The sequence below is a fragment of the Dromiciops gliroides genome, chromosome 6 (genome assembly GCF_019393635.1).
Source record: "Dromiciops gliroides isolate mDroGli1 chromosome 6, mDroGli1.pri, whole genome shotgun sequence".
In the NCBI taxonomy this organism is placed as follows: Eukaryota; Metazoa; Chordata; class Mammalia; order Microbiotheria; family Microbiotheriidae; genus Dromiciops; species Dromiciops gliroides.
The window spans coordinates 46,966-185,398 of record NC_057866.1 but is presented as its reverse complement, the minus strand read 5'-3'; the positions used below and the strand labels follow the sequence as shown (position 1 = coordinate 185,398).

Below are 138,433 nucleotides of genomic sequence, written 5' to 3'. Positions count from 1 at the left end.
ATTGAAGTCTTGCAAAGATATGCCCAATCCTCTAGGTTTTTATAGTATTCTTGAAAAGGACTGTCCCCACGTACACCTAGGGTGGATGAGCTCACAATCTAACATCCAATCCTGTCTCATCCAAGGTGCGTACCCAGCTCGTGATCCATGGATGGAGACATGTCCAAGAACAAAGGGGAAAAGGGGAAGAGGTACAAGTCTGAGGAATGTCAAAGAAAGAGGGAGGCAGAAATCACTCCCTTATCTGACTACAATTTATCATGACAAGGACTGGGATTCTGACATGTGAGAGGGGAGTTTTTTTATTACAGGCCATAAACTAAGGTGTAGTTGGCATGTGGGAACTAAGCAAAAGTAAAGTAAATAGTGCTAATTGGTAGAACTGTGACAAGTAATAAAACTTACTGGGGGACTGGATATCTCCCAGACCCCATCCCCAAAGTTTACAGAACTGTCCCAAGTCCATTATCTCAACAATAAAACTTAAAGGAGACAGTGAGAATTTCACAAGCAATTAACTTTTAGGCAAAGCAAGAGGCTAGCTATTGGGGGGGGGGGTAGGTATCCTTCATACTCCATCCTCAGAGTTTAATCTGACTCAAATCCATAATTGTCCCACACAGGGGGATGGTCCTCCCTCACTAAGGGAACTTTCCACAGTCAGATGGTCACCCCCATCAGTCCTCTATTAAAGTACCAGCCTGTCTCCTACTCAGGGAGATTGGTATCTCAGAGCCACACTCTGTGCCATGCTTTCTCCCCATGAAAAGAAGTCCAAGGATTTCTCTCTTGGTTTCTGTGAAGGAAAACAATCCTCTTCTTAATAATTCTCAGGAACTTAGCAATGATGTGACAAAGGCTCTTTTATTTCCTTCTCGTGAGAAGGAAGCACCCTAGTGTGCAGCTAGTGGATTCAAAGAAAGGGGGCTCACAGGTGCTGTTTTAAACCCTAGTCCCTAATGCAAATGGACCCTCCCCTTTTTCATCATTGGTCCGATTACTCAAGGGTTGCAATCTACCTGCAAAAACTAGCTAATCAGAGGAAGTATTCCCATCCCATATCCGTTCTTCCTTTTATGGGCATAGTCTTATTCTTCCTTATATGGACATAACTTCAAGCAGACCTTATTGAGACCAGGGCTCCTTAAACCATGTGATTTTTGTTAGCCAGAGGGGGAGGAGGGGATCTGAGACCTTTGTCCTAAAAACAGGTCAGGAGGACTATGATTGACTGTTATATCCTCATTGAGAGGAGACAACTACCCATTTTCTCAGTTTCCTTTTCCTAAATAAACTATTATCTTATTCTATTGGATTTGCATGCAAGAGGGGGTAATTCTTTAAAGAGGAATTCCTAAGGACCCCTATCCCAACCCCTCCAACCCTATTTCCCCATAAGCTGTAGCCAGGAAAAAAACAGGACGGGGAAAAAGCCCTGTGGAGCATCCAGGTACTCATCAACTCTTGTCTATGTGGCAGATTGATACAATTTAGCCTGCATTCATAGTCAATCCTTACTCATGCTGGGGTGGGAGAGGGGATAAGCTCCCACTCTCTATAAAATGCTCCAATGGAGTGCATCTCAAATAGCCTGTGACAACCAAAGACCAACTCCTGTTTTTCTTGTGGCAGAACTGTTTCCACTAACAGGAGAAGGGGTAAAGGCGAGTCACTGGTGCCTTAAAACCAGTCACTTCAGGCAGGTGGGGCTTGTTAGCCTTGGCAGGCAACTTGACTAGGGGGAAGGAACCCTGATTTTAAACCTCAGCTGCCTTGCGGCTATACCCATATATGGGAAAAGCTTTGGGAGTTAACCCCGAGGAAAAATCAGGAGTCAGAGTCCCTTAGGCAGTTGGATGTTGGGCATCACATCCCTCTGGCAACTCCTGCTGCGGCACTGGTGCCAAATGGTATTGGCTCTGACTCTCCTTTGGATCCACCAATGTCGAGGAGAGGGAAAACCTGCTGCATGGGCAACAGCTTGTTTTCCATTTTGATCCGCCCAGGCCAGCACCCTGGAGAGGACACTCCAGCTACTCCTCATGGGGTAGATACAACATGGGATTTGGCAGTTACCGGTTATAAGTCACTCAGGAGCTGTGGCTCCCATATTGGACTGCACAGCCACACTGTGGCCTGTGGCTCTTCAAGGCACTGATCCATGGTCATCCTCGACTGGTGGAGGCCTACTACTACTACTTAGTAGGTAAGATAGGAAAGGGCTCTCCCCCACTTAAAGCAAATCCCACTAACCATGGGCTGGAGGTGGAGGGATGGGGCTCCCAACCTGAGCAAGCCACTCTGCTTGCACCTTCAGGTCAGGAACCAAGGGACTCCCAGCAGGCTCTTCCACAAGGATTTGTGAAAACTGATAGTAACTCTGGTGAATGTGGCCTTTAACAGAATTTTAAAAACCCACCTGAAAGCAAGGCAGAGGAGGGGAGAGAGATCTGTTCCTAGAGGTTGTTTTTCTTCCTCTCAAGTCACATGCTGCTGTGGTGAGCACTGGTGATAAAAACACTGTCAGTGTTTTCTTTCTAGGGTCCACTCCCATTTACCCTGTCTTTGTCTGGTTTGCACCCAGATGTTTGCTCATGGCTCCTCCACACAGAGTTATCACTCCCCATAGTCAGGGCTTCTCTGTATCCCTGGGACCATCTATATCTTGCCACTGGTCCCAGCTGGCTGCAGAGGAGAGTAAGGCTGGTGACTTTGCGCAGCCTTCCCTCATTTAAATCCACTTCACTTCACCTTACCTCCCAATGTCATGGTCTTCTTTGAGAAGGAAGGACAAACAATGTATGAACTAGTACCTAGCAGGGTGCCTGGCACATGGGCTTTATGAATGCTGTTGACTGCCTGTCTACTGAGAAGTCATCTCTTATGGTCTTGAAGATGGTAATTGTAGAGGCCAAAGTCATTCCCTGCTAAGAGAACTATCAAAGGACATTTCCCTCTACTTGGTAAAGGAAAGAAGATTCCCAGTTTTAGACAGGGGTCAACAGTAAGCAAAAGATTCCCTTTTAAAGTTTTTAATATTTTTTCCAATTACATGTAAAAACAATTTTTAGCCTTCAGATTTTTTTCAATTTTGAGTTCCAAGTTCTTTCCTTCCTTCCCTCCTCAATGGGAAGGCAACAATTTGATAAAGTTTATAGATATACAAGGGGGCAGCTAGGTGGCGCAGTGGATAAAGCACTGGCCCTGGATTCAGGAGTTCCTGAGTTCAAATTCGGCCTCAGACACTTGACACTTACTAGCTGTGTGACCCTGGGCAAGTCACTTAACCCTAATTGCCTCACCAAAAATTAAAAAAAAAAAGTAACAAGTTTACTTTGATCTTCATTCAGGCTTCATTAGTTCTTTCTCTAGAGTAGATAGCATTTTCCATCTTGAGTCCTTTGTTGTTTGTTTTTAAATTTTTTTCCCCCTTTCCTTTATTTATTTATTTGTTTGTTTGTTTATTTTGAATTTTCCCAATTGCATGTAAAAACAATTTTTCACATCAATTTTTTAAAACTTTGTGTTCCAAATTCTCTTCCTCCCTCCCTCCCCACCCCCCACTTAGAACTCAAGCATTTCGATATGTTACACATGTGTAGTCATGCAAAACATAACAGACAAAAAAAAGATTTAGAAAGAGGAACTAACAAAAAAATTATACTTCAATCTGTATTCAGATACCATCAGTTCTTTTCCTGTAGAGGGATTGCATTTTCCATAAGTCCTTCTAATAAACATCCTGCTCTTCATTTCTTACAGCAAAATAGTGTTCCATCCTAATCTGTACTTCAAATTTTTTCAGTTACTATTGTTAACAGTATTTCCCTCCATCCTATTTCCTTCCTTTGATATTTACTCTATTTTTTCTCTTCTTTCACTCTATCTCTCCTCAAAAGTGTTTTACTTATGACTTCTCCCTCCCCCAATCTTCCCTCCCTTCCTTCACCCTCTCCCCTTATCCCCTTTCCCTTCCACTTTCTCGCAGGGCAAGATATATTACTATACCCAATTGAGTGTGTATGTTATTCCATCTTTGAGCCAATTCTGATGAGAGTAAGGCTCACTCACTCCCCTGCACCTCCCCCATCTTCCCCTCCACTCTGTAAGCTTTTTCTTCCTTCTTTTATGTGGGATTCTTTACCCCATTACACCTCTCCCTTTCCCTTTCTCCCAGTGGATTCCTCTCAACCCTTAATTTTATTTTTTTTAAAGGTGTCATCATGGGGCAGCTAGGTGGTGCAGTGGACAAACCACCAGCCCTGGACCCAGGAAGACCCAAGCCTAAATTCGGCCCCAGACACCCAATTGTGAGATTTAAAATTGGATACTAGAGCATTAATTTCCCCTCTTTAACCTTTCCCTTAATTTATCTCCCAGACTAGTAAATGGAAGAAGCTTCTGGTCTCTAGTTAGAGCTTTTATTGTGTGGTAGTTACCAGGTGATGTTGATTAGAGGGATAGGAAAGTAGAAATACAAAACAAATAGTCTTAAGTCTAAGCTTAGTCTATATTCCGTATAAAACTCACCAAAAGCCCAAGGCCACCTTTAGGGAGGAGAGCCGTGTCAAGCCCGTGCTGCTATGGCAAGCTGGGCCGAGTTGAACTCCAGTCAGCATCTGTCTGAGCAGCCCAGTCATCAGACCAGGAGAGCAGGCAAAAGACCTCACTTCCATTCTCTCCTTGCCTTTTAAGCTCGAGCCCCGGAAGTGGAGTGCTTAGCAGCCGGGCTGGTGTGCGTAGCCCATGCACAGCTGCCGTCGGTCTCCTCCCCAAAAGGGTGGTCCTTTAAAAACTGGTGTCTTTCCGTATTCACTAACCGACTGTTAAAAATTTTTTTACCACACAATACTCATCAGCTGTATGATCCTGGGCAAGGCACCCAACCCTGACCACCCCACGTGCAAATAATGATAATAATAATAAATGCTTTACACATTGCCCTGTATTTTTTCATTCATTTGGATTTGCTTTATTGTGTCTTTATTTCTCATAAAGTCATTAGCTTCCATCTGCTCAATCCTGGAACAGCCTGCAGTGGCCTGCCTGGGGCTGGATCTGTGCTCCACTCTCACCCTAGTACAACAGACCTTTCCTGCCAACCTTCTAAGTCATCTTTGGCTGGAAAATGATCTCACCTCATCTTTTTTGTGGGTTCTGTTGCTCCAGGAATTGTCTTATGGCGTTATTTGGGGCTATTTAGAGGGTTTTGGGGGAGTGCTCCAAGAAGTCACTGCCTGTCTTCTGCCATCTTGGCTCTGCCCCCTGCCATCTTGAGTCCTTTGGGATTGTCTTGGATCATTGCATTGCTGGAATAGTCAAGTCCCTCACAGCTGATCATGGCACAGTCTTGCTATTACTATGCACAGTGTCCTCGTTCTGCTCCCTTCATTTTGCATCACTTTATGTCTTTCCAGGTTTTTCTGAAACCATCCTGCTCATCAGCTTTTACATCACAATCATGTGCCACAACTTGTTTAGCCTCTCAGCAGTTGAGGGGGGTGCCTCAATTTCCAATTCTTTGTCACCACAAAAACTATATAAATATTTTTGTACATACTGGTCCTTTTCCCTTTTATTTTGTTTTTCTTTTTTCTTTTTCCTTTTTTTTTTTTGGCAGGGCACTGAGGGTTAAGTGACTTGCCCAGGGTGTCACACAGCTAGTTAAGTGTCAAGTGTCTGAGGCTGGATTTGAACTCAGGTCCTCCTGGACTGGCCTAAAGGCCAGTGCTTTATCCACTGCTGCCCCCTTTTATTTTGTTTTTAATCTCTTTGGGATATAGTCCTAGAAATGGTATTTGGTCAAAAGACTATGCATGGTTTTATAGCCCTTTGGGTGCAGCACCAAATTGTTCTCCAGAATGGGTGGATGAGTTCACAACTCTACCAACTATGCATTAGTGTCTCAATTTTCTCATATCCCCTCCAACATTTGACATTTTCCTTTTGTTATGGGCCTAGCACCCCAGAAGTTTTCTGGGGTACATCAAAGAACCTTCTCCTTGAGAAACCAAAGCAAAGGACAGACATAAGTGGCACTGGATCAGAACTGATCTAGCCCCAGGACTACCACCCTTCATTCCAGTCTCCCCCACCCCTGGGGAGATAAGATTTGGTGTGGCTGCTGCCTTTGTGGTGTGAGGAGAGAGATGGCTTGAGAGATCTGCTGCGACCCCTCACCCAACTCCCCCAGCCACCACCAGTGGGGGATGGTCCTCCCCCAATAAGAGAACTTTCCACAGTCAGATCCTCTATAAAAGTATCTGCCTGTCTCCTGCTTGAGGAGATTGGTATCTCAGAGAACCATGCCTCTGTGCCATTCCTTTCTCCCCATGAGAAGAAGTCCAAGGATTTCTCTCTTGGTTTCCTTTCCCTAGTACCCTAAATAAACTGTTATCTTTTTCTAATTGGTTTTGTGTGCAAGAGCATGGAATTCTTTAAAGAGGCAGTCCAATTGCCTCACTTAAAAAAATGTTTTAAATAACTACTGATTAAAGAAATGCAAATTAAATCAATTCTGAGGTATGACCTCATATTTATCAGATTGGCTAATACAGCAGAAAAGTGTTATGGGTAAAAAGGTAGGGTTTGGGGTCCTTAGGAATGCCTCTTTTTTTTTTTTTTTTGGCGAGGCAATTGGGTTAAGTGACTTGCCCAGGATTACACAGCTAATAGGTATCAAGTGTCTGAGGCCAGATTTGAACTCAGGTACTCCTGACTCCAGGGCCGGTGCTCTATCCACTGCGCCACCTAGCTGCCCCTTATTTAAAACATTTTATATTACTATAGATAGCTTTGATTTCTTTGTCTGAAAAGTGCTTATTCATATCTTTTGATCATTTGTCAACTGGGGAATGACTTGTGTTCCTACAAGGCCTTTATCACAGAAACTTGCTCTAAATTTCCTCCCCTCCTGCCCCCACTTTTCTGCTTTCCTTCTAATCATGGCTGCATTGGTTTTGTTTGTGAAGACCCCACCTCTCTTAATCTCTAAGACCAGACCAAGGCTTCTGACACAACATTCATGTTTTCTACCCCCACCCCCAACCCTGCCAACATGCTCTTGTTGCCCTTAGTATGGAGATCTCTCCCCATTAGTGGATATGAATGCCCTGCCCTGCTTGGAGCTGGGAGAGGTGAAGTGGCATGGGGGAGGGGAAGGGCAGACTTGGCTAGAGCAGAAAAGCCTGAGTATTTTTTTTTAAATAAGATAGTAATTTATTTAGTGGCAGGGGAAGGGAAGGGAAGGGAAACCATGAAAGAAATCCTTGGACTTCTCATGGGGAGAAAGGCACAGATTGTGGCTCTGAGATAACAATCCAAAGTGTGAGTCTTGTGGATTTGCTTTGGGAGCTTCTGGTTTCCAGCTTGGAGAAAGGAGATGAAAGAGGCCAACCCCACTTCAAGCAGCTGAAAAGGGAAGACATGAATGGAGCAGAGTCTTCATCATTGACGTCTCCAGCTTGCTACAGTAGCTACATTGGGGAGCTCCCCTTGGGGAGCTCTCTCTTGGTTGAACTGAGCTATCTTCCTCTCAATGGGAGAGTGCCTTCATTCTGCATTGCCTGGCCTATGTTTTTCTATGTAACCTTTTCCAATGTTTGTTTTGCTATAAATCAGATAAAAGGGCTTCTTTGTTATTTGCTGTGTGTTCATTATGGATCTGGTATTATGTAGGGAAGGGGTCAAGCCTTGGCCATAGAGCTTGGGGTCTTCCTCCCTCCCGCCCCAGTGATGAGAAACAGCAATCAAGAGTTAGATTGAACCCAGTCATATTTCTTAGATGAAGAATATTTAAGGAAGCCAGATACCTCCTCTCCCAGAGAAGAGCAGAGTCACCTCTAGCCACAACTTCCTGCTCCTCCTTTTGGCAAGAACGAAAGTCTCCCTTAGAGAAGGGGTAAGAAGAGGAGAAAGATGTCTCTTCTGCCTCCTTTGGAACAGGACAGGGCTCCCAACATGTGAGCACTTGCCACACTTAGTTTATAGAATTTTTAACACGTTGAAACATCACTATTTTACCATTTAGGGCAGCACTGTTTCTTAAACATGTCAGACACTTCCCTGACTTCTTTTTTTCAAATCCATTTTATTATAAAGTTCAGATTCTCTACCAAACCCCAAATCTCCTTCAGCCCTCTGATTCCTTCACCTTTCTATTGGGAAGTAAGCAGCAGATTAAAAGTTAATTCTAGTCACAGAATACTGAGAGAATCCCATCCGTCCCATTTTGTATGATTGCTAACATTTTGTATCCTTGCTTGATCCTGAGCTACTTAGTTTTTTCCTGTAAACCATGCCATTTCAAGAAATCAGCTGTTATTCTATCTCCTAGTGGCTTCTAGGTTATAAAGTGGATGGAGCCAATTAGCATGCTCAAAGACTAGAAAGTCCCTAAATCTAGAAAATCTAAACATGGTAACTGTGCTTTTCTATAGAAAACCTTGTAGACGAATTTGTGGGAAAATATTTATAGCAGCTCTTTTTGTGGTGGCTAAGAATTGGAAATCAAAGGAATGCCCATCCATTGGGGAATGGCTAAACAAGTTGTGGCATATGATAGTGATGGAATATTATTGTGCTCTAAAAAATGACAAGCAGGATGACTTCAGAAAGGCCTGGAAAGATGTGTATGAAATGATGTATTGTTTTTGGTTTTTTTGTTTTGTTTTGTTCAGGCAATGGGGGTTAAATGACTTGCCCAGGGTCACACAGCTAGTAAGTGTTAAGTGTCTGAGGCCAGATTTGAACTCAGGTACTCTTGAATCCACGGCTGGTGCTTTAACCACTGTGCCATCTAGCTGCCCCTGAAATGATGTATTGTGAAGTGAGCAGAACCAAGAGAACATTGTACACAGAGACAGTAAACTTGTTTGATGAAGAATTGTGAATGACTTGACTATTCTCAACAATGCAATGATTCAAGACAATCCCAAAGGACTAATCATGAAGCATACTCTCCACCTCCAAAGAAAGAACTGATATTGATGGAACAGGCTAAAGCCTGCTATCTTTCACTTTCTTTCATTTTTTTCTTTTTAATAAAGTTTCCTTGTACAAAATGACAAATATATTAATGTTTTGCATAATCATATCTGATTGTTTGCTACCTTGGGGGGGCGGGGAGAGGGGAAGGAGGGAAAGAAGGATAAAAATTGGAACCCAAAACTATAAATAAAAATGCTTATTATTAAAAAAATAAAGTATATATTAATTCAACTTTTAAAAAAAGAAATGATGAGCAGGATGATTTCAGAAAGGCCTGGAAAGACTTACATGAACTGATGTATAGTGAAGTAAGCAGAACCAAGAGAATGTTGTGCACAGTGACAGCATGTTGTTTGCTGAAGAACTGTGAAAGACTTAACTATTCTCAGCAATTCAATGATCCAAGACAATTCTAAAGGACTATGGATGCAGCATAGTATCTACCTCCAGAGAAAGACCTGATATTGATGGAACACAGACTGCAGCCTGCAATTTTTCACTTTCTTACATTTTTTCTTTTATTCAAGTTTTCACATACAAAATTACTAATATGGTCATGTTTTACATAATTGCACATGTATAACCTATATTTGATTGCTTACTGCTTCAGGGAGCGGGGAGGTGAGGGAGTTATAGAATTTGGAACTCAAAACTATAAATAAAAATGTTTATTAAAAATAGAAACCCTTGGGGCAGCTAGATGGCACAGTGGATAGAGCACCGGCCCTGGAGTCAGGAGTACCTGAGTTCAAATCCAGCCTCAGACACTTGACACTTACTAGCTGTGTGACCCTGGGCAAGTCACTTAACCCCAATTGCCTCACTAAAAAAAAAAAAAAAAGAAAAAAAATAGAAACCCTTATAATCTTCCTTTCTGAAAGGAGAAGGTCCCTGTGTCTGCTGAGGGGCCTTGGGTTTGTTTTGCAACTGTGCATCTTGCTAACAATCAACTTGCTTGGACTTTGCCTATCTCCTCACTGGATCCTTTCCTCCTCTAGACCAAATGGAATCATTAGATTTCTTCTGAAGTGCTGTCTTTTCCCAACCTCACATTTTGGCCACTGACCCCAAGGTCATTGATTCTGTCACCAAGGTCACCAAGTCTGATCCCAAAACCACTGAGTCTGATTCTAAGGAATTCCAAAACTGCTAAGCCTACTGACCCCAAGCCTGCCATGTCCACTGACCCCAAGGTCATTGATTCTGTCACCAAGGTCACCAAGTCTGATCCCAAAGCCACTGAGTCTGATTCTAAGGAATTCCAAAACTGCCACATCCACTGACCCCAAGGACACCAAATCTAAAGATGCTGGGGCTGAAGGTACTAGTTCCAGGCCTTCAAAATGATGCTTCAGGACAGAAGGCCTTTCAAAGTCCTAAACCACTGTTGTTTTTTTTCTCAGCTAAGGTATGCTTATTCATTATTTTATATGGTTGTTGTCCTTTGTTCTTGAAAAAGACCAAAATGACATTATTAGGTTAAAGTCAAGTTACAAAGTATCCTACTGTGGCTGATCAAACCAATACAAGCTCAAAGCATTCTCCCACAGGTCAGGCACAAGAATCCATGTGAACATTTGAGGTAGGTTCTCTAAATTGGCACCTCTCGTGTTTCTTTTGAGCTACTTCAATTCTGCTTTGCTCATAGAGCCCAGAACCTCCTCTGATGAGGGCACACCCTGCTGGGCAGTCCTGGGCCAGTGTCTCCCACGACTCATAATTGATTTCAGAGTTCTTCAGAGAGACCTTGAAAGTGTCCTTGTGTGACGTCACTTTTTCTGACCTCCATGTGAGCACTGACCTTCTGTGAGTTCTCCAAAAAATAGTCTCTTAGGCAAGTGTACATTGGCATTTAAATAACAGGGGCAGCCTATCAGAGTTGGGCTCTCTGCAGTAGAGTTGGAATGCTTGGCAGTTTACTGAGAGAGGACCTCAGGGACTGGCATCTTATGCTGCCAGGCGATCTTCAGAATCTTCCTAAGATGGGGCAGCTAGGTGGCGTAGTGGATAGAGCACCGGCCCTGGATTCAGGAGGACTTGAGTTCAAATCCAGCCTTAGACACTTAACACTTACTAGCTGTGTGACCCTGGGCAAGTCACTTAACCCCAATTGCCTCACCAAAAAAAAGAAGAAAAAGAAGAAGAATCTTCCTAAGACAATTCAAATAAAAGGGATTCAGTTTCCTGGCATGGCGCTGGCAGACACTGTCCAGGTTTCACAGGCAGACAACAATGAGGTCAGCACAATGGCTCTGTAGACCTGCAGTTTGGGAGGTGCCTAATACCTCTTCTCTCTCACACTTTCATTCAGAGCTTCCCAAACACTGAACTAGCTCTGGTAATGCCTGTGTCAACCTTATCATCTCTGTGCACATTCCTGGAAAGCATTCTGCCAATGTAAGTGAACTTATCAACAGTATTTAAATCTTCTCCATTTTCTGTAACTGATGGTTCTGTGTATAGATGGTGTGGTTGTGGTGTTATAGTTAGTCCTTCTTTTAAAATATTTATTCACTTATTTATCTATTTATTCATTCATTTGTTTATCTATTTATTTGTTGAAAATAATAAACATTTTTATTCATAGTTTTGAGTTCCAAATTTTATCCTTCCTTCCCTCCTTTTCCTTCTCCCTCTCTGAGGCAGTAATGCATGTGTAATTATGTTAAACATTATCATATTACTAATTTTGTATAAGAAAACTTGAATAAAAGAAAAAGAAGAAAGAAAGTGAAAATAAGATGCTTCAGTCTGTGTTCAATCAATATCAGTTCTTTCTTTGGAGGTGGATGGTATGTTTCCTCATTAGTCCTTTGGAATTGTCTTGGATCATTGTATTGCTGAGAATAGTTAAGTCATTCACAATTCATCAAACAATATTTTCTGTCTCTGTTCATAACATTCTCTTGGTTCTGCTCACTTCACTAAACATCAGTACACACACATCTTTCCAGGCCTTTCTGAAGTCATCCTGCTTGTCATTTCTTAGAGCACAATAATATTCCATCACCATCATATACCACAGCTTGTTTAGCCATTCCCCAATGGATGGGCATTCCCTTGATTTCCAATTCTTAGCCACCACAAAAAGAGCTGCTAGAAATATTTTTGTACAAATACGTTGTCTTCTCTTTTTTGGGATGTCTTTTGGATATAAACCTAGCAGTGGTGTTGCTGGATCAAACGGTATACACAGCTCTTTGGGCATAGTTCCAAATTGCTCTCCAGAATGGGTGGATCTTTTCACAACTCTACAAACAGTGGATTAGCATCCCAGCTTGCCCACATGCCCTTCAACATTCAATATTTTCCATTTTTGTGATATTTGCCACTCCCTCAGAAAGTTATAACAGCATCTATCTTATGTAAAATTTTCTGAAACATGAGTATAGGAACAGGGAAACATGACATACAGCAACAGGGAACTCTGAATGGAGAACTATGCCTCATACTGTGGAATAGAGACTAAATCGATCAAGCCCTAACATAGATTTATCAGTATAAAGCTTTTATAAGAATATAGCTCGGGGGCAGCTAGGTGGCGCCACAGTGGATAGAGCACTAGCCCTGGAGTCAGGAGGACCTGAGTTCAAATCTGGCCTCAGACACTTAACACTTACTAGCTGTGTGACCCTGGGCAAGTCACTTAACCTCAATTGCCTCACTAAAAAAAAAAAAAAAAAAGAATATAGCTCACAAAATAGGGAACAGTCTTAGATGAGATGGAGTCCAACGATGGACCTAATAATCAATATTAATTAAATTTGAATTTCCCCTTTCATCCTTGGGGAATGTATTCCCCATGGATCACTCAAAAATTATTCCACACTGATACAATCAAATTCTTTATCAATATCCTGAGCCATCATAAGCTTCTTTGGAATCAAATTAGAACAGTCTTTAGTAGTATATTCAATACAACAGCTAATGTGGAACAATTATAGAACAATAAAATAAATCCATTTTCCTCCGAAGTCCAATATTCTCATGGTTTCAAAAGCATAATTACAGAAGCAGAAAAAGCTGGGCTAAAGTAGAAAACACCCTGAATCAATAGATTCATCTTTCCTATTAAATAATTTATTTGAAGCTTGATATAATTTATTAAAGGAAGAATAAGCCCAGATTGATGACAAACTTTTCCTAATGTCTCATGGACAGAGGGAACAATTTGCTATTAGGGAACTGAAATGGATACTAGGAAATAAGCCCCCATGGCCATAGATGTCAGGAATCATCATAGGATTTGATGATAGTTGTCAAGAGACTCAGAAAACATTAACAGCATGAAACAAAAAGGCCGAAGTGCTACAAGAACAATCATCAGTCTCCCAGTGTCCATTCAATCTCAATGTCCTTTTAGGAAGCACATATCTTTTTTAAGTCCCAGAAGTCTCATGTAGTCATCTGATCCCTGGAAACATCTTACCTTGGTGATTTTGGAGCATCCAAATGAAAAGTCCCCAAATCCAAAGATCCACCAAATTAAAGGCCTCTTAAAAGTTTCAAATTCCAAATGTAAGAGTCACAAATGCAAAATCAAATCCTTCTCCCCTTCCCTTGGTTTGCTTCACAGATAGTAAAGAAAGGGGAAGTATATCAAGTCACTTTGAATGAGTTTTCAAGTATGAGAAGAACATATTCACAGAAATTTTTATGTGTAAAACCCTTTGTCTAATCTTAAAAACTTATTATCATCATATTCAAGGCCTGTATATCTTATTAGAAACATTTGGATTACTTCTTGTCAAAACAATCTAATAACACTGAAGACTTTTCATTAGGAAAACCTCTTATATTTTTATGAAAAACTCTTCTATTTCTACATTTTTCTAATTCCCCCCCCCACTTCCTAAGGTATTACCCCAGATCATTCTAGAGTCTTTTTTTTTTTTTTTTTAGTGAGGCAGTTGGGGTTAAGTGACTTGCCCAGGGTCACACAGCTAGTAAGTGTCAAGTATCTGAGGACCTCAGATCATTCTAAAAGAAAGAGATGCTTCAAGGATTTAATCTTAAAGTATTTGCTTTCTTGATCACTGACTTGTATGCACTATAAAACTTTGTAAATAGAATGGATAAACTACATTTTAATCATGTCCCATTCCAAACCAATCATTTTCTAATTATTCTGTTAATATTTTCTTCCTTCAAGGGCAGATTGGGGGAGGGGGCAGTAAAAAGCAAAACACTTTTGAGGAGGGATAGGGTGACAGAAGATAGAAAATAGAGTAAACATCAAGGGGAGGGAATAATTTGGAGGGTAATACAGTTAGCAATAGTAACTGTGGAAGAAATTATGAGCAGGATGATATCAGAAGGATGTATGAAAAATGTGAACCATCAACAGAGAAAGAACTGATGGTATCTGAATACAGATTGAAATGTAATTTTATTTGTTAGCTCCTCTTTTTTTACTGGACTTTTTTATTGTAGAGGAGTAGTATGCTGGACAGTTTATGTATTTAATAATTTTTTTGTGGGACAATAAGGGTTTAGTGAGTTGCTCAGCGTCACACAGCTATAAGTGTCAAGTGTCTGAGGTCGCATTTGAACTGAGGTCCTCCTGAATTCAGGGCCGGTGCTTTATCCACTGCACCACCCAGCTGCCCTGAACACTGTTTAGATGATTCCAATTTTGTTGGCAACATCCAAAGCACCCTACTCTGGAGCCAGTTGGACATGGGCCTTCTCCTCTCCATCGGGCCTGATCAGTGTGTTGACCTTGGCCACATTGATGTCATAAAGCTTCTTTACAGCTTGCTTCATCTGATGCTTGTTGGCCTTGACATCCACAGTGAAGACAAGGGTGTTGTTGTCCTCTGTCTTCTTCATAGCAGACTCAGTGGTCAAGCTTGTTTCTCCTCGGGCACTTTTCTTTTTTTTTTTTTTTTTAAGTGAGGCAATTGGGGTTAAGTGACTTGCCCAGGGTCACACAGCTAGTAAGTGTTAAGTGTCTGAGGCCGGATTTGAACTCAGGTACTCCTGACTCCAGGTCCGGCGCTCTATCCACTGCACCACCTAGCTGCCCCTCGGGTACTTTTCTGAGGATACTTGGGCTGCCTTTGAAGCCTTAGAGTCTTGGGCCGCTGGAAGGTGGGGGGTGTTTGGATCTTTTTCTTTTTGTGGCTGTTCACACCCTTCCATACTGCCTTCTTGGCCTTCAAGGCCTTGGCCTTGGCTTCCGTCTTGGGGGGAACAACTGCTTCCTTTTTCGCCGTTGGTGCCATCTTGGGGAAAAGGGTGTTAGCTCCTCTTTCTAAAGGTATTTTCTCTATTTTCTTTCACAACTTGACTAATGAGAAGATATTTTACATAACCGAACATGTATGACATATTGAATTGCTAGATTTTATAGGGAGGGATGAGAAGGGAGGGAAGAAGAAAATTTAGAACACAAAGTTTTAAAAAATCAATGTGGGAGCAGCTAGGTGGTGCAGTGGATAAAACACTGGCTCTGGATTCAGGAGGACCTGAGTTCAAATCTGGCCTCAAACACTTGACACTAGCTGTGTGACCCTGAGCAAGTCACTTAACCCTCATTGCCCTGCAAAAAAAAAAATAGTGTACAGTGTTATATTCAGGGCAACTAGGTGGCGCAGTGGATAGAGCACTGGCCCTGGATTCAGGAGGACCAGAGTTCAAATTTAGCCTCAGACACTTAACACTTACTAGCTGTGTGACCCTGGGCAAGTCACCTTAGCCCAATTGCCTCACCAAAAAAAAAAAATCAATGTGAAAAGTAATGATGAAAAAAATTAAAAATTAAAAAAAAAAGAAAAGTAATGATGAGCAGGAGGAGTTCAGAGAAACCTGGAAGGACTTACATGAACTGATGCTGACTGAGAAAAGCAGAATCAGGAGAACATTGTACATAGTAACAGCAACATTGTGTCATGAACAATGGTAATAGACTTGGCTCTTTTTAGCAATGCAATGGTCCAAAACAATTTCAAAGAACTTCATGATGGAAAATGTTCTCAACACCCAGAAAAAAAGAACTGTGGTTTATGAATGCAGATTGAACATACTGTTTCTACTTTTGGGCTGTTTTTTCCCTTCTTTGTTGAGGTTTTTCCCTTGGGCTCTGACTCTTCTTTCAAAATATGACAAAAGCAGAAATATGTTTGATATTTTCTTCCTTCTAATGATCCTTATGCCAACTTATATTACAAGTTTTTCAAGTAATGTGTCAAACAGATTTAATCAGACTTTCACAGTCCACCTGCCCTGATTATAGAAATTTGCAGTAAGAGGACAAGGAGGGACATAGGTATGACTATTCCCTCAAGAGCATCAGCCACTACCGGGAAAAATTCCCTTAATTTTGTTTCATTCAAGGTGAAAGTAATTTCTGAAAGAGCAAAGCTCCACATTATTTACAGGCTATCATAGCCAGGCTCAGAATCAGGTGGGAACATTTTCCTGTTAAACTGAGTCAAGAGGCTTCTACCTTAGTCTACAAGGAGGTTGTCCCTTCCACTGTTCCAGGAATAGATGTCCACCTGTAGCCATTTTCAGACTGTGCTCTCTTTGGGTGGGTCTGACATTCTCCTTGAATGGTGGACTATTGGTTCCATGACCATTCAGATAATCATGCCTCATAATCAATTGTAACAGGGTATGTTATACAGTTAGGATTCAGAAAAGCATTCAATACCTACTGAAAAACTGCCTGTGTGTGGAGGGAGACCTTTGATTTTACAAAATTAACCGGCATTAAAAAATGCTTTACATTACTACAACTAACAGTAAACATCACATTGGTTTTAATTAAAACAATTAAATATTAATTAAACAATAGTTCTTAGGACTGTTGTTTTTTTTTACTATTATGCTATACAAATTCTTTGACACTTAAAATCACTTTAATATTTAAAAGGATTGTCATAGATTTTATTTTTATGAATATAATGGATTATTTATTATTTTTATCATAAAATTATTTTCCAGTGACATGTAAAGATAGTTTTCAACATTTGTTTTCATAAGATTTCTATTTCCAAATTTTTCTGGGGGCAGCTAGGTGGCACAGTGGATAAAGCACTGGCCCTGGATTCAGGAGTACCTGAGTTCAAATTCGACCTCAGACACTTGACACTTACTAGCTGTGTGACTCTGGGCAAGTCACTTAACCCCCATTGCCCTGCAAACAAAAAAAAATTCTCATTCCCTCCCTTCCCTCCCCCATCCACAAGACAGAAAACAATCTAATATAGGCTATATATGTACAATCACATTAAATATATTTCTGCATTAGTAATGCTGTGAAAGAAGAATCAGAACACAAAGGAAAAACCTCAAAAAAGAAAAAAAAACCAGCCAAAAGTAGAAACAATATGGTTCAGTCTGCATTCAGAAGCCACAGTTCTTTTTTCTGGATGCGGAGAACATTTTCTATCATGAGTTCTTTGGAATTGTCTTGGATCATTGCACTGGTGAGAAGAGCCAAGTCTATCACAGATGATCACCACACAATGTTGCTGTTACTGTGTGCAATGTTCTCCTGGTTCTGCTCACCTCACTCAGCATCAGTCCCCTTAAGTCTTTCCAGGTTTTTTTGAAATCTGCCTGCTCTCCATTACTTATAACACAATAGTATTCCATTACATTCATATACCACAACTTGTTCAGCCATTCCCCAATTCAAAGACATTCCCTCAATTTCCAATTCTTTGTCACCACAAAGAGAGCTGCTATAAATATTTTTGTACGTGTGGTTCCTTTTCCCTTTTCTGTTATCTCTTTGGAATACAGACCTAGTAGTGTTATGGCTGGGTCAAAGGGTATTCACAGTTTCATAGTCCTTGGGGCATAGTTCCAAATTGCTCTCCAGAATGATTGGCTCAGTTCACAGCTCCACCAACAATGCATTAGTGTTCCAATTTCTCCACAGCTTCTCCAACATTTATTATTTTCCTTTTTTGTCATATTAGCCAATCTTATAGGTGTCAGGTGGTACCTCAGAGTTGTTTTAATTTGCATCTCTCTAATCAATAGTGATTTAGAGCATTTTTTCATATGGCAATAGATAGCTTTGATTTCTTCATCAGAAAACTGCCTGTTCATATCCTTTAACCATTTCTCAATTGGAGAATGACTTGTTGTCTTATAAATTGATTTAGTTCCTGATATATTTTGGAAATGAGGCCTTTATCAGAAATACTGACTTGTAAAAATTGTTTCCCAGCTTTCTGCTTCCATTCTAATTTTGGATGCATTGCTTCTGTTTGTACAAAGACTTTTTCATTGAATGTAATCAAAATCATCCATTTTGTATTTCATAATATCTTCTATCTCTTATTTGGTCAAAAATTCTTTTCCTCTCTATATATCTGAGAGGTAAACTATTCCTTCCTTTCCTAATTTACCTATGGTATCACCTTTTATGTCTATGGGTATATGATTTATTTACCCATTTTGACCTTATTTTAGTATAAGGTGTAAGATGTTGGCCTAGTTTTCTCAGCAGAGTTTTTGTCAAAAAGTGAGTTTTTATCCCAGAATCTGGAGTATTTGGATTTATCAAACAGTAGATTCAACATTCTGTGTGTGTGTGTGTGTGTGTGTGTGTGTGTATGTGTGAGGCAATTGGGGTTAAGTGGCTTGCCCAAGGTCACACAGCTAGTAAGTGTCTGAGGCTGGATTTGAACTCAGGTCCTCCTGAATCTAGGGCCGGTGTTTTATCCACTGCACCACATAGCTGCCCCTCAACATTCATTTTTATAAAATTTTGAGTTCCAAAATTTCTCACTCCCTTGCCTCCCCCCTTCCTTAGACAGCAAGCAATCTGATACATTATATATATATATATATATATATATATATATATATATATATATATATATATATATATATATATAATTACATTAAACACATTTCCACATTGGTCATGTTGTAAAAGAAGAATCAGAACAAAAGGGGAAAACCTCAAGAAAGAAAAAAAAACAAAATAAAAGGTAAAAACAGTATGGTTCAATCTGCATTCAGAAGCCACAGTTCTTTTTTTGGATGTGGAGAGTATTTCCCATCACGAGTCCTTTGGAAATGTCTTAGATCATTGTATAGATGAGAAAAGCAAAGTCTATCACAGTTAATCATCACACAATGTTGCTGTTACTGTGTACAATGTTCTCCCGGTTCTGCTCACTTCACTCAGCATCAGTTCGTGTAAGTTCTTCCAGGTTTCTCTGAAATCCACCTGCTCATCATTTCTTACAGCACAATAGAATTCCATTACATTCCTATACCACAACTTGTTTAGCTATTCCCCAATTGATGGGCATCCCCTCAATTTCCAATTCTTTGTCACCACAAAGATAGCTGCTATAAATATTTTTGTACATGTGGGTCTTTTTCCCCTTTTTATGATCTCTTTTGGATACAGACCTAGTAGTGGTATTGATGGGTCAAAGGTATGCACAGCCTCATGGCCCTTTGGGTATAGTTCCAAATTGCTCTCCAGAATGTTTGGATCAGTTCACAGCTCCACCAACAATGCATTAATGTTCCAATTTCTCCACAGCTTCTGATAGATGTGATATGGTACCTCAGAGTTGTTTTAATTTGCATTTCTCTAACTTTAAAAGCTGTGAGAAAATAATGGGATTTGGCACTCAAAGAACCACCTGGAGATTAATCTAAACTGAATTAAGTGAGAGTGATTGACTTTGCTGATTAGCCTACTTAAAGTTAATTTGATTGTAACCACACCTGGCCAGCCCTTAAGAAAGTATTGTTCTCAAAAGCTAAGGACTTTGAACTCAACACAGACCACTTTCAAGTCCAGTGAGCCAATGGATTTGGATGACGCTAACCAATCAGCTTGGAACACTAATGCATTGTCGGTGGAGCTGTGAACTGATCCAACCATTCTGGAGAGCATGACTGAAATTTTGAGTGTTGTATGGCAAAAGGAGGTTATCCCTAAGGACTTCAAGGATGCTTCCATTGTCCATTAAAGAGCAGGTTTTTTCTCATACCTAGTACACTTTAATAAATGATTAATGCTCAAAGACTGGTGCTAAAGCTTCTCATTTAAGGCAACCACACATTTAGATTTTTAAACAACACAAAGCCAAATAGAGGATTTCACATTTGAGGATAGAGGCAATTGAGTATGGGAGGAGGGAGGGACATGGTTATTCCTGAACTTTAGGAGGCTCAGAGTGGAGGAGAACTGGAGGAGGGAGAGACTGGAAGCAGGCAGACCCCATGACCCTCTATCAAGCCCACCCCAAGCAGCTATTGCAGGGCTGAGGGGCTTCACCAGGATGGGGGAGGAGAGAGAAGGGGCATCAATATTGGTAGAAACTTGGTATACACTTGGATACTGGGATAGGTTGCCTCTTAGTTATCTGGCTATGAATGAGACTGAGGGGAGAGTAATTGCTTCCTGAGAATCATGGTGCCTGGCCTTGGAGACACATGGTGTAAATTTGTCATCACTCACCACATGGACCAGAGCACAGGGACCTGAAATTTGGACCTTTCAAAGGGAGATTAAAAAGCCAAGATGTCTGGTTTTTGTCCTCCTCCACACTTTTTTCATTCTTCTTTTTCCTTTTTTTTTTTTTGGCAGGGCAATGAGGGTTAAGTGACTTGCCCAGGGTCACACATCTAGTAAGTGTCAAGTGTCTGAGGCCAGATTTGAACTCAGGTCCTCCTTGATCCAGGGCCTGTGCTTTATCCACTGAGCCACCTAGCTGCCCATTCTTCTTCTTTTTCAAGACTCTAGAGGGAAATGTAATCTTTTCCCGTGTGTCTGTCTTCTCCCTCTGGTACTGTCTTTGCTAGGAAGATTGTGAAGGTCCTCAAGAACAGAGGACTCAAACACAGACCCTGGCTGTAAGCCAGCTGCAAAACTCTCAAACCCAATGAAAACTTAATGGGGAAAAGTTTAACAAAATAAACCCAAATACAAAGACACATGTTAATCTGTGGTTTTCTAGGTCAATAGGTAGCCAGCAAGGATCCCTCTGGGAGATCCTAGGCCCTGGCCACTCTGGCCTGGTATGTGATAGGATTGAGGTTCCCCACTTCTGGGACATAGGAATTGCTGTGTTTTCCTCTACAAGGCAACCAAGCTACCCCTGAGACATATCTGGGGTGATGGGCCTTGAGGCCGATTCCTGGTCACCTAATAGCACAAAACATCCCACTTGTGGGGAGTCAGGGTCTCTCAACGTGGTGGATTTTTGAGGAATACAGCCTGAGTTTACTTTCCCTTCTGAGTCCCCATCACCTGCCCAGTTGTTGGGGCCCATTTCCATATGAAGTCAAGGGGAGGTTGTGTCCAGAGAAGCTGTTACTGTATCCTCACCCTGGGAAGGCAAAGTCGTTAACTGTTCAGTAACTTGTGATGACTTCATTTGGCTGGACACTGAACCTGAGACCTTTCACTTAGGAGTGAATAAGGTCTTGGTGAGGGAGGGGAAAGGTTTCCTGGAGGACATGGGACATGAGATTCGCCTTGAAACAAGAGATTCGGAGAGGAAGGGGGTAGCCATGGGAGGCGGAGTGCCCGCTTTGAGGTACAGGAAGGAGGAAGGAGAATAATTCATACTGTCGAATCCCCTCTGGGTCACATTCCCTAGAGAGTAGATCAACTTCTCTAGGTTCTAGGCTACCCTATGGGGCTGCTTTCCTGCTCCATAGATATTGAGCCTCCTTTGAGAATGTTCAGCCAGGCATGGATAACTCGAGCAAAGGTGTCATATTAAGGACAATAGTTGCAGAGCATCTGCCTCTTAAAGCTGGGACACACCCTCTCACAAATACACACAGCTTCATGGGCAAGAGAGAACACCCACTTAAAGCACACCAGTATAGAAGCGCCCATGGAGAAAGCTCATATGGCTAAAGCACTCGGGCTTCCAGTGCTCCTGAGACTCAATGTTCTTTCTCCTCTGAGGAGCCCACTCAAGCTCTCCTCCCCCCAGCTGCTTCCTCCCCCTCCCCACTGTGGGGACTTCCCTGGGTTAGTTGCTCAGCTGGGCTTTTAGGGTCTGATCCCCTCTGTTATCTGTGTCTCTACAGAGAGTGTATATCTCTGCTCCCTCAGGCCCTAAAGTGGATGCATCTCAGTGGCTTGAATGCTATTGAACTGATTAATGACAAATTTCAAATCTCTCCTATTATGTGGGGGAAGAGGAGGAGAGAAATCCCCCTTCCTGTCCAGCTGTCCTCTGGGACATGCATAAAAGTCATGCTCCAGAAATCTGTTCTAAATTGGACTTCCCAAATGGGGCTGACTGCAGGTTTGATAGACATAGCTATAGAAAGGCACTGAAAGGTGTGGTCAATCAAGGAGAAACTTATGCTTTATTGGTAGCACAGGGTAAAGGGACATTTTTGCAATTGATTTAACAGCTGCTTGACATGAATACTATATTATTTCTGCCATCTGGCCCTTGCTTTCTGTGATTTGGGTTGGGGGGGGGGAAGGAAACAAGCATTTAGTAAGCACCTGCTGTGTGCCTGCCACTATGCTAATATAATCTCATTTAATCTTCAGAAGAACCCTGGATGGTAGATACTATAATTACCCCCATTTTACAGGGGAGGAAACTGAGCCAGGCAGAGGTTCAGTGATTGTCCACAGTCACCCAGTAAGGAAGTATCAGAGGCTGGATTGGAACTTAAATCTTCCTGACTCCAGACTCTGCACTCTCCATTGTGGTCAGTGGCGAGATCTAGCTGATCTTCACCATCATTGCCAACGTGAGCTGGGGAACAAAGAATGAGGGACACAGATCCTGACAATCTTCAGCAAGAAGAAAATGGAGGCTGGGGCCAGGCTGTTCAGAGCTTTCAGTGTTCCTGTGTTGTTGTTCAGTGGCGTCTGACTCTTTGTGACCCCACCTGGGCTCTTCTCTGCAGAGATGCTCATTCAGTGCCCACATGAGGAACTGCCAGGGATGAGGAAGGCCTGGGTTCGGGGCCATAAGGAATTATGTGACAGGAGATGACGGTCAAAAACCTAAGGAGAAAAGATGAGTTTTATTCAAGATTCCTGCACTAGCAATCACCCAGAGCATGCTCAGGGTTGACTTGAAGAGTGTACAAGGTTCTCTACAAATTCCAGTTTTTGGGTAGTTTGGGAACAAAGGTCAAGTGAGCACCAGATCGAAAAGCCAACTTGTGGACTTGTGATTTCTTGAACATCTGTTGTTTGCTGCTGCCGGCCAAGTTCGGTAACGAATTAGACAAATGGAGGGGTACACGTAGATGCCAGACTCCAAGGACGGCGGGAGAGTGCGCTGAGCGTTCACTTTCGGGCTCCAGGGGCCTCTAGGCTGCTTGGAAGGACACTGACTCCATTTAGAAACGGAGTTTATTTTCGTTTTTGCAGTCCCTTTCAAAGCCCAAAATGCTTTTCGTTGCCAAGTCCCAGGACTCCCCGTTACAACTGCTTCCCCGAGGCGATTTTCACACTCCGAATTCCTTCCACTGAAGAAATCTCGAGTCTGGCTCTCCCCGACACAACACGACCCAACGCAATACAACACAACAGAACACACACCCCGTGTATTCCTCCCAAAGCCCCGTCTCCATTTCACAAGGGGAAACTGAGGCCCAGAGGACCCAGGAGCTTGTCCAGCCTCGCACAGTTTAATAGCAAAGTTGAGATCGGAGCCCACCTGACTTTGGCTCAGCTGCTCTGCTGCGTTGCCTCGCTGCAGTGCCCCCCACCCTTCCCCACCACCTTCCCGATGTCCTCCCTAGGACTGGGTCATTTGCCGAAAGCCTGACTCCTGGGCTCAGTGGAGCCCTTGGGACGTGGATTCAAGGCAAGACAGAGGCCTTGCCTTAGCCCTCCAGGTCGGGCCTAGAACCAGGTCTGCCCCACTGCACCGTCGCCTTGACAAGGCACAGAGGAACTGGGCCTGGGGTGACTGGGGGAAGCGGGGGCGTCTCAAGCTGATTCTAGCCGGGGAGCAGCGCTCATGACTGGCAGGGGTTCCGGGAGGCTGGGGAACGTGACGGGGGAGGGGGTGTAAGTAGAAGGGGGACAGAAGGATAAGGACGGGCAGAGCCGGAGTGGGGAGGAGTCAGAAATCTCCTCTGGCCTCTCTCAGCTCCTGCCCCCCAGCCCCGCCCTGATCCCTGGCTCGGGCGGGGGCTTCCGGCGGTTTTCTAACTCACAGCAACCTCCGGACTCCACACTTGGCGCCTCGGTCTGGAAGGGAGCGCTCTCCGGTGCGCCCGTCGGAAGCTGTCCAAGGTCCCCAGTGCACCAGCCAGTTCGAGCCATGCCTGATCACACCGTCATCGCCATGCAGGTCGGGGGACCGGAGAAGGGGCTCACTCCGGACCCTCCCAGAGACTACCTGCTGCTCTCCCTCTTCAACATGCTGCTGCTGGGGAACCCCTGTTGTCTCAGCTTCGTGGCGCTCGTTTATTCGGTCAAGGTAGCTCCAGCAGCCGCGCAGGCAGCCGGGGCCGGACCCCGGGCTCCTTGGGCTGCGCGCCCCCTTCCACTTCCTTCCCTCGGGTCTCCCCATCCTCTCCTTCTTTCTTTCTTTCTCCTCTGCTCCTCTCTCTCCCTACTCCTCTCCCTCCCTCTCCTCTTTCCTCTCTCCCACCTTCCTTCCCCTGCTACCTCTGTCTCTCTCCTCCCTTTCCCCTCGCTTCCTTTCCTCTCCCCCTGCTCTTCTTTCCTCCTCTCCCTCCTCCTTTTGGTCCCCACTTCCTTCCCTCTTCCCTTGTTGCCCAATCTTTCCCTCTCCCTCATCCCCCTTCATTCCCTCTTCCCCGACTCTCCTCACAACTCCACTGTCCTCTCCTCGAGCTCCTTTCTTCATCTGCTCCCTTCTCTTTCCTTTGCCTTCTATCCCTTTCCCTCCTCTTCTCCGTCCTTAGTTCTTCCTCTGAGGCCCCACTGAATTGTGGTTTGGCTCCTACAGGGTATTGGGGGTGGAGAGGTGGGACATCCATCTGTCCCGGCCTCTGAGACCCTCCAGGAACGCTCCCTCTCATCTGACCAAGGATAAGGACTGTATCCTTACAGCCCTTAGGGGAGGACAGGGCGGCAGTGGAAGAAGGTAGCTGGTTCTGGACACAGTTAGTATGAGAAGGACCAGTGGAGGAGATGGGATGGAGAAAGGCCCCGTCAGGAAGTGCTTGGGAAGATCGGGGACATCCCACTGAGGTAGGGGGCAGCCTGAGGAAAAGAACTGAGATGGCAAAAGGTGAGGGACATTCAGGGGAGGGGCAGAGAGCTGTCAAGGAATAGGGTGTGGGGGCGGGTGCTTATTCCTCTTGCCCACCAATCGGGTTGCAGGGTGGGAGCCGGAAGAGGTCAAATGGAAAGAGTGGATTAGAATGGACTGGGGCCCCTGGGCCAGGCTAGCAAGTTGGGGCTTGGTTTTGTACCCAGCGAGGAGTCCTTAAGCAGAGATCTGAACATCAGCACCTCCACCTGACTGCAGGGGCAGGGGCAGGGGCAGGGGGAAGACCATGTGAATGGAGAGAACAGGACAGAAAAATGGAGAGGACTTGCCACTTGGTTGGATACTGGGAGTGGGGGCGGGGTTGGGGAGTAGAATCAGTGGCTAGGGTCTGGAAGATGGCCCAGACCTCAGCTAGAGCAGTTAGGTGGGTTATCCAGCAGTCAAGCTGAGTGCCTGTCTGGGGTTCAGGAGATGGGTCAAGACTGGCACTGCAGACTGGGGAGGGGTTGGAGTGGTGGTCTTGGACACCCTGGAAGTGGATGAGTTTACCATAGGAGGTAGAACTAGAAACTAGGACTGCCGGGACAGAGCCAGGGAGAATGGGACATCTGGAAGGTAATGAGAGGAAGAAGGGCTGGAGCAGAAAAAATCTGGGGATGCCAGGGCCATGCCCCTAAGCCAAGGTGGGAGGGAGGGAGCTCAGGCTGAATTGGCTTGGTGTGACCGGAAGCCAACAGCCAGGATCTTAAGGAGGGGACGCTGACACGCTGCCCAGCCTACTGTGGTTGGAGGGCTGGCTGACTCCTGAAGAAACTTCAGTTTAGGATGGGGGAGTGACTGCCTCATTGGGGGTTATACAGCTTGAGGAGGGCCCACCACTTCACAGTCCTTTTTCCTTCTAGTTTTACTCCTTTTTGTACTATTCTCCCAGCTCTGACCTTTCCCCAGAACTCCAGGTTCTGCTCGCTAATGGGTCAAGTCCCCCTGGCCCCCTGGGGTGGGAGTGGGGATCCTGATGCTCACTCCTACTGTGTAGGTGGGGAGACTGAGGCTTCAGGGTTCTTCACATGCAGGAATCTCACTCTCTTTGCCTCTTGGTGTGTGTCTGTCTGTTTTTACCTCTAGTCTAGGGACCGGAAGTTGGTGGGGGACATGAATGGGGCCTCGAGCTATGGGAACACCTCCAAACAGATGAACATCTGTGCCATGATCCTGAATGTGGTGATCCTCATCATCAGCATCGTATTGATTTATATATACTTATACCCTCTCATCCTGAGGTTGTACCACCAGTAGAGGACTCTCTAGCCCGCCCCCTGCACCCTCAGGGCTACCTGCATGTTCCCTAGTCCTGCTTCCAGAGATCTGCCTGCACCAGGCAGATCCCCTCATTCAGCCCTACTTTCTCGTCCTAGTGGGGCAGCCCCTACTTGCCACCCCCACCAACCCTGCAATAGACACCCAGAAGTCCAGAACACTCAGTGCTTGGGTCAATAAATAAATATTTGTGGAACCGGTTTCTGTCTCCGTCCTGTGTGCCAGGGTCTTTGGTTGCTACCAAATATCAAAGTCAGATAATACTAAACAACTGAACAATAACATAAATGTCTTTGAGTCCCTCCAATCCTCCCTCTCTCTCCCCCAAATCCTGAGTTCAAGTCATCCTCTGGGGGACTGGAGTAGGACAGTGGGGGGAGGTGATAGGAAGGTCTGGGAGGAAAAGGGTATTTTAGGCTTCAGCTTGAGCAAAAGAAAGGACCAGGGAAAGTCAGGGAAAGGAGGGAGTCATACAGCTTGGCTTCAAAATAGGGGATGTGGGTGAGCTAGACAGGGATAGAGTTAGGGAAGGAAGCCATGGTTGGCTTGAAAATTAGCCCAGCTCAGATTTTGGGAGTGAGACTGGGGAGATGGTTCTACAGCAGGGAGAGCCCTGCTCAGGGGCTGGAGGACTTGGATTCAAATCCTGCCTCCTGAACTTCCAATGGGACTTAGGTCACTTCACCTGCCTTGTCTCAGTATCCTCAGCTGTGCAATAACCGTATAGTTCTCTGAGGTCTGTGATTGTTAGGAAAGAGGAGCCCTTCCTTGGGGCATTTCCCACAAATAAGTTGAAGTCTGAAAGAGGAAGATGAGGGGAAAGAAATCACTGGCGGGGGGTTATTCTGGAACAGAGTCCCCAGAAAGGGTGACAGGAAGTTCAGGATTTTAGTCAAGCCTTGGATTCAGACCCTTTGTACTACACCTGGGGCAAGTCTCTTTGGCCCTCAGGATCTGTTTCCCACTCTGAAAACAGAGATGGGAGTGGATTAGATGCCCTCTAAAGGTCTTTACCATTTGTTATCTATGACAGGGGGTGGTGGTGGTGAGTGAATATACCACCTTCTGACCCAGAGAGAGGACTGTGTCCTGGGCACCTGAAGTAGTGCCAAGGAGGCAGGGACTGCTAAGACTTGTCCATGAGGCTCTGCTGACTTGGACTTGGTTGGGGGGGGGGTGGAGGAAGGGTGATGGCCAAGAAGAAGCAGGGCTGAAGACATGCCATGTTTCCATCATCTAGGGATGATCATTTCCACATAGGCAAAGAGAGATTCTGCCTTTGTGGGCTAGCTATGGTGTGGGAAACACAGGGTTGCAAGTTGATCAGAGGACAGTGGGAACAAAGGACACACTGAAAAGTCTTGGGCGTGGAGTCTCTGAGAGGTGGGGAAGGTGAGGGTCAGAGAAGCCCGGGTGTTTCCAAGATCCAATCCCATTCTGCAGAATGTGCTCAATTCTGGGCACCAAGGATCAAGGGCATCTGCTGGTGTGTCCCCAGGAAGGCAGGCAGGACAGGGCTCTGGGATAAGAAGCTTTGCTCTGCTTGGCCCAAGGGCAGAACCAGGAGCCCTTGGGGGGGGGTGTTACAAGGAAGCCATTTTAGGCTGGACACCAGCTGGAGCATCCTCATCTGGAGAGTTGTTCCAGGGTGGAGTGGACTGCTCCTGAGGGGATGGTTCCTTCTCCCCCTCCATTCCCTCATGGAAAGACTGGATGGCTAGTCCTCTTTGGGGGATGTTCTTTGGGGAATCTGGGGAAGGGACTCTTTGGACTACACAGTCCCTTTTGACTCTGTAAGAATCAATTGCGATTTGAGACCCCCATTTTTGGCTAAAATTAGAAAGCCTCAGGGGTGCCCCATGGCTCCCTCCGCCCCCAGGCACGCAAGCCTCTGGCACATCCCAGTTTGCACAGAAACCTTCTGGCCAAGCCCTGGCCTCCTCCACCCAGCGGGGATATGCACAGAAAACCTGGGCATGCCCTGCGTCCCTCAGCCCAGCCAGGGGTATGCACAGAGGCCCCAAGTGCCAGCTTGCTCTGCCAAGCAAGGGTATGCATGGAGGCTCTGTGCCCCAGCCAGTCTTGGGCACCTCTCCTGGGGGTGCCAGCGAATTAGCTTGGGGGTGGGGTGGGCGGCTGGCCTGAGGTTCCTGTGAGAGAAGGGTTTTTTATTCCAGACCAAGCTAGAGAGGGGGAAGATGTAGAGCAGAGGAGATGGAGCGACCAGAGGAGACAAGGGAAGACATAGAGTGGAGGCGAGGGTACGACCTAGTGAAGGGGATGTGGAAGAGACATAGAGAGGAGAAGGGGAGCAACCGAAAAAGGAGACAGGGCAAGCATCGAGCTAGGGAAGTGCAGGCAGAGGCAGTGGCCAGCCACACTCACAGAGAGGAAGCGACTGAGAGTTCATGGCAGGAGGCAAGAGACACGCAAGGGGATTGAGAGAAGCAGAGAGTCCTGTGGGTAGATTTTACAGGTCGTATGTCCTACTTTTCTTTGTCTTTATTTCTACATTTATTTTTATCAATAAATCCTATTTTTGCTTTTATTGAAAGGATGCTTTTTAATCTTGGTTTTTTGTTAGTCTGGGAGAAGCAGTTGGGGAGGGGTCAGGCCCTTACATATTGGTCCACATGGGGCTTAATGAACCTGGGAGATCTTTTAAATCTCCTTACAGATTAGAAAGCCAGCTAATAGCCTACCTATAGGCAGCTAGCTAATAGCTTTCAACTCTGAAATCCTGGGTGGGAGCTGTGGGCAGCCACAGCCCTGGAGACAAGACCAGGAAACATGATCAATGCCAGGTATGGACACTCTCAAGTCCCAAGTCTGGGGACCTGGATCATTGTTGCTTGGACTCCCAAGACAGTATGGAGCAGGGACAGTGTGGGCTGTGAGTCACTTATGTAGATGAAGGCGGCCAAACAGAGAAGGAAACAGTGATTACAAGAAGCCAGCCTACTTTCCTCAAGAACAGGCCACCAGGTCAACCTCATTTCCTTTTAGGCAAGATTATCAAACTCATAGAAGATGGGGGTGCTGTGCACACAGTTCACCCTGATTTCTGGCTAAGTGCTCTCGCAGAGATGATGCAAGAACACAGTTGGATGGAATACTTATTAATGACTCTGTGCCCACCTGGCAGGAAGTCTCTAGAGGAGTGGATCCCTGTCCCCGGGAATCTGGGCTTAGTCTAATATTAATGACATCCATTTGAAAATGACCCTAAACCAATGACCCAATGTCCCCCAAGATGGTCAGTTCATACAGTGAATGAGGGAGTCAGGGTCCAAAAGGTTCTTGGCAGCTAAGATGCTAATAAGATGAAATCCAATTGTGAGAACTGTTGCCTCAAAGTTGAGCACAAACCAATTAGATCTGAAAGAGAAACAGAAATGGGCATTGTTAGGTAGCAGCCATTCTGAGAGACATCTGGGGGTCTTCATGGACCACAAGCTCAATGTGATTCATTGGTGTGTGTGTGTGTGTGTGTGTGTGTGTGTAGAAGTGTAAGGAGCAGCCAGCAAATTGAAATGAACCTTGGGCTGCATTAACTAGGAAGGAGGAGGAATTAAATAGTGATTAAGGGCCTAATCTATGCCAGGCCCTGTGCTAAGTAGGTTTCAGATATGGTCTCCTTTGATGATCTCAGTAAGAGAGGCAGAGCTGCCAGGATGTAGGGCTGGATGGTGGAGCCGTCCTCCCCTGTCCTGGCCAGCTCTGTTCTGGTCACCTTAACTCCCCCCCACACCTTTCAGAATGACCCATTCAAGGCCATCAGTCTATCCTTTATTGAACCCCCACAGAGTTATTTATGGGTGTCCTGGAGCACAGATGGATAAGACTCAGTTCCTGTCCTCTGGGTGCCTTCAGTCTAGCTGAGGATCGCAGCACACATTAAATACCAGTGGGCACCACACTTTTAAAAGTACATTGATACGGCCTCAGACACTTAACACTTACTAACTGTGTGACCCTGGGCAAGTCACTTAACCCCAATTGCCTCACTAAAAAAAAAAAAGTACATTGATAGGCAGGAGATTGTGCCAAGGGGCAACCTGGAGGGAGAAGGTTCTCCAGTTCAAGTCATGTGAGGATAGAGAAGGGAATGGAAGGGAACAAGTGTTTATTAAGCACCTACTGTGTACCAGGAAGTGTGATGAGTGCTTTACAAATATTATCTCATTTGATGCAGCGTTGGTGCTATTTATGACCCCCATTTTACAGTTGAGGAAACTGAGGCAAACAGAGATTAAGTGTCTTATGAAGGGTCCCAGAGCCAGTAAATGTCTGAAGCTGGATTTGAATGGAGGGCATGCTAACTCCCAGCCCGGCGCATTATGCACTGCCTCACCAGCAGCCTAATTCTGGCTGGGTGCGGATGATCAGCCAAAGAGGAAATTGTTGGGGTGTGTGTGAGAGATAGCACATGGACATGAGAGCTGTGCTTGGTTTTCTCTGGCCGCAGAGGATAGAACCCAGGAGAGATGAGTGGAAGTTACAAAATGGCAAATCCAGAGTTGACATGAAGAGTTTCCTATTAATCACAGCTATCTGCAGGTGGCTGGGGATGCCTCTCATGGAAAGATGGAAGTTTGGAAGAAGAGAGTGGGACGGGGGTATTTGAGGGATCGCTAATGAATCTTGTTTGGGACATGTATGGGACTCCTCTGGGATGTCCAGTTTGAGGCATCAATGAGGCAGTTGGTGATAGACAGTCTCAAGATATGTGTTGGGCTCCCCATCTTCGGGAGGACCTCTTGCCAAAGAGATGATGGTGGAGTTTCCTTTGGTATTCACTCTGGCTGGTTGTTCCATCCTGTGCTCAAAGTCATGGGGCTGAGGCATGGGTAGGGGGAACGCCTTGTGGAGAAGGGGCTAAGTAGTCTGAACTATCCAGAGGTGTGGGTGAATCAGGGAGATCTCATTGTATTTGGAGAAGATGGTGGCAGGTCAGCCAGCATGACCTTGGACAAGAGCCAAGTCTAGGGTCCCAAAGGCTCTCAGCCTTGAAGGAAATGCTGAGAGGAGCCCAGTGTCTGTTCCTGGCCTGGGTCTGAAGAACTTGGGAGAGCTGGTCACCATCCCAAGAGTTTGCAGCTGCTCTTGGGGATTTGTGAATGACTGTGCCATCATCACTCAGTTCCCAAGCAGGGATGAAGCCCCCAAGTTGTTCTATGATCTTACTTAGGTGGTGGTGAAGAAGAAACAAATCCAAGGGGCCAAAGGAGCATTTGGCCTTGAACCCTCCTCACAGAGGTCTCTTAGGCTAGAGGGGAACAAACCCTTTGTCCTGCAAGGCCTGGGAGCTGTGTTCTACCAGACCAGTGGAATGTTCCTACTACTTTCTGAGACTTTGACTCTATTGACTTCCACTAATCAATCAATCAATCAACAAAGAGCCATAAAACCCAGAAGGACTCCAGAGTCAGTGTTCTTTCCACTGTGCTGTCCTTTCTCTTTTTACAGATGAGGAAACTGAGGCCTAGAGGAATTTAGTGACTTGCCCAGGGTCATACATTACACAAACCACAAAAAAGAAGAAGTCCTGGCTCTGACACTAATTTCATGACCTTAGGAAAGTCATCTCAACTTGCTTGATTCCTGTTTCCTCACTGATAAAAGAGGAGACTGGACTAGTTGACCCCTGAAGCTCCTTGCATGTACCAGCTCTCTAACCCTCGAATTGTTATTAGTTCCCTCCCAACAAAAAAATCTACAATCATACAGTCCTGCAAGTAATTTGAAATGAAGATTGGATATGTGCCAGGCTAAGATGTTTGCTTGTGATAGTCTAAGCAATGGGGAAATGAACAAAGCACTTGAGGTCAGGCAGGAAGTATAAAGAAGACCGTTGCTCAACAGTAACCCATCTTTTGAAAAAACCTGGGTTCTCTTTTTGGAATGAAATTTATGATTTCCTGTATCCCTGCCTGATTCACAAAGACAGGAAATGAAAAAAGGTGGGGAGTTTGCTGGGTTTGCCTTTCCCTGAACTATTCATGCAAGAGGTGCTCCATAAATAAGGCCCCTAGTGTCATGAGATAGCAGGGTCTTTAAAACATGCTGAGACAGGCCCAACATGGACTGGGTTGCCACATGGCCAGTGAGTGTGCCGCAGAAGTTCTGAGATAAAGAAGAACCACCAATGATACTGGGTACCATTAGACATCAGAGTTCAGCCTGCAAGTGGTTGGTTACTGCTTTTGACATAATTAGGCCACTGTTTCCCTCCTCTTTCTACCTTTGATTTGGGGGAGATGAGGGGCCTGTCAGGCAGGCATCGACAAGTACTTACTATGGTCCCAACACCGTGCTAAGCACCATCTAGGGATGCTCGGTTGGTTGCTGCCCTATGTTCTCATGTTAGAGTCAAGTTACAGTGTGTCTTACTGTGGCTGATCAAATCGATGTGAGCTCAGAATGTGCTACCACCGGTCAGGTACAAAAAATCCATGGGAACATTGGGGTTGGAATCTCTAAATTTGCACTTCTCGCGTTTCTTTTGAGCTACTTCAATTCTGTTTTGCTCTTATAGCCCAGCACCTTCTGTGATGAGGGCACAACCTGCTGGGCAGTCCTGGGCCAGTGTCTCCCACATCATGCAATCAGTTCCAGAGTTCTTCAGAGAGACCTTGAGAATGTCCTTATATCACTTTTTCTGACCTCCATGTGAGCACTGGCCTTCTGCGAATTCTCCATAAAAATCTTTCCAGCAAGCTCAGGTTTGGCATTTGAATAACAGGGGCAGCCCACTGGAGCTGGGCTCTCTGCAGTAGAGTTGAAATGCTCGGCAGTTCAGCTTGAGAAAGGCCCTCAGTGTCTGGTCTCTCATCCTGCCAGGCGATCTTCAGCATCTTCCTAAGACAATTCAGTTTCCTGGCACAGTGCTGGCAGACACTGTCCAGGTTTCACAGGCAGACAACAATGAGGTCAGCACAATGCTCTGTAGGCTTGAAGTTTGGGAGGCGTCTAACACCTCTTCTCCCCTTCACTTTCCTTCAGAGCATCTCAAACACTGAACTAGCTCTGGTAATGCCTGTGTCAACCTTATCATCTCTGTGCACATCCCTGGAAAGCATTCTGCCAATGTGAGTGAACTTATTGACAGTATTCAAATCTTCTCCATTTGCTGTAACTGATGGTTCTGTGTATGGATGGTGTGGTGATGGTGGTGTTTGCCCTTCATTCTCAAAGACAACCATGACATTGGGGCAATGTCATGACTTGCAGTGAATTGCATTTAAATGAGGGAGGGCTGTGCAAGATCACTAACCTCACACTCTCCTCCAGAGCCATCTGGGTCCAGTGGTAAGATACATGTCAGGATGACTGGAGAAGTCTCCAGATGTTTAAGGCAATTGTTTTTGTGACCTACTGAGGGTCACACAGCTAGGAAGTGTCTGAGGTCAGATTTGAACTCAGGTCTTCTCAACTTCAGAGGCAGTGATCTATCCACTGTACCACCTAGCTGGTGTGGTGCTAGTTGATGGAGAACCTGTGTTTTCTTGATGTTAATTGTTAGGCTGAAAGTAGAGAATTTCTCCATACTTTGTTGCATCTCAGTCTCAGAGATAGCACTGAGTGCACAATCATCTGCAAACAGAAAATCATGTACCAACTCTCCCTCCACTTTAGACTTGGCTTGTAGCCTTTTCAAATGGAAGAATTTACTGTTAGTGCAGTAGCCGACCTTGACGATGTGTTCTTTCTCATTGTAGGCATCTGACATCACTGAAAACATAATGCTAAAAAGCACGGGAGCAAGCACACAACCCTGCTTCACTCCATTGGTAACTGGGAAGGCTCGAGAGCATCGTCCATCACCCAGAACCTGGACAAGCATGTTGTCTTGAAATCGACTTACAATACTGATGAACTTCTCCAGGCAACCACATTTTGCCATGGTTTTCCATAATCCCTCACGACTGACAGTATCAAAGGCCACGGTCAGATTGATAAGGGTTGTATATAAGATTTCTGTTCTGCTCCTGGCATTTCTCCTGCAATTGTCAGGCAGCAAACACCATATTGAATGTTCCTCTGCCCTTTCTGAAGCTACATGGGCTCTCAGGTAGATGACCATCTTTCAGGCAAAGGATCAGTCTATAAAGAACTCAGGCAAGAATCTTGCCAGTAATGACTAAGAGAGAAGACATTGACCTTCCCCACCCCATGATTGGCACAGGATTATCTATTTCCATTACCTATATAGAGATGGACAATGGAAGCATCCTTGAAGTTCTTAGGGATAACCTCCTTTTGCCATACAACACTCAAAATTTCAGTCAGCTTTTGTATGAGCAATGGAATCTCTCCCTTACCTGATAAATCTCAGCTGGAATAGAATCAGCTCCTGGTGTTTTGCCACAGGAGAGGAGCCTAATGGCTTTCAAAACTTTTCTTCAGTTGGAAATTTGCCTAGAGAGGGATTGACTTCAACCTGAGGTAAGTGGTCAATGGCTTCAGTGTTGATTGTTGCTGGTCTGTTGAGAACACTATGGAAGTGTTCAAGCCTGTCTTTTCAGGATTATGTCCATATCACTAATCAGTGCCTTCAGGGCATCATAACAGTGCTTTGGCTTGTTACTATCAGCATAAAACTGAATTTCATTTGCCTTCTTAATGAGCCAAGAATCCTGCATCTCTCTAAGCTTCACTTGCAATTTACTTTTTATGGTGTTAAATGCTGCCTTCTTAGAGATGAATGAACCATCCTCCTGGAAAACCCTGTGGAATTCTTTTTTTTTTTAATTCTTGTTTTTTCATTTATCAGCTTTTGAATTTCCCTCATCATTTTGATTAAACTGATCTTGATGTTTTCAAGTGTTCTGATCCAGATGAGCAAATGCAGTGCTGTACACCAAATCTCTGAAAGCTGTTCACTCCTTTTCTGTTCTACTGTTTGCCAACAGTGTGTTGGCTCAATTTTCTCTCCAAGTTAGCAATGAACTTGAACTAGTCCTACTCAGAGAAGAGCTTTTGTTGACATCAAATCTTCTAGTAGCCATTTTGCCATGGGGTCACTGCTTCTGTTGAATGAGAATGTTTACCTTGGAGAGGATAAATCTGTGATCAGTCCAGTTCTCTGTACTACACATCACCTTTGTCATTCTCACATCCTATCTGTCTTTTCTCCTTACAATCACACAGTCTATTAAATTCTAATGTTTGCTGGGAAGGTGCATCCATGAAGTTTTATTGTATTTAGGTAAATGGAAGACAGTGCTGGTGATTAGATGGTCATGAGACATACAAGTCGTCAGTAGTAAGTGACCATTAGTAGTAAGTAACCATTGCTGTTGCTGTTTCCAACTGCATCCCTCCCAAGGCATCCCTGCCATGTCTGGTAGTCTGAGCCTACTCTAGCATTAAAGTCACTCAGAATTATGAGCCTGTCCTCTTTGGGCACATTGATGATAAGGGTCTCCAGGTATCCATAAATTTTTCTTTGACCTCATCAGGGTTTGTCATGTGCACCAATAATGATGGTGTGTCACTGTCCTGCAAGTGGCATATATATCACAAGAAGAGCAATCCAACCCACAGGACCAGGAATCCCCCCTCCCCTTCTCTTGGATTCCTGGGAGGAGCTGCCTCAAAGTCATAGTGTTTGTATATAAAACATTGAGTCTCTCTTTAATCATGACTTTCCTGGAAATAAGCTCCAACTCCCCCATGTAAGAAGATGATCCCCAGGGGCGGCTAGGTGGCGAAGTGGATAGAGCACCGGCCCTGGATTCAGGAGTACCTGAGTTCAAATCCGGCCTCAGACATTTGACACTTACTAGCTGTGTGACCCTGGGCAAGTCACTTAACCCCCATTGCCCTGCAAAAAAAAAAGAAGAAGAAGAAGAAGATGATCCCCAAGGTTCTCTGGACATGCTCCAGACCCCTGGCCCACCAAAAGTACCAGTGGGTGCTCTGAATACAGGTGGGATTTTCTGTATTTCTGGGAGGAGGCCAGGATGGATGAAGGTTTCCTCAAGGACTGCACAGAAGGACCCTCTCTTCATCCAAGATAGAAGTAAATTTTATGAGAAAGATGTCAAATGATATGAAGAGGGAAGGAGGGTGAACTTGAAATAAATGGCCTCAGTATTTAAGTATGAAGCAAGTTCTCTGAAGATAGGATTTGGGCTTGGAGAGGGACAAAGGGTTTACCAGTGAGTAGTATAAGTAAGCCATTAAGGAAATCTGGAAAGGTTGTCTTGCAGGGGGCAACTAGGTGGCACGGTGGATAGAGCACCAGCCCTAGAGGACTTGAGTTCAAATCCAGCCTCAGATACTTGACACTTACTAGCTGTGTGACCCCCCCCCCAAAAAAAAGATTGTCTTGCTGCACTAGTGGCTCAGTTGAGATAATACAATTTGAGGTGCATCAAATGAATGCTGTTTTATGATTTTCTCCAATTCTGTTCAGTAGCGTGAGTAGGTGTAAAGGAAGTGGATGGTGGGAGTAGGCGAGGATTTGTCAAGGCACCATTGGAAACAGTGACAGGAGGCTCAGAAGCTCTCATATGGGGAGACTATAGGGAGTGGCAGACAGTGTGCTAAGCATTATGGGGCAGTCAGTGGTTGGAGAGAACTCTGGTGATGGAGGTAGATAATTAAACTGTCTGAGGTCTAACATCACAGCAGATGGCAATGGGGTGTTTTGTAGGCTTGTTTCACATCCTGAAGAAGCAGGGAGGGATTGCCCCCACCCACAAACCCCTAAGGGAGTCCAGACAGGAAATAGGGTGTGACAGGAAGTAGAATGGCAGAAAAAGTAGATGCCCTGTGTGTGCCTGGAGTGGGACCTTATTCACCCCTGGGGCAGTCATAACTAACCCCATTTCTACTTCCCTTCCCACCTCCACTCCAGGTGGTACAGAACATTTTGAGACTGAGGTTCAAGGTCGGGTGCTGGCATTCGCCTCTGGTCTGTCAGTTAGATGCCAAGGGTATCTGAGACTGCTCTTAGAAATGGTGGCCTGCTCAGGAGTGTTCGTGTGGTGCTTTCATTTTGGGCGTATTCAGCAGAATCCAGAGCTGACAGGCAGGTTAGAACTCCATCAGCAGTCACTTTGCATTTATTAAGCACCCACTATATGCCCTCCCTGTGTTTAGTACTGAGAAGTCAAAGACAAGGAAACAATCTTTGCTCTCTAGGAGCTGACAGTCTGATGAAGGAGACGGTGAAGACATATCTAAAGACACATAAGACCAAATTAAAGAGAATAAATAGGAAGCATTTGGAAGGAGGACCTGGTTGCAGGAGAGGAGCACCAAGAAGGACTTCCTCCTGTAGAAGGTTGTGCTTGAGCTGAGTCTTGAAGGGAATGAGCTTCCAAGGGGTGGAGAGAAGAGCTTGTGCGTTTGGGAAGGGGGAAGGGGGGAGGGGATCAGAGAGAAGGTCTGAACTCCATCATGCAGGACAGGGAGCAATGCCCAGTGAGGCTGGAAAGATAGACAAGCCCAGGAGAAGATTTGCTGTGAAACCAGGGGTTTGAACATATTTGGATCAAAACCAGAACTGGGAATTCTGGCAGTTGTCATCCTGGAGATATAACATTTCCTCGTCACCTTGAAAGAGCCTGAGACTAGCAAAAGCTTGGAGCTGACAGACAGGCATTTGGAACTCCTCAGTCTGCAAGCAGCCTGGGAGACGTTGGGACCAGCAGCAGTCCCTTCGGTGCCTTCAGGGGCTGGTGCCAGCACTGGGGACTGGGTGGAGTTGTCTGACTTCAGTGTGCATTGGAGACCTGGGGGAAGGCTAAATAAGGAAGGGTGGGCTCCCCCTCACTGTCTCCATTCGCACTCCCACGGGTTTTCTCACTATTTCTCTAAGCTGTTTCTATTTCCTGGGTTTGTTGCCCCAACTGATCATGACTACTTCAGGCTGCATGTCTATAGATATTATTCCTTGGCACTCAAGGGCAAATCTAGGGTTCAGGAGTCTAGCTGAAAACCACACAATTAAATTAGGTCAGAGACTCAAATCTCTGTTCAAAGCATTAGGGATTTTTTTGGGGGGGGGGCAGGGCAATAAGGGTTGTGACTTGCCCAGGGTCACACAGCTATTAAGTGTCAAGTGTCTGAGGCTGGATTTGAACTCAGGTCCTCCTGAATCTAGGGCCGGTTCTTTGTCCACTTTGCCACTTAGCTGCCCCAGGGATTTTTTTTTTCTTAATAGGGATCCATGAACATCAGCACAACAGTATCTTATGGTGACTTTAAAAATAACTTTTGGGCCAGCTAGGTGGTACAGTGGATAAAACACTAGCCCTGGATTCCAGAGGACCTGAGTTCAAATCCAGCCTCAGACACTTGACACTTACTAGCTGTGTGACCCTGGGCAAGTCACTTAACCCCAATTGCCTCACCAAAAAAAAAAAAACCCACAATAAAACCCAACAACAACCACCTTTTATAAAGTCCTAAATAACAGGGTGGTGCAGTGGATAGAGTGCTAGCCCTGAAGTCTGTAAGACTCATCTTCCTGAGTTCAAATCTGGCTTCAGACATTTACTCTGTGATCTTGGGCAAGTCACTTCACAGTTTGCCTTAGTTCCTCATCTATGGACAAGGTAATGGCGATCCACTCCAGTCCTTGGTCAAGAAAACCCCAAGTGGGGTTTCACTCAGAATCAGACTGAAATGAGTGATAAAGTTCCTTGTGGACCAGGGCCAATTTCCCCCTAGGCTAAAAGAGTGAGCTATTGTAACTACAGCCAGTTTTGTTCAATGAGGGACCATTAGGCAAATCTCTCCGTTGGGAGGGCAGGAACAAAGAAACTGGGGCTCCATGAGACTTTGCACTAGAGTGATGACACCTGCTTAGTTCCCTATATTGCATCCTAAAGGCAGAAGGGAGCCACTGGATCTTATTGAACTGAGAAGTCAGAGTTAGAGAGTGCCTTGAAGAACCCCCATGGTGAGGGGGCATGCTATGGATGCTGAACTAGCAGGGGAGACTGAGAAGGAAAGGTCAGAAAGCTGCTAGGAAGAGAACCAGGAGTGTTTGTGCATCAGAAAATCTCAGAGGAGTATCTGGCAGGAGAGAATGTCCCATGAGTACTGACTCCAAGAATGAAAGGACCACTGGTGATGTTGGAGAAAGCAGGCGTGATTGTGTGAGTGAGGCAGCAGGAATCAGAGGCGGAGAATGGGCATCGCTGGAACATCTGAGGGCATGGGCACGACAGTTGGAGGAGATGGGAGGGAATGAGACTCAGCCTATGAGTAGAGGGGCTGGCCTTGGCAAAGGAAACAGTCACCCCTTTGTCAGAAAATGGGGGAAAAGGAGAGGTGGGGTGGGGTTAGCACCAAGGGTTTGGGGTTGAAGGGAACGAGAGGAGGCCCTCCCATTAAGTATGGATTGAGCTCGGGGCAGCTAGGTGGCATAGTGGATAGAGCACCGGCCCTGGAGTCAGGAGTACCTGAGTTCAAATCCGGCCTCAGACACTTAACACTTACTAGCTATGTGACCCTGGGCAAGTCACTTAACCCCAATTGCCTCACTAAAAAAAAAAAAAGTATGGATTGAGCTCCTCAGCAGAGTGAAAGGGGAAGGGAGGGCTGAGGACAGAAAAGGTTGGGAATGCCTGTTTTGGGGAGTATAACAGACTGCCAGTGCTGTAGTGAGGGCCCAGTGAAGCTGGATAACGTGGCCATAGAATGCGTTCATTCAGCGTAGTTAGGGGATGCCTGAAGATGCAGCAAACACTACTGCAGAGACACGTTGCCGAGATGGACCTTAGTGAGAGCAATTGGATGAAGGGTGGTCGGCCACGGTGGGACAGGGATTCCAGAGGGTGCATCGACAAGGCTGAGCAGGGCTGGAGTGGGGAGGGTCCGGGAGGGCTGTGTAGGAGACTTGGCGGGTGGCGATGGCTGGCAGCTAGGTGGTTAGAGATTGCTACAGAGAAAGGAGGAACACTCAACGGGAGACTGTGAATCACGAGGGGAATAACCAGTAACGAGGAAAAGAAGGTTCGCGGTTATGAAGGGGTCTGGTGGTGGTGGTGGTGGGACCTCGGCCACTCCCCTTCGCTCCCCCCACATGTTTGGGGGTTGGACAGGGGGGATGGGCAAGGCTGCGGCCAAGTCCTCCCCCGACCCCCCAGCAGGGGCCACTGCAGGGGATCTCAAGGCCCCATCCCTTCACCCGTGAAGACCTAGAATCTTAAGCTCAGGGGCAGGAGGTGACTTGCCCAAGGTAACCCAGGGTTCGAGGAGCAGAGAGGGAAACCTAACCCAGGGCTCTGACTCCAAGGCTTTGTCCTTAGGTCAAAGAAAAGATGAGGAACTTCATGAGGAGGGGTCAAGGGACACATTGGTGAAATGTTGTTCGATCGTCCAGTGCCGATTGATTGGACTTTAGATTTAAAGCAGGCAGGAACGAAAGGGAAGCCTGGAAACTGGGAAGCCAGCAGGGATGGCTGGATGAGAAGGGGCTTAGATCGGTAACGTGGGCTCAGAGTGCCACTTTGTGGAAGATGCTGATATTACACCCTGAATCGTCACACCTCACCTCCCTGCACCTGTCACTCCTCGAAATCCTTGCTTCTTTCTACTTGCATCAAGGCCACTTTGGCAGCTGTGTAAGAATCGATTGGAGGGACAGGATAGAGAAAAGAAATAATAAACAGTTTAATTTTTTTTTGAGTTCCAAATTCTATCCCTCCTTTCCTCCCCCCCCCCCAAGGTGGTAAGCAATCAGATTGGGGGGGGGGGGGGCTAAATGGATAAAATTGGCCCTGAAGTTGGGAGGACCTGAGTTCAAATTGAACTTCAGACACTTACTAGCTGTGTGATCCTGAGCAAATCACTTAACCCCAATTTCCTTAAACATCCGGGGCCCTCTCCAGTCATCCTGATATGTATTTCACCACTGGACCCAGATGGCTCCAGAGGAGTGAGGCTGGTGACCTTGCCCAGCCCTCCCTCTCTTAAGTCCAATTCAGTGAAAGTCCTGACTACACTAATGTCATGGTCCTCTTTGGGAACAAAGGACAGACAACTGCAAGGAGCAATGGGATGTAGGTGATATGTAAGTGATTGTGTAAAACATGACCAGATTAGTCATTTTATACAATAAAACGAATAAAAGAAAAAAATGAAAGAAAATAAAAACAGCATGTTTCAGTCTGTGTTCAATTAGTACCAGTTCTTTCTCTGGAGGTGGAGAATATGCTTCATCATTAGTGCTTTGGGGTTGTTGGATCATTGTATTTCTGAGAACACCTAAGTCTTTCATAGTTCATCATCAAACAATATTGCTGTCTTTGTGCACAATGTTCTGGTTCTGCTCACTTCACTAGACATCAGTTCATACAAGTCTTTCCAGTCCTTTCGGAAGTCATCTTGCATGTCATTTCTTAGAGCACAACAATATTCCACCATCATCATATATGACAGCTTCTTTAGCCATTCCCCAATTGTTGGACATTCCTTTGATTTCCAATTCTTAGCCACCACAAAAAGAGCTGCTAGAAATATTTTTGTATAAATAGGTCTTTTTCTCTTTTTTGGGATGTCTTTGGGATACAGACCTAGCAGTGCTATTGCTGGATCAAAAGGTATACACAGTTCTATAGCCTTTGGGGCATAGTTCCTAATCGTTCACAAGAATGGTTGGATCCGTTCACACACAACTCCACCAACAGTGGATTTTTTTTTTCCTTTTTGGGCAGGGCAATGAGGGTTAAGTGACTTGCCTAGGGTCACACAGCTAGTAAGAGTCAAGTGTCTGAGGCCGAATTTGAACTCAGGTCCTTCTGAATCCAGGGTCGGTGCTTTATCTACTGCGCCACCCAGCTGCCGCCACCAACAGTGGATTAGTGTTCCAGTTTCCCCAGATCCCCTCCAACATCCAGCATTTCCCTTTTTTGTTATATTTGCTACTCTGATAGATCTAATACCTCAGAGTTGTTTTAATTTGCATTTCTCTGATCAATAGTGATCTAGAGCACTTTTTCATATGACTAGGTAGCTTTGATTTCTTTGTCTGAAAACTGCCTGTTCCTATCTTTTGACCATTTATCAATTGGGGAATGACTTGTATTTTTATCAATTTGATTCAGTTCTCTATATATTTGAGAAAGGAGGCCTTTATCAGAGATACTTGTTTCAAAAATTCTTAATAGGGTGAAAGAAGGGGGGGAAAGTACAAAGGGGGTAAATAGAATGGAGGGGAATAGACAGTCAGTAATAATAACTGTGAATGTGAATGGGATGAACTCTGTTATAAAACGGAAGCGAATTGCAGAGTGGATTAAAAACCAGAACCCTACAATATGCTGCTTACAAGAAACACATTTGAAGCAGAGAGATACACACAGAGTAAAGGTAAAAGGCTGGAGCAGAATATATTATGCCTCAGCTAAAGTAAAAAAGGCAGGGGTAGCAATCCTTATCTCAGACAAAGCAAAGGCAAAAATAGATCTCATTAAAAGAGATAAGGAAGGAAATTACATCTTACTTAAAGGTACTATAGATAATGAAGTAATATCAATATTAAATATGTATGCGCCAAGTGGTATAGCATCCAAGTTCTTAGAGGAGAAGTTAAATGAGTTACAAGAGGAATTAGATAGTAATACTATACTAGTGGGGGATCTGAATCTCCCCCTCTCAGAATTAGATAAATCTAGCCAAAAAATAAATAAGAAAGAAGTGAAAGAGGTGAATAGATTACTAGAAAAGTTAGACATGATAGATGTCTGGAGAAAATTGAATGGGGATAGAAAGGAATATACCTTTTTCTCAGCAGTACATGGCACATTTTCAAAAATTGACCATGTATTAGGGCACAAAAACATCATAGTCAAATGTAGAAAGGCAGAAATAGTAAATGCATCCTTCTCAGATCATGATGCAATAAAAATTACATGTAAGAAAGAGCCAGGGAAAAGTAGAATGAAAATCAATTGGAAACTAAATAATTTCATTCTAAAGAATGAATGGGCCAAACAAGAAATCATAGAAACAGTCAATAACTTTATCCAAGAGAATGACAATAATGATACAACATACCAAAATCTATGGGATGCAGCCAAAGCAGTGCTTAGGGGAAAATTTATAGCTCTAAATGCTTACATGAATAAAAAAGAGAAAGAGGAGATTAATGAATTGGGCATGCAACTTAAAAAGTTAGAAAAAGAACAAATTAGAAATCCCCAATTAGACACTAAATTAGAGATTCTGAAAATTAAAGGAGAAATTAATAAGATTGAAAGCAAAAAAACTATAGAATTAATCAATAAAACTAAGAGCTGGTTTTATGAAAAAACCAATAAAATAGATAAAATATTGGTTAATTTGATTAAAAAAAAGAAAGAAGAAAACCAAATTACCAGTATCAAAAATGAAAAGGGTGATGTTACCACCAATGAAGTGGAAATTAAAGCAATAATTAGGAAATATTTTGCCCAACTGTATGCCAATAAATTTGACAATCTAAATGAAATGGATGAATATTTACAAAGATACAAACTGCCCAGGTTAACTGAAGAGGAAATAAAATCCTTAAATAAACCCATATTAGAAAAATAAATTGAACAAGCTATTAATGAACTCCCTAAGAAAAAATCCCCAGGGCCAGATGGGTTTACGGGTGAATTTTACCAAACATTTAAAGAACAATTAATTCCAATATTATACAAATTATTTGAAAAATAGGGGAAGAAGGAGTTCTACCAAATTCGTTTTATGACACAAATATGGTGGTGATACCAAAACCAGGGCAAAGCAAAAACAGAGAAAGAAAATTATAGACCAATCTCCCTAATGAATATTGATGCTAAAATCTTAAATAAGATATTAGCAAGGAGATTACAGCAAGTGATCACCAGGATAATACACTATGACCAGGTGGGATTTATACCAGGAATGCAGGGCTGGTTCAACATTAGGAAAACTATTAACATCATCAACCACATCAATAAGAAAACCAACCAAAATCATATGATTATCTCAATAGATGCAGAGAAAGCTTTTGACAAAGTACAGCACCCATTCCTAATAAAAACACTAGAGAGTTTAGGAATAGGGGGAGCTTTCCTTAGAATAATAAACAGTATCTACCTAAAGCCATCAGCAAGTATTATATGCAATGGAGATAAATTAGAGGCCTTCCCAATAAGATCAGGGGTGAAACAGGGATGTCCATTATCACCCCTATTATTTAATATTGTTCTAGAAATGTTAGCTTTAGCAATCAGAGAAGAGAAGGGAATTAAAGGAATTAGAATAGGCAAGGAGGAAACAAAACTATCACTCTTTGCAGATGATATGATGGTATACTTAAGGAATCCTCGAGAATCAAGTCAAAATTACTTGAAACAATTAACAACTTTAGCAAAGTAGCAGGATATAAAATAAATCCACATAAATCATCAGGATTTCTATACATGACCAACAAAGTCCAGCAGCAAGAGATAGAAAGAGAAATTCCATTTAAAGTAACGGTAGATAATATAAAATACTTGGAGTCTACTTGCCAAGACAAACCCAGGAACTCTATGAACACAACTACCAAACACTCTTCACACAAATCAAATCAGATCTAAATAATTGGAAAGATATCACTTGCTCATGGATAGGCAGAGCTAATATAGTAAAAATGACAATACTGCCTAAATTAATTTACTTATTCAGTGCCATACCAATCAGACTACCTAAAAATTATTTTATACAGCTAGAAAAAATAATAACAAAATTCATCTGGAAAAACAAAAAATCAAGAATATCCAGGGAAATAATGAAAAAAAAATTCACAGGAAGGTGGGTTAGCGGTACCAAACCTGGAGCTTTACTATAAAGCGGCAGTCATCAAAACTATCTGGTACTGGCTAAAAATAGAGTGGTAGATCAATGGAATAGGCTAGGCTCAGGAAATGCAGTAGTAAATGACACTAGTAATGTAGTGTTTGATAAACCCAAAGACTCCAGCTTCTGGAATAGGAACTCAGTATTTGACAAAAACTGCTGGGAAAACTGGAAGATAGTATGGCAGAAATTAGGCATAGACCAACATCTTACACCTTATACTAAAATAAGGTCAAAATGGATACATGATTTAGACATAAGAGGTGATACCATAGGTAAATTAGGAGAGAAAGGAATAGTGTACCTATCAGATCTTTGGAAAGGAAAACAGTTTTTGACCAAACAAGAGATAGAGTATATTATAAAATGCAAAATGGATGATTTTGATTATATTAAATTAAAAAATTTTTGTACAAACAGAAGCAATGCATCCAAAATTGGAAGGGAGGCAGAAAGCTGGGAAACAATTTTTGAGGCCAGTGCTTCTGATAAAGGCCTCATCTCTAAAATATATAGGGAATTAAATCAAATTTATAAGAATCCAAGTCATTCCCCAATTGAGAAATGGTCAAAGGATATGAACAGGCAGTTTTCTGATGAAGAAACCAAAGCTATCTGTTCCCATATGAAAAAATGCTCTAAATCTCTAATGATTAGAGAGATGCAAATTAAAACAACTCTGAGGTACCACCTGACACCTATCAGATTGGCTAAAATGACAAAAAAGGAAGATAATAAATGTTGGAGAGGCTGTGGGAAAATTGGAACACTAATGCATTGTTGGTGGAGCTGTGAGCTGATCCAACCATTCTGGAGAGCAATTTGGAATTATGCCCAAAGGGCGATAAAGCTGTGCATACCCTTTGACCCAACAATCCCACTTTTAGGTCTTTTGCCCAAAGAAATCATGGAAGGGGGAAAGGGACCCACATGTACAAAAATATTTATAGCTGCTCTTTACGTGGTAGCAAGGAATTGGAAGTTGAGGGGGGTGCCCATCAATTGGGGAATGGCTGGACAAGTTGTGGTATATGAATACAATGGAATACTATTGTGCTGTAAGAAATGATGAGCAGGAAGAGTTCAGAGAAACCTGGAGGGTCTTACGTGAGCTGATGATGAGTGAGATGAGCAGAACCAGAAGAACATTGTACACAGTATCATCAACATTGAGTGTTGACCTACTGTGATGGACTATATTCTTCTCACCAATGCAATGGTACAGAAGAGTTCCAGGGAACTCATGATAGAAGAGGATCTCCAAATCCAAGAAAAAAAAAAGAAAGAAAGAACTGTGGAGTATAGATGCTGATTGAACCATATTATTTCTTTTGTTTTGGGTGCTGTTGGTTTTTTTTTTTCTTTCTATTTTGAGGTTTTGCATCACTGCTCTGATTCTTTCTCTTGTAACAGGATTAATGCAGAAATAGGATTAATGTTATTATGTGTATATATATGTGTGTGTGTGTATATATATATATGTATAGAGATATATAGATATAACCTATATCAAATTACCTGCTGTCTAGGGGAGGGGGGAGGGAGGGGTGGGAGGGAGAAAAATCTGAAATTGTAAAGCATGTATAAACAAAAGTTGAGAACTATCTTTACATGTAATGGAAAAAATAAAATACCTCATACATTAAAAAAAAAATTCTTTCCCAGTTTTCTGCTTTCCTTATAATCTTGGTTTATATTAGTTTAGTTTGTGCAAAAGCTTTTTAATTTTATATAATCAAAATGACCTATTTTACATTTTGTAATGCTTTCTGTCTTCTTTGAGATAAGAGATTTTTCAAAGTAATAAACATTTTTATTTATAGTTCTGGGTTCCAATTTGTATCCCTCTTTCCCTCCCCTCTCCCCTCCCTGAGGCAGCAAACAATTATATATGAGTTCAACATGTATGATTATGTAAAACATGACCATATTTGTCATTTTGTACAAGAAAACTTGCTTAAAAGAGAAGAAAAGGAAAGAAAGTGAGAAATGACCTGCTTCAGTCTGTTCCACCAACATCAGGTCTTTCTCTGGAGGTGGAGGGTGTGATTGAGATGAGAGATTTTTGGGGGCAGCTAGGTGGCACAGTGGATAAAGCACTGGCCTTGGATTCAGGAGGACCTGAGTTCAAATCCGGCCTCAGACACTTGACACTTAACTAGCTGTGTGACCCTGGGCAAGTCACTTAACCCTCAGTACCCTGCCCCCCCCAAAAAAAAAAGAAAAAAAAAGAAATTTTTAAAGAAGTTTTACTGACACTTTATGTTTCGACAGCCCATTCATTTCCAAATACTCCCTCATCCATGGTTTGTTTGTTTGTTTGTTTGTTTTGTAATAGAGATAGAAAACAAAATAAAAAGGGGTTTGGAAAACCTTTCAGAGATACCCTTATCCAAGAGCATGTGGAACAATCTGCATCCATAGCCCCTCAGCTCTTAACAGAAGGGTATATCAGCCTGAAAGAGGGAGGAGCTTCTTGGATCAAAGCCCACCTTCAAGCAGGAATAACAAACTCATGGCTCCCACCCTTCACCACAGGGGTCTTTGGGACTCCCTTTATTTTTAGGATATTTGGGACATTCAGCAACTGCACCCTTCCCAGTTTCCTTTGGCTCTGGGATATGGCAAGAAAATTAAGAGGAAAAGAAAAACCAGTCAATTAGAAGTTACAAGTTGATAGGATCATAGACTAGGATCTGGAAGAGACCCCAGGTGCCCTTTAGTCCTACCTTACAAAGGAGGAAATAGGCTTCAAAAGGGGGGGGGGTGGCTAGGTGGTGCAGTGGATAAAACACTGGCCCTGGATTCAGGAGTACTTGAGTTCAAATCCGGCCTCAGACACTTGACACTTACTAGCTGTGTGACCCTGGGCAAGTCACTTAATCCCCATTGCCCCGCAAAGAAAGGGGGGGGGGTGACAGGGTCAGAACAGATGGAAGAGCCAGGACTTGAACACAGGTCCTTGTACCATCCTTCCTGAACCCCTCTTGATAAACTGTGATTGTTCCTAACTCAAGGTAACAGATGTTACCAGATCTATGGCCTTGAGCTTCCTGGTGGTCTGGTGTGTGTGGGGGGGTAGTCCTGATTGCCACAAGGCTGGTGAGCCAGTGTCCCATGAACACCAATTATCCATGCCTTTAGCACTAGCTTTGATGTAGGAGGCAAAAAAGGGTTCATAGAAAAACCTAAGACCTAAGCTCTAATTCAGATATGAGCTCTAAAAGGCAGTCAGATCCCAGTTAATGGATAACTTATGTTAGGTTCTCGTACCCATAGTGATCATCATCCATAACGGATCAGAATGGGTCAGGTCAAAATAACAATAAAGGAAAAAGACAACCTCTAGAAATTCTAATGAAAAATGATTCTATTTTGAAACTAGCCATGGGAATCAGAAAGAGACAGCTGCAGAAAAGGCCAAATTTGTCCCTAGATTCACCTTATGATGTGTAAACCCCCAAAACACACCTCCACTGAAAAAGGTACCTGCCTCGGGGGTTGACTTAGGATCCCAGGAATTCCAAATTAGGATAAGCCCCCCCCTTGTAACACCCCTAGGTGGAGAATATTGTAATGAGAAGGACAGGCCCTCCCCTGTACCTCCCCAAGGTGGAGATTATTCTAATGAGATTGATAATCAATTTATCCATACTGTAAATATAACTGTCTTTCCTTTCCTTATTTGAGAGATACCTTTCCAATATTCTGGTTCTCTCCCTGTGGTCACACACACTATTGCAATAAAACTTAGGAAACTGAGTCTTGTAATTCTTTTGGGACTATTCATGATCAATTGGACCCCCAATTCCAGCCCACATCAGCTTCACTCTTCAAAGAGAACTTAGGAGCCCCCACCCCTTCCACACAGCAGCCATTTTCTTCTGCCCCACCCACCTTGGCCTTATGAGGAGGAGGAGGGGGAGGATGTCCAGGTGATTGTGCTTCAGAGCCTCCAGAGAGGTGTGGCTACCAGACATCAAGGGAACCTCAAAATATCTGAGAATACTGGAGGGCTTCATGAACAGACCCAGGCCCTCTCTCTGTACTGGCTTCTACCCTTCAGCTCCCTTTTGGTTGAGGGGAGAGGGTGGAGCTGAAATAGTGGCTGAGGAATCTCAGTGAACTTTGCCTACCTCCTGCAGGGATGGGGAGAGATTGGGCCTCTCCTACAGGAATCCCATCTCTCATTTCTTCCAAGAGCTTGGGGGTGGGGAGAAGTCTCCCCCAATGTTCTTCAGGGGATACCGATTCTTGGGAAAGGGTGGAAAGGGGAGGCAGTGCATGGGGGGATCCCCAGAAGCACATAGATTGGTTCTTCAAAGCAGCAGGGTATACTCAAGAATGTGTCTGAGAGTTTCCTCTGGTAAAATTTCCTGTACCTATGAAATTGATGTGGAGGGGAAGGGCCTGGGGTGTGGGGTGCATGTGAGTGTGGACTGGGTGTGCATGTCTGTGTCCCTGTGGTGTCCCGTGGGGGGAGGTGTATATGGGGGGGGGTAGTGTATGTGTGGGGATGTATTGTGTGTATGTATGTGACTGCAGCGACCACTTCACTAAAATAACAGAAACGCTAAAACCCAACCAATGGTGTTGGCCTCTGACACATGCTGGCTTTGTGACGCTGGGTAAATCACTTAACCTCTCTGGCAGGCAGCTCTAGAGGACTCCCTGAGAGTTCCTCCCCATACCAATGATTTCACAAGCCAGGCCCCAAACCATCTTTCTGAGGACCGTGCGGTTTGGGGGCAGTGTGGGGAGGGTAAGCCTGGATCTGAGCTTTGGGCTAGCCGCCAGCCGAGTGTGTGGGAATGGGGATGGCTCTGGGCCGTGTCCAGGCTTCCTGAGCCCCCCACCCCACCCCGTGCCCCAAGGCCAGTCTGTCATTTGCTGTTCTATATAGAGACCCATGCGGCTGGGCCAGAGCCTTAAAAAGGGATTGGCCAGATCCCTCCCCGGAGTTAGGCTGCCGGAGCTCGGAAGGGAGATACGGGACTCGAACCCATGGACACGTCGTACCCCCGTGGGGAACATTTGCCCATGACGATCCGTGACCCAGAGCCCAGCTCTGCCACCGTGATCCCCATGGGGGGATCCCCGCGCCCCCCGAGAGACCACTTGGTTTGGTCCGTCTTCAACACCCTCTACTTGAATCTCTGCTGCCTGGGCTTCCTCGCCCTGGCCTATTCCATCAAGGTACGGGAATAGAGGGGGGCCCTCCGAGGTCTGGGCGGGGTCGGGGAGGAGGGCGAAAGGGCGTGTTCCACCTGGCTCCAGGAAGAAAAGCCCTCGCCTGGGAATATGTGGCACTCTGGGACTATTCGACTAGGCTGCAGGAGGAGGGCCCCGGAGGTGTGCGGGGTGGGGCCGGACTCTGGCCCCAGAAGAGAATAGAAAGGCGAGATGCCACCATTCTCAAGGGGAGGGAAGAGGCTGGGGGACCATCTGGAGAAGCTAGGGAAGGCCTCGGGTCCAACCGCGAACACCTGGGCACAGCGAGGAGGCCAGTTAGACTGGAAACGCCCAATGCAAGACGGGGGAATGGCAGAGGGAGCCACACTTGGAGGGGCGCACAAGCATGTATGTGCTAGGCTGGATGCTCAGCGCTACGAGTACTTTTAACAGGAGGGAGGGGCAAAAAGCACTTCCCGCTCCGTCCTCCGTCCCCCCCCCCCCCCCCGCTCCTCTTCTAACGGGAAAAGACCACGTGTAACTCCCCGAGGACATACGGGATCTGGACCCAATGAGGGAAGAAGAGGGATGGGGAGGGAAAGGGAGGGGAGGTCACCTCAGGGTCGGGGGTTCCGTTGGATCTCAAAACAGGCCTTCTTCATCTTTTGTGTGTGTCGGGGCCTCCTCGGACAGGATGATAAAGTCTGTGATCCTTCTCTTTCTCAGAATAATGAGTTAAAATCACTGAACACCAGTCCTGCTTAGGGTACAGACTGAAACAGGCACTTTGGGGACTTGGCCCATGAGGAAAGTTGTATTGCTTGACTGCGGAAAAGGAGTTTATTCTCTCCTCTCCTCTTGCCCAGAGTGAATAGGGAACCATTGAGTTTTCCGGAGCGTTAGTGCTGGGTACTTAGTGCATTTTCCCTGAGGGCGAACGGCCAGGGCCCTCAGCTGGGGTGAAGTTTCCGGGGGTCGGTCTCCAAGGGATGTTTAATGATTTGTCCCTGCCCAGGCCCGGGACCAGAAGGTGGCTGGGGATCTGGAAGCGGCGCAGCGCTTTGGCTCCAAAGCCAAATGCTACAACATCCTGGCGACCGTGTGGACGCTGCTGCTGCCCCTGCTGCTCGTGGCGCTGGTGGTGACCGGGGCCCTGCACCTGTCCCGCCTGGCCCAGGGCTCCATGAGCTACTTCAGCGTCAAGTTCAACGAGGCTGATTACGACTGACCCTGTGCCCGTTACCCCGGGCTCTTACTCCTGCCGCTCCCCCTCCCTCCCCCCCCACGAGGACACATCCACTCCCACCCAACCCCTCAAGACTCCCTCCTCCCCAACTTCCACCCCGACTCCTGTCCAAGAAACATCTGTCTAGATCCCTGAGGACCCCTCGATCCTAGTCTGGGGTGCGGAGGAAGGCCGCCCCTCACTCAGGCTTCGGGTTTTCTCCCTGGCAAATGGTCTCCCTAGTGGTCCACACCGCCTTCTCTTCACCCCGCCGAGCTGTCTCAAGGTCCTCACCCTCCGAGAGGTTCTGCAGCCCCTCTGCAGGGAGCCTGGGCGGGGCCAACTTGAAGCCAGTCCCCAGCTCCCTTACCGTCCCCCCCCGCCCCCCCCCTCCAGCTCCAGGAGCGTCCGTCCCCCTTCCTTAAAGCTACCTGCGTGTGTGTCGGAGCAGGTGTGTGCGTGTGAACGCTCAGTCACTCAGAGAATCAGAGCGAACCAGGGCCCAGTGAGAGCGTGGGGATCTTAGCCTGAATTAAAGACTGGCCACGCATAACTTTGGGACATCGGAACCCTTGGAATCTGTCCCACTCCAGCCGTGCTTGGCACCCCCACTTTCACCCCTTTTTGTCCCCCATCTGCGGAGGGAAGAGCGGCCGGTTCCCACCGTGGGTGGCCTGGCCTCCCCTCAGTCAGCACCCTGGGTGGGGCCAAGCCTTTGCGAGCTGCATTAGCTTCTTCCCCCACCCCTCCAGCCATTCCTTCACACTGGCTTGAGGGGAGGACCAGATCGAAGGCAGAACCCAGGGCGTGGTGGGGCTGGAGGGCTGGCGGTCCTGGGGCCCCTCGGCCGACCCTAATTACAGGGCGGCGCCTCTCGCCTTCCCCTTTGGGTTCCAAATGCTGCCTGTGGGGAGGCTCAAAGCTACCACACCCAGCCCAGATTCGGCTGCCTGTTGGAGCGGGGAGGGAGCCTGAGTCAGCACTGCCTCCCCCTCCCCTCAGGTGGCTCCGAGGGACGGCCCACGCTGCTGACACACTCCCCTAATGCGACCTGGCTTCGGCCCCACTCCAAGTTCTCCAGGGACACCGGAGTTTTCTCCAGACTCTTCCCAGAGTTTAACAGATTGGGGGGGGGTACGCCTCTGAACCCTCCCTCTGGCCTCTGCCCCTGCTGCACTCGTCCCTCCCTGGTGGATCTCCTGTTGTCACCTTTAACGGGGATGCTCCCTACTGGGTCTTCAGCTTTCTTCTCTGGCCTGGCCTCTCTCGCCAGGCTCATGCAGCCCAAAGCCTCAGCCCTCAGCTCTTTTCCTGACTCCACCTTCCTGCCCCCAAGCCTACCCTCGGCATCGGAGCAGTTTACCGGGTGTGTCCTAGTCGCCCCCCCCCCTTAGATTCTGAGCTTCTTGAGGACAGGAATCCAGGCTTTTCAAAACTCCAGATGAGATGAGGCTTGCAGAGCACTTAGCCTACATCCCCCTCCCTTGTATCCCAGGGCCAGCCGTAGAGCCCAGCACAGCGTAAATGCTGAATAAAAGAGTTACTCAAGTGGAGGGCCTTTGTCTCCCTCCTTCTCTCCCACTGTTCTCTGCTGTCTCCTCTGGCACACTCCCAGCCAATCCCAGCCACAGACTGATGGATATCACAGGCCCAGCCTCCTTCAGACTCTGCTGGGAGAGGCCTGAGGGTGGGTCAGTGGTGAAAACAGGTACCAGAGTCTTAAGCCACAGAGCCCACAGAGGCCTGAGGGGGTACAGGGATCCCAGTGAGGTGGCATGGGGATAAGGGAACAGGGCAGACTTAGCAGCTGGTTGGCTCCTGGGGGGGAGTCAAAGAGCCTCTAAGGATGGGGAAGGGGGGGAGGAGGGCAGGGGGAGGAAGAGAGCCACTTCATTCTCTTGTCAGCATTTATTGAACCCCTGCTGTATGCAGGCCCCAGGACTAGAGATGGACTCAGTGTGGCCCACACCATTACAAGAACAACTAATGACAGGACTGAGAGAAGGCGGAAGAGAGTGGCGGGCCATCACTTGGGGAAGGAAGGTGTCCTGTGGGGAGTGGAGTCAAGGAAGGCATTCCATGATCATGGAACGTGGAGATGAACATAGGACAGTGACCCAGTACACCCAATGTACCAGAGGAGAATAAAGACTGGCATGGAGGAAGGCCTTGAATGTCACACTCAGGAATTCAGGTTTCATTGTGAAGGCACTAGGGAGTCAATGAGGGTTCATGGGGGATGGTGGGGTGGAAGGCCTTGAATGTCACACTCAGGAATTTGGATTTCACTGTGTAGGCACCAGGGAATCAATGAGGGTTTGGGCGGGGGTGGCTTAGAAAGATGCCTCTGGCAGCCTACAACAGATGGATCTGGGAAGGAGAGGCTGTTGTCAGAGGCAAATTAGAGGAAGCTACTGTGGGCCTGACCCTGACTAGGTCAGGGAGGTGACTAGGCAGAGTCCACAGGCATTGGCAGTGGACTGATGGGGGGTGGGGTAGGAGACAAGCATCAGCAGTCAGAGGACATGCCCCCAACCTGGTGTTTGTGTGTGTGTGTGGGGGGACGACTCAGGATGGAGGGGCTGATGCTCTATCTCTTCCTGCTGCTGGAGGGGCTCCTGCAGGTCGGCCTCCTGGTCTCCTACAAGGGCATTCTCTGGATCCTACCAGCAGCGATGGGGAAGGAGACCTTGTGTCCTGAGGGGAGACCCAGAACCCTGAGGAGGAAGTTGGGAATGGGACGAGCGTGGATCCCAAGGGATGGAGAGGCATGGGGGCCCAGAGGTGGGGGGACGGTCAGCTCTTTAAGAGCAGGGACTATGTAGCTGCAGGGCTCAGCAGAGGAGTGCCTGAAACAGTAGGTACTTAATAAATACTCGGTGACTTGAGAGGAGCCCAAACAAAGGGCTGGGAGGGAAACTTACCCAGGGGCAGAGGCAGCCTCTTCCCAGATGTCCTCAACTCAACCTCCAGTGGATGGGCCCCACTGCCCACCAAGGCCGTCACTTCAATTGTCACCATCTCATCGGAGAAGAAGAAACAGAGCTTGTTCCCCAGATAGGAGACCCCAGTGAGCCACATGGATGGCACCTCTGCTGAACATGTAGGGTCAAAGGCCAGTCCAGCCCCGGTGATCCTGAGAAAGTCCAGAGTGAGAGGTAGGGGGAGGCCAAGGCCCTCCCTTAGCCCCATAAAGAACCCCGAGCCCCCACACACCTGAACCCTGTGAATCCAAACAGCACTGCCTGGAGGAAGCCCCCCATCCCTGTTAGGAAGTTCACAGCACCTGAGCCATCAGCGTTCTCTGTCCACACCTACAAGAACAACTTCCAGGGGGTACCCCTTGGAGGACCCCCTGCCGCTCCCCAATACACCCTCTCAAGGAAGAGGAAGGTGGCTCCACCTCTCTGCTCCCCTCTCCCCCACTCACAACTGGAGCAGTCAGTGCCCGGGGCCAGTTTGAAAGGTTTTGGAGGACTTTCCTCCCAACAGCCTTTGGGGGTCACAGTGAGAGTGAGAAGCCCTTTCTCCATCAGACAAATGAGTGAGCTGAACTTGGAGGGGTCCGTGGGGCCCAGTGGTCCTCGGGTCACCGCAGAGACTCAAGACCAGGGAGTTCCTGAGAACAAGTCCATGGACCTGGGGCCAGGAATGAGGGGTGTGGCCTGACCTTGAAGGGCTCTGAGATGTTGGAGAAGCACTTCTGGAGCTGGGCGTGCGCTTTCTGGGACTCCTTGAGCTCCATCCAGCCCACGGCAAACATGCTCTATGGGACAGGGACGAGATTCCAGAAGCCCTCCCAGAGCCCCGCAGGGAACCCCAAGTCCTAGTGAGAGCAGCAGGGGAGAAAGCCACCTGGTCTCCCCATGCCATGGGTGGGGCCCCCGAGAAACCAGGAGCCTTCCTGCCCACCTGGGGCTGGGGGAGTGGGGCCAGGACAGGTCTCCTTTACCCACGACATCGCGGGGCCCTCAGGGGATGTCACAGCTTCATAGGTCTCCAGGTTCTTCCTCCGAACATCCAGGCTCAGGGGGTAGGGCACTGGGTAGCCCAGGAGGACCACATCAGCCTGCTTGACAGTCTCTCCTTGGGGAAGAGTCAGGGGCCTTCATGAGGGACCACAGGACTGGTCAGGGGTGGGGTGGGGCCGAGGGAGAGAGAGAATTCAGAACTCAAAATGACCAATAAGGGACAGCAAATATGTTTTACATATAATTGAGAAAGATTTCACCAAATAAACTAAATTGTATTTTAAAAATAAATGCGTGTTGAGCAGCAACATGGTACAGTGGGCACACCTGGGTCTGCAGTCAGGAAGACCTGGGTTCAAATGTGACCTCCCATACTGACTAGCTATGTGACCCTGGGCAAGTCACTTCACTGCTGCCTGTCTCAATTTCCTCATCTGTAAAAAGGGAGCAATAGCAGCCCCTGCCTCCCGTGGCTGTCGTGAGGATAAAATGAGGTCCCGCCCATAAAGTGCCTTGTGACAGCTTAACCCTCGGGAAGCCCTTCTTCCAGCTCAAGGTACTGGTCAGAGTGTGTACACAGAGCCTCCTCTCCATCCCCAGTAGGCTTCTACCAGCCCTGGAGCCCTTGCCCCCTCCCCAGGGAGGTCTGAGAGAGGGCTTGGAGCTGGGGGAAGGTCTGGACCAGCTTCGGTCTTGGAGGCTGATGCAGCCTCAGGGGCTGAGGAATATGGCAGGGGAGAACTTCAGGGAAGGCTTGGACAGACCCATGCAGAGGAAGTGGGGCAGAAGCAGGACAGTCACCTAGGGACAGCCCTGCAAGCACGGACAGCTTGGAAAGGACCAAGAACTCTCCCCATGGCAATGGCCTGATGGCTGGCCAGGGCGATGACAGAGGAGCAGGGGACGTCTGGGGGCCTGGCTCAGGGGAGAGGGTCTGCATGTATGTATGTATGCATGCATGTATATGTACAAGCATATATACACACACACATAACAAATGCTCTTAAAAACAACATGTAAATTTATATATACACATACAGATATACATCTGTCTATATGCACATATACACATGTATGTGCGTGCATGTGTGTATGTGTGCATTTGTGCACATGTGCGTGTGCGCGTGCGTGTGTGTGTGTGTGTGTGTGTGTGTGTGTGTGTGTGTGTGTGTGTGTGTGTTTGAGAAAGAGATGGGAGCTGGGGAAATGGGTGGGTTAACAGGACCAGAGACATCCGGTCACTCACCGGGCTCATACCCATCAAACTCTGGGTGATAATTTCTCTCCGGATCAAAAGGCACCTTGATTTTCTCAGCAACCATTGCCCACCGTTCAGGCACTGGCAGACCCAGGTCTCTAGCCAGATCTGCTGCAAAACGTAGGCTGGATGGGAAGCAAGGTGTGGGAGTGAGAGGGCCATGGTCAGGAGGGTAACATGAGCCTCTGAGGACTTCGTCCAGGAGGGTGGATGGAGCTGGGCATGCCTGGGGTAGCTTTTTGGTCAGCGTCAGGTCTGGCAGGGTTGGGGGCAGCTTGGGAGCTTAGGTTGGGGGTAGAGGCCTGGGAAGTCAGGCTCATAGGGGCTGAGTCAATTGTCAGAGTCTGTGGGCCATGCACCACCCTCCCCCATGTCTACCTTTTCCTCATCGCCTAGGCACAGAGGCTAGGGGCCCCGAACCTCACCCGGTCTGAGCAATGACATTGGTGTAGACGGAGTTATTGACACCTGAGTGGTACTCATCGGGGGGCATCACTCCTGGCAAGGGGTATCAGATCCAATCAGTCTTGGGGAGAAGGTCTGAGGACGCTGTGCATCCAAGGCGCTGCCCCTGCAGCCTGCCTTCCCCCCAGGCACTCACCTCGGAGGTGGTAATTCTGCTCCTCGGCACACCAGGTGACTCGGCTGCACCAGAAATCAGCCACGGCCCTGACAACCCCCCAGCCACCGGCCTCTTGGAAGAGCTGCAGATCCTGGGCCAGGGGAGGGCATCGGGGAAAGTCACTGCTCCCATTCCCAGATGCCTCTTTCCAGGTGCCCCCCAGGCCCTAACCCTGTTTTTAGGCATACAGGTGCCTGGCCCCACCATCCTCAAGGAAGCTTCGTGCTGTTGGGTGAAGTCTGTGGGCTTGGGGGGGGGGGGCCGGACAGGGCGTACCTGGGTGGCTTGGTAATAGAGCTGAAAGGCCAGCAGCACCGCCCCATTGACGTGGATCTCCTGGGTCCCATAAATGTCTTCAGGGCAGACCTCCCTGCCAGAGCCAGCACTCTCCCAGGCAAATTTGGCCCCCTGAGAAGGGAGGAGGGAAGGGGAGACCTTGAGGAAGGAGCCCAGACCCTTTGGGAAGGGGTGGGGTGAAGCTGAGGGCACAGTGGCTCCCCCTCTGTTCCCTCTTCCCTTGGGGACTTTGGGCCTAGCACTTAGTGCTCTTGGGCCTCAGTTTTCTCCTCTGTAAAATGAGAGTCCATTCAGGAGTCAGTCCTCTCCCTTCCTATGAAAGCAAAACCCAAGCAGCCTCCGCCATCAGGAGCTGTGGAGGGTGGGCGGGGGCTTCTCAGGCACAAATAAAGAGATCTGGGGAAACTGAGGAGGCTTGGGATGCTGACAAGGCAGCTGAGGCAGAGCCTGGGCAAACGTGTGGAGGCCCAGCAGCTGAGGGCTGGTGGGAGAGGTGGGAGGAAACAGCAGAGAAAGGCCGGAAGTAGCCTGGGAAGGTCACCCAGGACTGAGCCACCTTTTCTGAGATGGACTGAGCTGGGCCTCCCTGGCCCTTCCGACCCCTCCACCTTCTCGGGACCCTCTTGTCAAAGGCCACTCAACTCTGAGAAGAAGAGGGGGCAAGGAGGTGCCCAGCCCCCCTCAAGGGCTTGGAATAAGGGGCAGACCCTGGACTCCCCACCTGGAAGCCCAGCTCCTTGGCATTGAGCAAGGCCCCGTCCAGCGTCCGGACTCGATACTCCAGAAGGCTCCTGGCGGCTTCCTGGTCCAACAGCAGGATGCTGGGAAACATCCAGAGGTCCTAGGGCAGAGGCAGGCTTAGCCTTGGGGGGAGCCAGGGAGGGTCCCAGGCTCACAGGAGTCCAAGCGGTGAAGGGAAGGGGGCTGAGGAGAGCCCAGGAAGAGAGTAGAGGACAGCGCAGGGAAGCCACGGGCAGTCTCACCTGGTCCCAGAAGATGTGTCCCCAGTAACACTCGCCCTGGCGCCCATTGGAAAGGCCTCCGGGGCTGAGCCCGTGGAAAGGCTCCTGAGCACCTGGCTGGGGGAGAGCGCTTAGCGTGTAGTACAGACACCCTCGAAGAGCCTGGCGGAGGGGAAAAGGCCCCCCCAGGTCCACAGCACAGGCCTCCCAGAGGGCCCCCCAGGCGGCACTATGGCTGTGGTAGAGGGCACCTGCGGCCTGCAGTGAAGTGGCCTCCAGGAACTGGCCCTCAGCCTCCTCCTTGCTGCCTCCCACCACGGTAAGGAAGTCCCACGTCTGCATCTCTTCCTCTGACAGCGTCAGTGTTGGAGGAACCGGGGTCCAGAGCATGTGCACCTCCGGTTGAGGTCCCCCTGGCTCCTCTGGGACCAGGGTGTGGCCATATAGGTACCTAGGTGGGTAGAGCATGGGGCAGCTGGAGACAAGCCCCCAGCCCCACTCCCTGACGCTGCCATCCTCCTGGTGCCGCCCAGCAGCCTGCATCTGCTCGCCCAGCCCCCAGCCACTCACCTAGCACCCCGAAAGTCAGGGCCCAGATGCAAGGCCAGATCAGGACTGTGGGGCGTGAAGTCAGCTCGGAGGCGCACAGTGACCGGCTGCCTGGTGGAGCCCACTCGGCTAATGGACACGCTGGAGACCAGCAGGTGGGGGAGGACTCGGTGGGCATAGACTCTGTGGGAAGCCAAGAAGTCTGGGCTTTGGAGGGTGTGGAGAAAAGTACCTGAGGAAGGGGGAAGGGAGTGAGCTGGGTGTGTGAGCAGAGGGGCCCAAGGATCGATGCCTGTTCTCATGCCCATGAAATGGGAGGGAGTCCCCTAAGGCAGCCACCCTGCATGACAAAGGTCTGTGCTGGTTGCCTCCCATCCAGGCATTGAGGGTTGGGGGAGGGAGGGGATTTGGAGAGGTGGAGGGGAGGCTAGGATATTGTCACCATGGCCCCTTGGCCTGCTACTGTCACTCCCTTCTTTGGGAAAACCCCTGTCCTTACCCCATTCAGGGAAGATGGGAACCTGTTCTCAGGGGACCTGGGGAAAGTGGAACCCAGGCAAAAAACTGGAGGGGGAACAGGAACATCACAGGTCCAGAGTATAACGGCCTTTGGTAGCCATTGTGCCCAAGCCCCCGAATTTACAGGTGAGGAAACTGAGGCAGGCAGTAGTGAGGTGACAGCTGGACACTGCCGAGGTGGGGTTTGAACCCAGACCTTCCTGGGGGCCAGTGTCCTGGGGAGGGGAGACAGAGGGGCCAAGGGCAGAGCACCACAACACACTGGGAAAGGTGGGAAGGGGGGCCAAGGAGTGAGGGAGACCCTTGCGGGGCACCAGATAATGGGGACTCCACCTGTGTTGGTGTCCAGAGTAAAGGTCTCCTCTGTGGAAAGCCCAGGGCAGGCTGGAGCCACCAGGCGAACATTGAGGGGGCTGGGAAGGTCTGCCCGGTGCGAGTCGCCTCCAGCTCCGTTGTAGACTCCGCTGACATGCAGGACCCCATGGTACACTTGGGTGCCCAGGTACGAATTAGTCACTGTGGCCAGGAGGCGGGGGTCTTCGGGCAGGGAGCGGGTGGTGAACACGGTGGGGTCGCCCTCCATCCTGGTGCAAGAGTGAGGACCTAGAGGCCTCGGACCAGTCAGGCAGCCCCCGCCCCACCCCCCATGTTGGGAAAGGTCTCCTTCCTCCCCCCTCCCCCCATTCAAGGAGGAGGTCTGCCCCGGGCCGGTCTGCTGCTCCCTCCCTGCCTCCTCCCCTCCTCCCCCCCTCCCTCTTCCCAGACTCACACGAACAGGGTCCGACCCCAGGCCTCTGCACCTGGGGCGGGTGGGTGTCCAGTTCCAGGGCGTCCCAGGTGATTGAGGTCGGCCGAATTCTGGGGCGGCTGACCCTCCCCTCCCCCAGGAAGGCGTTTTATTTCCTGGGGGGTAGGGGTGGGGGCGGAGGGTGCTCTCGATCTCGGGGTTACAGTTACCTGGCTTCAGCTCGCTAGTCTCAGCGGGCACCTTCCTGGGTGGCAGGAGGCCTGGTGGCAGGGTTAGGACTAGTGAGGGGCGGGGTGGGGTGGGTCCCGCCTTCTTTGGGGAGTCGGCAGAGGCACAGGCCCCTCCCCCCCACATCCTCCACGTCACGGGGCAGGAAACTGGCTGCAAGTTTGTGGATTGTCACTTCGGGCGCCTTTGGGCCACCCCGGCCCAGTTGCTTCCCCGTGCCCACGTCCGCCGTCCCCAAGCATGGAGAAGGAGCCCTGGGGTCCTCCAAGTTTGGAAGCCCCGCCAGGGGGAGGGGGCAGGATAGGGCCGGGACCCACTCCTCAGCTCCTCCCAAGGGTCCCGGCTCTTGCCCTTCTTATCCGTGCCCCACCCCCACCCCCACCCTGCCCGGGAAGATGAGAGCTGGAGGGTCACTGAGGAGTCTCTTTGAGGCCCTATGGAGGCGGAGAGGATGCTGACCCCTGCATGGGGGGTGCTGGGAGAAGGGGGGGGGTGTCACAAGATTACAGTACCTTCCTTGGAGCAGGAAGCAACCCCCAGATCTCTAATTTAAGTGGGGTGGAACAAGAACTTGCTGTCACTGACTTCTTTGTTAAAGCCCCTACTGTGGGCCAGCTCCTCTGTTGCGGTTAGCACCAGCCTGAGTAACAGTCTTCGAGGGGGGGAGGCAGGAGGGAGGTGGGAAATGGAGCAGGAAGCCCCGTGTGTCTGGACTGTGCCCTCCTGTCTGATAAGTGGGAAGGGGGGCTGCAGCCCAGTTAGGAAGGGCCTCAAAGTGCAAAGGCGCCTGACCCCAGAGGCTTCGCCAGCGAACCCCTGGAGCTTGTCCACTAGGACCAGGACTTTGGCAGACTTGCACTTTTCCCCTCCGAAGGAGGAAAAAAGAATCTGTTCTGAACTTAACACTCAATAAAAGGGTCATTTCCAAATGAATAGAACTGAAAAACGGCCACTACCCTGTGTGCAGCTCATTCTCCTCTGAGACAGTCCACAGATCACTTTCAAAGCTGGCCTGTTCATCGGGAGCCCTGGCTGCTCTGCCTTCTGTTCTCTTAAACACCAAACTTCTAGTTCCCACTTTGCCTGCTTTCCTTTTCTACAGGGAGCCCGGTGCTGTAGTGGGTAGAGCCCTGGGCCTGGAGTCAAGGAGTTGAGTTCAAATCCAGCCTCAGACCCAACAAGGACAATGATCCAACCTCAGAAAGTAGCTGTGAGATCATATTGTAAAGTGTTTGGCACTTAATAGGTGCTATATTTATTTTCCTCTGCCTCTTTTTATTCTCAGGCATTGACTGATCTCTTCGACCAATACCAGCTCACTCCCATGGAGGAGACCATTCCCCTGATTCCCACCTGGTAACTAGGATGTTCCCACTTGGCTTCAGGCCTTCATGGATTCAGGAGGGTGTTCTCACCTCATCAGGGCAGGTACTTACCGTCCTGTCCCCCTCCCCCCCCCCCCCCCCGACAGATTAGCCAATTAACAGGCTTTTATTAAGCACCTACTATATACAGCCTAGAGGTCCAGCACCTCTGGGGTGAGAGGGGCTGTCGAGCCCTTTTCAGGATGATCGTCCACCCAACCTTCACCCAACTCTCACCTGTGGCTCCAAGAAGCTGTAGCTGTAGTGACCACACCCCATCTCAAGCCATGGGTAAGTTGGGAAGGTGTCCACCCCAAACACATGAACACTTCCCCAGCAGGATGGGTGGTTGAGAACGATTTGTGCCAACGTCCATAAAGCAGGCATTACGGTCAGGCATGGGAGACTATGAGGCTGTCCACTTACCCCTGGGCTGTCACTGGTCATCCTGACTTTGGTTCTTTGATGACTCAGGAAGAGAGAGCAAGGCTTTGCCTCACATCCGATCCGATGAGTCAAGGTATGACCTGTGGTGGCACCAGGACTCTGGGAAGCACCCCCCCACACATATACACACACTACTGTGGCAGGTTCTGGGCGAAGTGCTGGTGATTCAAAGAGCTGCAAAAGACAGTCCCTACCTTAAAGGAGCTCACCATCTAAAAGGGGGAGACAACAACTGTGTAGGAAGGAAATATGACTGGGCAAGTGGAAGGTGGTCTCAGAGATAAAGTGTTGGCAGCCCCCTCCACTCATTTTTCACTAAGTTATCATCCATTTCTTTATTTTCTTTTTTCTTTTGTTCCCCCCAGGGCAATGAGGGTTAAGTGACTTGCCCAGGGTCACACAGCTAGTGTCAAGTGTCTGAGGTTGAATTTGAACTCGGGTCCTCCTGAATCCAAGGCCAGCGTTTTATCCACTTTGCCACCTGATTTTTCTTTTTCTCTCTCTCTTTTTTTTTTTTTTTTTTTTTTTGTTATCATCCATTTGTGACAGAGGATAAGCTGGTGTGAGACAGTGTCCTGGGGAAGAGGAGGCACAGCAGGCCTTGGTCCTGGACCTTGGTGTGGGCTCCCCTTGCCCAGTCTCAGGTGCTTATAGACCCTTCCCTTATTCTTACCAGGAAATCCCCTTCTGGAGGTGGGGCCTGTGACTGGCTTCTTCCTTGCTGCAGTGGGTCTTTCAGGCTTGGGAATGAATGGAAAGAGAGACGGCTAAGACCCAGTCTCCTCCAGATTCCTCAGACATTTATTCTGGCTCTGGGTCACTCACTCACCTCATTTTCCTCCATGTGTGAGCACTTCAGGCTTTGTGTGTGTGTGTGTATGTGTCGGGGGGGGGGGGGGTCGTCAGGGTCAGAGCCAAGAAGGGCCTCCTCCCCCTACCATAGAATTGCTCAGCACAGACTGTACAACTGTGCTCAGTCCCTCTAGAGTGAAGCCTGGGGGTAGGAAGGACAAGGCCTTCTCCTCTCTCCTTCCCCTTCAACCTGCTCTGCCCTGACAAGTGGAGGCACTAGGCCAGATGAGGTCATCAGCAGCCCTGGCCCCTGCCTCAGCTGTCCCCTGAAGTCCATGGCAATGAGGCAGGGGCTCAGTAGGCACAGTGGCCAGTCAGTAGGATGGATAGCCTTGGGCCAGGCTGGAGGCCACAGAAGAGAGAGGCCAGGAGTAATATGTGCTGATGCTATAGACCTCAGGCCTCTGGCTTGCCTAGAGTCTCAGTTGGCCCCTGGCACCTTAGTCACTTCCTGAGGCCTCATTCAATCCCCTAGGGCTTTGGTCACTCTCCCAGGTCCCTGGTCATCCCATGGGGCCTCAGTCATTCCTCCAGGGCCCTGGTCACTCCCTGAGGTCTCAATCACTGCCCTAGGGCCCTGGTTATCTCTAGGGAAAAGGTGATGAGAGAAGAGAGTCAGAGGTATGTATGGGCAGAAGGTCAGGCTGAAGGGCTCAGAGTGCTTGTATGGGGAGAAGTCAGGTGGGTGTGTAATGGGGAGGAGGCTCTGAGAAGGAAGCAGCTGCTGGTTTTCCCAAGAATGGTTCTCTTGAATGAGGGAGCTGTGGGGTGAGAGAGCAGCAGGAATTATCAGTGGAGAGTCCTTGAAGCTGGCTGGCTTCCAGGGGGTACCACAGTGCCCAGTGCACCGGAAGTCCTGGAGACTAGAATATGTAAATATATATTTGACTGCCTCTGTTTCTTCATCTGTAAAAAGCAGCTGGGTGGGGGCAGCTAGGTGGTACAGTGGATAGAGCACCGTCCCTGGAGTCAGGAAGACCTGAGTTCAAATCTAGCCTCAGATGCTTGACATGTACTAGCTGTGTGACCCTGGGCAAGTCACTTAACCCCAGTTGCCTCGCCCCCCCAAAACAAAAACAAACAAAAGATACATTTTTTAAAAAGCAGCTGGGTGGTTCAGTGCCTAGAGCACTGGCCCTGAAGTTGGGAGGACCTGAGTTGAAATCTCACTTCAGACACACTAGCTGTGTGACCCTGGTCAAGTCACTTAAGCCCAATTGCCTCAAACATCTCCAATGGGGCCATTTCCAATCTTCCTGATGTCTATCTTGCCACTGGACCCAGATGGCTCTGGAGGAGAGAGTGAGGCTGGTGACTTCCCGCAGTCGTCCCTCACTTAAATCCTGAAAGTCATGGCATCTCCTCGGTGCCATGGTCCTCTTGCAAATCAAATGCATGTCCCTCTCTTGGTTGTAGTGAGGATCAAATAAGATCATTGTAAAGTCCTTAGCACCTAGTAGGCCCTTTGTGAATGTTTGTGAATATTATGGAGACCAAGCTGAGAGAGAGGTCAGGAGTCTCTCCTTAGAGGCAAGCTTGTTGATTCTGTGAAGTCAGTCCAAAGACACGGATCAAACCCTTTCTGTGTGCCAGGCACCGGGCCAAGCTCAGGTGATGCAAAAAGAGGCAAAAGACTGACTATGCCTTCCGTCAAGGAGCTCACACTCGAATGGGGGAAACAACGCACAAATGAATCTATCCAGACAAGGTCCAGCCAGGACAAATAGAGAAGGCCCTGGAAATAAGGGGTTAGGAACAACTTCCTGAAGAAGGTGCGACTTCAGTTGGAATTTAAAGAAATTGGGCAAGGAGAGCATTCCAGGCATAGAGGACCACCGGAGGTGAAGGGTCTTTGGTTGACAGCCAGGAGGTCAGTGTCACTGGGTCAAAGACTAAGTGTTAGAGAGGAAGGTGTGAGAAGAAGGAAGAAAGGGGAGGGAGGAAGGGGCTGGGGGATGAAGGGCATCACTCTGGAGGCCACTGAGGTTAGTGTGTGTGAGAGACATGATTGGATTTGCATTTGACAGCTAACTAGAGCAGGGACCGGACTTGAGGCAGGCAGGCCCCCCCACCCAGGTGTGAGGTGATGAGGGTTTGTACCAGGGTGAGGGCGGTGCCTGAGGATACCAGAGGTGAAACGACAAGCCTTGGTACCACATTGCATGGGGTGGGGAGGGGATGAGAGAGGGAGCAGTCCCAATAACTCTTAGGTTGGGAGCCTACAATAATAGGGAGGGTTTAGGGGAAAGACTGAGTTCTGTGTTGTATGTTGAGTGTGAAGTGCTACTGGATGTCCACTTGTAGATACCTTAAAGGCAGTTGGAGATGCAGGAGTCCAGGTGAGCAGAGGTAGGGCAGCAAAGGGAGATTTTAGCATTGTCAGTATAGATGTGGTCATTAAATCCATGGGAGCGAAGAGATCACCAGGTGAATTAGTATAGAGAGAGAGCAGATGGCCCACGACAGAACCCTGAGGAATACCCAGAGTTACAGGGTGTGATCTGGAGGAGGATCCCGCAAAGGAGACAGAGGAGGAGGACCAGGAAGGGGGTGGGGGCTCCTGAAAACCCAGAGTGATCTTCTGAAGTCAAGAAGAGCTGAGTTTGAATCTTGCTCCAGAATGATGCCAGGCAAGTCTCAGCTTCATTCTCTTCTTCTGTAAAGCTTGGGTAATATCTGCTGATTGGAATCACATCTAGTGACTGTGAAGGTCACATGAGACCACATCAGTAAACTGTTTTGTAAACCTTAGTGTGTGATGCAAATGCCAGCTACTGTTAGTGTTGTTAATAATAACATTTCTCCATCTTTTCATCTCCAGGACAGATGGAGAAATGAAAGCCAAGGGCAGAGCTGGACCCTGAACCCCGGTGTCCTAATGGGCAGTTCTGGGTCTCTACAGACCTTTCTAATGGGAAGAAAAGAATAAAGTTCTCTGAGAGAGGTCTGAAGGTTGTAACACCTGCCAGGCTCCCAGAAACCTTAGCTCACAGGGGCCCCTCCTGCCTTTAGACAGAGCCTGTGACTCACAGTCTGGACACTGGGTGGCGCCAAGTGCTCACAAATATGTGTCTGGGCTCCACTTGGGCTGAGGACGAAGTGTCCAGAAGTCATGTCCTCCTGGAAACCAGTGAAGGAGGAGGGGGAGGAGGGAGGGGAAGAAGAGCAAGAGGAGGAGAGGAAGAGGAGAGAGGAGGGAGGGGAAGAAGAGGAAGGAGGAGGAAGAGGAGGGAGGGGAAGAAGAGGAAGGAGGAGGAAGAGGAGGGAGGAGGAAGAGGAGAGAGGGGAAGAAGAGGAAGGAGGAGGAAGGAAGAGGAGGGAGGAGGGGAGGAGAGAAGGATAAGTTGTTGGATAAACCAGGGCAGAACTGAAGCTGAACCCCCTAGGATGACTGGCTTCCTTGTTCCTGCCTCTGCCTTGTGGGGCCCAGTCACACCACTTGGGTTGGGATAACCAAAACTCCTTAACAATCAAACCTGAGGGATGAGGAGACGAACTAATTGAATCTCAGCAAGGATGTTGGGAATGGCAGGATGCCCCTGCCATGCTCCCATCTTCCTCTTTCAGCCTGGCCTAGAGAAGGGTGGGGGATGGAGGTGGGGTGAAAGGAGGCCTGTCTCCAAGACAGAGCCCAGGGGGAGAGAGGGCATGGTCCCACCGTTCTGTGCCCTCAGCCTTGGGTCCCTCCCACTAGGGCTGCCTTTGCTCCTACTTCCCTGCTGCTGAACGGAGCTGGAGAACGTCACCACTGCCCTGACTGGCTATGCCACAAATTAGGTCCCATGACGTCCACTGGGCTCTCACTGCTGCCAGGCAATCGTGCTAGAGCTCCCTCATCACTCATTCTGCCCCTCTCCACAGGGGCTCTTCCAAACCTCCTCAAACATCCCATGGCTCTCCTTCCCTCCACCATCTTTTATTTTACAGAAGAAACTTGGGACAATTAGCTCAGAGCTCCTTCTCCTCCTCCTCCTCCCCCATCTCTCAGGTGCCTTCTCCCCATCTCACTTGAAGAGGCCACCCTTCTCCATGCCGAGGCCAACCTGTCCATTGTGTGAGCCATGCCACTCCATCTCCTTTCCTCCAAGAGGCTGTGCCCTCTGCGATCCCCACCCCTTCACTAATCTTCACTCTCTCCCCATCCACCGGCTGCTTCCCTCCTGCCTTCCCCATCTCCAAAACCCTTCCCCCACCTGCTGTCACCCATCCTCCCTTTCGAGGTTAAACTCAAGAAGGCCGAATACACTTGGCACCTCTGCTTCCTTTCTTCCTTTTGCTTAACTCTCTGCAGCCTGACTTTTGATGACATCATTTAACCCAAAGTGACAGATGACCTCTTTGTTGCCAAGTCTAGTGGCCTTTTCCAAGTCCTCCTCCTCCTGGACTCTTCTGTGGTCTTGCACAGTGGTGATCACTGTCTTCTTGATTCTCTTCTCCAGGTTTTTTTGGGGACACCCCTCTTCCCCCAACCAGGCTCTCCCCTGCCCTCTCTGATCACTCCCCTACCTGTCTCCTATGCTAGATTCTCCTCCAGGTGACGCCCTCTAACTGTGGGTGTCCCTCTTCATTACTTGGGGATCTCATTGGCTCCCACAGATTTCCTGAGCATCTCTATGCTGACCGCTCTCAAATCTCCCTGCCTCAGTCTCTCTGCTGACCTCCAGTCTCACATTTCCAACTGCCTTTCAGACACCTTGACCTGGATGCCCAGTAGATATCTGAAACTCAAGTTGGCCAGAACTCAACTTATTATTCTTCCCTCCAAAGCCCTTCCAAACTTGCCTGTTATTGTTGGCCAACATCCTCTCAGTTCCCAACATGAACTTAGTAGCTAAGGGGCAGCTAGGTGGCGCAGTGGATAGAGTACCAGCCCTGGAGTCAGGAGGACCTGGGTTCAAATCCAGCCCCAGGCACTCAAAAAAGCCAACCTAGGAGTTATCCTGGACCCCTCATTCTCTTACGCCCCCTGCCTCATATTAGCTAATTGCTAAGGCCTGTTGATTTATCCCTTGCAACATCTCTTATATGGGTGGGCCAAAAGTCATGAAGGGGTTTCAATATTTAATAACTCCTTTATTTTGTTTTTAATTTACAATACCATAGCATCGTATATAGTATATATAGGAAATGAATTCATATTACGTGTGAAAAATCAAATCTTGTAAGTGGCAAAAAATAAAACAATTCGAAAAATATTAATCACTTATAGGTAAGTGGAGGCAATATAATAAAAATGACAATCTTACCTAAATTAATTTTTTATTTAGTGCTATACCAATTAAACTATCAAAATAATTTATAGATCTAGAAAAAAATAATAAAATTCAACTGGAAGAACAAAAGCCCAAGGATATCACAGGAATCAGTGAAAAAAATATGAAAGAAAGTGGCCTAGCAGTATCAGCCCTCAAACTGTATTATAAAGCAGTAATTATCAAAACAATCTGGTACCAGCTAAGAAATAGAAAAGTGGATCAGCAGAGTAGAATAGGCACACATCACACTATAGTAAGTGACTGTAGTAATCTAGTCCATGATAAACCCAAAGACCCAAATTTTGGAACAAAAAAACATTATTTGAAAAAACTGCTGGGAAAACCTAGAAAACATTATGGCAGAACCTAGGTATAGACCAAGATCTCACACTGCATACTAAAATGAGGCCAAAATGGGTACGTGATTTACACATAAAGTGTGATACCATAAGCAAATTAAGAAAGCATGGAATAGTTTATCTGTCAGATTTATGGACAGAGGAAGAATTTAGGACCAGAGAAAATAGAACAATACATACAAAATATAAAATAGATCATTTTGATTATATAAAATTTAAAAGTTTTTGCACAAACAAAACTAATGTAACCAAGATTACAAGGGAAGCAGAAAACTGGGAAAGAATTTTTGAAACAAGTATCTCTGAGAAAGGCCTCATTTCTCAAATATATAGAGAGCTGAGTCAAATTTATAAAAATACAAGTCATTCTCCAATTGAGAAATGGTCAAAGGATAGGAACAGGCAGTTTTCAGAAAAAGAAATATACACACACACACACACATATATGTATCCTGATGTGTATATATGTGTGTGTATGTATCTATAGCATCAGTATCTATCAATATCGATATAGACATATATAATTATAGATATAGTTAAGATAGATATAGACATAGATACAGATGATATAGATATAGACATATATATAGATGGATGATAGAGATATAGATATAGACATAGACATAGACATAGACAGACATAGACATAGACATGGATATGGATATAGACATAGACATAGACATAGACATAGGCATAGACATAGACATGGACATGGACATAGACATAGACAGACATAGACATAGACATGGATATGGATATAGACATAGACATAGACATAGACATAGACATAGACATAGACATAGACATAGACATAGACATAGACATGGACATGGACATGGACATGGACATGGACATGGACATGGACATGGACATGGACATAGACATGGACATGGACATAGATATAGATATATAGATATAGATAAAGCCTGTCTGGCCAGTGACTTCTGGCTGCTCTCTCTCTTGGCTCCAGGCCTTTTCTCTAGCTGTCCCTTCCAGGTGTGGAAAGTCCTCTCTCCCCCTCCCCCTCCTCCCACCTCCTGGCTGCCTTTGAGTCTCTGCTAAAATCCCACCTTCTCCAGGAGTCTTTCTTAGTCCCCCACAATATATTGCCTTCCTTCTGTTAATTATTTCCTATATACCCTGAATGTAGCTTGTTTGTTTGCATGTGGTTGTTCCCATGTGATTGTTGGTATGTTGTTTCCTATATTAGACAGTGATTTTCTTTAGAACAGGAACTGTCTTTGGCCTTTGGATACTGAGTGCTTTGAAACTGGAGTTAGCATAATGCAAGCGCATGTAGTAGGTGCATAATCATTGTTTATTGGATGCAGTCTGCTGGGTCATACAATAAATAACATTTGTATAGTGCTTAGCAGTGCCTGGCCTATACAGGAGATGGTCTTGAGGAGGGGGCTCCTGGGTGGAGGTGAGCCTAGGCAATGGAGTATAGGGCATCTGGGGCACATGGGCATCGGAGCTTAGATGCAGCCTGAGAGCCTGGCCTTGCTCTGCTCTGCTCTAGGGAGCTGGTGCGCCTGGTGGAGGTGATGGAGGGGCAGGGCTGCAGAGCTGGCACAATCTGTGGCTTCCTGTGCATGGGTGGCTCAACAGGCTGAGGAGTCTGACCCAGGGACATGCTGATTTCCCCACAGAAGAGCAGAGACCCTTGGCAGCAGTGCTGTAATGCTTTTAAAGACGCCCTTGGGCTCACCACAAGGGAAAGATGATGATTCCTAAAGACATGTGAGGCAGCCTGGGGAAGGCAAGGGGCTCCCACCCACCACAAGGGATGGAGTCCCTTCCTTCCCTGCTCCCATCCTGAACTCCTCTAAGGCAGGAGCTGTTGCTTTTCCTTGAGGTGCTGGGCCTCTGTTAATGTCCTCCCCTGACCAGGAATCTCCCCTCTGATGCCCCTCTCTCCCTAATCCTCCAAAGCTCCCCATTCTCTAGAAAACCCATAGGCTGTCCTTAGGCCCTCCCAGCCCACAGCTTTGAACTGTAGTGAGCTGGCCAGCGGGGTATGTGGGCACTCCCTAGAGAAGGGTTGGGGGTCGTTCCTTCTGGTTCATGTCTCACAGCAGCCTGTGCCAGGTTGGCTGAAAGATGGGCTAGGAGACAGAGAACCCCAACGTAAGAACGGAGATGAAAAGAGAGAATGAAATGAAGGGGTCTGCTCTGGACTGGAGGGGCCACAAGACAGACACCCATGCAAGGCTCCACTTCTGGGGGATGGAGGTGAGGTTCTGGATGAGGGATGAGCCGCCCCAGCCCTAGCTCAGAAATTCTGTCTTGATGGATCACTGATACCCAGGGGCTCTCTGCCTTGGTGGAGTCGGCACCAACCCACCCAGGGGAGCCAGGGTAGCAGAGTTTGCTGGGGCAGCCATCTTGGTCCTCTACCCCCCACCCCACCTCCAACTGGACCCAGGTGGTCACTAGCCAGATCAGTCCTTACCCCCAAATTGTTCTGGAGGTAAGGGACTAAGGGGAGGCTGCCCAGGGTCACCTTCTTGTGCCAATGCCTTATCACTAAGAGGAAACAAGCTGCGCCTATGATAGACCCCTCTTCCTCCTCCACATAAATGCTTCTTTCAGCGGCCTTGGAGCCCAAGGGGGTAATTATGGGCTGGTGGGGTGGGGGGGGCTGTGGGGCAAATGACAGGATTACAGGAAGGGATTAGGAGGTCTGACGGACTCTCCAAGCTGGCTGCACCCCACCCTCAAGGATGGGGGCCGAAAGCCTCTGCCAGGCTGCTGGTTGGCCGGCCCCCTGCATATTTCCTCATCAGTGTGTGCAGGGGAGGGATGGTCGGGACTGCAGCTGGCCAGCCCTCCCCCTCCCCCGCAACCTAGCTTCCCTGTAAGCCTCTCCTCTGTCCAACCCCCATCAAAGCCCTATAATTTCCTGTCACTTGTGGGGGACAGGGGGAGAGGAGAGGGCCAACATCCACAGGCCTTCCTGAAATCCCAAGCACTTGAGATAAAGGCCCTGGGATCCTGGATTGGTGGCTCTGCCACTAGCCCCCCAACCCCAGGGGGTGGGGCAGACATAATCTTCTAGTTGGAAAGCCCAGCAAGGAGGTGGCCAGACCCTGAGTGACTCAGGTTGTGGGTGACAGGGCATTCCTGTGGGCTTGAATGAATTTTAAAGTGAGGAAAGAGAAGGGAACCAAAGACACAGAAAGTCTAAGCCCAAGAGAACACAGGGCAGTCGGCTCTGACCCTTTCCCTCCCTCAGCAACAGCAGAGAGACCAGAGCAGTCACCCTTCTGGTCCAGGCCTCGGCCTTGGGGTCCTCAGAGCCGCTGGGGTTAATCATGGCCTGAGGGATGTTCCCAGGGCATTGTGCAATCCACTCCCTCCTCCCTGGGGTCCCAGAAGCCCCAACTCCCCTCCCAGGGAAATCTTGCCTGAATCCCCAAGTGGTTGGTGTCACCCCCTGCCCCCCACGCATTTTGTCTAGTTGAAATCTCTTGGCGTCTTTGGTTAGCTTGGATACATTTGTGCGTATTGCTCACATCTCCCTCCACTCTTCCTCTCTGTGTCTCCAACACTTGGCCCAGGGTGCGGCACCCTCTCCGGAGGGGAGGGGGAGGCTTGTTATTCACTCTTTGAGATGCTAGTGCCCCCTTCTGGGCCATGGGGCAAGGGGTGAATGTGTAGAGGGAGACACTGTCACCTGGGCCTTGGGCAGTGGCAAAATGGCTGCCCTCTGTCCTGCAGGTGGTCCCAGACAGAGTTAATGGTGCCCACTGTGAGAGGGACCAGACCTGTGAGCTCCCCAAGGTGGTGGAAGCAACTGGAGCTAAGTCCGTCCTGGGCCTGATCTTAGCAGGGAGGACAGGCTGGCGTACAAACAGGGTGAGCTGGCGTCCTAAGGCCGCAAATTCCAGGGAGTTTGCTTCTCTTCTCCACCCCAGCCTCCATCCTGATCTTGCTTCACTCTTCACTAACGGGCCCCACGTTTCCAGCTTCACAGATGATGGGAAGGAGGTCCAGAACATTTAGGGACTGGACCAGGCCACGTTCGTGGTAAGTTGCACGTTCCCCCCCCCCCCCCCATCATGGTGCCTCCAAAGAATGCAGAAAGGGAGAAGACAAGGCAGACACAGGCTCAGAGCTGCCCTGCTAGGTCCAAGCCTGCTGACTGCTGCCCTCCATCTCCCTGCCCCACGAGGACTAGTCCACGGGGCTGCTTGGAGACTCGGGAAGATCATAGGGAAAGCAGAGCTCTGGCACCACTGGAGCTTTGTGTGCAGTTCCGGCCTCATCTTAGGATGCCCACTGATGACACTACAGGACACGGAATCCCAGACCCTAGCATAGCTTCCCTCCTACCCCCCTCCAGTCCTCAGAGCCCATGCTGTAGCCGGAGGCTAAAGTGTGTATGTGTGCATGTGCACCTGCACTGCCCCGCCTGGGTGTGCACTTGCACTGACTCATGTGGGAGTGCGCCTCAGCCGCTGCGCATGGATGTGTGCATGTGCCTGCGCTGCCAGGCAGACGCTAGCCAGCACCTCTGCTGCATCCCTGGGCACAGACCAAGGACGCCCCACTAGCGCGGGTGCCTGGTCCCAGATGCCTGACCCCAAGGAGAGGAGCGCAGCTTCTCTCCACATGGTCCCCACTCAAGCATGTGCTGTGGCTTCGTGGGCGCCCCTGGGTTTGCTGTGGCTTGCAGTGCCTTAGATCTCTTCCTCTCCCCCTCCCAGAGCTGCTCACCACACACGTTCGCTCAGTGAGAAGTGAGCTTTGAGCGAGGCCAGTCTCTATTTAGGCTCAGGTCTGGCCACAGCTGCCAGTCAACATGCCCGACCCAGTGAGAAGCCTAATGATCCTGGGCAAGTCGCTGATCCTCCCAGCCTGCTTTCCCCTCTGTTACATGAGGGGGCTGCCTTGGCTTAGGGAATGAGGTCAGAGCCCCTATTCCCCATTTCCAGATTTCCTCTGGGCCTTCAATCCCAGAGCCCAAATGGGGCTAGGAGTGGGGGATGGGGAGGCCACTCCCCCAGGCGTCCCACAGCCAGGAGCCTGCTATGCCTGGCATTTGGAGCCAGCCCCCATTCTGCCTCTCTCAGGCTTTAGTGACAAGGACAGCTGCTGCTTGCTGGCACTGCCCTGAGTGAAGGTCAGTAAAGGGAAGAGCCTTCCCTGCGTGGGACAGAGCAGAGCCCCTCAAGAACCATGCTGAGTTTGAGTAGGGCCGTGAGGCTGCTCCAGGCCTCCCTGAGGAATCAGGTGGTTCCCAGGGCCCACATCTCTGCCCGGCCTGCTAGGGAGCCAACCAGCCCCAGAGTAAGTGACCTGGGACTTCTGAAGAGAAGAGGGGGTTGTGACCTGGGAAGGTCAGCTGGACAACACTGGAAAGGGGAGGCCCAGACGGGTGGGCTTGAAAACGCAGAGGGCTGTGTCCGGGGTGGCTGGTCCAAAGGCTTCCCTCTCAGTTGTCTGATTTCCAGGGAGCCCCAAAGGGGAAGGGATCAGCTGCTGAGAAAGCCTTGGGTCTGAAGAGTTGGGAAGGGTCGTTTGATCCCATGTCCCAAGGACAGGCCTCTAGACATTTGATAACCGGAGGGAGGTAGGGGGGTGGTCCAGAGCATGAGCCCTAAAGGAAGGGGAGGTAGGAGATCCCTAAATCAGAAGCCACAGAATGAGAGTGAGCTGAGGAAGGGACCTTCTGTGGGTACCTCTGAAGGTAGTTCTCTCCCCAGACCTCCCTACTGGCGTGTTCTGGCTCCTTGGTTTGCCAGTGGTGGAGACCAGAGGTTCTGACTTGGCCCAGGTCACAGCCTGTTTCCTGGCCTCTCCCCATTTCCCTTGTTCAGCACAGAAGACATCCCCGGGGAGGGGGGTCCCCGTTACTGGGGTGTGTTTACCAGAAAGCTTTCTTTGGGCTGACCGGAGGGACTGTCCCAACTCCCATTTGGTGCAGACACCTGACCCTGCCTAGTCATTCCATGCTGGGCAATACCCTTCCAGGCTGAGGCCTTGCAATGCCCACTCGTCAGACAGCTGTGAGGCTCATTACCTCTTCCTCAGCTTCTGGGCTGGCTCGCTCTTTGGAAGGTCATGGGGTTTGAAGGTTATTTAGGGTGGGTAGGGTAGGAGGGCTGGCTGTGTTGGAACTTTGGGAGGGAGGATGGGGAGCAGCTGCCAAGAAAGGGTGGGATGGTTGGGGGTGGGGGTTGAGATGGGGAAAGGAATTGGCCCCCTCCCAGCTTGTCCTTTTCCTAAGCAGCTGGTGGAGCAGGGGATAGAGCACTAACCCCAAGGCAGGACCACTGCTTGCCTCAGTTTCTCCAACTGTATAAGTCCTAAGAGTGCTTGGCACACAGCAGTTGCTTAATCAATGCATTTCCCCTCCCCCCTTCAGGAGCAGGCTTTGGCTCTGGTGACTGTCTTCTTCACTTTCCTTGGTCCTCCAGCATGGGTATTAGCGCACCTCAGCAGCTATAAGAAAAGTTCTGGGTAACAGAGGTGCTCTGGGACAAGTGCCCACCAACGCTGCACCCCCACGGCGGCCTCCAGGAGACTCCCCCAAGACCCGCCCATTAAAAGTCTCTCCTGCTCAAAACTGCTTCTGTGATTCTTCTGGCCAGTGAGGACCCCGTCACAGGCCCTGCGGAGCCTTGCCCAGCTTCCAACCCATGCTTGTCTTCCCACTGTGCCCACCTGGGCTCATCCTCCCACCATGTTCCTTCTTCCTAGGAAGGAGACAACCCCACCCCCAGACCCCTTCTAAGGTGAGCCTGAGCTCAGAGCTGGGCCTGGAGGGAGGAGGCCCAGAGAGGGAAGGCAAAGATGTTTATTCCAAGGATATTCTTGCACCACACCACATACACAGACCTGTACAGGAGGAGGTCAGACCCAAGGGGACAAAAATACCACCACGCCCTATCTGGAGGGCCCAGAGCCTTTGGGGTGGGGGCAGGGATGGGAGCCTGAAGGAGGCCGGCAGGGCCCCCCCATCTCGTCTAGGAGGACGAGCCCCCCTTGGAGCCCCTCCTTCCCTCTGGGGACAGCAGTGATCACCACGAGCACAGGGTGCAGCCAAGTCTTTCCCTCCCACACGGGTAGAAGCTGGGCCAGCCCAGAGCCCCTAGGTCAGGATGTCGTGGGCCTGGTGCTCCACCAGCATCTCCATGCTCTTCACATCAGCACACCAGAACTCCAGGCGGTCCTTCATGCCCTTGATCTGGGGGGGCAAGCAAAGGCACAGCTGCCCTGACAAGGGGCCCCTCTGCCCGGGCACACTGGATCGCCTCTGTCCTCCATGACTTTCCCATGCTGCATGGCCTCCTGGCCTTCCCAGTCCCACCCCTTCCTGGTCTTCCTCCTGCCTTTCCTGGCCCTCCCCCCCCTTGGGTAATGAATGAGGTGAACCATTGGGAGGTCGTGTGGAGTCCAAGGGCCTTCCCAATTGCCCCCTAACCCCAAGGGCATCAGGACAGTCTGGAGACCATACCTGCTGCAAATCCAGCACTCGAGGCTGCACCCATGTCATGTGCACCCGCTTGTCCACCTCGTCGATGCTGCCTTTCACCAGACCCACTGAAAGGGCCTTCATCACCAGCAGCTCCACCTGCATGGGCACAGCCAAGGGGTCAGAGGTGCTGGTGGGGGATAGGCTGTCCCAGGACCCCCGGGCAGAAGCTTACCTCATTCACCTTCACCTTGGCACTCTGGGCGATCTCTTCAAAGGTCAGTTGCCGGTGGTTGGCTGGGCGTGTGAAGGTCATCTGAAATGCCAAGACAGGGGTGACCACTTCTTCCTCCAAACCTAAGCCCATCAGGGGAGCCCCGGCCACACCTGGGGGGTGTCTACACTCACCTCCATGAGGCATAGCAGCTGGATCTTCTGCAGGAGCAGGACTTCATTGGCAGCCAGATCCGGCTATGTGGGGGCAAAGGCAGATGAGCGGCCCCTCTGCCAGTCAGCAGCCAATGGGGGCCCTTGGGGACTTGGGGATGGCAGAGCCCTTGAGGACCCTGGGTTTCAACTAGAATTTAATTTCTTTCCACTTAGGAGGGATGGTGGAGGAAACTGAGGTGCACCCCCCCCCCCCCCGCCAGTACGAGGCCTCACCTGCTGGCCCCAGGCAGGCTTCAAAGTCTGGAACCTTTCTACGTTACCACTGTTGAAGGCATAAAGGGTGTCAATCAGCCACTGCCGGTCTGTGTTCCTCAGGGAGTCCAGCACAGGGTGCATGAGCTGTGGGCCAAGCAGAGAGGGTGTTGGCCACAGAAGCTCAAGGGTCCTCCCCTCCCTGAAGGACCAGACCCAACTCTGGCGCCGACTCACCAACTCCCCAAAGTTGTAGACACCTTCCCCGAGAAGTCCTGCCAGGCCCAAGGTGAAGGCTCTCTCCTGCTGCTCAGACACTGTGATGAGAAGAGGCCTCTGGTCACACGCCTCTGATGGCCCAGCCAATCAGACTGGCTGGGTAACTCAAAGTAACTCCTGTAACTCGGTCCACCTCTCCCATCTGTCAATGTTGGCCCCGAGGCCAGAGCCTCCCGGCTCCAACCTCCTCCAGGCCCCTGCCTGCATGTGCCCCCATGTCCCCATGAGCTGCCAACCTCTGACATGCTGCCTCCTCCAGACACCACATGAGCAACAGCAGTCTCCACAGTGGTACCTCTATGACACAACGAAGTATCAAAGTTGGCTCATGAAGGTGAACTACCCTTGTGGGGCTCTGAACTCCAGGGATTGGTGGCTGCTGCCCCTCTGTGATGGCTGTGTCTTTTAAGGCTCCTCTGGTTTCCCCCAGAGGGCATTGATAAGCTTTTATGGAACAGACAGACAGGACTGGGGCCCAGTGACGCCCCAGAACATCTGTCAGCATTTCCCTAACATCCTACACGCTGAGCCACTGGCCCGAGCCAGGCCACACTGAAGAAGGAGGCATGGAAGGATCCCCTCCTAGGAGGGGACTGAGCACTGCTAAGAGAATAAGCTTCATACCCATGGAGAAAAACCAACCAAAAAACTGTCCTGAATCGGGGCAAGGTGGTCATACAAGATTCCTTGTTGGACCTAACAGTGATGACCTGGGTGGTCCTGGGACCCGTGCTTGCCCAGGGTGGGTCACCAGGGCCCCCTGATTCTCCTCTTTGTGGACAATGGCTCGCTGACTATACAAAGCCTCCTAAATGAGATCCCCTACTGCACCCAAAAGTTCAACCTCACAATCCACACAAAGAAAACCAAGTGGATAACAAATGCCAGTGACTGACTGGAACTTGCTGCTGGAAGGGCTGCTCAACAGGCTGCCCTGCCAGGACCCCTACCTCAGAGAGACACTACAGTCAAGGACCAAACTAAAGAGCATGACTGAAAGCAGCTGAGATTGTTGGGAGAAACAAGGTAGGGGATACACTAGGGCTGTGATTGACCTCTGAAGAATCAAAACTGTTCCCTAGGGGCAGCTGACCCAAGGGGCCACAGGGACACTTAGGGTCTTCGACTTGTCCTGGCTGCCCCTTGAAGTCAGGGGTATCCCTGGGGCTTGGCACAGAGCCTAATCTCCTCATTGGGGAGACTGTCCAGAGAAAAGGGTGACCAAACAGGAGAAGGCACAGACAGGCTGTGAACTGGCCGCTGGAGGGAGGCTGAACAATGAGGAAGGTACAGAGATCCTTTGAGGTTCTTTGTGGATGTGGCCCACATCCTGACTTGATGCCTCAAGGGGTGGGATCTTTTCTAACTGCTGTCTTGCCCGCAGCACCCAGCACAAATGATTTTAATTTAATTGCACTCTCCAGCTTTTGTGGCTTCTCCTAGTTAGTCTCCTAGAACTTGAAGAACTCACCCTTGTTCTACTGATCCTCAATCCAGCTTCCCTCCCTGCCCTTGTCCTACCCAATGGAGGCCATCTTTTTGATTTCATCCCTCAACAGCACGCCCTCCATATCTCTTTGGGCGTTAGTGGCCCTTCTCTCTGGAGCAGAGACAATCAAATCCGAACAACACAGGCCACCCCACTATGGCCTTGTGTGTTCTCAGATCTAGAACTGGAAGGGCTCTCAGAAGGCATCTAGTCGTGTCCCCCACCCATTTTACAGCCGACAAAACTGAGGCCCAGCAAGGCAGCAAGCAGCAGAGCTGGGGCCAAAGCCTATCACCTTCCACTGGGCCACACGGCGTCTAGAGGGTAGACACACAAGAGGAGGAAGAGACAGCCAGGCTTCTTTCCTGAGGGGTGGCTTGCAGACCAGTCACTCCAAACCTGTCATTGTCCTGCCCATTCCTATAGCCTGGGAGGTGCCTCACGCAGCCCTCCTCCTCATTCGGTGATGACCCTTCAGGCGCCCCCCCCCTCCATACTTGAGTAGGAAACACAGAGGGCTCTCATGGCCTCCTGGATGTGCCTCCCAGTGCCTGGGCAGAGAGCAGTCCTGCCCGAGTTACCTGGCAGGTCCTTTACATCGATACATCCCAGGAACCGCAGGGCATCCTTGTAATAAGATGCATGGTTTCCAATCGTCTGGTAGTACTTGCTGGAGAGGTCATAGAAACGACTGTGCACAGATGTCACACCTGGAAGGTTGTTGAGCATCTCTTCAACATCTTCAATTGTTTCCTGCACATGGATGGATGGGAAAAGCCAGCTTTGAGGGTTCCTGTGGTAGCAGGACCATGTGGACAGGGGGCACCTGATGGCCAGTAAATGCCCCCTGCCCTCCCTGGCCGGGGCCTAGCCTCTTCCTTTTCCTGAGAAGTGGCAGCCCTGCCCAACCTCCCCAGCGTCCAACAATAACGGGGCTGACCATGCTTGTAAGAGTGACGTGTTGGGGGCAGCTAGGTGGCACAGTGGATAGAGCACCGGTCCTGGATTCAGGAGGACCTGAGCTCAAATCCAGCCTCAGACACTTGACACTTACTAGCTGTGTGACCCTGGGCAAGTCACTTAACCCTCACTGCCCCGCAAAAAAAACAAAAACAAAACCCCCAAAAACCAAACCAAACCAAACCAAACAAAAAGAGTGCCGTGTGCCCTAGAATATACACACATTCCCCGCCCCACTTCTTGATACAGTGGCATCCACTTAAGTCTCATGACTCTGAATGGGGGTGGAAGAGACTGTCTAATGCCACCGCTAAGCGTGACCTAGGGTTCCCCTGACAAGACTGGGTCAGCCTGGGAGTGTCTGTGTTGGCTCCCAAGCCTCTGCTCTCCAAACCACCGAGGGTCTGGGGACAGACAAGCTCCCCTCACCTTGGTCACCTGGAGGTCTCCAATGTTCAGTTTCAGAGCTCCTATGGCAGTTTTGCACAGGATCACCGCCTCATCACTGCTTTTTACCTGAAGTTGCCAAAAGGAGTAAGAGAGAGATGAGGAAGCAGCAAAAACAGAGAAATGGCCAGGAAAAGGCTCCTGCCTTCCCAGAGCTTACAGTTACCACATGTACATGGAGACCCAATGGAGAACTGCTTGAGCAAAGAAAGGTGAAGCTAAAATGTGCAACGTACTTTTTCACGAGTCTTTTCCAGAAACGTAAGAGCAACATTAGGATCTGGAGTCAACAAAAAAGAAAGAAGTCAGAAGAGGAACAACAGTCAGATCAATCTAGTATAAGACTTGACAATGGTATCATTCAGCATAACTCAGTGGAATTAGGTTAACAAGGGCTGAGGAGTCAGAGGTGTACTTACTCACTGGGGCTTGTTCTTTGTGAAATTAATGCTCACCTGTCATCTGTCTGACCACATGGAGAATGATTTCCACCAAAGACAGAGGATTTACCCTGAAATGGAAAGGTCACCTGGATTGAAAATCTCAATAAGGTCCAAATGCAGAAAGGAAACACTTCACAAGAGGGTGTGTTACCTACCTGTGCTCAAACTCGCTGATGAAGTTTTCATAAAGCTGTGAGAGGAGAGAAATGGAAGCCACTTGATGCCAGCTCCACCTTAAAATACCATTCTCGGTCTCAAGTTTAGGATGGGAAGGACACAAGAGATACGGGCTGTGAGACACACAATCAGACAGCTCCCAGACAAAAATTCAGGTTGGCAGCGCCATGCTGAATGGTCCCTCCCAGAGGAGCAGTCACCATCGTTTATGCTTTCCAGGAGTTGTCTGTGGCCATGGCTGATCCCAGGTCCAAGAAAGGACTTCTGTTTGCTGCTCTAGAACCCCCCCTTGGGAACTACTGCTGACTTTTGGGGCTGTCTTGCCTTTTTGGCTGGGTAAGCATTTTACTCAAGGACACAGGTACAGACAGGAAGACTCTGGGGAGCAGCAAACATGTGGGCAACAGGCAGGAGGAGATCTGCCTTCCCCGACCCCCAAGGCCACCCTAGCACCAAACTAGAGGCAGTCACGTTAGGGTAACACTAAGGAACAGAGAAAACTAAAACCAGCACAACAGGGCATAGCCAAGATTAAGACAAATTCTAATCAGGCCAAAGATTAAGAGGGGGAGGAACATTCTGGACTCTTGCTTGAGTGATTCTGAGAAAGGCTGGGGAGGAGTCAGGAAGCCATCAACAAGGATTTGTGTCCTGTATTTCTGGGAGAAGGGGGACTTTAGCTACATTCTGTGATGTCTGTGTACTGGGAAGAGGTGATTCTGTGGGTAGAAAAGCTAGCAGCTGCCATATCCTTAATACTGCTGTTGCTCTTCCAGTTATCCATGATTTGTAGGGGCCTCATACCCAGGCTCACTGCCTTAATCAGGACCATGGTCCACACGAGTGGCAGGGGCATCAGATGGGAAAACACGTCAAGTGCATCCAGGGGGTCTGAAATGACCCAGCCCTACTACAATGGGGCTCTGGGTGAAGCTGTGTGGTGAGAGGGAAGCTGGAGTCCAAGGCTAGCAGCCACAGTCCCCTGGCCTGGGGCTGGGTGGGGGTGTGTGCTCTCCCAGCACTGTAAGAGGGGTATTATACACAGACACCTCTGGGTCCCTAATCAACGCTCTGTTACTTCCTATGTCAGAAACTTAAACGATTAGCCATGATGGAAATGGAACACTTTTGTGTAAGTTAGGACAGAGGAGGGCAACTCTTGCTTTTAAATCTGTCTCTTGCTACCAAACTTCTCAGCCTTTTGGGAAAATAAGTTTTCTGCAAGGATCAATTCCAACTCTTCTGGTATAATCCTGTTTTAATATGTGAAATTACATTACATAAAAGAAACAGATGCCAAGTCCAGAAACTCAGATTTCCTGCTCCTCCCAACTATTTTTAGTATATTTCCAATTTTTGCTAATTTATGAAGGCCTATTAAAAGGGTGTTGCTTTACATTAAGCAATAGTTTGTGAGCCCATATTAAAACAAACCCAAATACTAATATTCCTATGGAAATTGGAGCTAGTGATGGAAACTCAGAAAATCAAAGATACTCCACATGTAGAGTTTGAGGGAATAGAGACAAGGAACAAAGGAGGGAGAATGCTTCAGAGAAGCATGGAAACTTTAATACGTGAGGCCCTCCAGGGTTAAGTGCTAGAACTGGTTTTGTTTATAATTTTCCTAACTGTTTGGAAGAGGAGCACAGGCAAGTACCCAAGAAGCTCTTTGGGGCAGTACAATGACCAAGTGATGGGAAGAAGAAGATAGGCTAAGGGATTGGGCAGAAAAGGAGATAAGCTCAATTGTGGCCAAGTACAATGTCATTCATTTAAGCTAAAACAGCCCAAAGTATAATTATCGGATGATGTTATCAGTTCTCAGGAAAGGAATTCTGGGTCAGTTTGCCCGGCGTCATGAAAAGCATTTGTTAGCAAGAGGGAAGATTCTAAAAGGGTCTAAGCCACAAAAATACACAAAGAATGAACTGCATTTTGTGGTGGAAGCCCAGGATAGGAAAGATTGGGTTTCACAGCAGTCTGCAGAATTAGCCATGGCTATCTTCATTGACAGGAAGGAGATGGTCACCAGTGGGAAGTCTGGGGCCGATGACCCCAGGCAGGGAGCGGTCCTGAGAGAACCCTGAGTCTGAGCACCTGTTTCAAAGTATTAGCGAGTGAGTTTTACCCCAGGAGAGGCTGGAGGAAGGCGGCTGCTTCTCTGACAAGGGCAGCCTGGCCTGCCCCACGCCCTGAGAGCTGGAGGATCACAGCTGGAGAGGGAGCTACTGCTGGGGGAGAGTTCTCAGAACAAGGAGAGAGGGAGACACCGGGCCAGCACGACCAGAGGCTGGTGAGCTTCGCACCAACCAAGTCGACAGGATTGGCACTGAAAGGGACACAAGTGGGAAACCCACGGGGAAAGTCTCCTGTGGGAGACCCAGGTGGAGCCCCTGACGGGCGGGGGTCCCTGAGTTAGAGGGACCCTGACAGGCAGGGGTCGGCGGCTTCCTAATGAAGGAATCAAATTTGTCAATAAATGGGGGAAATGCCCCCACCCCGAGGGAATCGCAAAGGGAAACAAGAGGCCACGTTAGCAGGAGGGAGGAGGAGGGCCGATCGAACCAGAACCGGGGCCCGGTGGGGGCCAGAGACCCGAGAAAGGGGGAGGGGGCGGGAGATTCGTGTCAGCTGAGAGGGGGGCACAGCCCGGCGGACGCCCCCTCGCTGGGCACTGGGGCTCTTTACCCGGCAGGGCCGGGGGGGGGGGGGCGGTGTGTGTGTGAAGGGGGAAGGCCGCGGACACGGAGGGGGAGGAGGAGGGGGGAGGAGAAAGGGGAGCGGAGGGGGGCCGGGGGGGGGGCCGAGGAGGCTCAGCTTTCTTCTATGTCCAAGGGTCCGCGGGAGCCCCCCCTCCCGGGGCGCTGGGGCCCCTGCGCCCGGCAAACACTCCGGGCACGGCAGGTTGGGGGGCAGCAGGGCCCAGGGTCACCCCCCACTCACCTTGATGAGCCCGTCGCCCTGAGCGAAGCAGGGATCCTGCACGAAGTCCAGGATCTGGAGCGTGAGCTGGTGCCATAGCCTGGGGGATGAGGACCCTCAGCGCCCATCCCGAGGGGAGGGACGGGGGGGGGTTCCAGGGGAGGGGGCGGGAAAGGCTCCCAGGGACAGCTCGGGCCCCCCCGTCCCCCCCAGCCCCCCTCCGTGCCCCTCACTTCTTGGTGTAGAGCTCCTCCAGGCGGTGCCACACGGCGGCCTGGCCGGGCCCCGCGCTCTGGCTCTGCTGCAGGAAGCCCGGCACGTCCTTCATGGCGGCGGCGGCTCCGGGATGGACGCGGGGGGCGCGCGGGGCTCGGGGGAGGCGAGCGGCGCTGACAGCCCGCTCGGCGGAAACGCACACTCACTTCCGGGCTACGCACGCTCACTTCCGGCGGGGAAGGCGCAGGCGCACTCGCCCCCTTCCGGCCCCGGGGCCGCGCAGAGCAGGTCGGGAGGACCGCCGGCGTCCTCTCTCAGCGGCCGGGGACTCCGGGTCATGGGGCCGGGACCCCGCGCCGGCTGGGCCGTCCTGGGGTCGACGCTGGGGCCCGCGCGCGGTGAGCGTCCCGACGGGCCCCGGCCTGGGCTGGGGGCTGGGCGGGCCCGCGAGCTCCCGCCCCCGTGCCCAGCTCCAGGCTCGCCCCCAGGCGGTGCCGTCCTTCGGGGATCCCCCCCCCCCCGCCTCAGTCTCCTGGCCAGCGAGCACGCATTGGGCGCCTGCGGAGCCCCCGGGGGATGGGGCCCACTTCTCCCGCCCCGCCCGCCGGCTTCTGGGGCGGCCTGGGTCGGTCCTCCCCCCCCCCCCCCCGCCCCGGGCCGCGGGGTAGAGTCCCCGCTCGGTGCTGACAAAGGCCCTCGCCCGCTTTCCTCCCCCGGGCCCCTCCACGAGACTTTTGAGGGGGGGCTATCCGGGGTCTGGGGTGGGTGCCAGCCTTCCCCTCCCAGCCCCCCCCCCCCCAGCGGCCGGCTTCCCCCCGCCCGCTGCCACCCCCGAGGCACCTGCCGTGGGTTTTCAGCCCCACCTTCCCATCCTTGTCTCCTTAGGGTGGAGGGGTCTCTGCCCGTGCAGCCAGCCTCCCGTCTGCAGACCTCCCGGGAGTCTCCGAGCTCTCCGCAGGTCCAGCAGCAGCTCTTGGTGGGAGCAGGTGTTTCCAGAACAGAGCCCGAGAGCGGAAGTTGTGAACGTGCCCGGCTCTTGGCGACCAAAGTAGGTGGCCTTTCCCGGGGGACCCCGGGGCCTGGGGGTGGCCGGTGAGCTGTAAGGCCGGAGGCACATCCTGGCGCAGGTTAGGAGCTTAATCGAAGTTGGAAGGAACTAGAAGAGACGCCCGGGTCTTGAGAGAGACAGGGAATCGCGACATCTCAGAGTCGAAGCAGGGAGCGTGGATTCTGTCTACAGTCTATCCAGCCAGGGGTGAGGTCAGCGTGAGGAAAACGTCCCAAAGGCCATGATCATCACAACACACACAGAAGAATTATTTGACCAAGTACGACACTCATATAGACTAAAAATCCTATGAAGTCTAGGCATAGAGGAGCTGTTATAAAATGTCTCCATCCATTGATAGCAGAAAAACCTGGAAAGACTCACATGAACTGATGTATAGTGAAGTGAGCAGAACTGGGAGGACATTGTGCATAGTGACAGCAGTATTGTGAATGATGGTGAGCAATCGTGAATGGCTTAAGTACAATACAGTGATCCAAGACAATCCCAAGGGACTAAGCATACTATCCACCTACATAGAAAGAGCTGATAAAAAGAGCACTTGTGGATTGTACACATATAACCTGGTTGCAGTCTTGTGGAAGGGGGAGGAAAGGGAGGGAGGGAGAAAAATTTGGAACTCTAAATCTTAAGAAAATGAATGTTGAAAACTACCCTTACATGTAACTGGAAAAAATAAAATAAGTGTTGCAAAAAACAAAACAAAACCCCAAAAAACCAACCAAACAAAAAATTGATTAAAAAAATAAATTTAAAAAAATGTATCCATCCATGACCAAAAGTAAGTATCGAGTGCAATGGGAATGGACTAGAAGCCTTCCTAGTAAATGTAGAAATGAAGCCAGGATACCCGCTCTCCCCACTATTTGATATAGTCCTAGACAGCCTAGTAATAACTGTAAGGCAAGATAAAGAAATGGAAGGCATAAGGATAGGTTAAAAAAGATAAAATGATGCCTGTTTGCTGATAACATTATAGTTTATGTAGAAAATCCTGTTGTTTGTCCTTTGTCCTGGAAGGGGACAGGCATCAGGGTGATGTTATGACTTGCAATAGATTGGATTTAAGGGAGGGAAGGCTATGCAAGGTTACCAGCCTCACTCTTTCCTCCAGGGCCATCTAGGTCCAGTGGCAAGACATACATCAGGACAGCTGGAGATGACCTTGGGTATTTAAGGCAGTTGGGTTTAAGTGACTTGCCCAGGGTCACAGAGCCAGTAACCATCTGAGGTGAGATTTGAACTCGGATCCTCTTGATTCCAGGGCCAGTGCTCTATCCACTGCCCTGCCTAACTGTCCTGGATCCAGATGGTTCTGGAGGAGAGAATGAGGTTAATGACCTTGGACAGCCCTCCACTCACTTAAATCTGATAGACTGCAAGTCATGACATCACCCCAATGTTAGAAAATCCTAGAGAATCACCAAAGGTACCAAATGAGATGATGTCTTTGGCAGAATTGCAGCCTACAAAACATAACCTCAGAAATCAACAATGTTTCTTTGTAATGGTAACATCCAAGGGGCAATAATAGGAAAGAAAATCTCATTTCCAGTGACTATAAGACACAAACAATACAGATTTGTTTACAAAGTGCTCCTTAAATACCTAGACTATCAAGAAAAATAATGGAAAGACATAGGTATGAAGGGAGTAATGGCCCTTCCTTCAGAGCTCAAATGATATTTAAAAAGCAGCATTATCAAAACCGCTTGATATTGGCTTTAAAAAAAATAGAGATGGGGGCAGCTAGGTGGTGCTGTGGATAGAGCACTGGCCCTGGATTCAGGAGGACCTGAGTTCAAATCCAGCGTCAGACACTTTACATACTAACTAGCTGTGTGACCGTGGGCAATTCACTTAACCCCAATTGCCTGCCTCTGCCTCCCTCCCTCCCTCCCTCTCTCTCTCTCTCTCTCTCTCTCTCTCTCTCTCTCACACACACACACACACACACACACACACACACACACACACACACACACGAGAACAGACCAGACGAGAATCAAAACAACAGAACTGAATAACCCTGTGTTAGAAGTAGCAGGAAATATAAAATACTTGGTCAAGAATTGCCTATTGGATAAACACTGCTGAGAGAGCAGAACTTTGCCTCAAAGTCCAGAAATCCAATCTAGTCAACATTTATTAAGTGCCTACTATGTGCCAGGTACTCTGCTACCATGTGATTGCTCTCCCCAAGGAGGGCTGAGGGAGCCAGGCTGCTGTTCCTTCGCCTTTTGGCTGTCTCCATCAGTCAGTCAGAGTAAAGGGCAGACTTGATAAACCACTTCCCGCCTCCCTCTGATGGTGCTGCTTCTACATGGCTAGGGTCATCTTTGGCCTTTCCCTGCTGCCTGAGTGGATTCTCTTCCTCCCCTCTGGGCTTTCCTTTCTCCTTTATGTGCTATGAGGGAGAAGGTTTCGTTTCCCCGTGAACTTCTACTTTCTTTGAGGCTGTGAGTTAGTCTCATTTTCTTTTCTTTTTTAACCTTTTCCTTTTAATTCTTTTCATTTAAAATTTCAATTTATTATTTAGTTTTCTACATTCTTTTTAAATTTTGAGTTCCAAATTCTCTCCCCCCTACCCACTGAGAAATCAAGCAAATGATATCAATTATACATGTGAAATCATGCAGAACATTTCCATATTAGCCATATGTTTTTTTAAAAGGGAAAAAAAATAAAGTGAGAAAGTTAAATTTCAGTCTGCACTTAGAGTTCCTTATTTCTCTCTGGAGGTGGGCAGCGTTTTTTCATCATGAGTCCTTTGGGATTGCCTTAGGTAAATCATTCTGTTGATCAGAGTAGCCATGTCTTTTGCATGGCTGGATCATCATTACAACATTGTTGTTACTGTGCACAATAATCTCCTGTTTCTGCTCACTTCATTTTGCATCAGTTCATAATAAGTTTTGCCACATTTTAATGAAACTACTCCCCCACTTGTCTTTTCTTATAGCACAGCAGTAACCCCTCACAGTTATATGCCACAGCTTGTTCAGCCATTCCCCAAATGATGGGCATCCTCTCAATTTCCAATTCTTTGCCAACACAAAAAGAACTGCTATGACATTTTTTGTACATATAGGACCTTTCCCTTTTCCTTTGATCTCTTTGGGATACAGACCTAGACGTGGTATTGCTGAGTTTGGGCATAGTTTGAAATTGCTCTCCAGAATGGTAGGGTCAGTTCCTTCATTCTCTCCAGCATTTGTCATTTCTGATGGATGTGAGGTGGTACCTTATTTTAATTTGCCTTTCTCTAATCACCAGTGGTTTAGAGCATTTTTTCATGTGATTGTAGATAGCTTTGATTCCTTCTTCTGAAAACTGTTCATATCTTTTTACCATTTCTCAATTGGGAAATGACTTGTATTCCTATAAATTTGACTCAGTTCTATACTTGTTATATATTTGAGAGTTGAGGCCTTTATCAGAGAAATGCTGTAAACATTTTTGATTTTTGATTTTTTTTTTTTTGGACAGGGCAGTGAGGGTTAAGTGACTTGTGCAGGGTCACTCAGCTAGTGTCAAGTGTCTGAGGCCAGATTTGAACTCAGGTCCTCCTGAATCCAGGGCCGGTGTTTTATCCACTGTGCCACCTAGCTGTTCCCCCCAATTTTTGATATTCATTTTCTATGGAACTTTTTGGCATAGTTTAATTTTCCTGATTATTTCTTTAATTAGGTATATTTTTGCTTTGAGATAATGATTGCTACCCCTGCCTTTTTCACTTTAGCTGAAGCATATTAGATTCTGCTCCAGGGGCAGCTAGGTGGTGCAGTGGATAGAGCACTGGCCCTGGAGTCAGGAGTACCTGAGTTCAAATCTGGCCTCAGACACTTGACACTTTCTAGCTGTGTGACCCTGGGCAAGTCACAACCCCAATTGCCTCACCAAAAACAAACAAACAGAAACAACAACAAAAAGATTCTGCTCCAGGCCTTTATTTTAACTCCCTATGTGTCTTTCTGTTTCAAATGTCTCTTGTAAACAACATATTAAGTCACTTAACCCTCATTGCCCTGCAAAAAATAAAGAAAAAAGAAACAACATATTGTTGGATTCTGACTTTCAATCCATTCTGCTCTCTAATTTTGTTTTATAGGTGAGCTCATCCCTTTCACATTCACAGTTAGGATTCCTAATGGTATACTTGATTTCATCCTATTTTCTTCTGTTTATCCTCTCTTTCTTCTGTCCCTCTTCAAAAGTCCGTTTTGTGGGGACAGCTAGGTGGTGCAGTGGATAAAGCACCAGCCCTGGATTTAGGAGAACCTGAGTTCAAATCTGGCCTCAGACACTTGACACTAGCTATATGACCCTGGGCAAGTCACTTAACCCTTATTGCCCAGGGGGAGGGGGAGTTAGAAAAAGTCTGTTTTGTTTCAAACCACTACCTCTATTAATCTACCTTCCTTTTTATCATCTCTTCTCCCCCCCCCCCCTGCCCTATACCTCCTATTTTCCTGTTGGGTAAGTTACATTTCTATACACAACTGGGTGTGTATATATTCTTTCCTTTTTGAGCCAATTCTGATGAAAGTGTGGTTCAAGCATTGCCCAAACCCTTACCCCTGTTCTTCCCTCCATTGTAAAACTTCTTGCCTCTTTTATGAGAAAATGTTCTCCATCCTACTTTTCCCTTTCCCTTTCTCCCAATTCATTCCTGTTTCTCCCTTTTTCATGTTTTTGCTGATGATTCTAACATAATGGATTTACTCATGTCCTCTGTGTTCCATAAACTCCTTTTAACTTCCCTAATAATGATAAAGTTCTTAGGAGTTACATGTAACATCTTCCCATATAGGATTGTAAACAGTTTAACTTTATTGAGACCCTTATTACTCTTTCATGTTTACCTTTTTATTCTTTCCTTAAGTCTTCTGTTTGAATGTCAGATTTTCAATTCAGCTCTGGTCTTTTCATCAGGAATGCTAGGAAATCCTCTACTTCATTAAATGTTCATCATAGGGGGCAGCTAGATGGTGCAGTGGATAAAGCATCAGCCCTGGATTCAGGAGGACCTGAGTTCAAGTCCAGCCTTAGATGCTTGACACTTACTAGCTGTGTGACCCTGGGAAAGTCACTTAATCCTCATTGCCCTGCAAAAAAACCAAAACAAAATGTTCATCATATCCCCTTGGAGGATTATACCTTGGTAGGTGATTATTGGTTGTAATCCTAGTTTCTTTGTCCTATGGAATATCATTCCAAGCCCTCTGCTTCTTTAATGTGGAGCCCACTAAATCTTGTGTGATACTGATCCTGGCTCCATGATATTTGAATTGTTTCTTTCTAGCTATTTGTAGTATTTTCTCCTTGACCTGGAAACTCTGGAATTTGGCTATAATATGCCTGGGAATTTTCATTTTGGAATCTCTTTTGGTAGATTCTTTCAATTTCTTTTTTACCCTCATGATCTAAGATATCAGGACAATTTTCCTATATCATTACTTGAAATATGATATCTGGTCTCTTTTGTTTTTGATCATGGCTTTCAGGTAGTCCAATAGTTCTTATCTCTCTAATTTCTAAGTCAGTTTTTTTTAATTATTATTATTTCTTGTTGTCTCATGGAGTCATTAGCTTCCATTTGCCCAGTTCCAATTTTTAAGTAATTCTTTTCTTCAGTGGTATTTTGTACCTCTTTTTCCATTTGGCCTAGTCTAGTTTTGAAGAAGTTGTTTTCTTCAATGAATTTTTGTGCCTCTTTTACCATTATTAGACCAATTCTATTTTTTAAAGATGTTATTTTCATCATTTTTTTGTGCATCTTTTACCAAGAGGTTAGTTCACCTTTCATCATTTTCTTGCATCACTCATTTCTTTTTTCAATTTCCCCCCTACTACTCATCTTTTTCTTTAACTCTTCCAGGAATTCTTGTTTGGCTTGGGTCTAATTAGCATTTTTCTCTGAGTTGTAGCTGTTTTCCACATTGTCGTCTTCTGCATTTATGTCTTGGTTTTCCCTGCCACTGTGGTAGCTTTTTATGGTCAAATTCTTTTTTTGTTGTTGTTGTTTGCTCATTTTATCAGCCTGTTTCTTGACTTTAAACTTTATGCTGAAGGTGGGCTCTGCTGATCTGGGTGTTAGGAAACACTGTTCCAAGCTTTCTCTTTTTTGTGCTGCTGTTTCCAGAGCTAGTTTGGGGGGGTGGGGTAGGTAGGTGTCTGTAAGTTATCATTTCTTCAAGGTGCTATGATCTAAAGAGAGGTGTAGTCACTGCTCTCTTGGTATCCACTTTGGTCTTTACCCAAAAAATTAAATTAAAAAATATATATATATTGGAGGGGTGTTTCCTTTTCTTAGTACTGCAGTTTTGTCATATTGGATTTAATTGTTCTTCGAATGTTTGATACAATTCATCTGTAGCTCCATCTGGTCCTAGAGTTTTTTCTTTGAGAGTTCATTCATGTATGTTCAATTTGTTTTCTGACACTGAGTTAAAGTCTATTTCTTCTTTTGTTAATGTAATTAAACATTCAGTTTCTGAGTTACTTTTCATTTCTAATATGAACAATTTGGTTTCCTTTTCTTTTTAAAAATCATAGGGTTTATCTATCTTACTAGGTTTCCCCCCCCGTTTCCCTGCAGGCACACATGCTAATGCTTCTCTTGGCCCTGGAACTGTGACCAGGACCTTTGCTCCCTTGTAACTGACCCTCAGTGCTCTTCTCTGCCATTGAACTGCAAGTTGGTAATCCAGTTGCCAGTCAGCGCCAGCTGTACCCAGTACCAGCCATGGGTCCCTGTAATCTCTTTCTGACCAGTTGTCTGATGCCCTTACTGTCTCTGGACTTGGAGCTCCCAAAGCTTCTGTTGCTGTTCCGGCCACCTTCAAGGTCTGCTGTTGGTACTGCCACTGTGTGTGCTGCACTCTGGGCTGGCCTCTAGCTCCATGTTTTCTTAGGCAGGAAAAATGTCTCACCATGATCTCTTGTTGACTCTGGCACTCCAAAGTTTGAATTGAGCCGTTATTTTAAGTGTGTTTGGAGGGAAATGTTGGGAGGGTTCAGCTGGGTGGCTGCCCCTAATCTGCCATCTTGGCTTCTCCCCTGCAGCATCATTTTTCACAATAACTAAATGTTGCAAAGCAAGTTGCAATCTATTGAGCTTTACACTGACCCTCTGAGGGAAGACATTGGTGGTAGAATGAGTGGCTTGTGATCCTCAGGGTTATCAGAGGGATCCTAGCACCAAAAGAAAATGGCTTTGTCTCACCTGTTCCATGGAATTTGCTAAGTCAGTGCTGGCTTTCCATTTATGTGCTCAAAAATGGTGCACCCCAATATAGTCCAGCTTCTGCAGGCAACTCAGTAGTTGCTGAGGAATTTTCAGAAGCACCTGAATAAAGGCCAGTTCTAACCGTGTTACTAAATTACTTCACTTTGGGACCCTCTCACCTTATGCTTACTGACCACATCCAGGAGGACCCTAGGAACAGCAACAGCTGCTACTCCTTCAGGGGTGGCCCTCAGCTCCCTGTTCAAGTACACAATCCACAAACATTGTTAAGTACCCACTAACTATGTGCCAACCACAGAAGGCACTGTTTCCCTGCCTTCACTGAGTGTACATTCTTTGGGGGAAAAACAGCATGTACATCTGTAAGTGTGTATAAAATATGAATAAGCTGCCCAGCAGTTGAGGGACCAGGAAAGGTATCAGAATTAGGGTACTTGAGTGAGTTTTAAGGTAATAAAGGAAGCATTCAAGGCATGAAGGCTCAGATAGCATGTGCTTCTGTGAGCCCAGAGACAGGAAGGTACCACATGTGAGGAAGAACAAGAAGGCAGTTAACAAGAATTGATTAAACTCTTGTTCAACATGGGATACAAAATGGGGGTTGGGGGGGTGGGAAAAAAGGCAAAAATAGTTCCTGCCCTCTAATGGAGGAAACAACATGAAAATATAGGACAGCATGTTTGCAAGAAACACACTTGGAATACAAAGATTCATGTAGAGTTAAGATGAAAGGCTGTGGGGGCAGCTAGGTGGCGCAGTGGATAGAGCACCGGCCGTGGAGTCAGGAGTACCTGAGTTCAAATCCGGCTTCAGACACTTAACACTTACTAGCTGTGTGACCCTGGGCAAGTCACTTAACCCCAATTGCCTCACTAAAAAAAAAAAAAAAAAAAAAAGATGAAAGGCTGAATGAAAATCCATGCTGCTTTAGTTGAATTTTGAAAAGCTGGTTTAGCAGTCATGATTATAAAAAAGGTTACAGTAAATGTATATATGGTTAAAATAATGATGGAGTTGGAATTAGGGTTATTACATCATGTTTAAAGGTATCATAGCTAATGAAAAAATGTCCATATATACACATACCACATATATGTGTAATATATTGTGTATTTCTCCATCAAAGAGAAAACATCTAAATAAAGGAAAAATTCATTGAATTTGACAGAAAACCAAAATAGTAAAATTTAAATGCTGGGGGACTAATGGTCCTCCCCAAATATAGACCTAGAAAGATATAACCAAAAGATAAAGGAGTTAAAAACCTGAACAGGGTTTTAGAAAAGTTAGAGATGTTGAATCTGGTGATTACAGAATAGGAATAGAGAGGAATTTATATAACTCTCAGCTGTACGTGACACATTTACAAAAAATAAGCATGTATTGGGGGGGAAAAACCTCATCAAAAAATGTGGATGAGTAGAAATACTAAATAAAATTTTTTTGTCACAATGCAATAAAAAACTCAATAAAGAACTCTTTTTTTCATAAAAGTATTTTATTATTTTCCAGTTACATGTAAAGATAGTTTTCAACATTTGTTTTCATAGGATTTTTAGTTCCAAATTTTTCTCCCACCCTTCCTCCCCTCTCACCTCCCCAAGATGGAAAGCAATCTGCTATAGGTTATATATGTACAATCACATTAAACATGATAAAGAACTCTTAAGGGAAGTATTTGGAGACTAAATAACATAACTTGGAAAAATGAATGTGTCAACAAATTATGGAAAATTGCAATTGTGAGATAACAGCACTTAGGAGATAGATATAACAAATGCAATTCTGAGGGGGAAATTTGTATCTAAATACTTTCATTAATAATAGAACAAATCAATTGAGCATGCAGTAGTAACTTTTAAAAAGGAACAAAACATTCCCACATAAGAAATAAAATAGAAATTATGAAAATTAAGAAGAGCATAATAAAAGTGAAAGCAAAAGACCATTGAATTGATAAAACTCAGGTGTGTTTTCTTTCTTTGGGGGGGGGGGGGGGACCTAGTAAGATAGATAAACCCTATGATTTTTAAAAAGAAAAGGAAACCAAATTGTTCATATTAGAAATGAAAAGTAACTCAGAAACTGAATGTTTAATTACATTAACAAAAGAAGAAATAGACTTTAACTCAGTGTCAGAAAACAAATTGAACATACATGAATGAACTCTCAAAGAAAAAATTCTAGGACCAGATGGAGCTACAGATGAATTGTATCAAACATTCGAAGAACAATTAAATCCAATATGACAAAACTGCAGTACTAAGAAAAGGAAGCACCCCTCCAATATATATATATTTTTAAATTTAATTTTTTGTTTTGTTTTGTTTTTAGTGTGGCATTTGGGGTTAAGTGACTTGCCCAGGGTCACACAGCTAGTAAGTGTTAAGTGTCTGAGGCCGGATTTGAACCCAGGTACTCCTGACTCCAGGGCCGGTGCTCTATCCACTCTGCCACCTAGCTGCCCCCAATATATTTTTTAAATTTATTTTCAGTTCGTCAAACAAAACAGGCATTTCCATAACAATACAATAAAAAATATGAGTACACGTGAAACTGCAAATCTACCCTGTTCAACTTGATATTCTCTCCAAATATATAGCAGTTATCATGCAAATTCTTTTTTCCCCCTTTTTCCTTCCTTTCCTCCCTTGCCAGAGATGACTACCATTAGACACAAATATCTATATGTATGTATGTGTATATATATAATATACATAGTGTGTATACATATATATAATTATTCTATACATATATTTACAAATTCTTTCTCTGATGCAAATATGGTCTTCATAACTAAACCAAGAAGAGACAAAGCAGACAAAACCCAACAGACTACTATCCCTAATGAATGTTGATGCAAAAATTTTAAACATAATGTTAGCAAGTAGGCTACAACAGCATAGAAAGATTATATACCATGACCAGGGTTGGATTTTATATAGTATTCATTTATCATAAGGAAGACTATGGTAAAAATTATTGGCGTTTAGCTGACTCATCTGGGAGGGGCCACACTTAGCCCACCCTGAAGTTATGCATGCTACTGAGGTCAGAAGGAGAAACCTCTCCACAGGCAGTTTTTTAAGGACCTCCTCTTTTGGGGGAGGAAGATTGAACGCTTGCTGAGGGGAGTCTGGGTCGCTTCCAGAACACTGGTTCTCCTCCCCCTGGGTGGTGAACAACTAGCTGACCTCCCAGGTGTGGTGAGTGAACACAAAAGCCCTGCATTCCTTTGAATTAGCTTAATTGGAAACGAGCTGGGGATTATATATTTAGGTTAGAGCGAGGAGAATTTATCTGTATTTCTTTTCCCCAATTTCCTTATCTTTGATTTTTATTAATTTCGCCTTTGTTGTTTAATTACTTCCCAAGTAATAAAATCTGATCCTTTTGTGGAAAAGAAGCTGTAAGGCTCCTTTCTTATTGGCCTGGGAGAAATATCTAAAAAGGCAGTTCAGAGGGGAGGGAGCTTTGAACCTAGAGGTCCCTCGTTATTTCCGGGACCCCAATATTTTGGTGAGTCACCCAATTAACTCTCCATATATTAAATTTGGCCCCCACAACTATAATAAAATATTAATAACAAAATCATGTTTATATTAGTATATGCTGAAAAGGCTTTTGACAGAATCCTAACCATTTCTATTAAAAACTAGAAATCATAGCAATAAGTAGACCTTTCCTTAACATAGTGAATAATATTTATATAGCTCTAAGAGCAAATATATATAATGGAGAAAAGTTAAAGGCCTTTCCAGTAAGATCAGGGATAAAGCAAGGATACCCATTATTATATTGATATTATTTAACATTTAGCAAACAGTACTAGAAATGCTGTGTCTCTAATGTTATCAGTAAGGCAAAAAAAAAAAAGAAATTGAAGGAATAAACATTGGCAGGAAGGAAACAGCTTTTTTCAGATACTATGATAGTCTTTTCAGAGAACTCAGTCAAATAAAAATTAAAATAGGAGGTGCCTATCAATTGAGGAGTGACTGAAAAAGTTATAGAATATGATTTGATGGAATACTATTTATGCTTTAAGAAATGATGAAGGGGGTAGTTTCAGAGAAACTTGAAAAAACCTATATGAACTAATACAAAGTGAAGTCAACAGAAACAGGACAATTTATATGGTAACAATGATATTTAAAATTTATTTACAATAATATAAAGACAAATAATTCTGAAAGCTTTAGGAACTGTGATCAACCACAAGAACTCTTACACACACACACACATTTCTTCCCCCGTCCATTCCATGTTAGAATTCCATTTTTAACATTTGGTTTTTATATTTAAAGTTTTGAGTTCCAAATTCTATCTCTCCTCCCCTCCCCCCTCCCTGAGATGATAAGCAATCAGACACAAAAACTCTTACTGGGCATACAGCCCATTGCCAGAGAGGTAATAGATGTAGATTGAGACATATTTTTCTTTTGAATATGGCCAATATGGGAAGTTGTTATGCTTAACTACTAAACTTAATGTTTGTAATGGGGTTTATTTTTCTTGCCTTCTCAATGAGGAGGAAGGGGTGAAGGGCCCAAAAACCTGTAGATCTGAAAATAAAATAAAATTGAATAAAGATTCTGTATAGATGAGAAAAAAAAAAAGAATTGAAACAATAGCTTCAGGAAAGTTCAGGCCATAAAATAAACCCTCAGTATTTCTGTATATAAACAACCAAATCCAGCAACAAGAGTTACAGAGACATTCCATTTAGAATAACTATAAAAAGCAGAAAATATTTGGGGATATATCTATCAAGATCCAACTAGGAGCTTGATGAATTCAACTATTAAATATTATGTGGAAATAATGACAAACCTAAACAATTGGAGGGGGATGAACAAATGTTATAAAAATGAAAATTCTGTTTAAATTAATGTACTTATTCAGTGCTGTACCAATTGGACTACCAAAAGAATATCTTACAGAGCTAGAAAAACAATAACAAATCATAATCAGAGGAATCAATGCTCAAGAATCTCAACTCAAACTGGTTTGGTATTGGTTAAAAAATGAGAGGTCAATCAGTAGACAATACACAGAGGAAAACAAACAGCAGCTTAGTGTTCGATGAACCCAAACACCCCAGTTACTGGCGGAAAGACTTGCTATTTGATAAAACCTCTGCAGATAATTGCAAAGTAGTCTGGCAGAAATTAGGGTTGAACCAGTGGCTCATACCATACACTAAAATGGATACATGACATACATACATACATATGTATATACACACACATACACACACCTAAATAGTCACATGGCCACATTATAAACAAATTATAGGAGCATGGAAAAAGTTACTTTCCAGATCTGTGGATATTACTAATCAAGTTACAGAGAAGATCACCCAAGATATGGTCACTTGATCATATATAATTAAAAAGTTTTTGCCCAAGCAAACCTATTGTAGTAAAACAACAGATAAATGGGAGAAATATCTTTGTAGCAACTTTCTCTCATAAAGGTCTCACATCCCTGCTATATAAAGAACTGATTTAAATTTGGTAAGACTAAGGACCGTTCCTCAGTAGATAAGTGGTCAAAGGATATGAACAGTCAATTTTCAGTGGAAGAAATCTAAGCTATCAACAACCATATCAAAAAAGTAAATAAATGCAAAGTAAAACAGCAAAGATGACAAATGGGGGAAATGACTAAAAGGTGGAGGGGCTGCAAGAAACCAGGCATCCTAATGTACTGTTGGTGGAGCTATGACCTGGTCAGCCGTCCTAGAAAGCAGTTTGAAAGTGTGGTGGGAAAGTTGCTGAAATATACATGTACACCCTTTGTCCCTGCTATTCCACTCCTAGTCTTAACCCCAAAGAAATAGAGGGAAACGGCCTATGTGTACAAAAACATAACACCCAAAATTCAGTCACCCATAATTGGACACTAAGCTGATGTCCTCCCATTGGGGAATGGCTAAACAGGTTGTGGCACATGAATGAAATAACTTCTAAGAAATGCTGAAAAAGCATGGCTTCAGAGGAAACTAAGAAAGCCTCTCTGAGCTGACATAAAGTGAAGTGAGCAGAGTTGGGAGAATTATTTGATGACAACAACTTTATAGAGAAAAATAATTTTGAAAGACTTTCGAACTCTGATTAATGTAATATCATGAGCTCCCCCCCCCCCATTGAACTAATTCATTCAGTGGTCAGAAGCAAAACACTGGTGAGAAGGGGCAGGACAAAAGGAGAGAGAAAAGTATAAATGAGGGGAAAAATAGGATGGAGGGAAGTACACAGTAATCTTAACTGTGAATGTGGATAGGATGAACTCTCCCATAAAAACCAGAATCCCACAGTATGTTTTTTTTACACAAAACACGTTTGAAGCAGAAAGATACACACAGAGTAAAGGGAAAAGGCTGGAGCAGAATATATTATGCTTCAGCTGAAGTAAAACAAAGCAGGGATAGCAGTCCTTAGCTCCAACTAAGCAAAAGCAAAAATCTAATTAAAAGAGATAAGGAGGGGCAGCTAGGTGTCGCAGTGAATAGAGCACCGACCTTGGATTCAGGAGAACCTGAGTTCAAATCCGGCCTCAGACACTTGACACTTACTAGCTGTGTGACCCTGGGCAAGTCACTTAACCCCAATTGCCTCACCAAAAAAAAAAGAAAAAAGAAAAAAAAAGATAAGGAAGGAAACTACATCTTCCTCAAAGGTACCATAGACAATGAAGTCATATCAATACTAAACATATATGCACCAAGTGGTACAGCATCCAAATTCTTAGAAAAGTTAAGTGAGTTATAGGAAGAAATAGACAGCAAAACTATTAGTGAGGGACCTCATCATCCCCACTCAGAACTAGATAAATCTAATCACAAAATAAAGAAGTTAAGGAGGTGAATAGAATTTTAGAAAAACTAAATATGATAGAAAACTGAATGGGGATTGAAAGGAATATACTATTTTTTCAGTGGTCCATGGCACCTACACAAAAATGAACTAGGAGTTAGGGCAGAAAAACCTTACAGTCAAATATAGAAAGTCTGAAAAAGTAAGTGCATCCTTTAAAGATCATGATGCTATAAAAATTATCTGTGATAAAGGGTCACTGAAGGATAGACCAAAATTAATTGGAAACTAAATAATCCCATCCTAAAGAGTGAGTGGGTCAGACATCAAATCATAGAAAATAATTTCATCAAAGAGAATGACAATAATGAGACAACATTCCAAAACTTAGGGGATGCAGTCAAAGTAGTTCTTACAGGAAATTTTATATCTCTTAATGCCTACATGAATAAAATAGAGAAAGAGGAGATCAGTGAACTGGATGTGCAACTAAAAAAGCTAGGGAAAAAAAAAAAGCTAGGAAAAGAACAAATTAGAAATCCCCAATTAAATACCAAATGAGAAATTCTGAAATCAAAGGAGAAATTGATAAAATTTAAAGTAAGAAAACTGTAGAATTAATAAATAAAACTAAGAGTTGGTTTGATGAAAAAACAAACCCAATAAAATAGATAAACCTTTGGTTAATTTGATTCAAAAAAGAAAGAAGAAAGTCAAATTGCCAGCATCAAAAATGAAAAGGGTAAATGAAATAATTCACGAGGATTGAACATAAAATGTATAAAGATCCATGCATTTTCAGATATAGCCAATGAGGGAATTTGTTTTCCTGGACTATGCAGCTATGTATTGAGGGCTTTTGCTGTTTCTTTTTAAATTTCCTTAATTTGGGCATGGGGGGCTAGTCAATGAATACATTTGTTAAGTGCCCACTCTGCCAGGCCCAAGGCTAGCAAGGGGGCTTACAAAAAGGGGTAGAAGACAGTCTCTGCCGGCATGGAAATGACTCCTGGACTGCCCCATGCAGGAAGGGGGAGCTTTCTGTCCCTTGTATCTGCTCACTCACCCATGAGTGCTCGAGCTATGGACACCACCTCGAGCGAGGGCTGTCCCAAGTGAGGGTCATGTGGCCACTGACCATGGTCAGGCGAGAGCTGGTTTCTGTTGGAGATGGAGTTGATGAGGGAAAGGGGAGGTGGGAGTGTGTGGGATGAGCTCTCATTCGTCACCTTGTTGCCCCCCAGCTTCCTGGGTGAGAAGCATGACCGCCTCTTCTCAGGGGCCTTGGGTGGCTGTGGAGCCGGAAGTGGCCCCGGGGGAGAGAAGCTCTCCTTGCAGGACGTAGCCGAACTGATTCAGACCAAAGCCTGCCAGAGGGTGGTGGTGATGGTGGGTGCTGGGATCAGCACCCCGAGTGGGATCCCAGACTTCAGGTAAGGAATGCCCTAGTCCCCCTTTTTCTTCTCCTGGCTCTCGCCCTGGGCCCTCTGCCTCAGGGCGGTTTACTTGCTGAGGGAGGCTGAGGCTCTTTTCCCTCCTCAGGTCTCCGGGAAGTGGCCTCTACAGCAACCTGGAGCAGTATGACCTCCCCTACCCTGAAGCCATCTTTGAACTGGACTTCTTCTTTCACAACCCCAAACCCTTCTTCACTTTGGCCAAGGAGCTCTATCCTGGGAACTACAAGCCCAATCTCGCCCACTACTTCCTCCGCCTGCTTCATGACAAGGGGCTGCTTCTGCGGCTCTATACCCAGAACATTGATGGGCTGGAGAGAGGTGAGTGCAGGCCTGCTCCTGATGGTAGTCTCTACATATGGGCCTGCCCACCCATCCACCCCCTGGCTTTCTTCTCTGTCCTGTGCCCAGGGCTTTCAAGGCAGACCCAACCAGTTTGGGTTTTTTTCCTAATACAATGATGATTTTCTGTTCATTGCTGAACAACAGCAGGAACAGTGAATGGTTAATGGGAGCAGGCAGAGGGGAAAAACTCTAGGGGCCAGCCCCTTCTCCCTTCTCCTGGGAAGACTCGGGAATACTGGGAAAAGAAAAATCTCCCCAGACAGCCTTGGGTGAAATCACCAGTGAAATTGGCCTGCAGTCCTTCCTACTGTGTGGGAAGAGCAGTCAAGATGCCAGTGGTCCCTGGATATGCTGGCCACTTTTTCAATTTGCTCAGCTCCCCTGAGGCCCACACGGGGTGGTCAGCTGGCTCTCACCACCCACTTCCATTTCTACCTTTTCTGCCCTCCTCCTGCCGCTGCCGGCGACCTTGCCTGCCTTCTTTTCTCTTCCTCTTGCTCTGTCCGCCCTGGCCCGGGGTCACATCTCCTCCTAGGGTGCTGCCGTAAACCAGTGCCTCACATTAAGTTATCTAAGCTCACCAGGGCCCTCGCTTGACGAGGCCACATTCCTTTGACTCTCCCCTGCCTGGCTCCCAACTTGTTTCACCCTGCTCCCTCAGACTCCCTATGCTACCTCCTGGCCTCACACCTTGGCCATTTGCTTGGAGTTTCATCTTCTCCCAGTTCTGTCCCCCCTCCTCTCTCCTTTGCTTTCCCCTCCCTCTGTGCCCCTGATCCGATCCCTTTCCATCTCCTTGAGGGTGGGGCCCCAGCAAGCCCCTGAGTCTCTCTGTTGCCTGGATCCTCTCCTTCTCTCCTTCAAAGTCTCTCCCTTTGGCCTGCCTTCTTTCTCCTGCATCTTTTCTCCCTTTCACACTCCTGAGGCCCTCTCCACCCCTCAGAGTCTGGCTCGTTCTGAGCCATCACCCTTTCTAGGGTCACCTAGAGCATGGGTGCCACCACCTTGAGCCCTGTTGCCTCCTTCTCGTTTTCCACCCTTAGCCTTCTGGTGGTCCTCTTGGCTCTCTCATCACTGCCTCCGAGCGCCTCTCCAGGCTCTGGGCTGGGGCCTCTTCTCCTTCATCACCACCCAACATCTGGGCTCTCTGCCCAGATGTGCTGGAGGCATACAACACAGACGGCACTTGGTGCCCCTCTGCTCCACCTGTGCTTGCATCCCCCACGCCTGACACAGTGCTTGGCACACAGTGGGTACCTAATAAATGCTGGTTGCCAGGGGGGTGGATGGCACTACCATCCTTGCAGCCTCCAAGCCGGCCTTACCTCCACCCCCATAGCTAGTGAGCTACTGGGTCTTGTCCTTTCTTTAGCCACATTAACTGAGCGCCCTGTGAGGCCCTGGGGTGCCAGCCCTCTTGCAGAACCCTGGCTCCCTATGGCCTTGGTTCCCTTGGTCTGTCCTTGACAGAGCTGACACAGGCTACTTGTCCCTGTCCTGCAGCCTTGCTCCCCTTCATGTACTCTGTGTTCCAGCCGGGCCGGCACTCTGAATGGTGCCCAAGCTCACCATTTGGTTTTGCCCAGGCTGGTTCCCATGCTTGGAGTGCTGTCTTCTTCTGGAGTCTCAGGTGCCCCCTCTGCTTCAGTTATGGGCAATGGCAGTGAGTGGGAATGAATTCCATTTGCCCTTTGTCCCTCTTGAGCTTTGGCAGTAAATTCTGTGGTCACCCGTGTCAGTTCCTTACTGCCTTGTACAGACAGGGACACTGAGCTCTCCTGCCGTGGCAGAATATCTGGCATAGGGAGGGCACGGGGCTTTTTCTGGCCAAAAAACCAGGCCCAGCAGTGGCAGTGGTGACTCTGGGTTACAATGTGGGTGGACTCACCTCATTACCTCTTTGCGTTTGGATTGCAGCAGCTGGCATCCCTGCTACAAAACTGGTGGAAGCCCATGGCACCTTTGCCTCTGCCACTTGCACTGTCTGCCGGCAATCATTTCCAGGGGAGGAATTTCGGGTGAGCGGCCTTAGTGCCTTGAGGGTATGGGCTGAATGAAGAGGGATGTTGGAGATGGAATAGGGTACCAGGATGTTCCTGTGGAGGGGGACGCCATGCTCCAGGGATAGCCTTTAGTCCACTGGACTAGGAAGATAGGAAGTTGTGCAGACATTCCTGTGGTGGGGCTGGGTGGGGCCCTCTGGCCAAGAGGTAAAGCCACCTAAGGGAGTCTTGTCCTAGCCACCATATAGTCAGGCTGCAGATGTCAGACTGCTGGGAATGGGATTGTGTTCCCAGGAGGGCGTGTCAACACGAATCAGGAAAGCAATGAGAAGGAATGGAGCACACAGTCTGGGAAGCCTGGGAGGCCAGGACAGCCATCATCCTCTTGACCCCCCAGGTGCTAAACCTGCACGTATTTCATGCCAGTCAGCCCATCTTATTACCCCTGCCTTCGGGGGTCTCTGCTCTCCCTTGCTTAGGAATAGCTTTTACCTCACCATATCTGTAAAGCACTTGGTGAACCTTAAAGGGCTTTAGAAAATCATGGTCATTGTTCCCTCTCCTGGGCTGACCTTGGGCCTCCAGTTGTCCAGGATGGAGACTTTGTGCTGGAGTCACACCGTGAGCCTGCCTGGGGGACTGGCCTCTGGGCTTCTGGCCCTCCCTGTCACCTGAAGGGAGGGGTTTCAACTTTAGAGAAGGAAAACGGTGGGCTGCTTGCCAGGCATGGGTTAGAGGGGATAGTTCCTTCCAACATTGAGATTCAGTGGTCCAATGTGGGGTGTGGGGGAGGGGGGGCCAGGAGGACAGGGAAGGTGGAAAAATCCCATGAGGCTTGAGGCCTAGAAGAACTTCTAACAATTAGAGGGATCGCCAAGAAAAACGGAGGGTCCTACTGATTAGCAAACCTCAAGCAGTGTCAGATTGAGCACCTTTTGGTCTCCCAGTAGGCTTTGAATGCTTGTTGGGAGACATTCTAGAAGTAGACATTCAGATGCAAGTTGAGATGGCATTTTAGAGCTGGATGCTGTCTCAAACACAAGATAGAGAACATAACCTTCTTGGAAAGAGTCGGCCATGCTGACCACTCTCTCTATTTATTTATTTATTATTATTTATTTTTTTCGAGAGGCAATGGGGGTCAAGTGACCTGCCCAGGGTCACACAGCTAGTAAGTGTTAAGTGTCCGAGGCCGGCTTTGAACTCAGGGCCTCCTGAATCCAGGGCCGGTGCTTTATCCACTGCGCCACCTCGCTGTCCCCTTACTGTTCTCTTGCTGAGTTTTCTTTCAGGTGGATGTGATGGCTGACAGGGTCCCCCGCTGCCCCATCTGTACAGGGGTCATCAAGCCTGACATCGTCTTCTTTGGGGAGCAGCTCCCACAAAGATTCTTCCTGTACATGGCTGACTTCCCCATGGCAGATCTGCTCATCATCATTGGGACCTCTCTGGAGGTCTGGAGACCCTAGGGGTAATGGGAATTCAGGAGAGGGCTCCAGGACAGGGATGGGGGAAAGGGGAAGGGTCAATGGGTACCTTGTGCTCTCTGCAATTCATGGGGTATCCAATATCAGGCTAGAGGCCCTTCAGCAGAAAATATGCTAGAGTAAGGGATCAAGGTTGGACTGTGACCATGGAAAAGAAAGGATGAATCACTAGTCTGCTAGCACTGGGTAGAGCTCAGACATGCTGGTGCCTCCCTCACCAGTTAGAGCAGCTGAGGTGATCAGGAGACCATGGTCTGCTGTGCCAGTGAAACACGGGCCACATGGCAGCAGTAGTGAGTGGATTCTGAGTGGATTGGGTATCTTTGGCCAGAGGAAAGTCTGCTGTTCACCCTGTGCCAGACAGTACCAGTCAGCATTTCATTGTGATTCAGATACCCAGGTGATCCTCCAACCTGTCAGTCCACTTCTCTCTCTCCTTTGTTCAGAGTACCCGAGTACAACAGCAGATCCTGGGGCTTCTGGGTTCTGTCCTGGGCTCTGCTCTCTCTACCCTCCCAGAGGGTTCAGTGATCACCTCTACACAGACGACACCCAGCTCTGTTGAGATGGTCCTCGCGTTTTGGCGGAGCTCCAGTGCTGCCCATTGCCTTGGCCATCTTTTTTTTTTTTTTTTTTTGGTGGAGCAGTGAGGGTTAAGTGACTTGCCCAAGGTCTGTCAAGTGTCAGAAGTCAGATTTGAACTCAGGTCCTCCTGAATCCAGGGCCCGTGCTTTATCCACTGCACCACCTAGCTGCCCCGCCTTACCCATCTTGAACGTGACACATCTAACTTTGTCCCCAAACTCTCCCTTCAGACTTCCCTGTTGTTACTGGAGCTCAGTAGAGCCATCAGCCCTGGGAGTTCAGGAACTCAGTAGACTAGGAGGTCAGGGTGCCTATTCTGAAGTCTCCATGGGTGAGGTCAGGGCTTGGCCCCTCCCCCAAAATTTTCCCATACTTATTTTTTTATTTACTTATGTACATGCTATCTTTTCCTATAGTATGTAAGGCCCTTGGGAGGAGGGATTGTGCCATTCTGTGTCCTCATGGCACAGCCCAGAGCCTGGCACTGGAGTGGGGAGAGATTCAAGGTAGTGACACCACTTAAGAGGGTTTGGATTAGTCCCCGGGAGACCAGAGGAAGGCTACTGGCAAAATTAATACAACTTAGCAACTGATTGGCTTTTTGGCTAAGGAAGGAAGAGTGAGTTGGAGGAGTCTGGGAGATGGGGAGCACAGTGGGGCCCACAGCAGAAACAAGTTTGGTGGAAGAATGAAATGGGTCCCAAGGTAAATCCAGAAGGCATGGATGGATGGAGAGAGCTCCAGCCCAATCCCTTCCAACACCCAAACGCCACATTCATTTCTGCTGGTCCAGGGGGTCTCGACTCTGCCCACACGTTGTCCCTTCTCTTTCTCCCCCTCTACCTGCTATGCATCTCTCCCCAGCTCCCTAATATGCTTCCTTTTCTGTCTGTCTAACTCATTTTAAAAAGGTGATTTTTTTCTTGGAATATATATTTTCCATTAAATATTTCCCAACGACATCTAAAATGTTAACATTCGTCTTTTAAAATTTTGAGTTCTAAATTCTCTCCCTCCCTCTCCCCCTCTCCCCTCCTTGAGAAAAAAAGCAATTTGATATCAATTATGGGTATGTGTGATGTCATGCAAAACGTATTCCCATGTTAGCCATGTTGCAAAAGAAACAGACCAAAAACCCCAAGAAAAAGAAAGGGTGGGGGAAGGCTGCTTCCGTTTGCACTCAGTTCCTCAGTTCTCTCTCTGGAGGTAGAGAGCACTTTCCATCGTAGATCCTTTGGAATTATCTTGTATCATTGTCTGGATCAAAAAAGGGCAGAAGGTTTAATATTCTGAGTTTGACAAGAATCCAGACAGTGGCTTCTGTGAATATCTGCTGCATTCGCTGAGTTTTGTAGATAATAAACTCAGCATGTTGGTCCCAAAGCTGTTCTGCTTTTCTCAGAACTGTTCATCAGCAGTTTGTTCATCAGTATTCATGTTGGTCTGTGGTTGTCTTTCCTTACTTTGGTTCACTCTGATTTATTCACCTTCCATAAGGAGCTTAAATAGGCTCTAAGAATGGGAGGAAGGGAGCCATGTGTCATATCTGGAAAGGTGGCTTGGGTCAGGTGATAGCCATATTTGTCTCATAGCAGGAATGACCCACTTTTTAAAACGATGTATGTAATATTGGAATTAATTGGTTTTCAAATATTTGCCCCATTTCATTTTTTAAAAAATAGATTTTTGGGGGCATATCTTTTTATAAGGCTGAGGGCTGATTGAACCAGTGTAATAACCTCTTCCCACTTAGCCCTGATGCTTCTATCAGATAAAGATACAGCTTCTTGGATCAACCAGTCAAAGGGTGAGACATATGTACAAGGATGTTGCAAGTACTTTCCCAGATCTGTTTTAAATGGTTGATGGACCTGAAGCCTCTCTGGGGTTGTATAAAGTCAGAATTGGAGACTGAAGGTTCTGTTTCTGAGAGGAATGAGTCAGAGCCTCGAGAACAGAGTTGGAAAGAAAAGGTGAAAAGAGAAAGACATCTAGGGTTGATCTTGGGCAGGGAAGAGAGAGGTGGAAGGAGGCCATTGGCCCCTCTAGGCTTCTTCCAGCACAAGATTCAGGCTGAAGGCCCAGGGACTGAGGGGGTGGGAGGAGGTCTCAAGAAGTGGCTGGCTCCTTCCCCAGCCTCTCCTACCAAACATTTCCAGTATCATCCCGAAGTCTGAATTTGTCTCAGCCACCAAAAAAAAAAAAAGGGGGGGGGTGGTTAGTTGGAGATTAAGAGAAATTCAAATTAAAGTGAGGAAAAGCAAACCTCTGCCTTCTTGTTAGGCATTTCTCTTCCTGGGGGCTGTGGGTGATTTTATTTAATAGTATTCCCTAAGGCAGCTGAGATAGGAGCCACATGGGTTTGCACGGCCATTATATTTCCCCCTAGGCATCCAACGAGCCAATTATTGTTGGTTACCTCTTCAGAGACAGAGAGGGATAGGAAGGAAAGCTAGCTGACAATTATTGCTGGCGGCTTGTGTCCACCCAAGTGATAGTCACAGATGCCAACCTTTGCAAAGGAGTAGGATGCATCTTCTGTCTCATCTTTGGGGCCAGGTTTGGTCTTTATGATTTTACATTCAGCTTTTTTCTCCATTTAAAAAGATTTTGAGTTCCAAATTCCCTCCCTTCCTGACGTCCTTCCCCTACCCATTGAGAAGGCAAGGAATATGATATCAATTATGCTTGGGGAGTCATGTGAACCATTTTCATATTAGCCATGATGGGGGAGAGAAGCAAGAAAAATAAAGAGAGTGAAAAAAGTCGGCTTCCACTCTGCACCCAGAGTTCATCAGTACTCTCTCTGGAGGTGGGCAGCATTTTTCATCATGGGTCCTTCTAGTTGTCTGCATCAGAGTAGCCAAGTCTTCCAGAGTCCATTATCCTTACAATGTGGTTGTTACTGTACACACTGTTTCTGCTCACTTTGCTTTGCATCAGTTCATGTAAGTCTTTTTAGGTTTTTCTGAAACCATCCTACTCATAATTTCTTACAGCATAATAGTTTTTCATCACAATCATAAACCAAAACTTAGCATTCATTGTTTCCTTTTTTGGTAAGGCAGTGGGGGTTAAGTGACTTCACAGCTAATAAGTGTCAAGTGTATGAGGCCAGATTTGAACTTAGGTCCTCCTGACTCCAGGGCCAGTGTTCTACCCACTGCACACCTAGCATTCAGTTCTGATTGTTTCGTGGTTCTCTCCACTACATTGTTATAGTCATTGTGTATATTCTCACTTTTAATGCTATTTTGTCCTGGAGTCTCTCCTTTCTTCCCCCTCCCTATCTTTGGGCATTTATTTTTGGCTTGTTTGATTTCTTTTTCTGAGATTGGGCCATTTAAATTCTGTTGGTAGTTCTTCTAACAAGAACATTTTCTATCATTGTAAACATTCCTACATTTCATTTAAGCTGTTGGTTTTGTTGGCATATAATTGGGCAAAATTGTTTCCACTAATTTCTTTTATTTCCTCTTCCTTTGTTGTGAATTCTATTTTCATTTTTGATATGGACAATTTTGCTTTCCTTTCTCTTTCCCTGTCTTATTAGGTAACAGTTTATTTGATTAATTTTTCCAAAAATAATTCAGCTTGTAATTGTATTAATTTATTAATTCATTTTTTTTGCATATTTCTCTGTTCTTTTTCTTTTGTTGGTAAGGATTTAGAGATGTCATTTTTTCCCTGTTACTTCCCCGGGTACAACCCACAATTTTTGGCATATTGTCTCCTTGTTGTCACTTTCTCTGATGGAATTATTGGTTGTTCTCTTGGCCTGTTCTGTGATTCCCTAAATGACTGAGTCCGTGTCTGCATTGGAACCCTTTCTCCAAATATTCTTTGTTGACGATCCTTTTCATTGTGTCAGTAGAGAATGCGTCTTATTACTTCTGCTTTTCCTAGTTTGTTAATGAGGTTTGAATGTCTCAGTACATGATCAGTTTTTGCGAAGGACCCATGTGTGGCTGAGAGCAAGGTATTTGTGAGGTAGGATCTAGGAGTTAGGGGGAGGCCTGCACACTGCCCACCCCCAAAAAGAGAGAGGGGAATCCCTCTTCCCAGTGCTGTTGGAGGTGTGTCTGTCTACATGTACACATCAGCACAGCCTCAGTGTCTGATCTCTGCCCTCAAGGAGCTCCCAGTTCACTGGGGGCGGCCACCTGCAAACAAAAAGACAAAGCAATTTATATGGGCAGGATAACAGGGAAGGAAGGAAGAGAGGGAAGAAGCTGGACTTCAGAGGGGTGAGGACGGCTTCCTGTAGAAGTGGGATTTTAGCTGGAACTTAGAGGAAGCCTGGGAGAGAACATTCCAGGTCTGTGGGATGGCCAGAGAGAATGCCCAGAGCCGAGAGATAGACTGCCAAGAGGCCAGGTCGGTGACAGGATCAAAGCAGATGGGATAGGGGAGGAAAGTGGAAGGAGACTGGAAAAAAAGATGGGGATGGGGAGCTGGGTCCAGAAGGGCTCTGAAGGTCAAACAGAGCATCTGTGTTTTAGGACAGCCCCTTTTAGGGGCAGCTAGGTGGCGCAGTGGATAAAGCACCGGCCCTGGATTCAGGAGGTCCTGAGTTCAAATCCAGCCTCAGACACTTGACACTTACTAGCTGTGTGACCCTGGGCAAGTCACTTAACCCTCATTGTCTCACACACACACACACACACACACACACAAAAGGACAGCCCCTTTTGGGGCTGAATGGAGGATGGATTACAGTGGGGAGGCCTTGAGGCCAGCAGGTCCTGATCCAGGACAGTGGCAGAGGAGAAAAGGGAGGGTATAGGAGAGATGAAGGGACGGAGAGAATTTGGAACTGAATAAAAATGGAGAAATCGTTGTGCTAATTCTTTAAAAAAAAAAAAGGTAAAGTTGGCAGGCCTTGGCAACAGGCTGGATGTAGGGGTCCGGGTAAGAATTATCATGGACTTTGCAAGGGGTCAGTTTGGGTAAGATCCCCCCTTCTGAGATGTTTCCCTCCATGAGGAGCTTGGATAGATTCCAGAGTGTGAGAAGAACAGTGGGTAATGTCAGGAGGGGGTGAAGGTTCTAAATGCCAAATAGAAGAATTTACCTTGAGATGGATTAAAGGGGAAGGACCCCTGAGGAAGCTCTTGCCGTGGACCATGTGAGAGGTGAGACATTGAACTTAGAAAGGGAGATGGGTGGAGAAAGTTGATGACCTGCAGTCAGAGATGTCCCAGGGCAGTTCTGTGGGAGCTGATGAGGTCCCTAAGTGAGAATAGAAAGAGACAAGGGGCCCAGGGCAGAGCCTGTACCTTGGGGACAGCCAAGCCAAGGAGCAGCAGGAGAGAGGACAGGTGTGTGGTGAGGCAATTGGGGTCAAGTGACTTGCCCAGGGTCACACAGCTAGTAAGTTTTCAGTGTCTGAGGCTGAATTTGAACTCAGGTCCTCCTGAATCCAGAGCCGGTGCTCTATCCACTACGCCACCTAGCCACCCCTACCTGCATTTCTCAGTACATCCCTCCTCCCCCACCTCCAAGACAGGCGTCACTTAGAACAAGGAAGCTCAGAAAATAGTTGAACAAAACAAACCGGCCTCATGAGAGCTTTTCAAGGATGGGGTAACCCAGGTGTTTACATCGGTGAAGGAGCCAGGAGACCCAAGAGATTGGAGATGAGAGAGAAGGGGCTGGGGTGGGATTGAGTCCAGGCTGGGAAAGAGGCAGGTGAGACAAGGGGTGGCAGGCACATGGCCTTGGGCAAGGGAGGTGTGAGAGAAGAGAAGGTTTGAAACATCCAAAGTGGGGGCAGGGAGGGGGGACTTTCCCCTTCTCTCACTGCCTCCCATTCAGTCAGTCAACTAGTCAGCGAGCATTTATGAAATGCCTACAATGTGCCAGGCACTGTGCTGAGCACTGTCTGGGGACTCCTGCCTCTGGCCACCCCCCCCCCTCCGACAGTGGCAGAACCAGGAGCATGAGGGAGGCAAGAGAAACATCCTAACAGAAGTGTCAGAAAGGAAGTGAGTGCCCCGTTGTTGGAGGGGTGCGAGGAGAGGTCACATCTCATGTTGGAGCCTTATCTTTCAGGGATGTGGGTTGGATAAGATGCCTCAGTTGCTTGCTTGCTCTGTGATGCAAGATTGGTGGGGGGGGGGTCTCTGTATAGCCACTCCTAGAACTTTCGGGGCTTCTGAGAGATGGTCCAGTGATGTGAGCCCCTCGCCACTGCTTTAGGTGGAGCCTTTCGCCAGCCTCTCTGAAGCATCCAGGAGGTCTGTCCCTCGAGTGCTGATCAATCGGGAGCTGGTGGGACCCTTTGCTTGGAGGCCTCGTCACAATGATGTGGCCCAGTTGGGAGACATCATTGGCGGGGTGGAGGCCCTGGTGAAGGCCCTGGGCTGGACCAAGGAGATCAAGGACCTTGTCCAAAGAGAGACCAACAAGGTAGGGGAGGTCTGGGAGACTGGGGGATGGGAGCACTACATGAGGTCATTTCAGCCTCTCTCAGGAATGGTGGAAGTTGAAATACCCAGTGATCATTAAAAATAAAGATGTGGGTAGTACCTGGGCTGAGCAGTTTACCATTATTGCCTCATTTGATCCTCACAACCACCCGGAAAAGGAGGTGCTGTTAAGATCCCCATCTTACAAATGAGGAAACTGAGGTAGACAGTGCTAAAGTGAGTTCTGTGCACCTAGCAAATGTCTGATTCAGGATTTGAACTTGGGACCCCCTGACTCCAGGCCCCTCTAGCTGCCCCTGTATATAAGAAGACCTGTTTTTATCCTTTCTTTTACATGCTCGCCTCTGAGGGGTATTAGGCTGACCTCTGTATTTGGGTCAGCACCCTGCAGGAAGCAGGCCTGATGCTGCTGGCTGTGTCACTCGTCTTCCCTGGGAATCTATGTGGAAGGGAACCAACCCCTGCCCTTCTCCCTGCTGGGGGAGGTGGGGATGGCACAATGTGGAAACAGAGGATGGCTTGCGTGTCCACATTGCCCGGGGTGGGGGCAGGGAAGGCTTCCTGGGCACTCAGGCCGTGGTAGAAGGTGGAGAGCCCTGCCAGCCACAGCAGTGAAGCTGTGAGAGGCAGAGGCTGGGAGGGTTTGAGATGCCCAGCTGAGGAGGAGTGAATTGGGCACCCTTGTGCTTTGGCAGCTGTGCTGAGAACCAGGAGCACTGAGGCAAGAAAAGGGGGGGTGGCTGTGAGTGGCACCTCTGCTTGCTCCCCCCCTCCCATTTCTCTTCACTCTCATCCGTCTCTCTGACTTTTCTCTTTCCTTTGACCATCTGTCTCCTTCCCCCCTCCATTTCTACCCCTCCCTCCCTGCCTCCTTCCTTTTCCTCTTCTCTCCCTGTCTCCCCCCTCCGTCTGTCTCTGTCTCTGTCGCTCTGTCTCTCCCTGTCTCTGTCTCTGTCCAGAGTGAGTACAATGACTTTTTCCCCACTTGAACATGAAAGCAGTTCCCATGGCCCCCTAGACTCTCCAGATAGCAAATGTCTCCTTCCTTTAAGCAATCCTGCAAAGAGGTTACTTAGGTGTTAGGGGGCTGACACAAGACTATTCATGGAAAAGGACACGGTCAGAGTGTGAAGTGACCGTGGTTAGGCTGCCCGGCTGGGGAATGGGCCCTGGGTGCCTTCAGCGTCACCCTCTCCTCAAGGGGCATAGTGCCAGGCAGAGGAGGGAGGGTTGGAGTCTAGATCTTGTTCCTTTCTCAACACTCATTTCCCCCTCTAGGACATCCTCTGAGAGGCGGTGTGGATGGACCAGGATCCAGGGTGGGTCTGGTGCAGTTCATGCTTGCCCAGACCCCACCACTGCCACCTCCAGCCCAGGGCTCTAGCTGCATCCCTGCCACTCCCTTCCTTCGTCTGAGTCATGAATTCAGGATCTCTGGTGGAAGCCTTGTCTCTCAATAGTCAATAAACATTTATTAAGCATCTACAAAGGGCTAAGCACGGACACAAATCTGGACAGTCCCTGACCTCAAGGAGCTTACAATCTAAGGGGAAGATTACTGAAAGTTGAAAAAGGGTTGTGTGTGTGTGGGGGGGGGAGGGGTTTACTCAGTGTGCAGGCCTGTGGAGAAGTCAGAGGAGTCCCTGATGAGTGCAGCCAGTTGGGAAATGAGATGTTTGGGGAGATTCCAGGCTTGGAGAAGGCTGTGCCTCCATCCTCCAATCAGCATCTGAGGCACCAGTTTCCCAGTGATGAGTTTGCTGGAGGCATCTTTGCTGTGAAGCTGGGATCCAGGGGCTGAAGGGGGCACTGGGGAGGGTGTGGTTGATCAGGCCTTAAACTGGTACTCAATCTGAATTAAACAGAAAGTGCACAGAGCCTCAAGGACAAGATTGGGAGGAGGAAGGAACAGGCCAAATCAGCAGCTGTCCCTGGGGTTCTTCCAAAGGGACCATCTTGGGAGCAGCAGGAGTGCTGTTGGACTTCCTGTATCCTGTGGCCTCGCTGTGGGGGCAAGGCAGTACCTGCCTGTTCATAGAACCTGAGCCAATGGGTGGAGACTGAGCAAAGGGGAAGTGGTCATCCAGTAAATATGGGGGGAACAGCACTCCAGCAAAGGAACACCAACATGAGCATTTCTCCAGCATCCCCTGTGATGTTTGACCCCTAGGCAGTTGGGCTGACTTGGCCTGTGACCCGCTGACCAGAACTGAACCTTGGATTCCTAAATAGGACATTGAGCTGGAGGAGAAGGGCTGGACGCACAGGATGGCTCACAGAGGTTTGGATGGTTCTGAAGTAAAGCTACTGAAGCTTAGATGTACATCAAGAGACTTGGGACATCCTGTTCATCAGAAGCCACAGCATAGGGTCATGCAATCGAAGGGAGTGGATGAGACCATCCAGTGAAGTAGAATAGAGGGAGAAGAGGCCCAGTGTTAGAGGGTCCGGTCTGGGGAGGTTTCTGGTGAAGGAAACAGGAGGGAGGGAGAGGGAGGAGGGAGGGAGAGGGAGAAGTGCGGGGGAGATAGCTGTCCTGAAAAGCGGGAGAGAAGGGGGTATGGGGGAGGAGAGCGTGATGGCCAGTGTCCGAGGCTGCAGAGAGGTCATGGGGAAAGAGGACTGAGAAAAGGCTGTTGGTCCCTTTGGAGATGAGGTTGGAAGCCGGAGTTAAGAGGAGAGTTGATAGGGAAGAAGTGGAGGGTTTCCTCGAAGGGTTCAGTTTCAAAGGCTGGAGAAAAGTGGGATGATGGCTGGAACAAGTGAAGGTTTTCTGAAGATGTGGACAAATTTAGGCATGTATCAGGCAGCCCGAAAGTGCCCAGCATACAGGAGACACTGAAGCTTAGGGGGGGGCGGGGGAGGGGAGGGGCGTCATAGAGTCAGGAAGGCCCTTCTTTGTGAGTTCCAATCCGGCCTCAGACTTTTTCTAGCTATGTGACCCTGGGCCAATCACTTCACCCTGCGTGCCTCAGTTTCCTCATCTGTAAGGTGAGCTGGGGAAGGAAATGTCCAAGAAAACCCCAGATGGGATCATGGAGTCGGACAGGGCTGGAAATGCCTGAGCAACAAGGAGGAGGAGGATGGAAGGTGGGATGGCAGGGGACCCCGCATGAGACAGGAGTGAAGGAGGAGACAGCTGGGGGAGACTCCACTTCTTCAAGAGGCAGGTGAGGCAGGTGAGCTGTCCGGGGTTGAGGAGCATGTTCTAGATCACCTACTACGTGCTGATGACGTCACTTGGAAGAGCTACTATGGCGAAGGGGCGTGGCCTAAAACAGACTTGGCAAAGGGCGATGCAGGAAGGGGGCACGGGGCGGGAGAACGGGGAGGGTCTCTATTAGTGCAGGCGAGGCGAACCAGGGGAGCACAGGGAGGACACAAAAGGGGATCGGGGCTGGAGGGACAGTGATTCTGGTCAGAGATTTCGGGATTCTTGGTCACGGAGGTGGCGCGTTTATGGGGGACCGCAAGGTCCAGCTCTGGCCGTGGCTGAGGTGGGCGGAGGAGCAGGAGCAGGTGTATTTAGAGGAGGAAAGCCTCACCCGGACGGGGAGCGGAACATGCGACGTCGCCATCCATCTCAGCCAGGGGGCGTGGCCAGAGAGGCCTGGGGTGGGAAAGACGGGGGAGCGAGAGCGCGCATGCGTGATAGAGTTCGGGGCTTTAAGTCTCTCCTTTCCGCGCCTCCCCGCCCTCTCTCAATTCGCTCTTTATCGCGTATTCAGCAGTTTGCCTGTGGCCTCCCCCTAGGGCCTGGAAGCTCCCTGAGGGCAGGGCCCGTTCTCGTAAGCCCAGCACACTGGAGGCACTTGACATTTGTTAACTGGGTCGATCTGGACGCGGGCGCAGGGCCAGGAGAAAGGCGACCCCTCCCTCCAGTCCGGCCTCGGCCCCAGCCCGGCCCACGCCAAGCCTGGCCCCTGACTTTGACACTCTGCCCAGCCCCGAGGCCCCGCCGGGTACGAGGCTGCGTCTCCCGGGTCCTCCCCTGGACCCGCGGCGGGGCGGGGACAGCGGGCCGGAAGTGAAGGGGCGGGATCGGAAGTCTCCGCTCCCCGAGTGCACGCACGCCACGCAGTGAGCTCGACGTCACAGCGCCCACGTACACATCTCGTGCCGCTTCCGGCTCCGGCAGTATCGGGAGGTTGCGGCCATGGCGAGCTGGGCCCGGGGTGAGGCGGGGGCGGCGCTGGGGGAGGGGGAGCCGGGGGGCGGGGCCGAGGGTTCCCCTCCTTCCCGATCCCCCCCTGATTCCTGTCCCATCCCCCTCCGCGCAGGCCCAGGCCCAGGGGGCGGCACCGCCGCCGCGGACACGGACACGGACACGCTCCTGGATGGCGAGAACCGGCGTCTGGCGGACGGGCTGGCGGCTAAGGTCACGCGCCTCAAGGCCGTGCGTGTCCGCGGGGCGGTGTGTGGGGGGGCGGCCACGGGAGGGGAGGGGGGGAAGCGCGGGGGGAGGGGCATCGCCGGCTGAGTCCTGGCTTTGCCCCTCCCCCCTAGCTGGCCTTGGACGTGGACCGGGACGCGGAGGAGCAGAACCGCTACCTGGACAGCATGGTGAGGCGCGGGTACGCGCGGGGTGGGGGGCAGGGAGGAGGGCCGGGCCCCGCCCGCTCCCCACCCACCCCCGCCTCCCCCCGCCTCTGTGTCTCAGGACTCGGACTTCTCGAGTGTGACCAGCCTGCTGACCGGCAGCGTGAAGCGATTCTCCAGCATGACCCGCTCTGGGCGGGATAACCGGCGGCTGCTCCTCTGTGTGTCCGTGGGGCTCGTCGTCCTCTTCTTTTTCCTCTCCTACCTGGTGGCAAAAGCACGGACTTGAGCGGGCGCCCCCAAATCTCATTTTTGTATCTGTGGCGCGTCTGAGTGTCCCCCTTCCCCTGTTGTCGAGAATAAAAGGCAAGAAGTTGATCGGAACTGCGGCCCACCCGCGAGTCCTCCGGGAGGAAGGCGAGGGGCGTCAGCCGATGGCGGTGCCAATCGAGTGGGCATTCCCCCTCCCCCGGAGCCAGACACTGACCTGTTCTGGCCCAGGGCTGGGGGCTGGCACGGACCTCTTGGAGCGTCAGCCCGATTTAGTCCCCGTTTATTAAGCGCTCCCTGTGTGCCCCGTCTTCAAGGAGCTTGAGTCTGAGCGCGCCCAGGCAAACCTGTACAAAGCTGGCCACGTGCAGGATCATAGGGAAGCTGGCTTTTAACCTTTTAGAAATGATGAATTTCCCGTTCTCTCCCTCCAGCCCCTCCCCCACCCACCGGGAAGACAGCTGTACCCCACCTATTATACACCTGAAGTTCCACAAACCACGAGAAGGAAATGGTGAACAGGGAAGGTGCTGGAAGGAAGAGGGCTTGGGGTGGGGTCTCGAACCCGGAGGCCAGTCGTCATCAGAGGAGGGAGAGTGTTACAGGCATGGAGACAGCCAGGGGGAGTCCCGGGATATTGAGAACTCACTCCGCCAAAGGCCTGGGCCAGAGCACTTAGATCCTAGGGAGGCCCTTTTGGTCTCTGTCATTTGTACAACTAACTACAAGCATACCAATTTTTCCCATGATGGCCCAGCACCTTTTGGGCAGGGAGACTGCCCCTGGAGAGCCTGAGGGTTCAGGCAGTGAGAAGACCACACTAGTTTTAAGAGCAGGATGCTGAGGAGTGTGGAAAGAAGAGGGAGTGGGGTCTCCCAAGTTTAGCCTGTGGTCCCGACCTGGTGAAGTTTTCACCAGGAGGGAAGGGCCAGTCCACGTCCCATGTCATTCTCACCGAAAAGGCTGTTGTCACAGACAGAAGAGGAAAATTATGTCTAGGAAGGATTTAGTAATACCCTGGGGTGGCTGGCATACGGAGAGGAGAACGCAATTGTCTTCCTGCAGCTCATCAGGGTTAGGCAGAGGCTGGAATGTCTTCTCTAGAGGTGGAGCAGTAAGTCGGCTAGCCAGTGGTGTTGGAACCTGAGTGTGAAAAGAACAAAGTGAAGTCAGCCCAGAAAGGTTGGTCAGGGCCAGGCTCCGACCATGTTTAGGTGCTGAGTAGCAGTTTTATGTGTGTGATGGTCCACATGCCTCTAGAGTTCATTGTCAAAGCTAACAATGTCTCCTTTGAAAGGAGACTAGGCAGTGACATTTTGTTCTGGTTTTTTTTGTGAGGCAATTGGGGTTAAGTGACCTGCCTAGGGTCACACAACTAGTCCTGACTCCAGGGCCTGTATCCTATCCACTGGGACACCCAGCTGCCCCTAGGCAGTGAAATTTTAAACTAGGTCTGGCTCACCAAGAAGGAGGAACTGGTGGCTTAGGTGGAAAACCTTTGATATAGAAGTGATCACCTGAGTTTGGAATAAAGGAAAGAAAGTAAGAATCTGACATAGTTTGGGGAGAACAAACTTCAGTGGGTTCAGCACAGCTTTAAGAAGGGTGGGTTCCTCATTGCAGGTCTTTCACCTCAATGGGGCCAGCCGTGTCAAGATGTTTATAGCCGTCCCCTTTGTGTACGGGTCAGACTCGGTAGCCTCCGAGGAGCCTTCTGTCTGAAATGTTACGGTTCTGTGAAATTTTGAAGCTAGTCAGAGGGGCAGGAGGAATGGGAATGGATCTGACAAGACTGATGTGGTTGGCTGCTCAGGGAGCTCTCATATCAACTAGCGTTTCGAAATGGGGTGTCCAGAAGATGGAAGCCAGGGCAGTTAAGACGACAAATACAAATGCCTGGTCTGCTCCTCCAAGAAGAATGTCTAGTCTTACTAACTGTGTGACCCTGGGCAAGTCACTTAATTCTCATTGCCCCCCCCCCCCATGTCTAGTGCTAAAGCTCGCAATGAATTGAGGCTGGTGAGGAAAGTGAAAGAATGAAAAGAGGGGGCTTCTTGCCCTACACTGGAGAAAGGAGGATCTTTGATGCTGATGACAGAAAAAGAGTCTTCTTAATCACTGAGAATGATCTTTGGTTAATAGGGAGTTAAAACCAAGAAGAATTAAGGCAGGATAATAAAAGCACCTGGCAGTCTTTGGTGTATTTATCTCCAACCTCAGGTATGGAAAGAATTGACAGAAGGGATTGCTAGCTCCACCTGTCAATTCAGTCATCTGCAAGAGAGCTTGAGGTGTGGGACAGGTACTGTCTGCCTGCTGGTACATATAATGGCAAACTTACAGAAAAAAGGAGATAGTGACATCTTCCAGTTATAGTCACTGAGTGACTTTGAGTCATGGCAAAATTCTAGGATGTTATTAGATGCTTTCGAAAATGAAACACTGTCTATATACCACCAGCCCTCTCCAAGAATAACAGATCCTTTGTACCTTGCATTTTCCCGTTTTGATGGAGTTACCACACTGATTGGTCATGATTTAGATAGAATACCTACCTTTTGGCAAAGTATTTTTTTACAAAGTTTCATTCTGTTCTTTTGGGAAAGATCTAGAAATGTGGTTTCAGAACTGGATCCAAAGAATAATTGGTGGCATGCTCTACAGATCCCGGCCGGGCCCTGGACAGTTTTCACATTCTTATCAATGGTTTGGATAAAGCCCTGGCTGGACTACATGTTTATCGAACTCGTGGATGACAAAACTGGGAGGAAGACTTAACACATTGATAGAAGAACTTGTATTAGAGCCCTGGGATGAATCTAATAAATAAAATAAAATCGATTTTAAATGTTTGCAAAAATAACACAAATTGGGAGAGGTAAGACTAGGTTGGTTAGTAGTTTGTATGGAGAAGATTGGAGGGTGTGGGGTGGGGTTAGAGTGGCCTGAAGGCTTGGTATAAAACATACCAATAGTGTAATATGGCTGCCCAAGGCTAATAGTGTAGCCTGTACCATAAGAATCATAGCTTGTAGGGTTAAACTGAGGAGACAGCCTACCCTCTTGCCTCAATGATCAGCAATATATGTGCTTCTAGTTGAATGCCAGGAAATGCATAGAAATTAGAATTCCCAGAGTAGGACATGACTCCTCACTGGAGAAAAGTCTTTGAGCAGAGACTAGAAGTTTGTCAATGATGTTTAATGAGAATTCCTGTTCAGATGTGGATTAGACACCTCTGAAGATCCAAATGATTCCAAGCACAACAAACACCCAAAGTGGGGCTTGCTTAGTGGAAGGAGAAGGCCCCTGCCCAAGGTAGATGGAATTAATGGATGAACTAGATACCAAACTTTTTTTTTCTAGTTTTTTTTTCCACCCACAAAGAATCATCTCTGAATTGGATTGGCAGGGCAGAAGTGGCTAATAGGGAGTGGAAGGGTAAGGAAGTGCTTAGCACCCAACTCCTTTTGATGAGTTTGGATTGACACCTGGCCCCACTGAACTACATTGTTGGGGCTCAGAGAACTGGGAACTGATTTCCAAGTTGCTCAGCAAAACTTGGCATGTTAGATATACTGCTCGATTTGGAGTGATTTGGGTTTGAATCACATTGACCTATGTCTAAAGTGGCCTATGTGAGGCTGGTCAAATTACACAACTTTTTGGATCCTCAGTTTCCTCATCTTTAAAATTTATGATGATACTTTTACTGATGACCTTGTGAGGAAAGAGATTGACAAACCTGAAGGTGCCATATGCATGTGGTGGTGATGATGGAAAAGGAGAAGGGGCAAAGGTTATGTGGATCTCACAAGAAAGTAGAATCTATAAACTCGAGGCCAGTGAGCTTGGTTTTGACTCCTGGCAAAATTCTAGAAGGTATTATTGAAGGGAAGGCTAGTGAACTCCTAGAAAAGGAAGCAATGATCACAAAGAACCTGCCGTGGTCACAAACTGATAGATCATGGGAATGTTATTGATAGGAATGTTACCTAGATTTTGGCCAAGGACTCGAGAGATGGGGGCTCAGGACTGGCTGAATGCCAGAATCTGAAAAGCAGTCCTGAAAAGCTCACTGTCAGTTTGGGAAGAGCTCTCCTGTGACCAGGAAAAAAAGCAGCGATGGCATGCTCAAGTTCACAGTTTTTTGACATATAGCTAGGAGGTGTGGCTAACACGGATTGAACAAAGTGTTACACGTGAATTCAAAAAGTCAACTTTGCCGCTAGAAGACAGGAGCTATTTCTAGGGAGCAGTGTGAGCTGAGGATGAATCAAGGATCTGAGGCTGCATGGAGAGAGATTGCCCTGGCCAGACTTCTTTGGAACTATTTACTGTGATCAGGTTGATGAAGGAAACAGGGTTGGGGATCATTCCTCATGGGGCTTAGTTGAAGGGACTGGAGAAGAGGAGGCTTGAGGAAAGTTCCCTTCAAGTATTTGAAAGGCTGCCCCATGCGAGAGGAAGTTGGCTCTCTCTGCTTCACCCTAAAGGTTGGAACTAGAAGGGAGAGACAGATACCAGCTTAACCTAGGAGAAAAGCTTGAGTTTCTGGTCTCTTGAGGGAGGAGGTTCCTCCAAACAACCAGGTCTGGGGTGGGTCTCTTTCTCCTCTGCCCTTGGAGGCCTCTCCAAGTGGTTTACATGAGGATGGCAAAGGAAAGGGGACTGGGCCACATCACACGATTAACTCCTGCTGCTCACACTATGCCAACTCAGAGCTATGTCTGGGTGTAGATCCCCCATGAGGCTTCCTCCTCCCTCCAGGGGCAGCATTTATGGATTCCTGGATCATCTTGGGGTCCAGCAGTTTGGGCAGGGTACCCTGCCCTTAGATCCCCTCTTTCTCAGACCTGAGGCAAAGGGTCTGGCAGGTGGGAGGTTGGAGGTGACACCTGACAAGGGTCGCTCCTTTTCATATCAGCAGACTCAGTCCCCATTGCAGATATAATGGGTGATTTATTAAACATCCAGGCACAGCAGGAAACAGGATTAATAAACATAAACTCCGTCATAAAAAAAAATAAATGGCATTCACAGTTTCTTAGCATGCATATCCCTGTCTCAGGGTGCCTAGCATGGCCAAAACTGTCACCTGATTGAAAGAAGGAGAACTCTCTGATCACCTGCAGAGGGTCTCCCTCAGATAAAAGATAAATTTGTTGTCAGAAGGATCATGATGGAGCCTGGGAGGCAGCCAGAGGACCTTGGCCCCAGGTATGGGGAAGGGTCTACTCCACATCCAGTATGAGAGGCGTCATGTAGTCTGAATGCTTGATTCCAAAACTGAGCAGGGGGGCAGTGGGTTTGTTCATTGTCACCTGGGAGGAGACAGAGGATGATGGACTTATGAGGTCCTGGCTCTCCTTCCCCACACCATCCCACCCCTTGACATCCCTGCCCATGCCCAGTCCCCAAACCTTCTCTGGGCTGTGAGCGCCTGGGCCTGGCTTCATCGTCTTGTCTCCGACTGCCTCGATTCGGGCAGCCATGGTGTACTGTGGGGCCTTGTACTTGACTACCTGGATATCGGTCTGTCGGTATGCAGCAGGGCCTGGGGTCTATGGGAAAAGACAGAACCCAGAGGTATTGGGAGCCCCACTGCTGCCGCCCTCTGTGGATGGCAGCTCAGGGGGCCCTGTTCATGAGCCCCTGGGTCTTTCTTTTTGTGGGGGTTATCCGGGAGTATGTGTGTATATGTGCATGTGTATGTGTGCATGTCTGTGTGTGTGCATGGATGTATGTGCATATGCACGCATGTGTGCTGTATGTACATACGTGTGTGTGTGTGTGTGTGTGTGTAGTCACTCCAGGTCTATGAGACCAGGGAGCAGAGTGACCAGGAAGAGGTGGACAGAGAGGTTGCTCCAGGGAGATCCTCTCACCGTGACTGTATCCAGTATTTCTGGCCGTCCCTTTGCCCCTATAATGTGACTGAGAAGCTGAGGGGAGACCCTTTCAAGTGTCAGGGCACCAGCGGGACTCTGGGGAAGAGCTCTTTGGGGAGCACTTGCCTTGTGAAGGTCCTGGCTGAATCCACCCAGCTTGCTCCGGCCCTTGATGGAAAAGGAGGGCTGGGAGACTTTGCCCACTGTGTGCGGCCCCATCACCATCGGCAGCATGTAGGCTGCTGGACCTGGGGGGTGGGGGGAGAGATCAAACACTAGTGCATCTGAACACAGACAGGCTTAACTACCTCCATTATAGAGTAGTCTCCTAGTGTCACCTCACTTGTCAGACGGCCACCCCTCCAAAAGCTGGCCCTAACCCTCCCTTCAGGCCCTGAGCAAGCTCCACTGTTCACATCACTCAGCCGAGACTTCTCTGAAAAGACCTGCCAGTGGACGAGTGTAAGGCCTTTGTGACCAAGGCCTTGCCTTTACCTCTTAAAGAAGTGAAGTGCCCATGAGGAGAAAGTTAGCATCTGATTCTCATCCACAGAGAGGAGTTGGTATCTGGGATGGAAATGATGGGAACTTCTCTTAGAGTTTGTAATCAGGAAGAGAGGAGAGCTAGGCATGGTCTGGCATGCATCCTGGATCTTGGGGGAGAATTGTGGAGGTTCTGCTCACCTCACTCAGCATCAGTTCATGTGTCTTTCCAGGTTCTTCTGAAATCTGTCTGCTCATCATTTCTTACAGTGCAATAGCATTCCATTACATTCACATACCACATCTTGTTTAGCCATTCCCTGATTGATGGGCATCTCAATTTCCAACATGAGCAATATCAAAAGCCTTTTCTGGGGTCAGCTAGGTGGCACAGTGGATAGAGAACCGGCCCTGGATTCAGGAGGACCTGAGTTCAAATCCAGCCTCAGACACTTGACACTTACTAGCTGTGTGACCCTGGGTAAGTCACTTAACCTTCATTGCCCTGCCCCCCCCCCCACCAAAGACAACTAAAAGCCTTTTCTGCCTCGAGATAATCACATGGTTTTTGTTGGTTTTGTTATTGATATGATCAATTATGCTGGTAGTTTTTCTAATATTGAAACCAGTCTTGTATACCTGGTAAAAATTCCACCTGATCATAATGTACGATCCTTGTGATATATTGTGGTAATCTCCTTACTAATCTTTTATTTAAAATTTCTGGAGCAAAATTCATTAGGGATATTGGTCTATAGTTTTCTTTCTCTGTTTTGGTTCTTCCTGGTTTAGGTATCAGTACCTAATTTATGTTATAGAAGGGATTTGGTAGGACTCCTTCTTTGCCTGTTTTTCCAAATATTTTATATTGTAATAGGATTAATTGTTCTTTAAATGTTTGGTAGAATTTGTTTGTGAATCCATCTGGTCCTGGGGATTTCTCTCTGAGGAAGCTCATTTATAGCTTGTTCAATTTCTTTTTCTAAGATGGGATTATTTAGGTATCCTATTTCCTCTTCTGTTAATCTGGACAATTTCTATTTTTTGTGAATATTAACCCGTTTCATTTAGATTGCCAAATTTATTGGCATATTACTGGGCAAAATAGCTCCTAATAATTGCCTTAATTTCATCTTCATTGGTGGTGAATTCACCCTTTTCACTTTTGATATTGGTAATTTGTTTTTTTCTTTCTTTTCTTTTCTTTTTTTTTTTAGTGAGGCAATTGGGGTTAAGTGACTTGCCCAGGGTCACACAGCTAGCAAGTGTTAAGTGTCTGAGGCCGGATTTGAACTCAGGTACTCTTGACTCCAGGGCCGGTGCTCTATCCACTGTGCCACCTAGCTGCCCCTTTTTCTTTCTTTTTAAAAAATCAAATGAACCAGTGGTTTATCTATTTTATTGCTTTTTTTCATGAAACCATCTCCTAGTTTTATTTATTAGTTTGGTGATTTTCTTACTTTCAATTTTGTTGATCTGTTCTTGAGATTGAGGATTACTGAGAGAGTGGGGACAATAGACGGGGCAGTGTTCCAGAGGAGACAGATTGAGATGGAATGGGATCAATCGTGTAGGTAGAGAGGGGTTTCTCTTGACCAGAAGAAGGGCTGCCTCTTTGTGTGAGATAGGGTTGAAGGAAGAGAGTGTCAGAAGGCATCTGAGTTAGGGTTAGGAGAGAGGAAGAGAAGGGATCACAATGATGAAAAGAAGCTGATGAGCCTGCATAGGGAAGTTTTCAAGTGAGAGCGAGGCCCAGAGGTCAGGGAAGGTAGCAGACAGTGATAAAGCACCACACTGTTTTGGGGACTGAGGCCCCAACCTGATAGGGTGGGCTTGGGCTTTGTGGGGCGTTTGGTTCTGAGCCTGCTTGGGGAAAAGGGGGCATCGACAAGGTACTGGGTCCCTGTTGAGGGGCAGAATGACCAGTCACAGCTCCTTGGCCCTTACTTCCATTCTTCTCCCTGCCCAGGGGAGAGATCTGACACTGATCAGGACAGAACAAAATGTCCCGGCTAAGAGAACTCAAGAGAAGCAGGGATTTAGGTAAAGAAGAGTTAACTGTGTTAACTGAGCTGATGTGGTTAGGTCCAGGACTCTGAAAGAACTAGCCATTTGACCCGACCTCAGCTAGAAGAACTGGTGCCTGACTCGCCTCATCTCATTAACTTTGGCAGTGTCTCTAGACTAGTTAGAGATGGGAGTGCAGTCAGATGGAGAGAGAGCTTGTGGCCATTAATAGGTCGATATCCATTTGTAAGGTGGTCTCCAGTACAGTGCCCCAGGGATCCTCACTTGGCCTTGTGCTGCTTAACATTGGTATCAGTCACTTGGATAAAGGCAGAGACGTTCCCCCTTATCCAATCTGGCAATGACACCAAGCTGTGCAGAAAGGCTGACCCAGCAGAGGAAAGCCAGGATTCAGAAACATCTCTACAGGTGCTAAGATTTTCAGTCAAATCTAGAGAGATCCTATCTATTAGTGGTCAATGAAAAGCCTTAACCTTGGGCTTTAAAAATCGACCTCATATGTGGGGGATTTGGAAGGTTGCAAGTTCTTGGGAGAAATGCAGCAGCATCCTGCTCCAGACCACTGGTCTTATTTCCAGGCCCACCCCCCACTTCCAACAAGCCACCCTACAAGGAAGCAATCTGGCAGAGATCCCCATCTACTGCCCCTGACATGGAGAGTGAGCCAGCCTAGTCAATTCAGCAAGGCAGCCTGAGAGAAAGACAGGAGACAGGAGGACCAAGCATGTGAAAAACCATCAAATGTTACCTAGCAACTCCCTTTAGACTTTGATGAAGGCAGCCCACAATCCTGTGCATAAGAGTCTCAGGAATGCCAATCTCTCTAGCCCCAAGACCACCAGTCTCAGCCCAGAACTCGGCTCCAGTGATGGTGTGGGCTGGCAGCTTTCTCTCAGCAGTGGCAGCTGCAGCTGCAGCCCCCACCTCCTTAGCAGCCACAGTCCCCATCTTGGGGAGGACCCAGAAAAGAAGGTTCCTTCCCCCAAAATCCTTGGCACTGTCAAGTGGTTCCTTATCAGAAGTAGGTGTGTTTTTATTAGGGAAGTACTTCTTTAGAGGCTACCTTCCTTTCTGCTTTGCCCCCACATCTGGCCAGAGCTCAGCCCGTGGGATGCACCTCACATATATTTATTCAGTCAGTCATACAGTGTGAATCAGCAGTGATGTGGCCGGCCAGACAACCAATGCTACCAAGCCAAGAGGCCAAGGGTCTGGGAATAAGGGGGTGGGTGCTCATCCCTCCAGAGAACTCCAACTGCATCCAGATTCCTGCTTCCAGCTCAGGCATCTTGGTCAGCGCCGGAGTTCCCAGGGGAGGGCGACCAGCATGGGGAAGGACCTGGAGTCCCTGTCATGAGAATGGCTAGAGGAGTGGGGGTGTTTGGCCTGGAGAAGAGAAGATGCAGGGGGAGCAGGGGAGCTGACTCCAAGAATATGGAGGGCAGAGCCGGGAGCCACAGAGGAGAGCAGGCCTGTCCTTTGGAGTGGCCTCCAAAGTCCCTTCCGAGGTGAGCTATAAAGAGGCCAATTGAGGCTGGTAACCAGACAAACTTCCTCTCCGAGGGGTGCCACAGAGCAGAAGGGATTGTCTCTGGAGGTGGAGGAGACAGAGAGAGACAGAGGGAAGGGTGGGGGGGAGAGAGACAACCTTGCAGCCAGACACAGAGAGGCTGACCCAGTGTAGAGAGAGGGGACCCTAGAGGAGAGCCCATTGCTTCCTCCTGGCCCAGGACCTGGGGCTAGGGTGAGGACCGTGAGTAGATCCCAAAAGGTGCAAGGCAGGCAGAGAGAGAAGAGAACAGCATCCAGGAAGGGAGGCCTGGGGCCCAAAGTCCCACATGATACAGAGAGAGAGAGAGAGAGAGAGAGCGCGAGAGCCTTCAGAAGGGCTGAGACCAAGGTCGTGGGCCCTGGTAAAGAAGAGAAAATGCCTGGGTCCTGCTCAGATGAACTCAGTGCATGAGGGGCAGCCAGAGAGTGTGCCCGGAGCTGTGAGATGGGCACCAGGGGACCAGCCGGAAGAGCATGTGGAAGAGGAAGAGGTCAGAAGGCTGGGGGGGGGCGGGGCAGGTGAGGAAGGGACTTGGAACACCAGCAGCATTTTGGATTGGACCCTGCGGAGAGCAGGAGCCGCTGGAGTGTGTGGGGAGTGTGCGTGACAGGAGCTGCCATGCACCGGGTGGCTGAGTGGAAGATGGACTGAGGGGGGCGGCAGAATCCCCCTCCAGCACACGCTCACTCACACTCATTGCCTTGGACCTTTATTCTGTCCCCCAGCTCACTGGCATGGGCCCCTTCTTTCTCCTCCCCCCACGAGGCTGTGTACGCTGACAGCCTCTGCCTTCTGGGGCCTGGTTTTTTCAGCCCTCCCTCTCTGGGCCCTTAGCAGGCCCTTAGCGAATGTTTATTCCTTTCCCCTTCACCTTTCTCCACACCATTCCAGCTGCCCCCAGGGAGGCGGGATCACTGTGTGTGGGTGTGTCTCTGTCCCTCTCTGCCTGCCTGGGTTTATCAAAGGTAGGTGGCAAAGTGGATAGAGAGCCCAAACCAGAGTCAGGAATATCCAGTATCCAATATCTCCTCAGACAAAGACTAGCTATGTGACCCTGGGCAAGTCACTTTACTTCCTGTTTACCTCAGTTTCCTCATCTATAAATGGGGTTAATAACACCCCCTCCCCTAGGATTGTTGTGGGGATAAAGCCAAATGTTTGTAAAGCCCCATTTCAGTCCTTCCGGCTCTATAAAAATGCAAGGTATTGTTATCTCTCTTCTGTCTCTGTCCCCCTCCTTCTTCCCTCCTGCCCCCTCCTCTCTCCATCTCCCTCCCCTCCTTCCTCTCTATCTCTGTCTCCCTCTCCCCCTTCCTATCTCTATGTACCTATGATCTTTGTATCTTTCTCTCTCATCTATCTATCATCTATCTTTGTCTTCCTCTCCCTCCCTCCTCTCTATCTGTCTCCCTTTCCCTCATTCCTCTCTATCTTTGTCTCCCTCTGTCTCCCTTCTCTCTGTGTCTCTGTCTCCCTCTCTCTCCTTCCTCTCTACCTCTGTCTCCCTCTCTTTCTTTCTTCTCTATTTCTGTCTCCCTTTCCCTCCTTCCTCTCTATCTTTGTTTCCCTCTGTCTCTCTTCTCTCTGTGTCTGTCCTTCTATCTCTGTCTTCCTCTCGTTCCTTCCTCTCTGTGTCTCTGTCTCCCTCTCTCTCCCTCCCTCTCTCTCCCTCCCTCCTCTCTCTTCTGTCTCTGCCTCAGTTTTCAGGGTCCCTTCCTCTGGGCTCCAGTGCTGACCTGGAGTGCTATCCACACGGAAGGACTTGGTCCTGGCAGAGATGGAGTGACTGGGCGCTGAGTTGAATACATATTTGATGGATTTCTCTGGAGAGTATTCTCCTATGAGGGAAGAAGAGGAAAAGTAACCCATGTTCATGTAGTGCCTTCCTCTGAGACCAGTGAGTGCTCTGCAGACCCCCAAATAAGGCACCAAGAAGTTGGGCAGGAGAAGGTCAGGGCCAGCCTTTGAACCCAGGGATTCTGACTCAGAGGTGGAGGGAGGGAGCTGGGGAGGGAGAGGGAGAAGGGACTGAAAAGGGGGACTAAGGGAAGTGCTGGCTCCTCCCTGTGATCACTCACCAGGGCCTGGTGTCGTGATGGTTTTGGTCTGGTAGCGCCCCAGGATAGAGTAGGCAGGGCCCAAGTCCTTGCCCGTCCGGAGCATCTTGGGATTCACACTGTAGCGGGGCCCAGGGGAGTAGTTCTCAGTCAGGATCATGGGGGCCCCGCGGAAGCTGTAGGCTGGGGCCCTCAGCTTGGTTGGGGTGTGTTTCACAAACCCTACAAATTGGGACAGGGGAAAGTGTTGCGCCCACTGAGCCAGAGGTCCCTCCACTAAAGTCCTTCCCTGGCCCCCTGGGCAAGGTGCCCCCCAAAGCTGAGTTCAGAGACTCTTAGGGGGTTGGGGAGAGTGGGGAGGGCTCCAGCTTCAGGGCCCCTCCAATCCTAGACAGCAGAGGAGCCAACATCTTTGCCTGGGAGGGAGTGTTGCCTTGGCAGGGCTCCCCCAGGGGCTGGAAGGATTGACGCCTATGAAATATGTGCTCTTCTTCTCATGGAGATGCAATTTCCTGCCCGGGACCCTCACTTGGCCCCTACTGCAGCTCTGTTCCCCCATCCTCCAGCACGCCTCCCCACCATGGGTCCCATGAGCCTGTCTCTCCTTGAGCCTCTGCCTCCACTTGGTCCCCCTGCGAGTACCTGTGGTTCCTGGGATCATGTACTTGGGGCCCGGGCTGGTGTACAGAGCCATGATGGGTCCCCGAGGGTGGTGGGGCCGCCAGGAGCCCACCCATAGATCTTCAGTCATGGCGTTCTCTGGGGGGTTCTAGAGAAGAGAGCAGAGGCTTGGCCAACCCCAGAGCTGGCGAGTGAGCAGAGAGCAGCACGAATAACTGGGAATAAGAGAGACACCGTGTGTGATCCTGGGGGTGATGACTCACTAAGTAGGGGCTGGAGGGTCCCACCAGCGTGGCTCTGACAGCCGGACTGGGGAGACTGAGGCAGCCAGGGTCAGTTGGAAGCTGTCAGACGCGTTATGTTAATTACGTTCCTTCTGATTGTTAGAGATACTGTCCACACAGGAGGAGAAGAAGGGGCTTATGGCGGATTGGATGGGCCGGGGGTAGGTGACAGCAGGGGATCACACTCCATTTGTTCCAGCTTGGGTCCCATCCAGAATGACTCAGAAGGGGGGAAGTTGGGAGCCAGCCTTGGGTGCTGATTAGGGCTGCCAGGCCCCTCGGGAGCTGAGCTGTTAGCGCCCCCCAGGGCCCAAGGAGGGAAGCCGAAGATACCTGGCCCGGGGCCTGCTGTGGCCCTGTACCTCTCACTAGAGTGGGGTGGGTGGGCCTCTGCCCCAGACACCCCAGGTCCCCTCTTCTGCCCCACCTGCCTCTCTAGCTGTCTAGTGCCTGGACCTTTGATGCCTGAGTCCTGCTTGCTGAGCCCACTACTCCTCCTATGGGGCTGAGGGTGCTCTGAAAAGGTCTAGGCAGGAGCCCACCCATCCCACCCTAACAATGGCTGGCTGGGTCAACACTCATGAACCAGGAACAGGAAGTAGGAATGTGCAGCAGGCACGGAGAGCCATGTGTGTGACTACCCAAGGACAAAGGGTCTGGACCTCCATCATCCCATCCAGCTCTTGTCTGTTGTTTTTCTGGTCCTGGTTCTAAGCCTGACCCCAATGGCTGGCTCCTCAGAAAACCCCGAGCCTTCCCAGCAGTTGCTGTGCATGGTGGGACTGGGCCTCACCTCTCTGGTCCCAGGGAAGGTTAGAGATTAGGCAGCTCTTGTCTCATCCAGGGCAACCACACCCAGGTCCTGTCACTCAGCTCCCCTTCCAGTATACACCGACTGAGACATCCAGCCCCCTCCCTCTTGGCCACCTGGGGACCTCCGAGCAATCTAGTGCTAGGTAATGCTTCTGAGTTCTAGAACCCGCCTTTGTGTGATGGAGACAATCGCCTCCTGGGGAGAGTTCCTGGCACCCCTTATCCCTGGGGGTCTCTAGGGGTGAGGGCCAGCATTCCTCTGATATCTTCTCACCCTTCCAAGTAGATAGCACTTGGGAAAAAAGGAGGCTAGGGTTAGAGGGAAGAGGGAGGGCAGAGTCTAAGGAGAACACAGGAGGTTATAGGACTTATCTTTCCCCAGCCCAGCCCAGCCCAGCCCAGTCTAGTCTAGCCAGCCCAGCCCAGCCAGGCCAGCCCAGCCCAGCCCAGCCCAGCCCAGCCAGGCCAGCCCAGCCCAGCCCAGCCAGCTCAGCCCAGCCCAGGCCAGCCCAGGCTAGGCCAGCCCAGCCCAGCCCAGCCCAGCCCAGCCCAGCCCAGCCCAACCTAGCCAGGCCAGCCCAGCCAGGCCAGCCAGCCCAGTCCAGGCCAGCCCAGCCCAGCCCAGAATGACTTTAAGGCAAAGAGAGTGGCTATCCTGAGAGGTCTTAGGTAATGAAAGGGAGAAAAAGGAGCCAGGACCCAAAGCCTGGATCATGGGAAGAGGGCAGCCACTGGGCAGCTGTGGCATCTTCCCACCCTTATCTTTGGCTAGCCGGTGCAGCCTTCACTGGCATCTTGGCCCTCCCCCAGGGAGCATGTATACCCTCTGGCCCTTGGACTGCAGACTCTGTTTTGGCCAACCTGGTTTTGACCCCACACCGGAGCTTGGACAAATGCTTCTCTCCCCAGACTCAGGATAGGATGGATGGCCCAGGCACCTTGTGGGCCCTATCCAGGCCAAAGCCCACCTTCCTTCTTTCTTCACGAGGAGTGTCGGCCAGGCAGGGGCTGTTGAGCTGGTGAGGGGCAGGCCTCTGCCAGGACAGTGAGTGCCCGAGGAGCCCGCCTGAGTGACCGTCTCCTGTCTTGCACGATGGCTTATTCCAGATCTCTGGCTGAGTCCAGGAATTTGGGTTCCCCTGGGTTCCTGACCAAGGCCTCTTTTGGGTTCCTGATGGCTCCTTTGGACTTTCGAGCCCTTCCCCCTCCCTCTGGGGTTTGTCTCTTCCTGTGTTTTGCTTCCTCTTGGTCGTCCTCTGCCCCCTCTCTGCCCCAGCTCTGATGCTCAGAACTCCCAGGAGGGCATGAACTGCTTTTCCAAGTATGGTTCTCCTTTCTCAGGGAAGGAGAAGTGGAGCTAGAGTGGGACTTCTCAGGGTGTGTTTGGGGCACAGAGGGTGATGTGATTCATGTAAAAAGTGGGGCTGAGAGCCCTGAGGCCTTCTGGGTCAAGGCGAGTTGGCAGCTGGGCCTGTGCCCAGGAGTCTGGCCTCAAGAACTCAGCTCTATCCTTGGACCTGAGGCCCTGATTCTTCCCCAAAGACGGTTCCCTTAATAATCCCATCACCCAAGGGTTTTCCTTAAAGCCACTTTAGACACAGCTCAGAAGAGCAGCTGGCTCAGGGTTGTTCTCTACTGGAGAAGTGGAAGCAAGCCTCATTCCTTGCCTGCAAGGCCTGCCCATCTGGACCGCAGCTGTGCCCTCGGGTCTGTCTGTGCACCTGAGTGTGAGGAGGGTGGGTCTCCCAGCCCTTCCTCTCTGCTCTCTTCCCCTTGGGCTCTAGAGAGAGCCTTGGGCGGGGGCCCCCTTTTCTCTCTCCATCCCAGACCCCTTGGTTCCACAACTAGGCTGGACAGAGGGGACAGAAACCAAGAGTAGCCCGCTGAGACTTTATTGACAAAATGGTTTGGGACAGATTTGTCTGGAGGGGGTTGGAGGTGGGTGATGACCATCAGGAGGGGTGTGAGAGAAAGGGGGGAGAGTCTGATGAGGAGAGAATCCGGGAACAGCCATGAGGACAGGGGCAGGGCAGAGCAGAGGCCTTTTGTTGCTGGCTTGGAGTGCTCGACCTCTAGGCATCACCCCCACGACTGTCCAGTACAACCACCTAAAAAATAGATGTGGGAGTTGAGAGGTGCTTCCTAAATTGAGGAGAATCCCACCCAAATCTGCCCTGGGAGGGCCCCAGGAGGGTCACTGAGAACCTTACCCCACCATTCCTACAGATGGACAAACTGAGAACAGACAGTTGGTCCAAGATGACACTGGGGGATGAGGGGGTGAGAGCCAGGGAGCCTGGGGCCGGGGGCCTGGAGGATGGGGAGTCATAGCAAAGATCTGGCCTGCTGGCAATTGAGGGGCTAAGGGTATTCATACCAGCAGTTTGACCAGTTCAGCCTTGTGCACGGGAGCTAGACTATCGATGCATGATTTCAGCTCAGCCATGGCAGCCTTGGCATCGGGATTGATCTTGTAGGAGGCTAGTGGCCCCTCAAAGAGGTCGTCCAGGGACCCGACCAGCAGTGTCTGGAGAAACTCCAGGAAAAATTCGTTGTCTGAAGCCATCCCTGGAGGTAGGGAAGGGAGGGGGACGTCACAAGGGGCCTCTTGGATCTGGAACCCTGCCCTTTGGACCCTTCGAACCCCAGGAACCTCAGTGACCGCCGTGTGTAGGGAGAGGGGAGCCTGGAACGTCAGCCCCTTCTCCTAAGGATTGTGGTCCATCTGATGACCCTCGGTCCCTCCCCCCAGCCCCAACTGGGGGAGACACACTCACCAAAAGACCAGCAAAGTGCAAAGGAGAGAAGCAGCAACACGGTGGTGGGCCCTTTCATGGTGCAGAAAGGGCTGGCCAGCCCTGGATATCACAGCCCACTGCTCCTGCGCCTGCCCTGGGGTCCAGAACTGAGAGTTCTGGCCAGCTTGGTGGCTTTATGAAGATGGGACCGCCCACCCCCTGCCTTCCCCCCAGGGCTCTGGTGACATCGGATTATTCTGTGGTTTGGCCAAAGCACTCCTGGGCAGGGAAGGGGGGCAGGGGAGGGATGGACTGACAGAGGCTTTGGGACAGCTCAGGAGGCCCAGAGCAGGCCCGGCTCCAGCCTGGGCAGGATCCCAGGGCAGAGAGGCAGATGTAGCCAGGGTCCCCGAGCCAGCTGAGGTTGCCAGGGGTTGGGGGTCTGGCCTGCCAGCATCCAGGTGTTGGAATAGACTGGGGGGAGGTGCTGCTGGAGGCATTTAGGGTTCTGAGCATGAGTCCAATTGTTGAGGTTCATTCCAGAGCTAGCCTCTGAGGGTTAGTCATTATTCCTGATGGTCATGCTTGACTGTATATGGTATGTATAAGTAGTTGTGTCAGTCCTGGGGGATACAAGATATCTGTTACTGAGAGTGTGGGAGGAAGGATGGATACAGTGTGTGTGTTTGGGGAGGGGGGGCGCTGGAAAGTAGAGAATTGGTCTGGTCTATCATTGGAGCAGGCAATCTGGGCTCAGATCTTACCATGGTGGGGGGGGGGGTCCTCTGGAAACAAGTCGAGTGCTCTAATGCCTTCCCCATTTGATGCCTTCCTCTGGACTTCTCTGTTACAACCCAGGAGCCTCCTCCTCCTGCAATCTCATTCACCTCATCAGCATCCTCTGGCCCTCCCCTCCCCCCCGCCCCCTGCTTAGAGAAGGGAGCACTCCTCACACAGTCTCCAGAGGAGGAGGGAGCACTCACTTCCCACACAGTCTCCAGAGGAGGAGGGAGCACTCACTTCCCACACAGTCTCCAGAGGAGGAGGGAGCACTCACTTCCCACACAGTCTCCAGAGGAGGAGGGAGCATTCCTTCCCTGGGGAGCCTCCAGAGGATGGGGGGCGGCAGGCCAGAGTTCTCTTCATTTTCCACCTGGCTGCCCTTCTCTGGATTTCTCCATCCTGTCTCTAAGCTGGGTCTCTGTCTCTCTCTGTCTCTGTCTCTGTCTCTCTCTCTCTCCCCCATGCCCTTCACCCCATTTATCTTCCTTTTATGTAGGCCACTCCCCAAGAACACTGGGTCTGATGTCAGGGAGATCTGAGTTCACATTTGGATGTTGGGTAAGTCACTGCCATCTACCTGTTTCTTCAGCTCTAAAATAGGGTAGTGCTTACACCCTACGTCATGGACTTTTGTCAGGATCGAATGAGGGCACTTAACATGTAGTAGGTGTTTAATAAAGCCCCTGTGTTTCCTTCAGGTGTACCTTGTGAGGAAGTGGTTTGGTGGAAAGATATGCACAATCCTTTCTTCCAGCTCAGTCTGGGTCAGACTTGTCCTTGCCCCCAGAGAGAGGAGGGGAACTCGACCTGAGTGACTTTCCACAGGGCTGATAGGGCACTGAGGGCTGTCCCTTGGCTGCTTGGGCAGCCTTCTCGTGGGTTTCCAGGGATCTGGGGGCTGCTTATCCTTCCCCACTGCCTCTGGGCTGCAGTTCTGGAATGGCCAATGAGGCCTTGCAGGGACAAAAGGCCCAAGATGGCCAACAAAGGTCCTCTTTCTAGGGTTGGTTTTCACATTAACCATAACTAGGTAGGTTTCCTGTGAACACAGGGCATCTGTCTGTCTTCAGTTCCGATACAGCATCTCACTTCACAGCAAACGACTGTGTAAGGCGAAATGTTACCCCCAGGTTACAGAGGCAGAGCTGAGACTCAGGGTCACATGGCTGGGTCTGCCGATGTCCAGTCTGGTGCCATCTCTCAAGAGGCCAGGGTCCAGTTTGCAGGACATATACCCCTTTTCTCTGTTCTAAACAAATGCATTCCAGCAAGCCAGGGAAGCGATTTTGCTCCGCCTGGTCTCCGAGGTTGCCCTCTCCGTCCCTGCTCCCAGGCAGCTGGCCAAGGGACCCAGGATCCTTTGCATTCATTAGGATGCCTCCCAGACTGGATAGAGCCATCTCAGGATCGAAATTTGGTCACCTCTACTCAGGAAGGAAATGAAACAAGTGTGTCCAGGGCCCCCAAACCAGGTTCAGGCTTCCCTAAGCACACACCTGTACTTCAGTTGCTCTTTGCTCTCTGGATAACATTTCTCTTGTGGTAGAGGGGAAAAACATTGACCGTCCCCCTCCCACCCATCCAGAGACTCAGTCAAAGAGTTCTGATGTGATCTGCAGATCAGGAAGTGGGTTGGGACCTTCTACATGACTTTAGTTCTGACCCAGAAGCCGATGAGAAGTCTTGTCCTCACTATGAATAAGCTGGCCAGAAACAGTCAGAAAATCCCAGCCCATCTTCTGAATGGGGGCAGGATTTCCAATCTCACTGAACCACTCCCTAGCATAGAACCAAGCATAGAACATTAGGAAAGCTCCAAGAACCAGGCACTTATTGGTCATTCTCCTTGATTACAAGAGAAGGGGTTGATGAAGCTGGACTGTTGGCTTGGAGAAGGCTCAGGAAACAGGAAAACTGAGTGGATGTGTTCTCCTTGGCCCCAGCGGTCAAGGGGCAGGGAGTGGCAGGAAGTTACCAAGAGGCCGCTTCAAGCTTGATGTCACCAGAGCGACCCAAAAGGACCAGCCTGCTTCCGGGAGGGGGGCTCCCTCTTCCCAGAGGTCTCTGGGCTCAGGCTGGAGGGTCCCTTGTTGGGGATGGATGGTAGGGAAGGGAATTCTTGGTGGCCTGTGGGCTGGACAAGAGGCCCCTCCCGGCTCAGGAAATCTTGCCTCCTGTCATGTGAAGGCACTCCCAGCTGCTCTGAGTTAATCAGAATTCACAGGGTTGTCTACATTCTCTTCCCATCAATTAGAGGATCCAACCCGCCTTCCATCTTCCCTCTGCACCAGCTCTTCTGACTGCTGCCCTCTTGTGGCTATAGCCTGCATGGCAGGCTCTCTGGTGCTCTGCTGTCCCCTGGTGGCCACTTCAACTCTCACAAAAATGTTGCGAGTACCAGCAGGATTCAGGCTCTGCCCTTGGGGAGTTTTTACTCTAAGGGTGGTGCTAAGTGATAAAATCCCAGGCCAAGCAGAGACCTGGACAAAGGGCTTTCAACCCATTTGAAATGGGGAGAAATCCCCCAAGCAGCTAATGCCAATCCACCTTTTACTGCGCCTGATTTCTGAGTCTCCAGGGACAACAGACAAAAATGGAAACAGCTCCTCCCAGCAGGAGCTAGCATCATATCAGCAAGGACAACACAGACAGAGCAGGGTCACAACCCCCAGCCAGCCCTGGCTGAACTCAGACCCCAGACCTCACAAGCCTCCACGCCCAGCCAGCCCCCAGCCCCAGCCCAGCCCAGCTCTCTCTGGGATGCCTCTTGGAGATGGGGAGCCTCTCTCCCCATCCACCACCCACTGTCACCTCTATGCTTTCTTTGTTTCTTTACCTATCTCTGTGTAGCAAGAGGTTGATCCATGATGTGTAGGGGGCCAAGAATGGATAGCACTAGAATCTCTTCCCCTTACCGTTCCTTTTCCTAGTTCCTAATTCCTAGGAGGGGCAGTAGGAAGTTGGGCCAGAGACCACCCCTCTGCTCTCCTTGGAGAGAAGGCTACCCCACTAGACTTATTATCTGTGTGCTCCCTCCTATGTTGTTAGTCTAGGGGAAGCAACTTGAAGGCTCAAACCAAATTCCTGATGACTCTTCATTAGTGGGGATGGGGCCCCCCAAGATTGGTAGCCCAGGCTTGACTCACCTTTTCCCACCAAATGCCAGCTCCACAACAAACACTCACATAGCCAATAGAAAAGAGACTCATTTATCCACATTGAGAGCAAAGGAGAAATCAGAGAAAGTGCACGTATGCATATGTCTACCAGACAGTGCAGAGTGAAGGAGCCTTCACCATGGGAGCAAGGTGACTCAGTTTAGCCAAGGGAGAGGGTCCCAGATTTTGCCTAAAGATGATTTCTCCAAAATCTTTAATGTGTGAGTTGGCGGTGGGGCCATGACTGAGTCATACATGTCAGATTCTTCCTGGAGCCTTTCTCTCTTCAGAGTGGGGATGGGGATGGGGATGGGGGAATGGCTCTCTCAAAGCTAGAAGTCAGAAGAGCCTGAAGAGACCACACCTCTCTCACTCTCATCCCCTCCTTCCTGCCCCGTCCACAGGCACAGGATACTGATTTCCACCAATAATGAGAGAGTCCCATGCCACTAGGCTTTGGGATTCAGCTTTATTTCAGTTGTGTCCAATTCTTTGTGACCTCACTTGGGGTTTTCTTGGCAAAGATCCTGAAGTGGTTTGCCATTTCCTTCTCTAGCATATTTTGAAGATGATGAAACTGAGGCAAACAAGGTAAAGTGACTTGCCTAGGGTCACACAGATAGTATGTTTCTGAGGCCAAATTTGAACTCAGGAAGATGAGTCATCTTGATTCTAAGTCCAGTAATCTATCCCAGCTACCCCCAGGACTCAGGCCACATCTGTACTATGTAATGACCAACCATTTAGAAAACTGTCCCTGTGCCCTTTCTCATGTTTTCTCATTCCCATCTCACTCAAACCTCATGGCACAAGTCCTAATACCCCCCCCTTTCCACTGAGCCCTCTGGAATTCCCATTCCATGGGGAACACTCTCCCCTTCATCCCGAACCTCCTCCTCTAACACTCTCCACCTCAGTCAGTCCTCACAGGGGTGTGCTCGCCTTTGAAGACACTGGATACCTGCAGACCCTGGCCAACTCTGGGCTCTCCTTCCTCCCCTCCTGTCTAGAGCTTGCTTTGCATATATTTGCATGTTGTCTTCCCATTAGATTATAAGCTCCTTGGGGACAAGGACTATCTTTTGCCTCATTTTGTATCCTCAGTGATTAGCACAATGTCTAGCCCATAGTGGTTACCTAGGTGGTACAGTGAAAAGAGCACTAGCCCTGAGTTCAAATCTTACTTCTGACACTTACTAGTTATGTGATCTGGGCAAGTCACTTAACCCCACTTGCCTCAAGCATCTGGAGCCATCTCCAGTATGATGTATCTCTTGCCACCAGACCCAGATGGCTCTGGAGGAGAGAGTGAGGCTGGTGACCTTGCACAGACCTCCCTGACTTCAATCCATTCACTTCAAGTCATGACATCACCTGGGTGCCATGGTCCTCTGAGAATGAAGGACAAAGGATGAGTCCAGCACATAGTAGACACTTATCAAATGTGTATTGATCGATTGTGTTTCAGTCTTGGTCTTTCTTTGTCGCTCTGTCCCATTCTGTCTGTCATCAGTTTCCATCGATTTAACTACCATAGGAAGATGACTCCCACGACTATGCAGCTCCAGCATCTCTTTGGACCTTTCAAAGTGGATGTCCCCAGGACACCCCAAAGTCACCGTGCCCAGAACGGAACTTGGTATCGTT

The 138,433-nt window shown here is 48.6% G+C and overlaps 8 protein-coding genes and 1 pseudogene across 13 annotated transcripts; 4 read left to right on the top strand and 5 right to left on the bottom strand.

Annotated features, from left to right (window-relative positions):
- Nucleotides 1-14,607: 14,607 nt before the first annotated feature.
- LOC122730746 lies at nt 14,608-15,215 on the bottom strand (annotated as a pseudogene).
- Nucleotides 15,216-24,115: 8,900 nt separating this feature from the next.
- Nucleotides 24,116-26,677, top strand: LOC122731508 (interferon-induced transmembrane protein 3-like). The gene is made up of 2 exons (XM_043971652.1): nt 24,116-24,398; nt 26,286-26,677. Exons 1-2 carry the CDS (start codon nt 24,240-24,242, stop codon nt 26,454-26,456), a joined length of 330 nt encoding a protein of 109 aa, XP_043827587.1. The 5' UTR covers nt 24,116-24,239; the 3' UTR covers nt 26,457-26,677.
- A 23,579-nt stretch (nt 26,678-50,256) lies between these two features.
- LOC122730496 (interferon-induced transmembrane protein 5-like) lies at nt 50,257-51,722 on the top strand. The gene is made up of 2 exons (XM_043969637.1): nt 50,257-50,489; nt 51,481-51,722. Exons 1-2 carry the CDS (start codon nt 50,298-50,300, stop codon nt 51,691-51,693), a joined length of 405 nt encoding a protein of 134 aa, XP_043825572.1. The 5' UTR covers nt 50,257-50,297; the 3' UTR covers nt 51,694-51,722.
- Nucleotides 51,723-53,596: 1,874 nt separating this feature from the next.
- On the bottom strand, nt 53,597-60,892 carry PGGHG (protein-glucosylgalactosylhydroxylysine glucosidase). Its single transcript, XM_043969713.1, has 14 exons — nt 60,638-60,892; nt 60,202-60,452; nt 59,371-59,581; nt 58,822-59,251; nt 58,560-58,679; nt 57,818-57,949; nt 57,521-57,632; nt 57,345-57,417; nt 56,908-57,044; nt 55,643-55,776; nt 55,361-55,456; nt 54,907-55,004; nt 54,615-54,826; nt 53,597-54,387 (listed from the first exon to the last, which is right to left on the bottom strand). The coding sequence occupies exons 2-14, from the start codon at nt 60,449-60,451 to the stop codon at nt 54,332-54,334; spliced, it is 2,061 nt and encodes a 686-aa protein (XP_043825648.1). The 5' UTR covers nt 60,452; nt 60,638-60,892; the 3' UTR covers nt 53,597-54,331.
- Nucleotides 60,893-75,908: 15,016 nt separating this feature from the next.
- PSMD13 (proteasome 26S subunit, non-ATPase 13) lies at nt 75,909-84,276 on the bottom strand. The gene is made up of 13 exons (XM_043971999.1): nt 84,140-84,276; nt 83,928-84,006; nt 80,960-80,994; nt 80,817-80,872; nt 80,598-80,641; nt 80,344-80,430; nt 79,536-79,707; nt 77,424-77,503; nt 77,208-77,333; nt 76,953-77,015; nt 76,780-76,860; nt 76,587-76,703; nt 75,909-76,316 (listed from the first exon to the last, which is right to left on the bottom strand). Exons 1-13 carry the CDS (start codon nt 84,232-84,234, stop codon nt 76,221-76,223), a joined length of 1,131 nt encoding a protein of 376 aa, XP_043827934.1. The 5' UTR covers nt 84,235-84,276; the 3' UTR covers nt 75,909-76,220.
- Nucleotides 84,253-113,074, top strand: SIRT3 (sirtuin 3). Of its 3 annotated transcripts, XM_043971996.1 has the most exons (8): nt 84,253-84,520; nt 85,008-85,170; nt 100,509-100,697; nt 100,807-101,039; nt 102,981-103,081; nt 104,359-104,520; nt 111,340-111,549; nt 112,848-113,074. In XM_043971996.1, the coding sequence occupies exons 1-8, from the start codon at nt 84,253-84,255 to the stop codon at nt 112,857-112,859; spliced, it is 1,338 nt and encodes a 445-aa protein (XP_043827931.1). In that variant the 3' UTR covers nt 112,860-113,074. The 3 variants fall into 3 exon arrangements, with proteins under 3 accessions (XP_043827931.1, XP_043827932.1, XP_043827933.1); XM_043971997.1 differs by lacking the exon at nt 112,848-113,074 and having other exon boundaries at nt 84,364-84,520; nt 104,359-104,537; nt 111,340-111,477; XM_043971998.1 differs by lacking the exon at nt 84,253-84,520 and having other exon boundaries at nt 85,029-85,628.
- A 1,412-nt stretch (nt 113,075-114,486) lies between these two features.
- BET1L (Bet1 golgi vesicular membrane trafficking protein like) lies at nt 114,487-119,219 on the top strand. Of its 3 annotated transcripts, XM_043970881.1 has the most exons (5): nt 114,487-114,748; nt 115,298-115,744; nt 115,850-115,983; nt 116,076-116,132; nt 116,230-119,219. In XM_043970881.1, exons 2-5 carry the CDS (start codon nt 115,726-115,728, stop codon nt 116,395-116,397), a joined length of 378 nt encoding a protein of 125 aa, XP_043826816.1. In that variant the 5' UTR covers nt 114,487-114,748; nt 115,298-115,725; the 3' UTR covers nt 116,398-119,219. The 3 variants fall into 3 exon arrangements, with proteins under 3 accessions (XP_043826816.1, XP_043826815.1, XP_043826817.1); XM_043970880.1 differs by lacking the exon at nt 114,487-114,748 and having other exon boundaries at nt 115,203-115,744; XM_043970882.1 differs by lacking the exon at nt 114,487-114,748 and having other exon boundaries at nt 115,593-115,744; nt 115,850-115,965.
- A 2,393-nt stretch (nt 119,220-121,612) lies between these two features.
- Nucleotides 121,613-129,140, bottom strand: ODF3 (outer dense fiber of sperm tails 3). Of its 2 annotated transcripts, XM_043973488.1 has the most exons (6): nt 129,032-129,140; nt 128,411-128,611; nt 128,069-128,170; nt 122,396-122,517; nt 121,802-121,942; nt 121,613-121,702 (listed from the first exon to the last, which is right to left on the bottom strand). In XM_043973488.1, the coding sequence occupies exons 1-6, from the start codon at nt 129,138-129,140 to the stop codon at nt 121,613-121,615; spliced, it is 765 nt and encodes a 254-aa protein (XP_043829423.1). The 2 variants fall into 2 exon arrangements, with proteins under 2 accessions (XP_043829423.1, XP_043829424.1); XM_043973489.1 differs by lacking the exon at nt 121,802-121,942.
- Nucleotides 129,141-132,079: 2,939 nt separating this feature from the next.
- Nucleotides 132,080-133,022, bottom strand: SCGB1C1 (secretoglobin family 1C member 1). Its single transcript, XM_043969608.1, has 3 exons — nt 132,885-133,022; nt 132,485-132,675; nt 132,080-132,215 (listed from the first exon to the last, which is right to left on the bottom strand). Exons 1-3 carry the CDS (start codon nt 132,940-132,942, stop codon nt 132,180-132,182), a joined length of 285 nt encoding a protein of 94 aa, XP_043825543.1. The 5' UTR covers nt 132,943-133,022; the 3' UTR covers nt 132,080-132,179.
- Between the last annotated feature and the right edge of the window lie 5,411 nt (nt 133,023-138,433).

Coding starts and splice junctions, on each gene's coding strand:
- LOC122731508 (XM_043971652.1), top strand. CDS start 24,240: ATGCCTGATCACACCGTCATCGCCATGCAGGTCGGGGGACCGGAGAAG. Junction 24,399..26,285: donor CGCTCGTTTATTCGGTCAAG/GTAGCTCCAGCA, acceptor TTTTACCTCTAG/TCTAGGGACCGGAAGTTGGT.
- LOC122730496 (XM_043969637.1), top strand. CDS start 50,298: ATGGACACGTCGTACCCCCGTGGGGAACATTTGCCCATGACGATCCGT. Junction 50,490..51,480: donor CCCTGGCCTATTCCATCAAG/GTACGGGAATAG, acceptor GTCCCTGCCCAG/GCCCGGGACCAGAAGGTGGC.
- PGGHG (XM_043969713.1), bottom strand. CDS start 60,451: ATGGAGGGCGACCCCACCGTGTTCACCACCCGCTCCCTGCCCGAAGAC. Junction 59,252..59,370: donor CCTGACTTTCGGGGTGCTAG/GTGAGTGGCTGG, acceptor CTACCCACCTAG/GTACCTATATGGCCACACCC. Junction 54,388..54,614: donor GAGGCTGCCTCTGCCCCTGG/GTAAGTTTCCCT, acceptor GTCTCCCCTCAG/GACACAAGGTCTCCTTCCCC.
- PSMD13 (XM_043971999.1), bottom strand. CDS start 84,234: ATGAAGGACGTGCCGGGCTTCCTGCAGCAGAGCCAGAGCGCGGGGCCC. Junction 80,873..80,959: donor ATCAGCGAGTTTGAGCACAG/GTAGGTAACACA, acceptor TTTCCATTTCAG/GGTAAATCCTCTGTCTTTGG. Junction 79,708..80,343: donor GAGACCTCCAGGTGACCAAG/GTGAGGGGAGCT, acceptor ATCCATGTGCAG/GAAACAATTGAAGATGTTGA.
- SIRT3 (XM_043971996.1), top strand. CDS start 84,253: ATGGACGCGGGGGGCGCGCGGGGCTCGGGGGAGGCGAGCGGCGCTGAC. Junction 84,521..85,007: donor GACGCTGGGGCCCGCGCGCG/GTGAGCGTCCCG, acceptor TTGTCTCCTTAG/GGTGGAGGGGTCTCTGCCCG. Junction 103,082..104,358: donor TTCCAGGGGAGGAATTTCGG/GTGAGCGGCCTT, acceptor GTTTTCTTTCAG/GTGGATGTGATGGCTGACAG.
- BET1L (XM_043970881.1), top strand. Junction 115,984..116,075: donor CCGTGCGTGTCCGCGGGGCG/GTGTGTGGGGGG, acceptor CCTCCCCCCTAG/CTGGCCTTGGACGTGGACCG. Junction 116,133..116,229: donor ACCGCTACCTGGACAGCATG/GTGAGGCGCGGG, acceptor TCTGTGTCTCAG/GACTCGGACTTCTCGAGTGT.
- ODF3 (XM_043973488.1), bottom strand. CDS start 129,140: ATGACTGAAGATCTATGGGTGGGCTCCTGGCGGCCCCACCACCCTCGG. Junction 128,612..129,031: donor CATGATCCCAGGAACCACAG/GTACTCGCAGGG, acceptor CCCAATTTGTAG/GGTTTGTGAAACACACCCCA. Junction 121,703..121,801: donor GCGCTCACAGCCCAGAGAAG/GTTTGGGGACTG, acceptor GTCTCCTCCCAG/GTGACAATGAACAAACCCAC.
- SCGB1C1 (XM_043969608.1), bottom strand. CDS start 132,942: ATGAAAGGGCCCACCACCGTGTTGCTGCTTCTCTCCTTTGCACTTTGC. Junction 132,676..132,884: donor TGCACTTTGCTGGTCTTTTG/GTGAGTGTGTCT, acceptor CCCTACCTCCAG/GGATGGCTTCAGACAACGAA. Junction 132,216..132,484: donor CTGAACTGGTCAAACTGCTG/GTATGAATACCC, acceptor TCTATTTTTTAG/GTGGTTGTACTGGACAGTCG.